General features: G+C 35.9%; 6 protein-coding genes, 4 long non-coding RNA genes and 4 other non-coding genes across 15 annotated transcripts; 2 read left to right on the top strand and 12 right to left on the bottom strand.

Annotated features, from left to right (window-relative positions):
* Positions 1 to 9009: 9009 nt before the first annotated feature.
* LOC133515828 (uncharacterized) lies at positions 9010 to 11218 on the bottom strand. The gene is made up of 2 exons (XR_009799078.1): positions 10247 to 11218; positions 9010 to 9697 (listed from the first exon to the last, which is right to left on the bottom strand). It is a non-coding gene; the product is annotated as an uncharacterized LOC133515828 (long non-coding RNA).
* A 6290-nt stretch (positions 11219 to 17508) lies between these two features.
* On the bottom strand, positions 17509 to 19618 carry LOC133516591 (uncharacterized; the record flags this gene model as incomplete). Its single annotated transcript, XM_061849599.1, has 2 exons — positions 17509 to 18775; positions 19480 to 19618. Coding segments are annotated over 2 exons (606 nt in total), but the record flags the coding sequence as incomplete, so codon positions are not given.
* On the bottom strand, positions 18881 to 20532 carry LOC133515827 (uncharacterized). The gene is made up of 2 exons (XM_061848422.1): positions 19924 to 20532; positions 18881 to 19732 (listed from the first exon to the last, which is right to left on the bottom strand). Exons 1-2 carry the CDS (start codon positions 20176 to 20178, stop codon positions 19649 to 19651), a joined length of 339 nt encoding a protein of 112 aa, XP_061704406.1. The 5' UTR covers positions 20179 to 20532; the 3' UTR covers positions 18881 to 19648.
* Positions 20533 to 24957: 4425 nt separating this feature from the next.
* LOC133516564 (uncharacterized) lies at positions 24958 to 26183 on the bottom strand (the record flags this gene model as incomplete). The annotated part of the gene is made up of 2 exons (XM_061849556.1): positions 24958 to 25191; positions 26000 to 26183. Coding segments are annotated over 2 exons (414 nt in total), but the record flags the coding sequence as incomplete, so codon positions are not given.
* A 14260-nt stretch (positions 26184 to 40443) lies between these two features.
* On the bottom strand, positions 40444 to 43719 carry LOC133515826 (uncharacterized). Its single transcript, XR_009799077.1, has 5 exons — positions 43580 to 43719; positions 43266 to 43375; positions 42858 to 42938; positions 41318 to 42492; positions 40444 to 40876 (listed from the first exon to the last, which is right to left on the bottom strand). It is a non-coding gene; the product is annotated as an uncharacterized LOC133515826 (long non-coding RNA).
* Positions 43720 to 50585: 6866 nt separating this feature from the next.
* Positions 50586 to 51700, bottom strand: LOC133516690 (uncharacterized). The gene has a single exon (XM_061849711.1). It carries the CDS (start codon positions 51609 to 51611, stop codon positions 50859 to 50861), a length of 753 nt encoding a protein of 250 aa, XP_061705695.1. The 5' UTR covers positions 51612 to 51700; the 3' UTR covers positions 50586 to 50858.
* Positions 51701 to 61974: 10274 nt separating this feature from the next.
* Trnag-gcc (transfer RNA glycine (anticodon GCC)) lies at positions 61975 to 62045 on the bottom strand. The gene has a single exon. It is a non-coding gene; the product is annotated as a tRNA-Gly (tRNA).
* Positions 62046 to 66085: 4040 nt separating this feature from the next.
* LOC133515824 (facilitated trehalose transporter Tret1-2 homolog) lies at positions 66086 to 68039 on the bottom strand. The gene has a single exon (XM_061848419.1). It carries the CDS (start codon positions 67215 to 67217, stop codon positions 66180 to 66182), a length of 1038 nt encoding a protein of 345 aa, XP_061704403.1. The 5' UTR covers positions 67218 to 68039; the 3' UTR covers positions 66086 to 66179.
* Positions 67283 to 69702, bottom strand: LOC133515825 (uncharacterized). Its single transcript, XM_061848420.1, has 3 exons — positions 68574 to 69702; positions 67665 to 67807; positions 67283 to 67423 (listed from the first exon to the last, which is right to left on the bottom strand). The coding sequence occupies exons 1-3, from the start codon at positions 68658 to 68660 to the stop codon at positions 67324 to 67326; spliced, it is 330 nt and encodes a 109-aa protein (XP_061704404.1). The 5' UTR covers positions 68661 to 69702; the 3' UTR covers positions 67283 to 67323.
* Positions 69703 to 79331: 9629 nt separating this feature from the next.
* Trnag-gcc (transfer RNA glycine (anticodon GCC)) lies at positions 79332 to 79402 on the bottom strand. The gene has a single exon. It is a non-coding gene; the product is annotated as a tRNA-Gly (tRNA).
* Positions 79403 to 82291: 2889 nt separating this feature from the next.
* On the top strand, positions 82292 to 82362 carry Trnag-gcc (transfer RNA glycine (anticodon GCC)). Its single transcript has one exon. It is a non-coding gene; the product is annotated as a tRNA-Gly (tRNA).
* Positions 82363 to 100446: 18084 nt separating this feature from the next.
* Positions 100447 to 100517, bottom strand: Trnag-gcc (transfer RNA glycine (anticodon GCC)). The gene has a single exon. It is a non-coding gene; the product is annotated as a tRNA-Gly (tRNA).
* Positions 100518 to 110376: 9859 nt separating this feature from the next.
* LOC133515823 (uncharacterized) lies at positions 110377 to 113538 on the top strand. Its single transcript, XR_009799076.1, has 3 exons — positions 110377 to 111568; positions 112697 to 112772; positions 113401 to 113538. It is a non-coding gene; the product is annotated as an uncharacterized LOC133515823 (long non-coding RNA).
* A 240-nt stretch (positions 113539 to 113778) lies between these two features.
* On the bottom strand, positions 113779 to 120993 carry LOC133515822 (uncharacterized). Of its 2 annotated transcripts, XR_009799074.1 has the most exons (4): positions 120104 to 120993; positions 119830 to 120008; positions 115712 to 117596; positions 113779 to 115193 (listed from the first exon to the last, which is right to left on the bottom strand). It is a non-coding gene; the product is annotated as an uncharacterized LOC133515822 (long non-coding RNA). The 2 variants fall into 2 exon arrangements; XR_009799075.1 differs by having other exon boundaries at positions 113779 to 114567; positions 119830 to 120993.
* Positions 120994 to 144179: the final 23186 nt, after the last annotated feature.

The raw sequence follows: 144179 nt of genomic DNA, 5'->3' as shown, positions 1-144179 counted from the left end.
AAGACCACGATCGTGGTCCATAACAATTGAAAATCAATTGTGTCTGGAATCTCCGTACTCGAAGCATTAAGTTGTTACGTAATAATTAACAGCATCTTATAGTGACGCATATCAATATTAAAATTCTTTAATGTTTTATATAAATATATTGAGACTTGGCCATCGCACTAAATAATTGAATTTACATGTGTTTTCAGGCGATTGAATTTACACGTGTTTTCAGGCGATGACCAAGTCTCAATATATTTATATAAAACATTAAAGAATTTTAATATTGATATGCGTCACTATAAGATGCTGTTAATTATTACGTAACAACTTAATGCTTCGAGTACGGAGATTCCAGACACAATTGATTTTCAATTGTTATGGACCACGATCGTAGTCTTAGAGACTGGACGTATTAAGACAGAAAGTCGCTTAAGTAGAGACTGAATAAATTAATAACCGACTTGGTATTACATGGATCTCACAACTTTTTACCGCAGAACAACTGAGTTGCGAGACTTGGTTTTTTTGACAAGTATATTTCTTTCGCATACATTTTGGCATACTCGAGCGCGCCGCGACGCGGCGTGCGTACGTGAGCGCGTGTGACAACCAACTGGCTGCTTGCTCGCGCGGAGAGTTCCATAGGCCTGGTATAGGTAGACTCACGAGAGCCGGCGAACGATTTGTGCACAATTCAGTCAACTTTATTTTATAAGAAATCCTCGCCAATTATCGTGAATCGACCCGTCCCACACGTACATAGGTATTGATAAATAAAGTTTAAGTGTAGAAATTTAGTATGAGTAGTTGTATACCGGATTACGGCGGTCAAAGGTTTAACTTCTATGCCATTAGGTGTTATGCGGCCCAGTGTTGGCAGAACGTTAATTGCATAACCATTATAAATTGAACCGTGAACGGTAACGGGCGGTTACAGTTACGGTTCGAATTATAATGGTTAATGGCCAATAATGGTTAATTGCATCAACGTTTCGGCCAACACCCATGCGGCCAATACCCACATTTTGCAAAGCGAACTTGGCATTATCAGTAAGAGTACTATTCATAATATTGTCCTTCATGCGTTTCATTTTAATTTTCATAGTGTCTCATTTGATTTCAATCACTTAGACTGTTCATAGCTTTGTCATTACATAAAGTTTCTGATTTCTGATCTGTACGAGTTCCGTTTTCGTAGCCGCCATCTCTTCCTGCGTCTTCGTCGTCGTTTAGTTTGCATTCTCTTAGACAACCACTCCGGCTAAATGCCTTTAGCCTATTTTCATTGAGTCAGTAATTTCATTTATTTGCCTACCTCAGCAATACGTGTTTTCGCAGTCGATGGATTTTTCCCTTCTTTCACTTTACACCGGATACAACTACCTATTACCGTGGGCCAATTAAACCCGACAGATTTTAACCACGCATTCCTGAGGTCATAAGGAGCAAAAAATGTTATGAGTTTTGGCCAAATTCGCCAAAAAAAAATTTTTTTTTGCCGAAAAAAAAATCTTTTTGCGTTTTCTGCACACGACACGTTATTTATTTTTACTCCTTGGTGAAAAAAAAATCATTACAACGAATAAGTAAAGTTTTTTTTTATTTACAGACGAAAATTGCGAGTTTACTTTAAAACTTTAATATCTGTCAGTAGGTATGTCTAAACCAAGTCACATAGTGGCAGCGTCACAGCTAAAAATGCGTTTTTGACTAAGTTATAACAGAAACAAATTTTCACAGAAATTGTCATTATCTCTAAAACAAGACCGATTTCAGGAAACATTGTATGACATTTTAGTCTCTAAATGCGGTCAAGAATACACCTTTGAAATCTGTCGGGTTTAATTGGCCCACGGTGTATATCAAGTTAGGTAATAGCTGGTACTAGATAAATTGAAAAATAAATGTCCTGCAGGTGCTCGCTCGATGTTGCGAGGCATGACATCCGCACGGGACAAAGGAGGATGGGGAAGCTCGCGCAAAGTTGGGAAGTTCGCGCAAAGTGGGTAAATTCGCGCAAAGTGGGGAAGAACAAATCGGTAACCGCCCCTGGGCTCCGGGCTCCGAAGCAGTAAACGAGGATGCAACCAGGACAAACACTAAGATGAAAGGCGAGAGATATATGTTAGAACTGACCAACGTTAAAAACCTTTGCCCGTGATTTAATTAAAAAAAAACACTTGAATGACACGATGAATATACATTTATTGAATGTCAAAAAATGGGTATGCAACACAGTATATAATGTACAAGAGTGAATAAAAATCAAAGACACTAGGACGTCAAGGACGTCACTCCACAGGTTTTTCAGCGGGGACCTTACTAACGGTAGCGGCCCGCCTTAAGGAGCGCTTGTGCAGTGCACTCCCATAAATAATCATAATGAAATTATAGTACCTAATCAATGTAATAAATACTACTTACTTATTCATAATTAATGTGTAAACAAGTCAATAATAGTTCAATAAGTACATAATTATACTCGCCTACTGCTATAATTTCATATGTAACGCGCGAAGCGGAGCGCTTTGGATTTCGCTCCTATGAAAAAAGATTTAGTACACTGAATCAATAGGAAATTCCATAAGAGCGAAAGAGAAGTTTCGCCACAGTTCCGCACGTGACACAGAATATGTTCTATGAAGAAAGACGTAAAATTGGAACGGCGCGCCTAGCGCCTAGCCCGCTCGACGAATGCGCGCGCACTCCGCGCGCCATGTTGTCATTTGTTTGCAAATACGCGCGGGAATACAATTTTGACTGTTGTCATTCTGAATAATTAGACAAGAGTTCAAAAAGTGTGTGCACATAATTTGTTTGTGGTAAAGTGTTTAAAAACGAATGAATATAACGTGACATTCATATAGGAATGTGAAAAAACTTTGCAAAATTGACTCGAGTTAGATACAAAAGGACGACCTTCAACTTTCTTAAAAATGTTTTGTTTGAGTGGTGTGTTTAGCACTTATTTCCATAAAATAAAATAAAAAAACATTCATATATTCATTCTCGATATTCGTAAAGCATTATATTCCTTTGCACATAGGTATTTACCCAAAATCTATAAGAGAGTTCAATGACCGGGTGCACGAAAACCGATATCTATATAGGTATTTTGCGACGGTTAATAGATTTCGTAGTTTTAGTTTTCCCTTAATGTAAGTGAACACCCGTAATTTTTAGTCGCGAGCCGCCGCTGCTTACTAACCGGACTTGATAAAGAATAAGTGCCGACACAGATATCAGTGAACTTAATACACTACTAACAATAAACAAAGTAAAATACATTTTAAAAGTAAAATTAAACAAATATAAAAAAGCTTATGTTCCGAACATCAATGGGAAATCTATTTTTTTTTACATGGCAACAGCAACTAGGCGCCAAAGCGGCACAACTTAGTAGACAACGAATATGGTTTCTAGAGATACAATACAGCAGATAGTCACGACACGGCAGATTAGAACTATATTACAAAAGCCGCTCTGTTTATAAACAATAACACCAAATGAGGCTATGTAAAGGTGATAAATGGAGCGAGTTGGAAAGTGTCGGGAGGGTGTCTAACACAGAACTGCGATTTCATAATACGCTGATTCTCTCATATTTACGCGCGACAAGCGGTGATTACTAGAGATGCAACGAATATTCGGCCATTATTCGGTATTCGGCCTATTCGGCCACAATTTCACTATTCGGCCAAATACCGAATAGTAAATCAATCGAGGGGTATAAAAAGTAACAAACTACAAGTCAGACTACCTTTATATTCATAAATAGTAATACAAAAAGATGAGAAAAATAATACAATTTTTTTTTTTACACACGACGAAATCTAACGCACCGCAATGTCGTGCAGAATACGCGCAATTTCTATCAAAGACTGCCTACAGCGAGAAATAAGTTGCAACTTGCACAGCGCATGCACGCGCGCGTTTGAATTTACTTCATTTTAGGTAAAACTTCTTGCCGATTATTCGGCGGCCGAATATTCAGCTATTTGGCCGATGGCGCCGCCGAATATTCGGTATTCGGCCAAGCCACTATTCGTTGCATCTCTAGTGATTACCTCAAACCTGATAGAATAGATGTTCGTGCATAATCGACTTGTCTCCTGAAGTCACATAGTCAAAATACTATTTATTTAATCCAGTAAGCTTTAGCAACAACCACTTTGAAATCGTCTTAAATGTATAAATATCATCTTAGTCTAATTATTAAAGCACAGTTATTTGTCAATTCTGTGAAAAGGTGGCATCATTTTACAGCACGCGGAGCGTAAGCGTAAGAGACACGTAAGCGTATCGTAATACGCGCGTAGAACGAGAGCGCTACGAGCACGAACAACTTCAATCAAGTCCACACACGAAGCGTCGTCGTAGCGTACCGTAGCAGATTTTTGTCCTCATTACGACAGGCGTAACGTAAGGAGTAAAAAACAAAACTTCTGATATAATCAAACAATAAAAAAAATCTTCATCTGACGAGCAAGTAAGATCGTAGATACATCCACCGAAGACATCTGAAGCTAGCGACGCCATGATTTCAACTAATGAGATTTCACTTATAAAACGATTACGCTTACGCGACGCTTGGTGCCCAGAACTTTACGCGTCTAGTACATGTAACGTTTGTACGTGTGCTGAGCGTCTTAGTGTTGAAAGTTATTCTAATGCTGGTACTTACAAGTCTGCCGTATTCTAGCCGCGGTAGTGTTCTCTTATCATTGACTGTAAATGTCATTTGTATTCTGTAATTTGTTAATACATTTACACAAGTTTATATACAATTAACAATTATGATTTAGTTCGCTACAACTATCGTTTTTTTTAATATTTATGATACGGTCTAAAACACGGTAGACATAGTCCTATCATATTAGGACAATTCGGGCAACATGTAAGAGTATTTTTTCTAATTTTGTCTGTATCCCAGCAGTATTTGCATCTTCGCCTCTTGGTAAATCCACGTTCATTTTTCTCTAAATATGCGGGTAGGTGAATAAAACCTGCAAATACGTAAAGATTTTTCTTACTAACCTCGAACGTTGAAATTAAATGTATATTAAGAGACTCGGTCATTCAGCGAATACATTTGGCATCTGTGGAATCACATTAACAATATCGTATTGTGTAAAGGAGCTTTAATCGTAATTTATTGTGTACAATACAGGAAAGCATTACATTGTAATAATTTATATTATAGTCATTCACGCGTTACTTAGATACAGTATCACTAACAAAACAGTTAAATTAATTCAAATAAACAATGTTCCATTCCATTGAACTTAGAAGTTAAAGCAAAATTAATAATAATTAAGTCAACATATATATTCAAAATCATTCAATTCACTTCATTAATTTTTATATTGAAAATTGTTCTCATACAACGCTTGTATTGTAAATATTCTCTCCTTTTCTACCCAATTTCCCTAAATAACGACGCCGTAACGATGTACAGAGCTGACGCATCCGTCACATGCAATAAACGTCATATGCTGCTTGCATGGAAACTGTTGTACTTATTTTCATAAGGGAAAATATGAAGCTAACTAACTGCTAAATAACTGTTAAGCAAAAATTTTCTCCGTGCCTTTTATTGGCATGCATTAGATTATCTCCGTGCATTAGATTACGGTCTGTCATCAAGTCGTCATTCCCAAGGATTTGACTCCGAGCACTTCTTCAATTAGTTCACTGTCAACGTTTACGGAAAGTAATTGTGGATTGCCTTTGGTTGTGTGGAACTGTCGTTACTGATGATGTTAAAGTGACATCACAAAGTTTACGACTCCCCTCTAATGTAATTAATGGATGAAGCATACCTTACTTATATTGCCTTTGCCGCGTATTAGATTGCGTATAGAAGTTACAGTAAGCATCTAGATCAAATTTTGAGTCCTGATCCTGACTTTTTAACTTGCTATGTTACACTTTATTATTTATTATTAGTGTAGGGTCTAAATTTCATGTAGGATTTTCAGTCCCTGATCTTTTGGCTGAGTATGCACCTTAGGATCTTGCAGACATAACACAGACAAACTGTTTTAGTTTTTGATTTAAGTACCTACTTTTTACAGCAAATTGAAATGTCGCCTTGATCGAATCTGAAGTAGCCTATCTAGAAGTGAATTTACTTCCACCTTGCAGTACAGACAGAATACAGTCAGTTCAGCGACAGTTCATTCCACAGTTTAGCAGTGCGAGGCAGAAAGTTCCTGGAGAAACGCACAGTTGAGGACTGCCAACCATCTAAGTGGTGAGGATGGAAATTTTGTCGCGTAGGGCGATGGCAAAAAGATGCGGTAGGGATTAATCCGAAAAATTCCTCGGAGCACTCCGAGTATAACGATACATGCGATAGAAAATGCAGAGCGAGGCCACATACGCATCCGAAATACGCTGGCAGTCGACAATTCAAGTCGCTATTCGTTAGATGCGGTCCAGAGGGAGAAGCTGGTACTGGGGTGCCCCTGCCCATAAATGCGAACAGTATTCCATGTGTGCACCTGCGCCTTATACTTAAATAACAAAGTACCACAATGGTTTTCATACAATTATTTGAGATCATTCAGAGGTATTAGTACTCAAGGGTTAAGTTACACACTTTTAGAATAATAGGTATCAATTTAACATTCTATCATCAAAAACCTGTCTCGTGTAGAAATATTTGTCTATTGAATGTATAAATTAAGTGTATTTAAAACAAATAAAATTCAATATGTGTCACCATCCCTAAAGTAACTAAGTTAGTCGGACGATCTTGCTTAACACACATGTGACACAGAAAGTTTTACATGTGTAGGCTTCTCATTAGGTGTCTCCAGACTTGTGGTTTTTACACGTCATACAATTATAAAAATATTATACCTGTCATATCTGAATCTGACACCATCATTCATTTTTATTTTAGGCGCTTTGATTGCCTTAACTTCTAGATAGCCTGCTCCAAAGTCCTTCCTTCTTTGCCTGGCCAGGGCGTGGTGTAGACCTAGGGTCAGTGTCTTAACCAATTTTGATGTATTTTCCAGAGTTAGTCCTATGGTACCGAGGGGCAGCATGAGTGTGTGTGACTACTGCTTTGATAACATGCATTTCGTTGTCCAGGTGGAGGTAAGACCGGCAACGCTGATTGGTCGTGCAGTACCAGCGGGAACCATTAGCTACTTTACCCTGTTGGTAATACGAAAAGCCTCCGAGAAGGTATATCAGCCTTCCGTTTTCTAATTCTATTATGGTACCTGAAAATTAATTTGATATTTACCGGGGTAATGTTCTAATCTCAGTTTCCATGTATTTTCTTAAAACTCAGGCGAAAATAGATAGGGATTTGTGATGAAAAACACTGTTCTTATATTTTTCCTCTAAGAGATTTTTATTATTGTCCTACAAATTATATTAATGTACAATATCTACTGCGTTAAGTAGTCTTTACTCTATTGCGGTCCCCTGATAATGTACGTTGAAGTCTATCCGTTTCTTAACCTCTTGTCTGTGTGTGTTTCTTCAGGATCCTTTCGTGACCGAATTTTGAGTCATATTTTTGCCTTTTTATTCGAGAACGATTTTTTGCTCTATAGAACACAAGTGCGGTTTCTACTCACGATTTCTGACCACCACATACATTTGAAAGGATAACCTTAGGCCTTTACATACTTTCCATTTTTCAACTGATGATACCTCGATGGGTCATGACTATGATCAAGCTTTGATTTGATGACGTTGCCATAGGCATCCATGTGGATGTACGCTTTGCAAGTGCCGCTTCTGGTGCACGCCCACCTGGCCCCGTTCATCAGGGCATTTTGCCTATAGAACGAATGGCCGCCGTATATAAACACTTTCTTTCCATTCGTTAGTTCCAGTATAGTACCTGAAAAAAAAAATAGGTACGGATTCGTATCGAAAAACACTGTTCTCAGATTTTTCCTACATAGTTTTTTATTACTGTCCTAACAATGTACTATATCTACTAAGTTAAGTAGTCTTACTCAACTGCGGTCAAGTGTACGATGTCAGGCTCTTAGTTTCTTGAGGGCGAAAGACTAGGCTTTTACATATTTTCCATTTTTCAACCGATGATACCTCGTAGGGGCATGCCTATGATCAAGTCTGGATTTTATGACGTGGCCGTAGGCATCCATGTGGATGAAAGCTTTGCAAGTGGCGCATTTGTTACAGACCCATCTGGTCAGGCCATTGGTTAGGGAATTTTGCCTGTAGAACGAGTGACCGCCGTATATGAACACTTTCTTTCCATTCGTTAGCTCTAGTATAGCACCTGAAAAATGGTATTGAAGGATTGTTCTCAGTTTGGACATGTTGCTGGGATAACTGATGAGTTAACTGTAACCACGACCAGTGTTGCTAGTGTAACAAAATAAGTTATTGGTAAAAATTTCATTAGCCGTATCCACACAGAGCGAGCATACGCGCGAAGCAATTTCCTCACGCACAAACCGGCCAGTGTAGACGTGCCTCGGCCGAGGCGGCACATGCTTTTCCTCGGCTGAACGCACCGCCTCGGCCGAGGCACCTCTACACTCGCCGGTTTGTGCGTGAGGAAATTGCCTCGCGCGTATGCTCGCTCTTTATGGACCCGGCTATATACTAACCTCAAATTGTGCGTTTATGTCTTTTGTACTACATTTTTGTCTACTGAGAAACTTACCAATTTTCATTAATTATTTCGGTTTTATAGTAAAAAAGTAGTATTTTAGAAAAAGTATTATATACATAGTTATATAATCAAGCTTTTCAGTCTCGTACCTTACTTAGGCAACTCTGCAAGCTTCGTTGCCTAAACACGGTACGCGACTGAAAAGCTTTCTATTATATCACGATTGTATAGAATACTAATTTAGTGTTTTTTGTTTTGTCAATTTTCAATTGCTGTCTCCTACAATGGAACCATTAGAGGTTTGGTACGATTCGTGATTATTGCGCGAGAAAATAGTCTATCGTTCATCGCCCTCGTGGAACGTAGGACATCACCCAAGTTTAAAATGAAAATCAACAGAGTTAAAATAAAGTGTATAATTTTAAATATTCATCCATTTTTAACAGATGCCTGACATCACATTCATGTCCTTCATACATTCATTATAAATAAGATATACCAGTGGTTCCCAAAGTTGACTGGGGTCTGACCCAACTAACAAAAACTGCCAAATTCGGGACCCACATAACATAATCACTGCGGAAAATCCGGCCTTACATAGATATGATGTACTGAAGGAAAGTAGTACTTTTATAGCTTCATCAAACAGGCAAGGATAGTTGCCAGCGACTGAGAGCCAAAATTTTGTTAACTGCATTTTGTTGTGGTCATGTCGTGTCGTCTTAAGTTTCAGAGCCCACAAACATTTCGCTCGCGACCCATAGTTTGGGAATGGTCGAGATACACAAATGCACTGCGTCTAACATCGAATTTGAGATACTTCACATTTTAAAATATAAGAATAGATATAGAATTATCATATTTTTAGATATTTTCCATTTTTCGTCATATGGTACTGCGACGGCGGGTGGTTGTGGTCACCTTTGACGAACGTGACGTTATAATGCTTATCAAGGTGCAAGTATGAACCGCATTTCTTACTGCAAGTACATGTCCAACGAGTGCCGCCTGTGCTTAAATCGCTTTTTTTGTAGAACCCGTAGTTGCAGTACAAGTATATAACCTTTCCATTTACTAGCTCGATTAATCCTAGAAGATATGAATACAGTTACTGATGATATGCATGAAGAAATAATATTAGGTATTCGAGGTTTTCATTGCTCATTTAAACCTACAGATTGGAGGTCTGATGACCTTACAATAATGTAGCTCTGCTTTGTATTATCTCATGGGATGAGGGAAATTAAACATTAGACGCTAGGCACCGACTAGCCAGTGGAAAACCAGGTAGGTAATTGTGTACAAAAAAGAAACAATATTTTCAGGCGTTAATGTTGTAAACAAGAAATTAAAATCTAAAATATATATGATTACAGCAAATGATAAAAAATAAAACGATAAAAAAGTGGTGCTTTTCATGCTGCAATAAGGTCCTATGATATTGATACTTTTTCAAAAATTTCGACTTAAGTCAATATCCGTGGAACAAATTGAAGGAAACCTTGATTTAGGTGGTTTAAATTTTAACATATTTGCCATTACTGGTAATATGATATACGGGTTGCGAATGTTTATGCACCGCTCTGGAAGCGACGACTTTCTGAAACTCGTCTACATGAATGTATGCGGAGCACGTACTGTTTCTAGTGCAGATCCATTTTGTAACCTTGATTTTAGTCAAAAAGTTCATCTTCTTGAAAGCGTAGCCCTGGTATATGTAGAGTTGTCTTCCAGTTGTCAGTTCAATGATACCTGTAAAACCATACATTTGGAGTAGTTTTTATACTAAAAATATATTTGGGTAGGTGAGATGGTATGGGCATGTCATGAGAAGGAGCGAAGAATACATGATGAGAAGTGTAATGACTATCTAAGAGGGATAGTGTTTCAGGCCGACCTCCCGCGACTTGGTCAGGCCATTAAAAAGGACCTGAGATTGGTGTGGGTAGATACGGATACAACACAAAAACGTACAGTGTGGCGTAAAAGTACAAGGAGGGCTAATCCCATAAGATATGGGACATATACAGCCAGGAAGAAGAAGAAAATATTTGGGTAGGTACAGTCAGCATCAATCGTAGCGTATGAAACAACGCTCTAAAAGTATATGCAACCCTGGAATACTTTTCTAAACACAGTTCGCGTTCAAAATTATCCGTCAGTATGTACAATCTAATTGTTCTACATATACAGACATATCTCTTTTTGTTAAGCTGTTAGAGAATGGTATATACTTATGACGCATACTCTGTTCCAGTACTTTGGATGCTGAGTGCTGACGTACATACCCAAATAAAGGGCGGCAAGGTAGAGGAAAAAAAAGCAGTGCGCTGGAGTAACAAAATTAGGAGGGCTTTTAAATATAGTTCTTCTGTTCAGATCATTTGTGATCAAACCGAGATGTATTAAGGAGCGCAACATAGATTCTCAGGTATGAAGGAGCGATTAGGAAGAGAGATTTCTATTTCAAAGAACTAAGATGAGGGTCGTGGCAAACACGCCGTTTTACCATAGCAAGTCGATCATCCACCGTACCACCGTACACATTTCTTATTGTACTTGATCGTGTTCGTTATAATTTTCCTTACTTACCATGAACAGCAACATAGAACTTACGAGTATTAAAATTATTTATAAAAAATAACCATATTATTTATTTGACGACCGGTTTGGCCTAGTGGGTAGTGACCCTGCCTACGAAGCTGATGGTCCCGGGTTCAAATCCTGGTAAGGGCATTTATTCGTGTGATGAGCATGGATATTTGTTCCTGAGTCATGGCTGTTTTCTATGTATTTAAGTATTTATAAATATTTATATATTATATATATCGTTGTCTAAGTACCCTCAACACAAGCCTTATTGAGCTTACTGTGGGACTTAGTCAATTTGTGTAATAATGTCCTATAATATTTATTTTATTTATTTAATATTTATAAATTTTAAACGGATTACTCTTATTATATAGTCACTCTCGTCATGTTTTAATTAAATAATACGCGACTAACATATTTAAAATAATGGATCTTCGCTAAACCTAGCTTGGGCAAAAATGCTTTCGCATGTCCGGATGTTCTCCTCTAACGTATGCGGAGTGAAATCTGCACAAAATTCAATGTCGTATTAAATAAAAACAACATGGTTATTTTTTATAAATATTCATGTTTTTTGTGACGTATTTAACAATGTTTAATTAATGTAAGATAAAGTTTACTCCAATGCGAGATTTTTAACGGTAGTTATGGTACTTTCAAACCATCTGTGTCGAAAACACAAATGTTGTAATTTTTTTGTTTAGTTACAATTTTATCTTCTTTGAACCATTGGTGTTCTCAAAATAATAGTTACCTTGTCATGAGTTTATATTTTAAGTGACATATGATTAGTCCCCCATAAATCACATAATGCAAAAACAGCTGTTTTTTTTTACATTTTTGACCAAATGACTTTACCGCATTTTCAGAGGCTTTTTTTGTTTTCGGAGACGGTGGGCTTAACTTTTCTTAAATGTTTGTCGATGCCCATATCATTAAGATATTTTTAAACAGTTTTACTGCATCATTTGAATATTCTCGTAACCTCTCTGTAAGATTTTGTGACTCACCGGGTCTTCCTTTTTTTTTATCGATCTCTCCCAGAAAACTAGCTAATGCTGGAATGTTTCCCTGAACCAGACTTTCTAGCGGTAGTTTTTTGTAAAGAAAAAGGACGCACAAATATTAAAAACAGACCATCAGCTCTAACCCGTTTCCACAAAATGTTCCACTATCTTCGCTTTCGGCTGTAGGGAAATAGTACTGGAAAAATTACATAGTTTCGCGACAGTCTTCTTCTAAATTGACCATAATTTCAAGAGAAAGAGTGCAATGCTCATGAAACTTGCCGGATTAATTGACATATATATATATATATATATGTTAGATATAATTTCAGTGTATTTTATTTTTTACTTTTTATATGTTCCAAACTTTGTGCAGATTTCACTCCGCATACGTTACAGCTATTTTCGCAATTTCCAACCGCTCCTAGTGAAATTTTGTGAGCTGGTTCGATGATTATATACTTTTTTGTCGATTGAGTTTTAGTATTTTTTTTTTTCAAAATGACATAGCAATACATTTAGTCAGTTTTATGTTATACTCGCGAGGTCTACAGCTCACAGAACCACTAGTTTTAATATCTTTGAGTCACATGGGAGGTTAAAATAAAACATAGAACTTCTAATAGGTACATAGCAACATTAGCAACTTGTGCCATTTGACTGCAGCTTACATATGGAAAAGGTCCTTTTCCAGTCGGATTGTTAAATCTAAGCGACATCAAAATTTCAATTCCATCAAGCATTTTTACATTTTTTATTTATGATTTTTTGGGAGATGATAATCGATTCTACATTCTAAGTACCTTCAAATGTTTCTAATAAACCTGCTATTCATTGAAATGAGGCAAAGTTGTTGTTTAGCATCGAACACTTGCAACATGCGGGGCCGCATCTGCCTCGGGTATTGTGTATGTTTTTTAAACTTTGTGTTGTGCATACGTTTCTGCCACCACAATTAACGCAAACACTTGTCGTACCCATTTTAAAAAGCAAGACAGGTGATGCATCCGATCTAGGCAATTACAGGCCGATCTCTCTTGCTACGGTTGTGGGTAAGGTACTGGACAGTTTGCTTAACAGACACTTAGAAGAACAAGTTAAACTGCATGACGCTCAATTTGGTTTTCGCAAGGGCTTATCAACTGAGAGTGCTATTCTGTGCCTCAAGCAAACTGTCGGCTACTATACTGACAGAAACACTCCAGTTTATGCGTGCTTCCTCGACCTGTCCAAAGCTTTTGACTTAGTTTCATACAACCTGTTATGGAAAAAGTTAGGGGCAATGGGCGTGTCGAGTCAGTTGGTGCAGTTGCTAAAGTTTTGGTACGGAAGTCAGACGAACTGTGTACGATGGGCCGATCAACTATCGGAGCCGTTTAAACTGGAGTGTGGGGTACGACAAGGAGGTTTAACATCTCCCTTGCTATTTAATGTATATGTTAACGCTCTGATTGGAGAGCTAAGCGGTGCCCATGTCGGTTGCTCTATTGATGGCGTGTTCATAAACAATATAAGCTACGCAGACGATATGGTGCTGCTTGCGCCTTCGATCAGTGCGTTAAGGAAATTAATTGGCATATGTGAGAGTTATGCTAAAGCTCATGGGCTGAAGTATAACCCCTCCAAGAGCGAGCTAATGATTTTTAAAGCGGGTAGAAAAATTCCTGAGGATGTTCCTTCTGTCAAGCTAGATGATAAAGAAATCAAAAGAGTGTACCATTTTAAGTATCTCGGTCATATTGTCACCGATGACCTAAGAGATGACATGGACATGGAGAGAGAACGGAGAGCGTTGGCGGTTCGTGGGAATATGCTTGCACGCAGGTTCGCTCGCTGTACAGACAAGGTTAAAATAACGCTTTTTAAAGCTTACAGTCAGACATTCTACACGAGCAGCCTGTGGATTAGGTACACCCAGCGTTCCGCAAACGCTCTCAGAGTTCAGTATAATAATGCTTTCAGAATGCTGATGGGGCTGTCACGGTTCTGTAGCGCCTCGACGATGTTTGCAGAGGCGCGCACAGACGGGTACCATGCCATCTTGCGTAAGCGCTCAGCATCTTTAATGCAACGAGCGAGAAGCAGTCCCAACAGCTTTCTGAAAGTATTAGCCGATAGATGCGACTGTCGAATATGGAGGCACCTGGTAGTTGTGACTGGGCGACCTGTACGTTGTTTTGTTACTTTTTAGTTTAGTTGTAATTAGTAAATACTAACACTAGTTATTAGGTACGTAGCTTAGATAAACTAACAAAATCTATGGATTGTAAAGATCTGAAATAAATGATTAATTTTAATTTAACCGTTCATGCTAATATTGATACTCGAGCAAGCGAAAGATTCCAAAATTGAACCACGAGCGTAGCGAGAACAAACTTTGCCTCTGAGTCAAGCACAAAATTTTTCACCACACCAACGCGAGGAAAATACTAACTATGAAATACCAAAATAATCAAACCTAATCAAATTCAAATTATATGAATGAATTGAATGATAATAAAAAATCATCAATTATTGCTTTGCCCCACATGTGGATAAAATGCAATTTTCTCAGTAGTTTTTGAACAATCAAGAGGGCCTTTACCAGTTGGTGTGGTGAAAATAAGTTTTTTGTCAATATAACAAGGAACCTGTTAAGTGCATGTGTTTAATAATTTTACTTTTTTTAACATTAATTATCTTCATAAAATTATTACAAAAACTTTCGAATATCACATTTTTGGTGTTTATTGAACAAACTTTATAATATGTTTTTAATGCACCCACCACAAAACCATTTATCTTACCAACTTGGTATACTTTCCATTGCTAATTCTAAAATATACAGCAGATGCATGATTATGTATATTCTTCGCCGCGATGACCTTCTGAGAATTGTCCAGGCGCAGAGACGCGGAACATATGTCGTTCCTGGTGCAAACCCAACGTGAAGCCTGACCCTTAGCTATGACGCTCCTCTTCGTGAAAGCGTAGCCTTGGTACATGTACAGTTGTTTCCCGGATTCCATTTCAATAATTCCTGTAAGACAAATTTCCAATTTATTACATACATACCTATACCGGTGGTGTCGTCATATTTACCACATTAGGCAGGGCGCGGGCGCCGTGAGCACGCTGCCGCCTCGGCGCCGCCGCCGCCTGTTCGCGTGGCTGCGCGCGCGCACCCGCCAGACCGACAACGCGCCCACGACCCGGGCTTTGGCCCTCTTCAATATGATGACTGTGGAGGGTTATGACGTTGATGTGTTCGCGGATAATGGTGGTGAAATTTGTAGAAAATGTATCGAAATTTTAAATGTTATTCTAGATTATAAAAATTATTATTAAGTACTGTTTTACTTATTATTTTGTTGTTATAATTATTTTTATTGAATATGTAGATATGGTTTGTTTGAATTTATTTATGACATGATGACATTCCTTTTTTTGTTTGATTTAATTTCATTTTATTGTTTATTGTATTCATTGTGTATAATATATATGTTTAAACTTATAATTTATTAATTTTTTTATATATAAATATATTATCATTATTAATTGACTTTCATGGATTTTTTGGGCTTATTTTACATTCTTTTGACTATGTTTTCTGTTATTTCTTAATTGTTTTACTGCGATGATGTAATTGTTCTCATATAAGCGATCTGGTGTACACTGTAAGTTTGTATTGAAAATGAAATAAATGAAAAGAAATTACTTGGAGTCGGCGCTAGGGTAATAATTTAAATGGTCTGTATATTAAAATCATTGTACGGTTGAATTCACGTATTTTTAGTTACTGCTCGACATGTTTCGGAAAGACTAGCTCTAAAAGTGCTGAGGAGCGGTCACGCTATGGTCGCGCTCCGGGCCTTTACCAGTTGGTATGGTGGAAATATTTTTTTTGTCATTATAACATGGAATGTGTTAAGTGTTTAATATACATCAGAGTAATAAAAATACGTGTTAATAATTGTACTTTTTTAACCTTTATTATCTTTATAAAATTATTACAAAAACTTGTGAATTTCAAATTTTTGAATTAATTTCGTGTTGTTGAACGTGTTTATTGAACAAACTTTATAAAATGTTTTTAATGCACCCACCACAAAACCATTTATCTTGCCAATTTGATATAATTTCCATTGCTAATCCTAACATATATAGCAGGTGCATGATTATGTATATTCTTCGCCGCGATAATCTTTTGAGAATTGTCCACACGCAGAAACGCGGAACATATGTCGCTCCTGGTGCACACCCAACGTGAAGCCAGACCGTTAGCCATGACTTTCCTCTTCGTGAAAGCGTAGCCTTGGTACATGTACAGTTGTTTCCCCGGATTCCATTTGAATGATTCCTGTGAGATAAATTTCCAATTTATTAAATACATACCTATACCGGCGGTGTCGTCATAACTCCATTGGTCGGGTGGCTAGGATTATAATTTAAAACGTCTGTATATTAAAATCATTTTACGGTTCAACTTACGTATTTTAATCACTCGCGCGACATGTTTCTAGCCTAGGTCTTCTTTTTAAGCTCTTACAGTGCTAAGGAGCGGTCACGCTAGTCGCGCGCCTTGTAGTAGTAGTACGTACATTAAAATCATTTTACAGTTCAACTTACGTATTTTAATCACTCGCGCGACATGTTTCTAGCCTAGGTCTTCTTTTTAAGCTCTTACAGTGCTGAGGAGCGGTCACGCTAGTCGCGCGCCTTGTAGTAGTAGTACGTATATTAAAATCATTTTACGGTTCAACTTACGTATTTTAATCACTCGCGCGACATGTTTCTAGCCTAGGTCTTCTTTTTAAGCTCTAACAGTGCTGAGGAGCGGTCACGCTAGTCGCGCGCCTTGTAGTAGTAGTATGTATATTAAAATCATTTTACGGTTCAACTTACGTATTTTAATCACTCGCGCAACATGTTTTCTAGCCTAGGTCTTCTTTTTAAGCTCTTACAGTGCTGAGGAGCGGTCACGCTAGTCGCGCGCCTTGTAGTAGTGTCGCGCGAGTGATTAAAAATAGGTACCTAGGTGAGTTAAATCATACAATTAATTTAAAGTTTCTGTACGCTAAATCGTCTATTACTGACAGACGATTTACCCTAAATAAGTTTTCGCCGTAGTCTCAAATCCACAGAAAAGATTTCGAAGTGTATACACAAGCTATTAATGTTTAGTTTCCATTTAAATCCCGACTTTACCTTGCCTTTACAGTATCCTAAACGCAAATTCAATTTCAAGTTTAAAATCAATTAAGTACGAATATTTTCAAAGCAAGGATAAGTACTCGTAGAGAAGTCACATAAAACAAACAGTTAAGATTGATAAAAAATGTAATCGAAGACAAAGAGCAAATTAAAAATAATCATTAAAAAAGCAACACCACACTGTTTATATTATAAGTAGTTGAGTAAAACCATTAAACTAAGAAAAAAATATTAACTAATCACAATACTAAGGTCAGTCTCATAGGAAATAAATCAGACAAATTTCAAGAAAAAAATGAGATCTTAAATCCGAGATACTGTGATAATAATCACGAAAGAGACCTTACACGCTAAAACTACACGTAAGATTAGATTAAAACACATAATTTCTAATCACATCATAATACTGGACTCGTCAATAAATGCAAAAAAATATCACACTTTCCTGGTAGACAAAATTAACTTCTAAACACGGTTTATAGCTACGCAGCTTAAAGACACTTAATTTATTTTGACAAAGGCACATTCTATATATGTATAAATTGCTTGAATACACGAGTCTAATAGTGGTATAAAATTAGTTTCATCTACGCTAAAAGGATATCTTCATAGGTTAATGCTATTCTAACTCTAATGGTATACAATGATGAGTGATAAAATATTTGGCTGAAAGCATCGTTAATAATATTTCAATAATATTAAACATTACTGTATTTAATTTGAACAATCACACCGATTCATTAAATCCAATATAAGTGAATTACCAGCAGCTAAAATCTTGTTGGCAGTGATAAAGATGCATTCAACCAACTAGGTAACCGAATTCGCAATATAATCTAATCTACTACTACGAATAAGCATATTGTGATATAAAACATCATAGTAAGATTGTCAGAAAAAATTTTAAACTAGTAATCAGCGAAAACACTGTGAGCTACCAAATAATCTTGCAACGATGAGATCGGTGGCTCCACGCCAAAACCGAGATCATCATATTCAGGGTTATCCATAGGGTTAAGTTGCATTTCAGGGTTATCAAAATTCTTTACGCGAATGCTAGGCAGTTTTTCTTTCTTCTCTTTTTTAGGCTTAGCAATCTTCTGCAGTTCAACTTGTTTCATGAATTCTAGTTTGCGTATTTCGTCGCTTTTTTTAGAAGTAGGTTTCTTCTTGCTCGGGGGGTGGCTGTGTGTGACGTTAGCTTTGAGAACTTCGAGTTTGTCGGTGATAACGAGGTGGGCCTTGCACTTCCACTTGGAGCCGTAGGCGGTGCAGCTCCAGCGGTGGGCGTTGGTTCTGGCTTTCAGGTGCTTGTAAAACGTGAAGTCATTGAGACGCAAGTTGATCCGGCCGTTGGGACGAAGGTAGAATTCCACTGCGAAAGAAATACCAACACTAAATATATGAACCATTACGATGAGATATTACATATTATCTAACTAGTCAGACTTAATACTAAAGGAAGGTGAAACAATAAAGGTAAGCAAAGCATGTTTGTGTTTTAATATGTAAACTAGTCAAGTTGCACTTATATTATAAAATATCTACAATTTCATACCATGATAAAAGTAAAATATAAGTTCTTATTGTATAAGTAAAGGTTAATATGACTTTATTATTATGATCCTTATTATTCGAGACATCGTCAACAAAAGAGTATAAGTACAGAGGGCTAAACAGACCAGAACATCAGCTACATACAATCGTGCTGTCATAATTAATGTATGTACAGTCAGCATCAAAAGTAGCGGATGAAATAACGCGCCAAAAGTATCTGATATTCCGGATAACTTTTCAAAATATAGATAAATTCCTAAAATTCGCGCTCAAAAGTATATCTTTTACAGTCAGTTATATATTAAAGACAGCACTTTTTGTTTAGCTGTTACAGAATGGTAGATACTTATGAAACGTTATTTGTTCCGCTACTTTTGATGCTGACTGTTCGACAACATGCGTGCGGCGTTTGTTCTTTAGCTCGTGTAACTAAGAGTAGACAGAAGAAACGCCAGACGAGTTCAACACGTCAAAGACATCTTTCAATATTATCCAGCGGTCTCGGTCACATCGTCGCGCTACCTTGCCAAGGGGCTTGTCTCACTGCTTCTTCCAATAAACGGTCGCCTGTGTCGCCACTCAAAAACCTTTGCCAGTGAACATGTCCTAACCCACTTAGCAAGGTTGTAGATGCTCTGGCTAGTTCAGTCCTCTTAGAACATGATTATAACAAAGGCTATGGCAACGTGGGCTAAAACCCGACGCGGCCCTGTATGCTTGCGATCTTCAGCGAAGACAGAGAAGTTTCGTCCTCGTCGGATGAGCTTTTCTTGAGCTAAAACACAAAATACACAATATTGTAAGAGCTTTAAAATACTATCGTGTTGTTTTGAATTATGACAATTTGATAGGGTGAAGTAGCTTCTATTAAAATTAAATTAAGTTAGTCAATTTCGACTCATCCTGGCCAACTTATGCTCCATTCCACACACACAACTATTATACAAAAACATTAAGGCAACTTACATCAACTTCTCTAGCATACTGCTGCTTAATCTTCTCCAAAAAGTAAGTTGAAGGCGGATGCGTGTGCTCCGTATGGGCTCTGACGACCAGCATCTCATTGGTCACGTGGAGAAATCCTCGGCAAGATCTGGAGCCCATCTGGGTACAGCTCCAGCGGAAGCCGTCCCTGAGGATCTTGTGCTGGTAGTACGTGTAGCCGTTTAGCATCAGCAGGTCTTTGCCGGTGCGGCCTTTTACGAGGAGAACTGGAAACATTGGAAATGTTAGTACCTATCAGGATATAAGAAAGAATTCCAGCATTCGCTTGCTCGTTTAGTAGACTTCTGAAAAGATTATTTCTCTAGAAGATAAATTTACTCTTGGTTGGCGCCACCCGTCTCCATTTTCAATACCCCAAGACAAAATGTTCCTTCCTTCCTTTCTAGTCTCATTTATCATATCTTTTTCTGTCCGTCCAAACTGTTTCTTACTTTATGTCTTTTCAAACTGTTTCTTACTTTTTAAGGACCAAATAAAAAAGAGGGGCTTCTATAGTTTTAGAGAAAGTGAAGAAAATAACACAAGCAGTTGACTATTTCAGTTCGCGAATAAATCTGGTGCTGAATAGTCAACTGCTTGTGTTATTTTCTCCACTTTCTCTAAAACTATCGAAGCCCCTCTTTTTTATTTGATCCCCATATCAAATTTCCTACTCAAACTATTTTGTACTACGAAAAAAAGAAAACGACAACAGAAATAATGAAAGTTGATTTTATGTAATAATAATATAAGTATCCATTTACAGTGTCTTCAAACGAAGATTACAAATTGCTTAGCCGAAAATAATAAGTAACAATGTTACATGTCATGTAACTATACATTTATATGGCATACAAGTATATCATATATATATAATAATCCATAATTAAACCTATGTGCAAATTTTCAATCCTACTTTCACCTAGCTGCCACCCAATTCTTATCCCACGAAATATCATCACTCTATCCCAAAATAACATTCTACTAACTCCATACTATACCTGACAATTGTATTATAGAAGCAAAGTCAGCAACATCCAATTGTTTCCCTAAAGCTATATCTTTTGCTGTTAGTTGTGCAATAAATAGTAGTAGTTGTTTTAGAAAGATAAATATTTAAATAAAATATATAAAAAGTAGATTTTGCTGACTTTGCTCCTATATGATTCAATTCATTGAAAAGAGGTTTCTTTAACAACATTACAATTTTTTAACGCCTTTGAAGGTTTCGTGATAATTTTAGAATACGTCCCATCACTACACCTATAATACGACACCGGGCCATGAGTATGTATGTCCACGTGTTTGATGACGCGCCCATCATGAGATAAGATAAGATAAGCCTTGCACCGCTTGGAGGTGTGGTTGTTGCACGTCCAGCGCACGCCGCTCTTGAGCAGGCACTGGCGGAAGTACGCGTAGTGCCCGTACATGGCGAGAGTGCGCCCGATGGTGGTCTGGATGAAGTTTACTGAAACGAGGAAGCTGTTGGATTATTTATTCAATTTTTTTACCAAGATGCGAAAAAGCGTAATGTATTTGGCCGCATCATAAGCTTACTCGTAATCGCGGTGTTGATGAGAGTTTGCTGTAGACAAACCCGTTTAAATTACTGGTTGACTGAAAGTTAGCTTAGGTCTCTGTTTCAGCTTGGAGCATGTTATCTACAAGTCGCATTTCTCAACCGATTCGCGTGAATTTATGTGAGCAGGTTCAAGAATCAAATATATACTCGTATTTTTTTGTCGATACAGTTTTCGGGTTTTCTTAATGACGGAGCCATGGGGGTTCGCGTGGTCTACAGCTCACAGCGCCACTACTCACTAGTTCTTATATGTACATATTTTTTTAGGGTTTCGTAGCCAAAGGGTAAAACGGGACCCTATTACTAAGACTCCGCTGTCCGTCCGTCCGTCTTTCCGGTCTGTCACCAGGCTGTATCTCATGATAGTCATGATCACGGTTCATTATATATACATATATATATATACAGCTTTTTTTAAATTAACTGTACCATTTAATTTCCTTAAACGTTTATCCATACCCCGGAGTTAACGGAATTCAATAAAAACACGGTGTAGAGCCTGTATTTTTTATACAAACTCGTAGCTAAAGAACCGCTACTGTACTTAAGTTCATGCCGAGTATCACACACAAGCACTTCAGTATCAGTGCGAAGGATGCTTCAGTCACAAAGATAACCCACACACACGCGACCCTAATATAATACGCGTTTCAAGAATTTGCTACGCCGTGTCAGTCTAATCTTCAAGCGAGTCCCAATGCCGTAAGAATCTTTAGACTTTGATAGTGGTAAAGCTTTTCTACCGTGCCGACTCAAAAAGTCTTACCTCCTTGTAAGTCTCAGTGACATACAAACATTTATATTATGGTAGTGGTAATTTAGCAAATCTGGTGACACGGCAATGCCCCGAGCAAGGTCATTTTGACCAAGTTTGAGTACCTACCGACATTTCATACGCGTTCCATTTGCGAGTTTAAATACACTTATGTGTTCACAGCAAATAAGTTAAATGTTTGAGAGACTATTATCCGACTACGGATTTATTTAAAACGTATATATATATATAAATAAACTCTTCCTTATATTAAATGTCGTTAAAAATCATTGGTAGGCAGCCTAAATCTAAAATATTTTTTATTCTGAGATAATATACTGTTAAGTTTTCAAGTGATTTATTACCAAGTTTAAAGCATCGTTATGAGTAACACATCTGGTAAGTAACCACACTGATAACATGTGACACGTATTTGCTTGCATTGTCATAAAAAAAAATATGTTTTTTGTGTGTAAAAATAAAATAAAACACAGCCAATTTCATAGTAGATTTATAAAACCAATGATCTAAATCAGAGTTCAGACTACAAAAATGCAACAATGAGCATGGATCTAGTCTCTAAACTAAAATAAAACTAGCTACGAGTATATAATTTAGATCTATATAATTACGTAGGTTGGTAAGTATATCACGGCCTAATAAATAGATTTAAGCACAATTTCATCGTGAGAACAGTATGTGACTAGGATATTTTTACTCATTCCTTTCAAAATGGAACCTTAAAACTAGGGCATTAGAAACCATTTCAGTATTGGCAAGAGACTATACAAATTGGCACATAGTTAAGTACCTACTCTTTTCATAAAAAGTACCAGAGCTACAACTTAGGATTTAGGAATTTAAAAATTACAGGCATTTCAAATGTGAACCTTCTTCCTTGAAAATTAATCTCAAATTGCAATGATTGCAAATCTCGATGCGCAAGAGTCCGTATATGTAAGAGCAACTTGTTGGTTTGAATCGGCAACTATGGAGTGGAGATTTAGCCGATCAAAATGAAGTGTTGTGCCTAGCGAGGTACGACATAATTTTGAATGGCAATCTTTTGAAACCATCTAAGACAAGGTGAACGATCCAAGAACAGCTAGCGCCGCCTGTCGACCGTTTTAGAAAATAAAATGCCGCGATATTACGCCATTTAAGATATTCACGATTTTTAGCTTGGGAAAACGAATGATACATAGATATATGCTAGAGAGAGCACAGTGTGATTCTATATTAATTTAGTTCTTAAAATCTATCAAAAGGTGGGAGCAAATGTTGCGTTTACCCATTAAATTTAACTCCAACAAGCAATGCTTGATATATCATGTCACCAAATAATTTAATATATTATATGAATGTGGTTATATTTAATAATATTATACTACCGCAACGCCATCTAGCATAACCACCAGCTTGAATTTGGAGTTTTAGCGCGAGACTATGCTAAGTTCAATACGGATAAAAGTGGCTGAGGCGGTATCATGGTCGCATTTTTATCACTTGTCATGTCATGCGTCACTTTCGCACTTACATACTTGTAAGAACGTGACAGGCATGATGACAGATGATAAAAAACCGGCCATATTAGCCCTAATGGCCTTCATTGGGGCCTGTTTACACATTAGTTTGTAGTTGTGTATTGCGAGTTCATACATTTGCTACTTGCGTTTAGTGGCAAATGAACTCGCACTAAACACTAATCAATGTGTAACCAGGCCCCAATGAGGTCAGTCAGCTAATATTACGGCTATTATGTGCGCTGGAGCAGTATATAATTTAATTAAAGTTTTATCTTATTACAAAAGGAATGCTGAATACTTGTTAGTCCCTTATTATTATTACCTAATTAAATACAGGGAACGTAATATTTCCTTTAATAAATGCAACTAGGAAAAAAATATGTACAATACCAAAGTACTCAAATACTAGTATTTCAACCAGTTTAAATCAATTCTATAGTATGATTAAACAGATTAAATACGATTTCTAATCCTTTCATCATTTCTTTACATCATTTTATAACAAGCTGGCCCTGGAGTACCTAAATGTGTTTAAGTGAACTATTATTAGTTTTATTTAAGGGGTCTCTAAACTACGTCCCGCAGAAGCTTTTCTTATAGTACGTCGGTGGCAAACAAGCATACGGCCCGCCTGATGGCAACGGGTGTTACATGCGCGAGTGGTATTAATAGGCGGGAGAGAGAGACAAGTGTGGCCCTCGGGTCAATAATTTAGACACCCCTGCTTTAATTAATGACTTGGCCATTTGTTACAAAAAAGTATGCACGATGGAGCTTTTATCAAAAAAAGGAACAAATAAGCAAATTCTGAGTATATGAATTGAGATTGCATGACAAATTGTTTTACTTTTTAATTATGTTTAATAACTTACTACATCTTCATACCGATCAATAGTCGTGAGTGACAAATTGACAATCACAAAGTAGGAGATCAGAAGGACCTGTCCCGAACTTCGCACATATGTAAGTGTTGTGCTTCTCTGTCTTTGACTTTTTCAACACAGCGAGAGCGATAGAGATGGCTCATCTTCGGATTTTGATGTTCGAGGTGAAAGTTTCTTTCCGCTAGGTTAGGTTAATACCTATTATACAGACAAGAGGTTAACCTAAACACGAGTGCCAAAGCATCTCGAATCAGTTTAAACTTCCCATTGATCAATCATTAAAATTATATTTAGTATAATTATCCGCATGATTATGAAATCCTTTATGCTTGAGATATCGGCCTTCAACAGTGGTCTGTATGCAGGAGCTACAGCCGAGGCGCTTGCGGTCCCTGCAGGTCCAGTTGATAGTGTTCTGGTAGCGGTTGTTGATCCAGTACTTGTTGTCTTTGAAGATGAGGACCATGCTGCCGGTGCGGTGGGAGGGGAGGTAGTAGATGTCTGAAAGTTTACACGTTTTAGCAACCGATTACCTTATTACCTTGGGTTATCTTATTACGGCTGTACACACTTGTCGAGGGCCTCTCGCCGAGTCTCGATAGAAAGCCGACCTCAATCGGCGAAGGGTGAGACGAGAAGAAAGCCGTGTGTACACACTCGTTCTTGGCCTGTCTCAGGGTCTCTCGACGAGTGTCTACAGTCGGCATTAGGTTTTGGTCTACCATTGACGCTTACTGCGTATATATCACGTTAAAAAATGTTCGGAAAGTTATGTAGAGGAATGCTCTACGTCATGACGATCAATCAGAAGTTCCTAGGTAAACAAAGACCTTATCACGATGTAATAAGGTGGGAATAGTCAGTTTGTGGTGTCAACGGAAGACCAATATTTACATACTAGGAACTAATTCACAAAGTTATAGCACTGTTGCAGATATATAGGCGAGGAAAGAAAAAAAAAAATTAACTAATGAAGATACCAAATCAGTAGTATATTGACATCAAATTTTATAAAAAAGTGAATAAAACAAGACACTTATCAGAATACTGTATTTTAAATAGTTCCACAAAATTTACTCTCTAAAAACTAGCAGGTCCCTACAGCAGAACGCTTAAGAACTTTATAAACAATAAGTACATCACATGATAAAAATACTTAATACAATATCGAAAAACAATTATTTAAATGTTTGTCTAGCAAAGAGGTCTTTCTCTCTAATAAATCTACCATCGTTACATTGCCTCAAACGGGGAGGGTCGTGGATATGTTTGCCTCTAAAGATGGAGATATAATCCCGTCCATCAATGCCTTTGAAGGTGATGACATCTGCTCTGCAGCCATGGACATCTCTTGAAGAACAGTACCACTGCTTCTTCCCATGGGCCTGGTGGTTCTTCATATAAAAGGTGAAGCCGTTGAGTATAAGCAGGCCGGCTCCGGTCCTTCCGGGGATAAACTGTGCAGGCACTGAAGACACTGAAGAAAAACCAGATTATTAATACCACCATATTACCAGGATACCTTTTTAAATATGCCAGTGAAGTTTACATGGTCTTTTGAAACATGGAAACTCCACATTTTTACCTTAATTTTATACCAAGGATAGGGTAAGGGTAGTGTGGTGCTTCTCAAAAAATATCTCTGCAGTCTAATGACCGTTACTCTTTTTAGAAATTGATGTAAAGAGTGGTGGTAATTAGACATATTCACAGAAATAAATTTTGAGAAGATAGTATAAAATGAATACACAAAACGTTTAGAAACATTTATTTGCGTTTTAGGGTAAGGCAGGGTTGTAGGGTAAATAAATCAACAAAATCTTTTTATTGAAATAAAACTATAAAACACTTTTTTCAAAACATATTTTCTTACAGCTATGTTTCAGATAAGTTTATTATTACATATTTTTTCTTGAAAAATTAACAAAAAATAAAACAATAAAAGTATGTAATGGCACATTGGTTAAAAATAAAAACAAATTCTAGTAAAATCTAGAAGAGTATCCATGTTCAAAGGCAGATATTATTTCAGTGAAAGTGTTATTGACATTACAATATTATTTCAAAATAAAATAAGATTTATATCAAACAACCTACACACATTGGTTATCCCACTTCTGAAAATTAGTTATATTTCGAATGCTTCAGAATGTTCATATAAAACATACCTTTTCATTTTATTTGCTTTCTTGGAAATCTTTAACTTATTCTAACTTATATAGTAATCAAACATACAGATATACTTAGTATATCTTGATTTTGAGATAAAATTAGATTCATCAATTATGTATGAACCTAAGCAATATTTGTAACTTATATACTAGTCAAACATACAGACATACTTATCACCTGATTTTGAGATGAAACTGGATTTATGAACCCAAACAATCTCAGAATAAGTGTCTTCATTTTATATCTTTTGGTATCATGGCAATGCAGAGTGCATTCTTTTATTTCTATACATACTTATTGTCTTCATATAATTTATATGAAGATCTATTATGAACGTTTCAAATGGCAGGTAAACAAGATTCAAGTTGTTATTTTTATATTATCAGAGTTGTTTACTACTTTTCTTTCCTTAGTTATTACAAATATCAGGTAAGTATGCAAGAAAAGACAGTTACATACCAACTTTAGACTTACATACATTACTTACAAACAAACATACATACAGACAGACAGACAGACGGAACTTACAATACTTACAAAAGTAAGAGAATTACAACTTTGCAAGAAGATTTTGCATGCAAGAATACGGCGACATGAGGAGTTCAGAATTACTCTTCTCAGACAACAGATACATGCGTGAGTCCGCTCTGGACCAAGCTGAATCAGCAGAAACAACAGATCTATCTCTATATGCTCTTGTGTTGAAGGCCAAGACTCATAGGTCATTGTGCCAGCCAAGTAAATAAGTAAGTAGACTACATTAAACCTAAGTGCACTTATAATGTGCTAGCTTCTACCAGCAACTTTGTTTGCATGGGATGATGATAATGATGATGATTGATAATAACTATCATATGTCCTTTCTCATGTCTCAAACTATCTTCATAGCAAATTTCATCTAAATTGGTTCAGTGGTTTAAGTATGAAGAGGTAACAGACGGACAGACAGAAGTACTTTTACATTTATACTACACAGACAGACAGACAGACTGCACCACACTGATTTTTGTGATAATTATTATATTGTAGACAGACAGATTTTAAGGGCTCCTTATAAACTTACTTATTGTCCTCATTATGTATAGCTGTATTTTATGTTGACATACATTGCTTGCACATAACTTGTGCATCAATACATACTTACAAAACATACATGCACACAAACAGACAGACAAAACCAGATAATCTATTCTGGTTGTAGACAGGACTTTTGGTTTCTACATTACCTAGTTCTACCTTAAAACGATTATTTATTATTAAATGCACACACACATGTTGAACACATGGCTTTGTCTCTGTCTATGGTGTGTGTTGTTTATTATAAAGCTCTTCTGCCCGCAAGTTTTTTCTGTATGAGATAATTATGATGATGATGATTAGTAAGACCTATACTATGTCATTTTTCAGGCCGCATACTATCTCTATATCAAATTTCATTTCAATTAATTCAGCGGTTTAAGCATGAATAGGTAACAGACAGACAGAATAGTTTTCACATTTATAATATGATATTACTAGGGATTATTCTATAATTCCTAGAGCTATTATTTGAAGTACACATGTAACCTTAGTAATTTATAATACTTTAGACTAGTGGTTTCATAAGTTGACTGGGTTCTGACCCTCTAACAATAACTGCTAAATTCAGCACCCACCTCTTCGCAGTCCTTAAAGGAGCATGGTAGTTTCAGGACCCATAGTTTGGGAAATGTTGCTTTAGATATACATATGTAAACAGAATTAAAACACCACATGGTTCTTTCAGCAATGATTGGACAGACAGACAAGAATATAGAGTTCATTAATAACTACTTGTCTGCGGACAGTATGTCAACAGGCAGGGTACATGTAGGCCTATTTATTTGTCAGAATGTGTTAATATGCTGAATGATTATTATTCCAAATGTAAGATTCTTTAGACATACATACAAACTTACTAATATACATACCGACAGACGGACATGAAAGGGCTTTTACCAACTCATTATTTTCTTCTTGTCCACAGGACAAATAGGCACAGCTTCAATAGACTTTGTGCCCATTTATAAACCATATGCTTGATGATGATGATGAATTCTTATTTACGAATATTTAAGAAGGTATACCTGGAGTTTCACCGACAAGAGCGCAGCTCTTAAATTTTTGATGATGTAAGGAAATGGCCTGATACATTGATTTCAATATTTGCCAGGAATTGAACCTGGCACATGAAATTTTTTTGGCCGATACACCCCAATTAAATACCCCCTGTTTAGGATTTTTGAAGTGGCACATAGTATTTCTATATCCAATATAGAATATGCTTATGTTACAACTTAAATTAATTATTGCAGAAAGTTTCAGGATAATTCACAATACACGAGTTTTAAAGTTTCATTTCTTTTATACATCAGAGCTCCTTGAAACAATTGGGAATATCCTATGCCGAGGATGTGTTCAGTCTTGTTCAACATTCCATACCTTTGTCACTGGTACTAGTGATAATCAACTGTAGTCTCTTTTGACAAGAACTTAATAACTTAAAATAAAATTAATCTTTAAGATTTACCAAGAGAGCAAATAATTCACTTTTGTCAACTGCATAGTTGTAGGCTATGAAGAACTGAAATGACATTCATAAAAAACCCAAAAATAAAAAAGCTGGACTGAATTGAGAAATCTTCTAAAAGAGTTTTTTACTCTTCAGTTTACAAAATGCACAATTTGTTTAGAATATACTTGGTCAAATATAAGAAACCGTAAAAAACAAAAGAATAATATATAAAAAATAACACGTTTACTGAAATTTCCTTGCTTTGGCTCTATGAACAACCAAAACCCAGAAGTTACCAAGCTTGTTATGATAAAATATGCTTTTATTGTTGTTTTTGGTTAGACATAGAGTTTGGATGCCCTTCAGGAGAAAACTTACGGTCTAAAACTCACCAAACCGCCGACAGGAACTGAGGATTGGACCCCAAAACAGGGTAAAAGCGGGAACAAAAACTAACCTTACTCACTTCACTTTCTAACGTAATTTTCTCAAATTTAACACCATGCAGCGATTTCACACTTCACATTAACGACACAGCACTTTTTGTAGATTCACAAAAGCTTAATTTACATGAGATTTTGGCAAAAAATTAACACAAAACACTAAAAACAAATTTGACATTCTAAAGCTTTAGAGATTACGCGCATTGCTAGCACTCGCGAGAAGATATTTCGGCACTTAAGGGTCCCATTTTTATATCCCGGATCGCGGAAAGCTTCATCTCAACGCATTTAGCGGAAATAAAGCTAATAACAATGTAAAACAACAATATTTGGCATCGCGAAGTTATTTTGACACTTGACATTTGGCCGTGCCAAAGCCAGACAATCTTTTTAAATTTTAGCTTGGATACATGTTTTTTGGCACATCCCATCACTACAAAAGACGTCGCGGTCGATGAGTAAAAATGAAGAATCAGCATTTATGATGAATAAAATTTGATATTTTTCAATTTTATATTTAATGAATATTCATACGAATAAAATAAAATGTCGTTTCGTTATACGTAAGTCAACAAAAACAGAGACCGTTATATGGATTTAACTGCTACCTCGTGATGAAATTGTGAACTAATTGACCTTTTATATAATACAATTTTATTACATGATGGTGTACGTGTAAGACTTTGCGTTGTACGTCACAATAATGAATTAATTTATACAATTTAGTATCAATATACATTACTTATTGTTATTACGAGTGTATAAAACGCGTCCTTATCATTTGTTTTTGCTTATTATTTGTTTATATAATGTATGTATGTTTGTGTGCCATCTAGCGGATACATTCTGAATTTTTAAGAAAACAGCTCACGCTCATGGCGTTTTTTTACATGATGTTGCTTGTTTCCGTAAAGATCGTGTAGATAGCGTTATAATCAAACTTTTTATTTAGTTCTGAAGTGAGAGCGTAGATGGCATTAATAATAAAAGTTGTGTAAAAATATTATCTTAGATTTAATTCGTCTATCACATCTTAATGGAATGTGTTCGCAACGAATCAGTTCGCCGAGAGATTGAGGACGTTAACTTTTTTAGGATTGGTGGATGTAATTATATATTATCCCAGCCGCTGTCAGAGGCTGCAAACCTAATTTATAAGTTGGTTAATGTAGGCTTAAGTAGACGTTAAGATTTATGTAGTACTTACAGAGCGACATCGTTACTCAGTGACAAAGCTCTTTCAATAAAGAAAAAAAAAAAAAAAAAAAAAGTGCCTTTGATACAGAAATGCTTAATTTCTTTCGATTTATTACACGATATTAACCACAACATAATTGTACCTAAATCCTCGTCGAAATAAGCGTGAGAGATGACCTTCTCTGCAATGTTTGTAACAAATCAAACAATTTATGTGGAACGCTTTATAACACCCATGAGATTAATCTGGTAGGTAGCCCGTAAATAATGTTTTACTTTAGTTTAGTATACAATTGATGCATTCGAATATAAATCGTTTCAGGAAAGACCTCAATATTAGAGATGCAACGAATATTCGGCCACTATTCGGTATCCGGCCTATGCGGCCACAATTTTACTATTCGGCCGAATACAGACCCGGACCCGGAGCCGGGTACGTCCTTAAACTACTACCTTACAGAAAATCGCAGCCAAATAACACTAGACCCTACTCATAGTGTTGTGTTCCTGCCGGTGAGTAAGGTTGCCAGAGCTCAACGAGGGGCGGGAGGGGGTTAGGGTCGGCAACGAGCATGTAACTCCTCTGGAGTTGCAGGCGTACATAGGCTACGGATACTGCTTACCATCAGGCGGGCCTTATGCTTGTTTGCCACCGACGTAGTATAAAAAAAAATACAGAATAGTTGCATATTATTCGGCCCGATACCGAGTAGTACGTTAACACGTAGATAACGGTTAACGAGGGGTAAAAAAGTACAAGGAATCAATTATTAAGATCAGTAAGTATAATCTTTCAGACTACCGTAAAACGCTGCAACTTTGCCTGGATTTTGACGTTTTTTTCTTATATCTGTGAACCTATTTTTCATTATGAGTTTCATGAGTATTAGTCGGAAAGCATACCCTATGCCTTACCAGATAAGACTCAAATCTCATTACCTAATCATACTGTATTTCCGATTTACAAGCAATCAAAGTGGCAGGCAAAGTTGTATGCCTAAGACGTAACTTTGCCTAGACGGATATCTCCATAAATAATGTGTTGCTATTTGCAATAATATTTACTCTTGTGCATGAGACATTATGCTTGTCCCTGACAGTCAAATTATTGCCATAAGCTTAATACTTTTTTTTTCACATGCAATAGGTAAAATTGTAGCAGGTTCCATAAACTTTCTATACAAAAATATCGTTAACTGTAGGGTTGTGCCAAAAAAATATTATTATTAAAAAAATCTATTTATATTGTTAGTTACAAAATAATCAACAAACAAATGTAATATAATGTTGTTTGATTTCTTTTTCTTTTAGTATTTAATAATTTGAACTTATTTTAATTTTTTTATTACAAGTACATTGCAGATACACTATTTTGCTAATTTTCAATGCATTATTATAGTGTAAAGTTCTATTTCATTGTAAAGTTCTAATCACCCATCACCTTTGAACTCCAATTGTAATCGACCTGACACCTGACAATCCAGAATTCGATTAGAAAGATAACTGCAAGACAAATCAAATGAGCCTAAACACAGTGGGTTTATTATGTGTAGTTTAGAAGTTGCTATTTTCGGTCTTCATCATCAGACCATCTCGATGGTACAGTCAGCGTCAAATACTTCGTAGCAGTCAAAGTGGCCAAATAGTTCGGTACACCATACTAAATATATGGTGTACTGAACTATTTGGCTACTTTGACTGCTACGAAGTATTTGACGCTGACTGTACCATAAACATTGCATTGTCACCCAAGTTACATAAGTATGTCAAACACCTCAATTGGTCGCTAATAAGTGGTTGAAAATTAGATTGCAAATTTTGAACAAAAATACAATTACAAGTAAACATACAGCATAATTATAATACAATAAATATACAATTGCAAGTAACTACAATAAAAATATAATAACAGATTGCAATAAGTTTTTTTTTATAATTTTCATTTAATACCCATAAGTTTTTTTTGTTAACGTTAGTTTATAATTTCATTGTCAGCAGATCTACATAGGTACCCACACTGAAAGTCGGTGAAAATCGACTTGCAAGATTTGACTTAAACAAACATTGCAAGTTAATAAAAAGCTTGTAATAAATAAACTCATTTAAGCAGTTTAGGCAAGCTTATTTTTACTCTTTTCTGTACATTTATAAAATTCAGCTAGTGACAGCCCTAGACCCAGGCAAAATTGTGTCATTCATGTTTCCAAAACACTGCCCAATATTGCCTAGTACGTTATTATGCTGAAATCATGTCCTTTTCTTGAAAATATTAAACTTACGGGAAATAGACAGTCTTTACTTACCCTGGGACGTTACCACTTCTCAAAAAACACCTTTTTCGTAGATAAAAATTCAAAAGTTGCGAGACACTAAAAAAATGCTGCCTCTCACGCCGACTTATGATACGTAACTGGCGGAGCAACAATGGAGTTACCATTGTAAAAAAATGAAATATGTGTTGCCAGAATAATGAATATTACTACCAAATGGTAAAAAACAAGAAAAAACTAAGCAAATTCGAGAGATCGTAATTGAAATTAAATAGGCAAAATTGAGCTTAAATGGCAAAGTTGCAGCATTTTACGGTAACTTTAAGTATTTTTTTTTATACACACGACGAGAACTTACGCACCGCAATGTCCGCAATTCAATAAGTGCCTGCAGAATAAGCGCAATTTCTATCAAAGACTGCCTATAGCGAGAAACAAGTTGCAACTTGCACAGCACACGCACGCGCGCGTTCGAATTGACTTCATTTTAGGTAAAACTTTCTAGCCGAATATTCTGCTATTACGAGATAAACTGATAAAATAACGCCACCTAATTGTGTGATATTTGTGGCCTGTTGAAAGAAAATCACAGTCGGCGATAAAGGTCGTATCAAAAATAATATTTTTGCCAAAAAGTAATATTGTATTACGTACCTAGTATTTAGTACCTACGTGGTGCAGTTGAAGCGCTGGTGGCCAACGGTAGGAGCGTGCGACTTGCAATCCGGAGGTCGCGGATTCATGAGGAAACCGGCCTAATCCCAATAAGGCCAAGTTTACCCTCTGGGTTGGAAGGTCAGATGGCATTCGCTTTCGTAAAAACTTAGTGCCTACCCCAATTCTCGGGATTAGTTGCCAAGGGGACCCCAGGCTCTCATGAGCCGTGGCAAAATGCCGGATCAACGCGAGGAAGAAGAAGAGTACCTAGTACCTATTCACTTGAATACCTATACTTACTAAGGCATCAAAAATTACGAACCACAAATCACGGTATTATACAATAGTGATTAGTACCGTGAATTTTGGTTCGTAATTTTAACGTGTGCAAGTCGCAAGTGTGCCATCCTATAAAATTATAACTACAAACAAAGATTAAAATTTATCGCTGGGAAGCGAGGGTATGAAATTATGATTAGTGGGGTCACTATGATTACATATCGAGCCTTTATTAATGATCGCTGCTTAATTTATAACTGAAACTGTTTCCATTGTTTCATCGTAGGTATGTATTTTCATCAGCCATAGAACATGATGATTGATGAATTAGACCGTAATGGCTCCTACAATAAACTCGTCCTGCCCATCACACTCAGTTTAAGCCAATGAAATTCAAACCAAATTGTTGGGAAAATAGAGTTCATTTTGCATTTTTCACAATTTAAGTAAAAAACCGGACAAGTGCGAGTCGCACTCGCCCACCGAGGGTTCCTTACTTTTTAGTATTTATTGTTGCTATCACAGTTCATGAGATCCAGCCGGGTAACAGACGGACAGACAGACAGACGGACGGACGGACAGTGGAGTCTTAGTAATAGGGTCCCGTTTTACCCCTTGGGTACGGAACCCTAAAAATAACTAGGGAACAAATCGAATTATTTTGTTAGGACGTTAGGCGCGTAAACTAAAGACGTGGGTTCGATTCCCGCCTCGTCCACCGGTGGACTTGGTCACATTTTCTTTAGTGTATGATATCTATTTCGGTTTATGAAAAAAAGAAGTTTCAATGTAACAATAAAAACCTATCCAGGCTGTTCATTCATGACTTGCTTAAAATGGAATATGTCCTTTAGGAATCACATTGGGCAGGACGAGGATAGTTCTTTGTTTTATAAGGGGGAAAAGTTGTTGTTTATGGCGGTGACAATCGCTTGCGCTACGACAACGAAACGTTTTGTGTCTCTATCACTCTTCCATATTCGAGAGACAGTGACAGTTGCTGGTCGTTCCCTACGGGGCGTAGATGATTGGCATGTTGGCTACGCACCCTGAGCAAGTGAACAGGCGAAAGATTGCAAAATTGAACCAAGAGCGTTGCGAGTGGTTCGAAAAGTGGAAATTCGAGCGTCGTGAATGCGAGTTTTTATCATTCAAAAGTCAATTCAACCGGCCAAGATAGAAAAACAACTCAAAATTTTAAATTACTTATTTCGTAGACAGTCTCTCGTGGATAAAATGTAACACATGGTCATCAGTTTTTAAAGAATAAAGAGAGCCTTTACGTTTACCTACGGGCTAGTGTGGTGAAACGTTATAATCAGTTCCATAGAGCTGTGTTTTTGCGCAGCAATATGCATCGTGTAACGAGACAGATGTCCTCAGCCATCGTTAATTAGAGACATAGGGACATATAATTGTATATAGGAATACTTTTGTTAATACTGAGCTGGATAGGAAATCAAATATCACAAAGGGTTCATTGACATTATTAATTAAAGAACTTAATGTTTGAATGTATGCGGGATAGTATTAAATATGCTGGGATTGCAGAGAATTTCATAGGAAGACTAGTCTCTTCACATAAGGTTGAATCATGATCATGTAAAACGAAGTTATGTATGTAACTTTTGCATAGATGGTTTCTGAACAATTGGAAACTTAATTATATGTTAATTACTATAAAACTAGAGAATCATAATATTATGTATTTACCCTGAAAATTGTGTTAAGTATGAAACTGAAACTCCAAATAAATAATATTATAAGCTAAATTGTACATAGGAAAATATTTGACAGAATGTAAACATTTAAACCCTAAAATTGTCTAACCCTGAATTTCACTGAGAAATCAAGGTGGTTTAAAGAGATAAAATAAGAATATTCCAGTTGATTTATATAGAATATTATATGTAAAGTCAGACAGTTATTTAAGAAAATGATCTCCTACTCTTACTAATAAGAGATAAACAAGAAAAGTTTCAAATGATAAAAATTATAGGAAATTGAGAGATTCTAAGCTAAGTGATGCTGTATAAAATTAGGACACATGTTTTAAGAGATAATTCTAGCTATAATTAATAAAGGAAATAGTAGGACATACAGGAAAACATGTAAATAATAAATTAGGTTATTATTTGTTCATGTAAAATTCAAATGTTAAAAATTATGGAAAATTGGGGTTTTTGAAGTTAAATGAAGCTGTAGAAAATTAGGATATATGGTTAAAAGATAATTTCAGTCATAATTAATAGTGGAAATAACAGGAAATTCGAGAAAACATGATAAATATTATTCTAGGTTATTTTCTTCATAACTTCAAAAACACGCAATTTCAAAGAAGGAAGTTTATTAAAAATTGTTAGTAAATAATAAATATATCTGATTTAGTATTAAATTTCATTAAAAATCAAGTATTTTACTTAAAAATTAGAAAAAACAAATCCCATAGGAAAAATTCCGAATAAATGAGTTATTTAAAAATGAATCTTAAGTTCATACACAGTAAGTTCAAATTCGCTTGCACTCTGGAGCCAAAATGTCGTCGATGAAAAGTTAGAAGAGTACAGAAGATACTTTGGGCGACAAACGCAACGAAGAGAGCGATCTAGACGATCAGGACGAAATGAACGTTGTAATACTAAAATTTAGAGGGTATAAATAGGAAGAGCCAAGCTAGTGGAATTCATTCAGTCTCCAGCAGCGGGAAAGAGAAGACCTCCAATAGAAGAAGGAAAACCAGCGGAGCCGAAGACGGAAGGTCTACACAGGACTGGAGCAGCCAGCGGAGCCCTACGGAGGACCGGAGCCCTACGGAGGACTGGAGCAGCCAGCGGAGCCCTACGGAGGAGCGGAGCCCGAAAGGCAGTCTCCGAAGACAGAAGCCCTACGGAGGTCTGAAGCAGCCAGTAGAGCCTGAGGGGCAGTCTCCGAAGCAGCCAGCGGAGCGGAGCAGAGCACCCGGCTGAACTTCACAGGTTGTAGTCCTCGAGAGTCCGGTGAGTGATTATGTATTCACTTAGACTGAGTATATTAATATTTCAACCTTCGAGTGTAACTTACAGTTATAGAGGCAAATCTAAATAATTTACAGTTATTTAAGTTTCATTCAAAGTTTAGAATGAATTGTTTGAGAGTGGTCATAAATAATGTAGAAAATTATATAGAGAAGGATATTATGTTGGCTAGGCAAATTATTTATCTCTATTCTTAGGAAGACATTTATTAAAATTAATGTGTGTGCTTATATTCTGATAATCTGAATATTTGTTGATGAATTTACAAATAATGAAGTATCTCTAAGCTTTACCATAGCAAAATTATATGTTATATTGAACATAATTGAAAAATATATCTAGATCTAATATATGATCTCACTTTGGATAAAATATATCTAAGAGAATGAACATGGTTGGAAAAGGGCCTTGCCAAATTGAATAAGGTATCTGGAATGAAAAACTATTCTAAGATTCAATTCAGAATTCAAACTTATAGTGTACATCAGGTAAGCAAAGCATTCCTGAAAGTTTATGGATGTAATAAAACCTCATCTATACTCTTGAGTACTATGCTATAACAAGTGAATCTGGAGTTTGAATTGAATCAGGGTTTATCTATTATGTATTTATATTTTGGCTTTTTCCTAATTTGTTTGTTTAGAGAGGTCTATGTAATGAGGATAGTAGTTTTGAAATGGCAAGTGAATTTAAATGGATATTAATAAGATTAATAAGGTTATAACATAGAATTGTTTGAGGAAACTACCAGATCCAATGTGTTTTCAGGGCGTAGATTCAAAGCTTTTCTCCTATCATCTACAGAAGCACTCTACTAAGAAACTGTAGAATTATATAAATTATTTTTAGATAGTAAGCATGAGTGTTAGATAACTTGCTTCAACTAGAGTCATAGTATTAGAAATCTCTCTCGTTGTGTCGCGTTGTTAGGCATCTGATAGGTTTCTTGTGGTTTTCTTCCTATCAGTATGTAAGTTTCGAAGCCACAGTAGACTCCTTCACTTAGTTAGTCGACAGGCAGGTAATGTTAGGGACTAAAACCAATCAAACTTAATAAAATAATACTCTTCAACTCTTAAATATAACTAAAATAAGTATAAAATCATCTTCCGATAAATAAATGCTTTAAAACCCTATTCTGTTGTTTGCTTTAGCGACTATCCCTACTTTCCTAAAGAACTTGGTGTTATTAATGGACACAACTTAGGGATCCTAACGGTACCACTACGATCTACTCCTGGCCATAGTTATAAGTAAGACTGCAAAGCAAGGAACTAACGACTCATTGGGAGTAGGTATAAGATGGTAAGTTTTTAGGTTATCTTTACTTTAATACATTTTATTGGTGTTTTGTACTCTTATATTAGGTTTACTATCAGAAATTAGCTAAAGGGGTAAGTGAAGGGGTGGGTTTTCTACAGTTTGGTTTGCGTGACCAGGATTTAACTTTTATTCAAGTTAAAGTTAGATTTTATATCGAGTCAGAAGTTCCAAGCTTTGTGGTCAGTTTGTTGTTTTGTGGAAGTTGGAGGAAAGTGGGAACGGTTGCTGAAGCGAATGGGAAAGGGGGATAATTGATATCTACTACATATTTCCTTACTGATATTTTGAAACATAAGTTACACAATCTTGGTTTTTCACTTTACACTACACAACATCATATCCACATTTCAAATCACTGCATTCCTTTGTTTTGTTATTTTATACGCGCGATTTGAACTTAATAACATGGTTGAATAGTTTATTTATTACGAAAAGTTCATGTAAACTTAGTTATCGCAAGCCGGGCATTTTGACAACCACCTCAAGGTTACTCTCGTTTGAATGTTCGGTTGACATGGACATGTATATTATTTTGTAAAGACGGGCCTTACGATCATTACCAATTGGGCCAATACATTGGGTGTCAAGATCGCCTTTAGTAACACCCCTGTGTTCAGTTGTATGGCGAATTACATAGTGGAATGACATCATGTGACGCCTTTTCCAATTTCTTTTAAATACTTAATTGTCTTGAAATTATGTAGGAATTATTACGGGAAAATCGAATACACTTGCGAGTTCTCATATCATCGGATTCATCGGTAAATCATTTCAGTTTTCATTAATTTCTTGTTTAAGATCGGGTTTAAGCGATCATTTTGTTTCATTATGACGGTTGATTGACTTCGCTCGGTGCTCTTTAGGCTAGTTTATTGCCTCACTTTATAATAGTCCTCTTCTAAATGCTGATATTTAGTTAAAATCATGCTTCTTTGGTTACGAAGAGTTTTGTTTGTAATTTAAAAGAGAGATGTATTTATCTAGCACATCTTAATATGTTTTATCTTCCACTTATTCCTACTTAATATTCTTAAGTGAAATTAATGAACTAGCACGACAAAATCTGTAATAGCGACATTTATATCAATAGAAATAGTAGCATGGCTTGTTTAGCTGCAGCAATAATGGTAACATTTATTTGTCACTTCGATGTCGCTTTAAAGAAAGAGAGGACCTAAGGTCTCCCTTAAGCTATTTACCAAGACTTATATACTGGGGCAAGAGTGCGGTCTACTTTAGCGTGTCTTTGACCATATGACACTTAGTTTACAACAGATGACGCTGTGTTGCGTGCAGTAATTAGATAGGTTGGAATTATATGCATGGGCTTATCTTCATTTTTAAATCATTGACTATAAAGTTTCAAATATTTCTTGCAACATTTGGAAATATTAACTTTCTGTTAATCTTAAATAATTAATTACTACTAAAAAGAAATAATTACTCTGTCTTTAAAGCGTTATTCATTTATTTAAGTACAAACATTGTATACGTCTTATTAAAGGGACCCACTGATTACCAGTTCGACTAATGATTGCATTTTCTTTAGAAGCGGGAATTTTGAAAAGATGTCATTACTTTCGCAATTCGTTTTGTAATTTTAACTAGTATTTTTCGGGATTATTTTGCGAGATTTGACGTTTTTAGATTATGAATTGTAAGGATATCACATCAGTCAGCGTGCCCTTCCTGTTTGAAGGATACTATATTATATTGCTCTAAATTATATTATACCTAAACTTTGTTTTAGAATCATTCTATTGATAGGGCCATCGCGTGGAAACCTGTTTAGTAATTTTTGGGTTTATCATCAACTTACACTTGGGCAGATGGGGAAGTCTTTGGAGACTTTGTTTCATAATGGGTGCCTAATGGTAAATCTGTAAGCTAGGCTCGAGTCTTATATTTTAAGGGCAGTTAGTAATAAATTGTTAGTAATAAGTTGTAGATATGTAATTTGCTATATTGCTATTTATGGATCAGTTATTTAGAAAGCTAGTTATCTAGTCTAAATATTGAAAAAAATAGCATTTAGTTTGATTGCGGTTAGTCTATTTGTAAGAGTAAAAGGTCAAGGCTAGCACACAGATGGGGTTGAAATAAAGCGGAATATTTCCTTTATTAATGACCAAGTAACACATTTCTGTCACATATTACATGTATATTACACATGGAGTCAAATGCATAGCATAATTAGTGAAATCTTCTTAAACAGTTTGTAGTTTGACGATTAGTTATGGTATCGGACAGCAGACCTCAGGTTGATTAGACTAGAGAACAGGAGAGATTGCAGACTTTCTGAAATCAGAAAAATAAATAAAATCAATATCTATTGCTTGGGTTAAATGGTTTCAACATATCAATTTTGTTGTTTTTCTTGTATGTTTTAACATTTGTAAGTTTAAAATTTAGTTTAAAGTTAAAGTAAGGATTAGGGAATTTAAATTTGTAGATATATTACTAGAATACATTTATAGGAAGATGTAGTTAGCGATATTCAGATGTTACTTGGCTGATAACACATAATTTAAGAGTAATTATGTAGGTACCGTGTAGACCAAATTAGGTTAATCACTACATAAAATGTAAGGATGTCTGTATGCATGTATTAACAACTAGATTTAATATTAGAATCGAAATAACAATAACACTGATAGGGTATTCAAACATACATACATACTTAATTCACTATCTATTAAATTTAAATTCATTTTTGTTTAAGAAAAATATGAAAGATACCTTTTTGTTTGACAACATAATACATGATGTTGGTCCCGGGACACTTCTAGGATGCAGGGTGTCTGCACGAACTCGCACCATGCCATGCTATCTTCTGTGTTCTTTATAGGCTCATTTCATTTCAGTTTTACCTTTCCTAGTTTACTCAAGTCATCTTGACAAGTGTGTAGGACGCTCAGAGTTACGGCTTTCATTTGATATATTGGGATCATAAATAGTATTTGTGTTGCTAATTTCTCTTCTAGAAATAATGTATTCTAATTATCTTCATTTCCGTCGCGGCGACTACTCCGTCTCTTCACAGATTCTAGGTCAAAAGGTGTTTGCCTGCATCAATAGGACTTTGTTGCAAAAGGATTTTGTTCAGGAAACGTGTAGAAACAACCGCAGGGGCTTGTTGTCAGGAATCTGTAGTCATTTACTAAGTTTTTCAGTCAAATGAAGTGCAGACATTACAAGCAGCTAGTAGAAGGAAAGCCTGATGAAACATGCAAGTAAATTTGTTTTTCAAACAGGGTTTGAAGGGGCAAGCGTGGCCATCATCTTCTGCGTCTTACTGACAGTGTCACAATTTGCTTCATAATTGCAGGTTGATACATACTCTTATGTATTTAAAGCTTAAAAACAGAGTCTAGAATCCCATAGCAATGTGTAAGCGAAAAGTTGAAGTACTAGGATCTTCAATCTCTACTGTTTTTTTAGTCACAAGATAGTGCAGGTTTTACAATAGAGTCGAAATAGTAAAGCATAATAAGTCATGTGACTACATTTACAACTTTCAAGTAGGTTTGATGGAACAAGGGCAGCCTATATCTTCTTAGTCTTCTGTAGGTGTTTTTATTCACAATGGATTGGTGCATTTTTTCCAGCCCGTAATCTTGTTACTCTGCATCAGCGATTTTGTAGTATTTTACCTCATTTGAAACTCGATTGGATACTAATGATGATTCATAAACTAAAGGTTGGCAGGCTCATTTTATTTGTTTTCTATATAGATCAGCACATTTGGGGGAGAGGCGTTGCTGTCTCAAAGTTGTTAATGTGTTGGGAGAGGATGTTGTCAGCTCATTGTTGTTAACACAAATCAGAATCTCAATGTTTTTGCCCAGATTAAATATTTCAGGATGGAGAGTTGAGGTGCGACAAGGTATTTGAAGCTAGTAACTTTTGCTGTTCTGAAATTATACAGTGAAACAAAATATTAACATATAGTAGTTAATTCATAGTCAAAGAGTAAAGTATAAATTAAGCTTAATGTAAGAATTGTCTAATATAGTTAAACTAGCTACCCAGGAACAGAGATTACATAGTAGATAGGCATTAGAGTTAATTTTTGTCATACTATAAATGCAATTGGACTTGTGTGTTTGGTTTGATACATTTTAGAACTAAAATCTGACATGAAATTGTTGTTTATTATTGTTACATGTTATTTAATTTCAAACAGAAACATCAGAGTTTCACAACTGACCCTTCATTATATAATATTTAACATTTTGGAATTTATTTGGTAAAAACAAGTCAAATAGTAAACATTTACCTGAATTAGTGGAGAAGTCATGAAAAGTAGTTAGACCAGGTGTAGAGTTTCTTTGAGTCAGGCTAAGTACACTCCGATAGGCTGAAAATTTGTAAGACATTTTTTTTTGTTAAGGAATGGGTTCAATGACAAAGTAGTATAGTTGGAATTCACTTATGGAAGAGTATATTACAGGTTGTAGTATGGCATTTTGGCAAATAAATGCAAATTTAGAGTTGCTTAAGTTGATTTACTTTTACTTCGACTTGTGTTGTATGGTTATTTGATTCTTTGATAATGGTTTAGGTTAATTAAAAAACCAGATATGACAAAGAGGTTAAAATGTAAAGGGCAGTCAGTGCGTCTTTCTTTAAAAAGTAATTAAGGGATCACTTTTTAGCAAGAGGTTATTTCAAATTTTGTACTTACATGATAGTTTTCATTGATTTGACTTTGTCAATTCAAAAGGCGCGGCTTAGGCACAAATCATTCAAGTTCTCGCACTTATTGTTTCACTTTGGATGTATTGCTTTTATAACCTGAAAATCAAAACAAATTTATTAAATATTGGTTATGAAAAAAAATTAGTAGATGTTATTCAGAACTAAATTGTCAGAAAGACTGAATAGAAATAAAATATTATACATAGCTTGTTCATTAAGGGGAATTCTTTTATGAAATTGAATTGCAAAAATGCATTAATATGGTTTAAACAATGGTTTAAAACTGAAGAAAATACATACCATTTTCTGTTCCGTAATCATCTTAAACTTTTAGTCCACTTTTACCATAATTTTCATGTAAGTATTTTAAGTTCACGTCAAGGTTCTTTTTTTAGATTCTTGCGAACTTTATTATAAATCCAGAACCAAGATCAAACACTCAGGACACTGTACATAGATTCATATTTACAATTAATCACAAGGCTTTATAAAAGCAAAACGTTTTTAAAGTCCGAAATATTATACTTACAAACTAAGTTAACACATCAAACAATTATAGCCATTTCGAACTTTGTTCTGCATGTGTGCTGGTGGACGTAATTCTCTAGCGGTAAAATCACCATGATGCATAATCAAAACGGGATTCAATAAACACGTCTCTTTTATTAATTCTTAAAATGAAAGGGATACACTGAATTCAATACAATGTCAAATTGACGCTTTAATATGTACGCAATAGTGTAAGGAGCGGATTATAGATAACAACAAAATGGCGTTGAAGCGTTCGTGTTTTATTTCCTTATGTTGGTAGTGTCTTTTTGTATGAATATTCCTTAGATACGAGAAAATGACGGAGACGCATTTACACTTGTCATTAAGGGCTCTACAAATCTTGCGATACATTGTGTGCGGTTTTAGTTAGTTGTGCTTCGAGTTTATACGTGTGTTGTGATACATGAAGAATAAAAAGAAGAAAGATTCTGTAATGAACACAAAGGTATTTTCTTTTCTAGTAAAAATAATAATGATATAATGTATTGTGAAATGAAATTCGTAATAGACCGAGTTATTGCATTTAGAACTGAATTTTGACCACTGTCATGTTTAAGTATGGAAAGAGAGAGATATAGAGGGGGAAAAGAGGAACGTATTTAAGAAATTCATTGGAAACCATAATTTAATTTGACACAAAGATTGTAGAAGAATAAACATGGAACGAAGAAACCTTATAATGATGATTAGCGAGTGTTCAAGATTTCATGGTGTGAAGTAAGTATGAAAAGCAAAGTAGACGAGAAAAGCCCTGGAAGCGGACGCAGTCAAATACATTGTTCTGACCAATTACGCACCACTGCCGCCAGAGACAGAAACAGATAGAGAAAGATCATAAGAGAGAAAGTGATGCAAAAGGCAGGCCATGACTTTCAATATTGGGAAATACGACACAGGGAGGAGAGGAGTGTAATATAAGTGCGATTTTGTATTTGTTTTTATCTCTTTCACGCGAATACCATTTTATGATTAATAGATAAGGATGATTTTTTGAAGTGTTTACCGCATCATTTTAAAAAGGTATAACACAAAAGTGTAGTGATAATGAATCGTTCGCGTATGCGTGTGTGTTAATGTTCATGTTGTGTAAAATATTTAGTTATGTTTGCCGTGTCTGGATATCGTACAGTCTGTGGAGGCCTGATTTCAACCACAGAGAAGAATTATTGTTAAGTTGGGTAGCCTTAAGCCTACCAATGAACAGAACGTACCGAGTAGCCAACATGTAAGTCGCTTACGCTTAGTAGCGATCAAAGCGTAACTGTCACTGTCGCACTAATATGGAAGAGTGAAAGAGAGACACAAAGTGTTTGGTTTTCGAAGCGTTTTAGCAATTGTCACCTTGGCTGTTTTATACTCTATGTTTATCTTGAAGGTCAAAATTGACAAAATGTAAAGAAAAAATAAATTATAACCTACAAAATTGTTGGATAAGAAATGTGACGATAATTTGTTTTTATTTATTATACGCAAAGTTAAAGAAAGCAAAATTAAGAAACGTTCCATCATCAAGAGAAGAGGAAAGACTGAATAAATATCTCTCTGAGTTTTGTAAAGAATCTAAATTCCCATGATCCATGACAAAACAACGTTATCGAAATAAAATTGATTGTGTAGTCAATTCATCACTTCTATTCAAGAGTAGTTACATGGAATCATCATACACGACAAGATGCCTCAAAGCATTTCACCAGCTTAGAAACAGGAGATAAGACAATTATATGATACAAGTGACCCAGCATGTGATTGAGAATTTTTTGAAGAAAAGAATCATCATGTTGTCATATGATATAATATAAATGATTTCTACACCTACTGCCATGCGAAAGCCTACATCAGGGATCGTTACACTGTGTGCTCGTGCGTTGTTTCTCACATCAATTCTTGCGACTATGGCCGGATCGTCGAACCAGTTTGTGGAGGAATTTATCTTCGAGATTTACCGGTTCATGGTGATATAAGTGACTTATTAGCGGAAATTAGCCTAGAATCAAGGAGCAGTTTAAACTAGAGAAAGGGAAGGAAATTCTGCAGTAAAGAGTAGAGTACATCATCTTTTGGAGGAATTTCATCAATATCATACATAACATAACATTTCCGTTCTATCTGTAATGAATATAAAATGATATGAAAGGAGAATCTAGCAATTTCAGCAGGTAGAGAATGGAGAAATAAGAAAAAAAAGGGGAGTGTTACTTGAAATTAAGAAAACCATTAATTGGAAGGATAATTACATTTTGATGAGTATGATAGTAGAATGACAAACATTGATCAGGATTATTCCTGAATCACCTCTCCTAAGAAATACCACAGTGATTGAACTAGCGTTCATTGGATCAACGGCTCGAAAGGAAGCAGAGTTAACTTGGAGAGAAGAGAAGAAGCTTCTGAATTGACAAATCTGAAGAGAGTAATACTATTTCAGCAAGTTAATAAAGGGAACAGTTATGTTTTAAGTTTAAGTGCAGAAGTGTCAATATAATGTTTATTTAATTTTTTTTAATACATTTATAAGTTAGTTTGTAAGAATAGATTTTAAATTATTTTCCCTCTTAAATTGATAGATAGTGTTGATAGTGTTTTAATAGTAAGGTCATTAGTGTTAGATTAAATAAATACAAAATAATTTATTAATGAAAGTTTTATTCTGACCTATCATTAGTTTTCCTCCATAAAAAACAAAAATGAATAAATATGGTTGCCTTTGGTATAGGTCACTTTTATATTCCATCATGCATCTCTGTCTAGAGTCTGTCTGGTCTGGTGGGTAGTGACTCTGCCTATTTTGAAGTAATTGAATCTGGATTCGAATCCTGGTAAGTGTATTTAATTGTGTGAAGAACAAGAAATCTGTCTTAGAACCATGGGTGTTTTCTATGCAACAAAGTGCATATGTATTTATCTATGTAAGTATATATTCACTCAGTATCCATGGTACGAGAATAGTTCGGTACGGGACTAGGCCAGGTTGAGAAAGATTATGCCCATAATATTTATTTATTTAATTTTTAAAGAAATTAATCGACGTTAAGTCTTGAGGTGCCTTTGATAATAAGGGCAGCGCTAATATTAAAACGGATCATTTATTTCGCAGATACTAACATAACATATTTGGTTAAGTGGATCAAAGAATTGATTTTGAAGCAGAAGAAAGTGGGTTCGAAACCTACCTGTGTCATTTGAGATGTTACTTAGTTCTCCCGTTACTTATTTAGTTTTTGTTTTTTCTCTATATTTTAATTATTATGTTTTTTGTAAAGATTAATGTAAATAAATAATTTTTATTTTAGGAATTTAAGCCTACTTTAGCTCGCTTCTACATACCTTGAACCTATATTTATCATATCCTAAGTACAACACTTCTATGTATGGAATATAGTATATAGTTCAATTTAAAAATACGAATAGGTTAATTTATACCAATTGTTTCATTCAATAATTGTTCTACGAGATGAACCCTCTAAATAACGTCACAAATAAGATAACAAGTCCGTAGTTCGTAAATTTGTATTTTTAGTGAAAGAATTAATAAAGTTTAACTGTCTGCAGTTGATAAACAAATTTCTACATATGGTATTGTATGCCGGCAATAAAATTTCAACTGCAAAATTAAGTTTGTTTCTCCTAAAACATTCATAAAATTTAATAGAATAAGTATCAAGAATCGGATTTTTCATGCTAATATTCTACGGAACCCTTAGTGCACTAGACTGATATATACACTAATGATAATTTGGTAAAGTTTCTTGAGAATAGTTTAAATTGTAAAAGAAAATATTAAATCAAATGTGATTAATAAAGGCCGTCGAACGAAAAAGTAAGCCACAGATGTATTGTTCAGATTTAGGGGATTAATGTTGTATTTATTATGAGTTACCAGGGAATGTTTAAAATCGTCTGATTACGAGAACCGAGGATCTCCTAGCTGAAGATAGCCACATCATTAGCAAGCAGAATAAACTTCGTGGATCAACACAAGTTGGCGGGGGGCTGCTGAACGAGCGCAACGGATATTCCTGTCACCAGAACAAGGAACGTGAGCCATTTTCATTCATAATCATTTTAAATACATATCTATTTAGAAGACCAGTTAGAGTATTTATAATGAATATAATGTCTTAATAACTTACAAATTTTTAAGTAACAATTTAACGCTAGATGTCACTGTATTTATCACAAACTAATTAGCGATATGATGAGTAGAATTATCCTTAAGGTAAAAAAAAAAAAAAAAAAAAAAAAATTTAGTTCCAGTATTTTTTCTATTCAACAATAGATGGTGCTGCAGACTGAGACACGAAACAATTTTAAGTTATTATGTATTTTGTATAGTATTAAGATTATTATTGTGTTACTTCGTCTAGTTGACACTGGATGGTACTGTATGAGGTTTAAACTAGATAATGGAATGTAGATAGAAGTTTTATATATTGTTAAGAGAATTTTTAATAGTTTTATGATTATTCGACAATAGATGTCACTAGTTTACTGTAAGTTAGGAAACTTAATTGAAACAAATTTTAATTTGTCTAGTTGGTAATAGACGTCGTAACTTGTAAAAAGTTTGCACAAAAAAAAATGATTTTAGTATTTTAAGCAATCGTATGCAAGATTTATTATACTTGTGATATGTGTTTTTCGGAGAAGTAAAATTCCTTTAGATTTCTGCCACAATGACAGTGGGTGCGGTGAACAGGCCAGGGAACTCGTGTAATCATTTACTTTTAAAATTCCTTATTTGAGCGAGTTTTCGGGCATGGCAGCTGCATTCATGATAGGCAAGATAGTATTTTGATATATGGTTTTGTTATATTAAAATTAATGTATAGCTGGAATTTGCGCAACATTTATATTTATGGGGCACTTGGGTATAAACAGAAAAAAATTGTTCACAGTTTTTTTTTATTATTTCCGGAAGTTAAAAGTTAAATAAATATTCATGCGTTTAGGAAATTTAATTTATTTTGACCATGTTTATAACGATTTTGTGTTTTTAAACGAAATAGTGAGATAAGCAATGACAGTGTAGGCAAATGTTAGGGAAATATACTAACTTGACAGTGTAGGTAGGCAGACTGATGACTTATGCTTCTTTACGATACATATGGTGCTACTTTACCGCACTAGTGCGAAAATTAGCATATTACATTACTGTGTCAAATATTTAAGGGGCCATATGTATTGTAAAACGTAGTACGATACACGTGCGAGTGGGTGATCCGTGACTCGTGTTGATTAGAGCACTTTCTTCGGTCGTGTTTTGATTTATCGCCGTTCGTTTCGAGTTTCCTATTTTTTGCGCTTGTATCGTAATATACTATTATAGTAATGACTGAATGATTTCTGTGTAGGAGAGTTTTTTTTGTTTAATGATACAAAATCTGGAATATGGTCATCAAAGTTATGGATATTTCGAATGATTGAGCTTAGGGACGGGAAGGAAGGGGTCGTAAAGGGACATCAACGATCATTGTCAAGGAAAAGTTGGTGCTAGGATAGAAGATACCAGTTTTAGGAGTATTTCTTTGACAATGAGACACTCAACACGCCGTGATGATTAAAAATCCACACATCCTGTATTCAGATGTGGGAGAATCAATGAAGAATATTTTGATCTTTCAAGTATTTAGTAATTGATTTGCCTACATTTGAGTGGGGACATTACGCCATAAAAGGTGATTCTAGTTGATTTGATGAGAATTGCGGACTGGTTGTTGGTTCATGGGAATATTATTGTGGGAGGTTATATATCATAAAAGGAATGATCATTTTTGGAGAAGACTACCTTGTCTCATCGTTAGTCCGGACAATGTGGATGCGATGTTTGTATGTCAAAAAAAATTGGCTTAAGGATATCAAACGAGTGGGCAGAGTAAGTTTCTATTAGAGATTACGAGAATTCACACTCTTGTACTTCATCTGAGAGTGGACATTCTGGCTTCCTTATAATCTTGCCTCATGAAACTAATTAAACCTTAAAGACTGGGATTCCTCTTCATAATTAGCTGGTTATTACTGAGTAATGGTCATTTTACATATCACACTTATAATTTTACTCTTTTTGATGCTGCTGTCAACTTTTTGATTGATGGTTATTCAGATAGGGTGAAATCACACTTGGTGGGTGAAATATCGATAACTTTCTCATTTTGGGGTGCGAGATGTTTTCTGTTTGAAGAAATAATATCCTTCGCGCGTCAAACATCACGAAGGGCAGACTGTAACGAGACAGATGTCCTCAGCCATCGTTAATTAGAGACATAGGGACATATAATTGTATATAGGAATACTTTTGTTAATACTGAGCTGGATAGGAAATCAAATATCACAAAGGGTTCATTGACATTATTAATTAAAGAACTTAATGTTTGAATGTATGCGGGATAGTATTAAATATGCTGGGATTGCAGAGAATTTCATAGGAAGACTAGTCTCTTCACATAAGGTTGAATCATGATCATGTAAAACGAAGTTATGTATGTAACTTTTGCATAGATGGTTTCTGAACAATTGGAAACTTAATTATATGTTAATTACTATAAAACTAGAGAATCATAATATTATGTATTTACCCTGAAAATTGTGTTAAGTATGAAACTGAAACTCCAAATAAATAATATTATAAGCTAAATTGTACATAGGAAAATATTTGACAGAATGTAAACATTTAAACCCTAAAATTGTCTAACCCTGAATTTCACTGAGAAATCAAGGTGGTTTAAAGAGATAAAATAAGAATATTCCAGTTGATTTATATTAGGGTGTCCCTTATATGAGCAAAAAAAAAAATTTTTTTTTTTTGGAACGCATACCCCTCAATATTATTAGAAATGCTTTAAAAAACGTACCTGCGAAATTTCCAACCTTTGTTACAACGGGAACCCGTGCCGACTTGGCTTTAAAGTTGTGTCAATTTTTTTAGTACGCACCTTAAACTCGTACTTCCCATTTTATTCCAAAATTCAAAAACAAATAGGAAAATAAGTTCAAATCAACATAATAATCATGAAATACAGTTATATTATACTTATTTGGGATACATTTTTCGCAAAGTAGCTTTTTTACAGTCAGGATAAAGCTTTCTGTGTTCCTGAACACAACGCAATAGAAATTGTTTTTGCTCTTCGTCCGCCGTTATTAATCCGTGAAAGTCTTGCATCAGCTTAACCGCCCTTTCTGCTGTATCATTTACAGCTCGAAGATTTGAGATTTTAGATAAAGCATTTAAATAAGCATCATCTTGGTTCCACATGAAAACAGGGACCCTCAAAAAGCTGGTGTCAATTTTCAAGCGAGTAAACAAGTCTTTACTCTTTGTTGACACGAAATCATCCATGCTTTTACTAAATAAAGTTTTAGCCATTTCTTGTTTAGATGGAATATATCTTTTTTCCTGTTGATGCGGCTTCTCGTTATCACACTCTAGTTTAGAAACCATCCTCATTTTCACTTCAACACCTACTTCTTCGTCGAAAATTGCCATAATCGCAACCTCATCCGTCAAATACCACAAGTGTTTGCAGAATTTATCTAAAGCCGCTTTTGAAATTGCCTTATCAATTGCTTCATACCTCTTCAAGGTTTTCAGAAAGCACAAATCCTGGTGAGGAGCTTTAACTGCCATATTGCACTGAAGCCATGGTTTTACATAAGAAGTCGCGATGAATAAAGAAACATCTTGCAATGCTCGCTTGACTTTGACACTGATTTTTAATTGATCTTGCAGCAACAACATCTTTATAGCGTAAATAGCTCTTGCCATCCACCGCGCTTGGTGCATGGCACCAGGAGGCTTAATTTTGATTTTTTTTTCTTTATCGCCGCCCAAATATATTACTGACAATTCAATTAGTTCGCGATAGTCATCTCGCACAATACTTTTCTTTAGCTCGCTGTAATAAAATTCCAGAAGTTCATTACGGACAGTATTGTTGACGTGTTCTTCCACAAAATTTAAACAGGTATTAAAGGCACAAGGATCAACATTTTTCCAGTTATCTTTGAACTTCTTAAAGAGTGGGATGTCAGGGCTGCGAGTAATTTGTGGTATTTTGGCTTCAAACACACTTTTCAGAACGAGTTCATAGACGTGGTGGCGACAGGCAAACAGTAATAACTCTCTTTCCATTTTTTGTTCTAATATTGAACACGCACCATTAAAACGACCTGTATTCGAAGCAGTTGTATCGCAGCACATTATCTGTATTTTGTCACCGAGATCCCAATCTTGAAGTGCTTGTAAAACGGCTTGAGCTTGATCTTTACCTGATGAACTATCTATCTTAGGCACAGCAAGAAGTTGTTCTTTGTTCTTCACAATCGGGAGACGTTCTTCTTTTGAATGACGTACGTCTATGGCAGGTAGTAATTTGCCATCCCAGTGAATAGTTGCGATATCGGGAACGTTGTTTTGGAAATCAGTTTTTATCCCTTCGGCTCTAATTCTTCGTGTCTGTGTCCGAATACGTTGTATAGAAGATTTATTAACGGGATAATCATCGATATTTAGATCCAATGCTTCAATTGTAGCCTGAAGGACGTAAACGGAATCTCTAGTGCTCAATTGACACCTATCTAAGGCTGCTACTAACTTAGGTGAAATAAAATCCTTTCGGCCCCTTTTAACAACGGTAACTTGGGGAGCAACAGGTAATGTCAATGCGGGTTCATCTAGAGAACGATCTGATAAAACAGAAGACGTAGGGCTCTGATCCAGCGGTACATAATCATATGATGATGAAGATTCAGGAATGGATGTGGCCTTTAATCTTCTTTTCTCTTCATCTATTTTCCGTTGGCGAGCTCGATCTTCCTTTCCTGACAACTTTTGGTCGACTCCTGCTAGACAACCCTGACGCCCCGGTTCTCTCTGTTGCTGTAAAAATACTTTATCTTCCTCAATCTTTATCATCTGAAGAGCATCAGCATGTGCAATATCAAACAAATTATCCAAATTCATTTGAAAATCATGCTCTCGGCGCTTATGAATTTCTGTGCTTTTTTTACAATTTTTTTGTAAATCACGCCATACTTGGTAAAGGTCTACAAGCTTCTTAACACAGTTAGGGAGTGCCCGTGTAGGTATTCTAGCCTTTTCCCAAAAGATAATACACTGACGAATCGTAAGATTAGCACTTTCGTTTACTTTTAAATTCACTTCGCGAATGTTATAAAACAAAACTGCCAGCACCTGCCTATTTAAAGGCAATTTCGCACCTGTTATCTGATATTTTATATCACCCACTAAGAAAATATCCTTTTTAGAACTTCGCAGTTCAATATCCATTTTGAAAAACTAAACTTATGCCTTACAGATACCAACAATTGTCGATAGACTAAGAAATTACGCCGTAATGTGCCGCTCGTTTTAAGCAACTTGTATGGACAAGATTCAGCTTCAGGTCGGCACGGGTTCCCGTTCATAGATCAAGCTAATTTTTGTTTTAGGAGTACTTTAGTACATATCGAACAAATATAGGGGGTATGCGTTAAAAAAAAAATAGGTCGAAAAATAAGGGACACCCTAATTTATATAGAATATTATATGTAAAGTCAGACAGTTATTTAAGAAAATGATCTCCTACTCTTACTAATAAGAGATAAACAAGAAAAGTTTCAAATGATAAAAATTATAGGAAATTGAGAGATTCTAAGCTAAGTGATGCTGTATAAAATTAGGACACATGTTTTAAGAGATAATTCTAGCTATAATTAATAAAGGAAATAGTAGGACATACAGGAAAACATGTAAATAATAAATTAGGTTATTATTTGTTCATGTAAAATTCAAATGTTAAAAATTATGGAAAATTGGGGTTTTTGAAGTTAAATGAAGCTGTAGAAAATTAGGATATATGGTTAAAAGATAATTTCAGTCATAATTAATAGTGGAAATAACAGGAAATTCGAGAAAACATGATAAATATTATTCTAGGTTATTTTCTTCATAACTTCAAAAACACGCAATTTCAAAGAAGGAAGTTTATTAAAAATTGTTAGTAAATAATAAATATATCTGATTTAGTATTAAATTTCATTAAAAATCAAGTATTTTACTTAAAAATTAGAAAAAACAAATCCCATAGGAAAAATTCCGAATAAATGAGTTATTTAAAAATGAATCTTAAGTTCATACACAGTAAGTTCAAATTCGCTTGCACTCTGGAGCCAAAATGTCGTCGATGAAAAGTTAGAAGAGTACAGAAGATACTTTGGGCGACAAACGCAACGAAGAGAGCGATCTAGACGATCAGGACGAAATGAACGTTGTAATACTAAAATTTAGAGGGTATAAATAGGAAGAGCCAAGCTAGTGGAATTCATTCAGTCTCCAGCAGCGGGAAAGAGAAGACCTCCAATAGAAGAAGGAAAACCAGCGGAGCCGAAGACGGAAGGTCTACACAGGACTGGAGCAGCCAGCGGAGCCCTACGGAGGACCGGAGCCCTACGGAGGACTGGAGCAGCCAGCGGAGCCCTACGGAGGAGCGGAGCCCGAAAGGCAGTCTCCGAAGACAGAAGCCCTACGGAGGTCTGAAGCAGCCAGTAGAGCCTGAGGGGCAGTCTCCGAAGCAGCCAGCGGAGCGGAGCAGAGCACCCGGCTGAACTTCACAGGTTGTAGTCCTCGAGAGTCCGGTGAGTGATTATGTATTCACTTAGACTGAGTATATTAATATTTCAACCTTCGAGTGTAACTTACAGTTATAGAGGCAAATCTAAATAATTTACAGTTATTTAAGTTTCATTCAAAGTTTAGAATGAATTGTTTGAGAGTGGTCATAAATAATGTAGAAAATTATATAGAGAAGGATATTATGTTGGCTAGGCAAATTATTTATCTCTATTCTTAGGAAGACATTTATTAAAATTAATGTGTGTGCTTATATTCTGATAATCTGAATATTTGTTGATGAATTTACAAATAATGAAGTATCTCTAAGCTTTACCATAGCAAAATTATATGTTATATTGAACATAATTGAAAAATATATCTAGATCTAATATATGATCTCACTTTGGATAAAATATATCTAAGAGAATGAACATGGTTGGAAAAGGGCCTTGCCAAATTGAATAAGGTATCTGGAATGAAAAACTATTCTAAGATTCAATTCAGAATTCAAACTTATAGTGTACATCAGGTAAGCAAAGCATTCCTGAAAGTTTATGGATGTAATAAAACCTCATCTATACTCTTGAGTACTATGCTATAACAAGTGAATCTGGAGTTTGAATTGAATCAGGGTTTATCTATTATGTATTTATATTTTGGCTTTTTCCTAATTTGTTTGTTTAGAGAGGTCTATGTAATGAGGATAGTAGTTTTGAAATGGCAAGTGAATTTAAATGGATATTAATAAGATTAATAAGGTTATAACATAGAATTGTTTGAGGAAACTACCAGATCCAATGTGTTTTCAGGGCGTAGATTCAAAGCTTTTCTCCTATCATCTACAGAAGCACTCTACTAAGAAACTGTAGAATTATATAAATTATTTTTAGATAGTAAGCATGAGTGTTAGATAACTTGCTTCAACTAGAGTCATAGTATTAGAAATCTCTCTCGTTGTGTCGCGTTGTTAGGCATCTGATAGGTTTCTTGTGGTTTTCTTCCTATCAGTATGTAAGTTTCGAAGCCACAGTAGACTCCTTCACTTAGTTAGTCGACAGGCAGGTAATGTTAGGGACTAAAACCAATCAAACTTAATAAAATAATACTCTTCAACTCTTAAATATAACTAAAATAAGTATAAAATCATCTTCCGATAAATAAATGCTTTAAAACCCTATTCTGTTGTTTGCTTTAGCGACTATCCCTACTTTCCTAAAGAACTTGGTGTTATTAATGGACACAACTTAGGGATCCTAACGGTACCACTACGATCTACTCCTGGCCATAGTTATAAGTAAGACTGCAAAGCAAGGAACTAACGACTCATTGGGAGTAGGTATAAGATGGTAAGTTTTTAGGTTATCTTTACTTTAATACATTTTATTGGTGTTTTGTACTCTTATATTAGGTTTACTATCAGAAATTAGCTAAAGGGGTAAGTGAAGGGGTGGGTTTTCTTCAATCGCCGCGTCTACAAAATACCACACATTCAGCCCATCTACCTAATCTAACCTAAAAGATAAAGACGATGCAATTTCTGAGCTAGATTTTTCAGCCACTGCATGCAACCTAGCTTGAAGCTGAAGCGAGCATGAGCAAGAAAGCATGAGCTAGGTAGACGAAAACAAAAGAAAAGTGAGGAGGTTACGGTGACTTTTCTGAATCCATACATTTTATTTATTTATTTAATCTTTATTGCACAATACATGAAGGTACAAATGGCGGACTTAATGCCTTAAGGCATTCTCTACCAGTCAGCCAATGGGTTAAACCAGAAAGATTAAGAAGTTGCAGTGTCTTTTAAAGTAAATGAATTTGTAACCGAGACTATAATATATATGAATATAAACTATATATTGAAAAACTTACACATATACTTAATACAAATAAATACATAATTATACCAAGTGTGAATCATTAAGTTGATGAAGATGAAAGTTTGTCAAGGAAATACTTGCGCAACATGCGCTTGAATGTGAATTTGGTCTGCGCTTGTCTATATTACTTTATGTATATTTTTTATTTTTCACAAATAGATATCTGCGAGTCACATGTTCTCGTCGAAGTCAGAGCAATTCCTGAGGTTTTCTTTTTTGTACAAAAATAATGTTTTAGACCACTGAACCGATGTAGATGAAAATTGTTATGGAGATAGTTGAAGCCCGGGCAAGGATATGGGGTAGTTTTTATCAATTATCATTTCCTATTCCATGCAGACAACGTCGCGGGCAGAAGCTAGATTGAAATATATGATACATTTCATTTACTTAGCTACGTATAATTTACATATATATGTACGGCGATTTCATGACATGACGTAAATCTTGCTCAGCTATAAGGGGTCTATCGCAAACTGCGAACTTCGAAGTTCCGTATCTCCAATTCTCCGTCACTGTCATTTCAATAATGCATAACTGATAGAGACGGAGATACAGAAACTTCGGATTTCGAAGTTCGCGATAAGCGTTTAGTTTATCGAAGTGAACAAGGTCGGAGTTACTTTAAAATGGTTCACTGTTTTATTTATTTAAATTTTGATTCAGACAAACGGGCCGTGTTGTCTAAATTAATAATTTAAATAAATAAAACATATATTTTAACACTTTTACATATTCGATCTATGAAGAAGCAGATAACTGAATTTCGATTTTCATTTCAAATATTTACATTTGACATGGTATAATGGTTCTTATATATAGAAGCATGCAAATTTACACCTTAAAGTCTAGGACATACAAAACAAAATAGACAGGTATACAACATAATTCAAATGTCAATACTAAAATTAAGAACAATTCATTAGAAGGAAGCATCAATTAAAAATGTCATTAATGTTATACAAATTTGTGTTTTCAATTAGCCATTTATAGTCTTGGTTTTAGTGCTTTGACATTCGATTCTTTAATGTGATCAGGCAATTTGTTAAAAGCTTAACACACATTTTGAGACAGCTTTTACTATAGAGTGCTAGTTTTGGAGTAACTTTCTAATCCGAGCCTGTTAGGGTCTCTACGAGAACGCTGGTTCAGGTTAGCTGCCTTTTTAAAGAGATGCTTATTTTTGCTGACAAACATACATATTTCGTACATATATAGTGCGGGTAAGCTAAGTATATTAAAAAAAACCTTGCAAGTGCGAATCGGACTCGCGCACAAAGGGTTCCGTACCATTATTTATAAAAACGGCAAAAAAAATATGTTTGTTGTATGGGAGCCCCCCAAATATAAATATTTATTTTATTCTGTTTTTAGTATTTGTTGTTATAGCGGCAACAGAATCATCTCACGGTTCATGAGATACAGCTGACAGACGGACGGACGGACAGCGAAGTCTCAGTAAAAGGGTCCCGCCTGACCCTTTAGGTACGCGGAACCCTAAAAAAGGTTTACAACTTTCCCAAGGTGGAAGCCGCAAGTTTTTTCGCTTTTCCCGGAGGGCCTTTGTAAACAAACCGCTTTGATGCATCAATGTCATATTTTATTATCTGTGAAAACTTATCAAAAACAGTTTAAGGCACAGTATGTATAAGTTGCTCTATCTATGGTTTACGAAAGGTGCTAGTGCTGCACTCTAGTGGCAGAACATTGCAGTAATACTCCATATTGGATTCGGCAGTATGAATGCCCCGGAACTCCGATACACGACACTCCTCAGCTAAAATTTGCAGCAAAGGATTTTATTCTGCTACTGTAAGATATAATTTTTAAATTATTATTACAGAAAAATAATCTACCTTAAAGTGAAAAATCACTGCTGACTTCCAGTTAGTTATCTTATAATAAATAAATAATAAATAAATATTATAGGACATTATTGCACAAATTGACTAACTCCCACAGTAAGCTCAATAAGGCTTGTGTTGAGGGTACTTAGACAACGATATATATAATATATAAATATTGATAAATACTTAAATACATAGAAAACACCCATGACTCAGGAACAAATATCCATGCTCATCACACGAATAAATGCCCTTACCAGGATTTGAACCCGGAACCATCGGCTTCATAGGCAGGGTCACTACCCATGAGGCCAGACCGGTCGTCAAACTATTATGTTCAGATATTTTTAAGCACCCTATTTAGCAAGTACTTAAATAGCCCAATCAAGTCAAATTAAAAGTCAGCAGCTTTCAATTTTGGGAATAATCGAATAAATGCTACGCTCCGACCTATGCTCTTTGCTAACATTTGTCCTTGTTGTGTTATTAATAACTATGCAACAAGCGAAAAAAAATTTTTTTTTGTTTTTTTTTTGTTTTTGCATGTAAAGACATAATTCCACTTATCCCCGCGAGACCATGGAAACAGTTCAAGGGCGCCATCTTTGAATAACGATACGAGCAAATGTTTGCATTTCATTCAGTATTAAAGTTAATGCCGCCGGGATTGCCGGGTTCGAGAAAGTTAACATTAACGTTAACATTATGGGTCAGTGACAAACAGAATTGGATGTTAAACATGCTTGTTATTGTATATTATGAAGGGCTTTGACCTTTCAAATGGACCACTAGTATGAGACCTTTAACTTTTAATAAACAAATGAAAGTTCCTTTCTAAAATGTTAACGAATTGTGCGATTAGATACCTTTGGCGTGTAGTTTGACCTGCTACTTTTGATGCTTAACTGTATTAAAATTACATTTATAACTTTCGCGTTTTGCATACTCATTAAAACATACATATTTATAACCGACTGCGTCGAAACGTCGGAAATAAAGGTAACAAAACAAATACGTAACGGTTAGTTGTTTTAGTGTCCCACTGCTGGGCAAAGGTCCCTCCTCTTTATCTTCACGACTACTGATCTAGCGCTCCTTCCGGCCAGTTCTTGAGGAAGGTGACTAGGTCACACCATCTCCGTCTGGGCCTATCTACCGCGCCCATCTTCTGGCATCCACTTGGCAGCTACACTAGCCCACCTGTCTCGATGCATGCGGCAAATGTGACCGGCCCATTCCCAAGATCCAACAGCCCCATTATTTCCGCGTTACAGAGCATTTTCACTAAACGTAATCTTTTTATGGAAATAATTTACTAACTTAGCTAGAAAAGAAGCCTCATAATACCTACAAAAGAATAAAAAGGAGAATGATAATTTAATAATATAACATTATCATCACTGGCTTTGCTAAAACTAATTCAATCTTACGTGGATGGTAATTGGTATGTTCACCTCCACTTTGCGAAATATCCGTCGTTATGATGCACTCTATTATATTACTTAATATCAAGATTATGTTAAGAGCTATTACTGAAGAAATACGTTCATATTTAATTAAAAAAAATCCTTGAACTTACCACTACACTACAGACATCCTAAACTGACACCAATGCATGTATTCATAAGGTAGAATTTTTATCACTGCCGATGCAAACTTCTAGGTGTTTGTTATTGTTTCATGATAGTTAATATGAAAACGGTAACTTTATTAATAGCCTATTTAACATGTATTCTATTCCTCTTTGCATTAAATAAGAGTGCAAATCATTTAGACTTGTTAAAATTGTCTTAAGTAACTTTTGCTTCTAATTAATAAATATATAATTCTATAGTATCTTCTATAACATAAGTCTTTAGTAGAGAAAACTGTCAAAAAAAAGCCGAAAATTGAATGGGTTTTTTTTGTAGGTATTTGACAAGAACCCCGTGGGATTAGGTTACAAACTGGAATTTAACAAGAGCTAGTCACTATTAACATATAAAATAAGTGCTCCGTTAACAAAGTTGTGTACGGAACAAAAAACACAAGCCGATACTTATGGCCCGAATCGAACTTTAATATAGGTATGTCAAAAATTTCTCGGGCCGTTATGTAATGCAAGGCTAACTCCTTATTTGAACCGAGTTCAGTGGGTTATATTATAATGCTAACGTATCATCTGAGTAGGCAAAACAACAAGAGAACCTAATAAACCTATTGAATTCGATCCGTTCACATGAAGTCCATTTGGCACATTTTCAGCAAAATTGCGAATAGAGCGTTTTTGCACGTCGTATCTCAAGTGACATGAATATAATAAACTTGCACCTATTGCAGTGTCACATAACGACAGAGGCCCGATGCTAGCCAAAAGTTTTAGCATATTATTAGATCTTTATGAATTAAAAACTTTTAAAGCAAGACAGTATTTAAATAGAAAATATAGCGGATTTTGGATCTCAAGGAGTGAATACATTTTAAGGGTAGCTTAACCACAAGCACAATCCCTGAGTACCTACAACTTTGGCGACGGCTTTATATTTAACTAGTGCACGACCTACGATTAAAAGATGTTGGCAGAATAATCAATCAGTTAGAAGGAACCTCTCATGTTAGACTGAATAAAGAATGCGCCAAAATAGCAATGCACGTGAATCTTCCCAAAACATGAGCGATCTCGGCATTGAATGTTGTTAATGAATGTCGTCAAACAGTCCAGCGCTCCGGCGGGCAAATAGCAGCCGGACTAATAACTGCGAACACGGATATAGAACAGAACTAAAATCCCAGGTCATTTAGTCTTCAATCCGCGGCAAATTCGCGAAAAAACTCTTTAACTAGAAGTACCAATATACTGAACAGAAAAAAATCACAAATTCTGCCAAGTCCATCCTTCAGCTTCTTTATCTTTGACCAAGGACAGAAATGCCTACATTTCTGTTTGAACTCTTTAACTAGAAGTACCTATATACTGAACAGAAAAAATCACAAATTCTGCCGATTCCACCCTTCGGCTTCTTTACCTTTTACCAAGGAGGAGTTTTGGCCGAAGGGTGTCAAGCAACAGCGCCAACAGCGGTTCTGCGGTCGGCTCTCTGACGCTGCGGGGTTGAGTAATAAATCGCAGCCTTTGCGTTTCGTAGTTAACTTTTAAGATATATATTGTATAACATGTATGCTATTTTTTTATGCTACGTCGGTAGCAAACAAGCATACGGCAAAGCAAGAGTTCTGGCAACCTTACTCACCGTTAGGAACACAACACTATGAGTAGGGTCTAGCGTTATTTGGCTGCGGTTTTCTGTAAGGTGGAGGTTCTTCCCCAGTTGGGCTCTGCTCTAGATCTGGAATGACATCGCTGCGCTGTGCCCTACCACACAAAGCAAGATGACGTTCACAATGTCCATACCTCTCTTTTGGACGTAGTTTAAGGATGCTAGTTTTAAGGTATTTATCCATGGGCCACTAGTGGTCTGAATGAAAGATTTTTTATTTTATTTCATTTATCGCTCAAATACCTACGCAGAAATAGATTTTATCTTATGCCAAAAAAGTAAAATGTCATAGAAAACCGTAGCTTCGTAGCAGTTGCAAAAAGTAGCGTTTTTAAGAACGTTTCATAGTAGGTACATTATTACATGTTTGACGTTTAAAATAACACTTGCACTGCGTGTGCTATCAAAATCGTTGCAGACTATCTTGGCCTAACTCTAATTAATAATTCGCTAATTATTGCGATATCTAACATTTTATCAGTTCAAAGTTAAAATAATATATGAACAATAATATTTTCATAATTTTTAATACAGTATTGTTAAACAAAAAGCTTGCATCGGCCGGGAATCGAACCCGGGCCGCCCGCGTGGCAGGCGAGCATTCTACCACTGAACCACCGATGCTTGTGCTACGCTGTTGAATACATCAATTATTACCGTTATAGAAAGGCAGATGCGCGACTGCGCGAGAGTCGTTACACAAGCGAAATTAGATTGAAACGTGACCTTTCGCCTGTAATTGCTTGTTGCTATGTCATGTTGTCACAGCTGCAGATTAGGTAGTGAACTGTTTGATGGCAGTAAAATACAATTAATTTTATCTTTAAACGTGTTTTCGGTTTTTGCAACTCTGCTATTTACGAATCAGGGTCTAATTTTTGAATATCGAGCACTCGATGTCGAGCAATAGAAATTGGGAATCTAGTGGTATTGACCACTCGTTTTTAATTTTATTAGTATAATTTAAATGCCTAGTGGAAATTTATTGAAGGGAGCCATACAAAATCGAGCGCTTGAAATTCGAAAATCGGCCTCCAGAAATGATTGCAGTTATTTGTGATAATTGTAATATAATTATAGTATAAAATATTTAGCTAGTGATATAATCGAGGGATCTTACAAAAAAATAAACAACATTTTAAATACAAGTATATTTTCAGAGTAATTGAAGTAAAACGTAGAAACTATCAGCATGGTGTATCTATCTTTTGTCCTTCTTCCTTCTAATTTCTTGGCTTTAAGCCCCCTATTAAGTGGGAAGAATAGCTTTTCGAATCTAGCGAAATCCCATTTCAGGAGAAAACGTTTTCCACTAACTAAATCTTAACAAATCACTTTGTTTGTGATGTCGATCGCTTCAGCATAATATATTCTAGGTTTCACTTTTTTTGAATATTTTTTTTTTGTCTTGCAAATTTAAAAAAAGGAAATCTTATAAACCTAGTTTTTCATTGTGTCAATAACATACAAAAAAATCTTGGAGAATGGAAAATATTTAGAACTCCAGAAACGTTTTCTCTCACAATCTTGACACAATGCGAATTTCAATCCTTTTGTGGTGAGCGTTCCGATTGAACGTCTAGCGAGTCTTCACAAAGGAGAAGTTTTGGCCGAAGGGTGTCAAGTTTCGGTGGTTCAGCGGCCGGCTCCCTGACACAGCCGGGTTGCGAAATGTATCGCAGCCATAGTGAGTGCATTAGTTTTTAAGATATATTTTATGATATGTATGCCCATAGTTCCCTGAAAATAAAAAAAATCATTTCATTTAATTTCATTTTTGTATGGGCGATCACGGGTTTTACTTCCCTCTTAATAACAATGATAATACTTCCAGGAACCATGAATATCAAGTTAAAAATCAATAGCAGCAATAATTGGACTAGATACCTCACTGTTGACGAGGCTCAAATATTAATGGAACGCTGAATGGCCATTTATACCGATATTTTAATAGCGCTCGATTGGTTGTCATACGATACAGTTAAATTAAACAATGTGTGTTTATTATGATAGCCGTCGATTGATTGTTGGAGGATACAATTAAATTAAAACAATGAGTGTTCTAGTATTGATCTTGTCAGATCTTTTATATTTCTATACATTTTTCACTATACGACAACTGCACAATTGCATGGATTAATTGGGTGAATCAACTTTTTTTGTCAGCAAAATTTGACCTACTCTGACTAAAAGTGATAAAAAAAAAAAACGGATTTTATATAATTATTTTTTTCTAATTGTAAAAAAAAAACAGATAAACAAGCTACGTAATGCAATATTTTATATCTTGATTTGATATTTTACAACTTATTTAAGAGCAGTGACTCAGGGGACAGTGCTGTCTCACACTTTTGTATGAATATAAGGGTCCACTGGGTCACCCAATTTTATAATAAATTGGTTAAGTATTTTTAATACTGCCGGATTTGGCATATTTATTTCGTCCAAAAATATAAAAGTCATTACATAAAGTCATAATTAAATGGGTTGCGATTCCAAAACCGAGCCATGCAGTTGATTGGACGTACTCCAATCAAACAGCGCGTAGTCCAGTCAAGCCGTAACGAAGCTGTTTATGTTTACACCGGTCCGTTAATCGGATTAAAGACAAATTTGCCTCGGCACGGCATGCTGCAATCAGCTGGGATGTTTGCTGTCGTACTTGTAGGGTTCTGGAAGAGCTGTTTACATACATTTTGGTGTAGTAGGAGACTGAAAAACAATGTCATATCATATTAAAGATAAATGGCCTCGGTCGGCGCGGATGTTTGCTATCATAGTTATAGGATTCTAAACTTTACAGGGCATAACACAGACACACAAAACAAACACCTACATAATTATGGGTAAAACAGACAGCCCCATGTGCAGAGCGTGCATGGAAGAAGAGGAACCAGCAAAACATATTTTCCTAGACTATAAACAGGTATATGATAATAATAAATATAATAAATATTATAGGACATTATTACACAAATTCACTAAGTCCCACAGTAAGCTCAATAAGGCTTGTGTTGAGGGTACTTAGACAACGATATATATAATATATAAATATTTATAAATACTTAAATACATAGAAAACACCCATGACTCAGGAACAAATATCCATGCTCATCACACAAATACATGCCCTTACCAGGATTTGAACCCGGGACCATCAGCTTCGTAGGCAGGGTCACTACCCACTAGGCCAAACCGGTCGTCAGGTAGAAGTATACAGGAACAAATACCTAGGGTCTCTGTGCACACTAAAGGAGGCAGTTAGCAAACTGAAGATACTGGGGAGTGTAGTGCTACCACGTTTACACGCAAAATAGGCACAAATGCCCTCAAAACTAACTAACTATAGGATTCTGGAAGAGCAATTTATATATAAATTTTCGTGTAGTAGGGAAGATAGGAAAACAATATCATATCTCGGTCGCACAGCACGCATCAATCAGCTGGGATGTTTGTTGTCGTGGATCCATAGTGTAGTAAAATAAAAAATGAAGCGCTGGTGGCCTAGCGGTAAGAGCGTGCGACTTGCAATCCAGAGGTCGCGGGTTCAAACCCCGGCTCGTACCAATGAGTTTTTCGGAACTTATGTACGAAATATCATTTGATATTTACCAGTCGCTTTTCGGTGAAGGAAAACATCGTGAGGAAACCGGACTAATCCCCACAAGGTCTAGTTTTACCCTCTGGGTTGGAAGGTCAGATGCCAGTCGCTTTCGTAAAAACTAGTGCCTACGCCAAATCTTGGGATTAGTTGTTAAGCGGACCCCAGGCTCCCATGAGCCGTTGTAATATGCCGGGACAACGCGAGGAAGCAGTAGTGAAGTAAAATAAAACCAAATGATATGATTACTGTATAATTTAAGGTAATTCCAGACGGGAACAATTTTTCGCCAGTCTGATTAAATCGTCTGATCAAATCAGGAGGTGTGGACATAAACGCCACTTTGGCTCGGTGATTTCGAATTTTCGACCGCCGATTATAACCGATATTACCGATAAAATGGAGGTGAGGACGGAAGAAAGCCAATTTGTGACGCTAGTATTTGCGTTTCGGGGCATTTTTTAAATTGAGAACGCTCAAATATCACCATAAATCTTAAATTAGGGATGAAATTGGAGATTGACGCCAATGTATTTTCTAATCAAATCTGTCGATTTGATCATCCCGCCTGGACTGGAATTTACGTAACAGTAAAAATAAGTATTATCTATCGCTGTCCACTGTCCAGTACCCAATAATCCCAAGATGCTACATTATTTAAGTAGGCCGTCCATTAATCCATTTCACTTTCCGTAGACTTATAACTATTACTAAAACTAACTTAAATCCCAAAAACAATTTTTTTCTTCATTAGAAGAAAAAAAATATTTTTATCTTATCTGTATTAACAGATAAGATAAAAATATCAAAACTTTTTGTTACCCCGAATTCCGTTCGCGAATTACGGCTACCAAGGCTCAAGCAAAATAGTCTGAGATCTGGATGAGATTTTTAATACCTCAGAATTTGTCTGTTCGTATATGTAAATATATATCAAAGGAGTTTTTTATAAAAATATGTCCAACCGTAAATACAAGAATTGATCTATGTAAAAATAATGAAAAATCTTTTCCATTTATGAACACTATTTATTTATTTCAAGTTCAATTACAAATGGCGGACTTACTCGTAATGTTACATATATTATGCGCATGTCATGTGTAGCCTTATTCACGTTTGTTTACCAATATACGTAAATTTTATTTATCAGTATTTATTCATTCGCTTTCGTTTGACCATTTATTTTTAAAAGAGTTGGCAATTTCTTGAAGTGTTTTGTCTTTAGTTTCTGGAAGATATTTATATAATATTACAACGAAAATATTTGATGACACACCATAGAATAAAAAACTGCCGTGTATTCCCAGTGCTCTAAAAAGTGATGGAGACAATTTTAAAACAATACTAAATATTATTTTATCAATCAATCCTACCATACAACATGCCACTTGGTTATAATTTTGTGGTACTATTTCTGCACAAATAGTAGACAATAATAACATTGGTCCAATAGTAATAAAAATTGAAAATCCAGTTAACAGTGAAATTATAATTATATTGTTTTTCTCTAGAATTTCGTATTTTATTAAGTAAAGGTATAGCGACACAGTATACAAAAATAAGATACCATTTGACGCACATGTAAATAATAGAGTCCTTCTCTTTACGACTCTAGAGAGTAAGCATCCAAAATACATTCCAAATACAGTCACTCCGTCGAGCACCAACATCGTTAAGTAAGCGGCCGACTCACTTGCGGTCAATTCTGTAACTATTTCTAAAACATACATATTGCAAACCAGTTTTCCGGAACAATAATACAGTAAATATAACGTCAACGTTAATAGAAGTGGTTTATAAAATTCATCGATAAATATCATTGATTGCAATTTACTAAATCCGTTATTGACTTTAAGCGTATTTTTTCTCAATGTGTTCTCATTGTAGCTCTTCTGATGACTAATAAGCATTTCAAGCTCCTTTCTGGATTCTGTACCGTAACCTTTCAACCAGTAATGGGCTTCTGTACATTCTTGATATCTTCGTTTCGATGCCAACCAGTAGGGCGATTCCGGCCAAAATAAAGATGTACCGCAATAAACAGAACACACAAGTCCAATCAAACCAACATACTTCCAGTGATAAAAGGTTCCTATTATATTCCCGACCCATATTCCCCAATACATGCTGGCTCCTTTCAATGTCAAGAACACTCCTCTATAGCGAGGTGATGTGTACTCTGCAATTACTTGCATCAGCAGAGTTGTGTGTGAGGCAAAAGTAATGCTTGTTACTATTTCACTTATGAAAAATTCCGTCAACGTAGTGCTGCAGTACAGAAGGCTGTGGCTAGCGATTGAGCTAAGAGTTACCAAGTAAAAGGAAATCTTTCTTCCGAACCTCTGTGTTATTAATGGTAAGACGAGTACCCAGGGTATTGCCGCATAGCCAAATACGGATGCTGAAACAAATGATTCTCTATATAATTAATATAGTAATTAGGTACCTACTTCCGGCTCAAAACAACGCAGGAGCAAGGCTCACTTTGATAATTGACTTACTACAAATATTAAATAATATTTTACAACATTTCAGTCTTCTAATACAGCTACTAAGTCAGTAACGGCAAAGGTTCGTAAAAAATGTCTAAATTAAACATTTAAGAGTTACATATACCTATAAGTATAGATTTAGTAACTTACTCACATATCCAAGACGCCATTTCGGCGCTGACAGCTTCTGTTGAGTTTGAAATCTTCCTTGACTGTGCTATATATACCGGAGGTACGCCCAAAAATAACCCTGGTGTAAAATACATAGCCCACAAGCCACTGCAGATGAAAATCTGTGGAAAAAATATAGGTCAATTTAGCCGCCAAATGTAGTATGCTAACGAAAAATATATGGTCAATAGTTGTGTTTTATGACGTTTTTAGTTTGTTGGGGCCAAGCCAGTCATTCGAACACAGAAATGTATGCTAAATAAACAAAATAAGAGAAAGTAACCAACTGTAAATCGAAAAATAAATCATTATAAATGTATAGTTATAACTAATAAAATTCCTGATTATATAAAGCTAGAACCCCAGTTGACAGTATTTAAAAAGAAATTAATTAAATTCCTTATGACAAATGTTACTAGGTACTCTGATAAAGATTTTTTAAATGATAATAATTTATAGCCTATAAAAAAAGATATTATATGACATACATGTAATAATTGACCTATAGTATAAGTTTCTCATTCTTGTAATTATTTTGTTAGTTAATTATGTAGGTACTGTAATTAGTTTTAAGTAATATTGTATGCCCCTACGGGGTGTCATGGTCTGACTTGTTCGTATATATAACATCTTAATTGAAATGTACATGACTTCACAATGAATAAAAGATATGATATGATATGAAAATAAACAAGAGTGAAAAATGCGGTTACCTACTACAACATAAATTTTATAAAAACAATAAGTATCGTAATGTCGTGTAAAAATCAAGGATACTCTAGACGCAACAAACGCGAAGAGCTGTATTTAGAATATGTTGAATATAAGATTTTAATGAAGTCGTTCATAAACGAACGTGATTTATAAAAGATATATGCTATTATTTACCTGCCGAGCCAGTGATTTCAACTTTTTTGATTCGTTTTGTTCACCATCACAATTAACATTAACAGAATCATAACCACATCCGTTCATTGCGAGACACTTTTAAATAATACATAATAAGTAAACACAGTTGGAAATTTTAACCAACATTTATTGTACCTACATGTGTTTTTATTTTAGTAAGTTAATATTCGTAAAGAATGACCGCTAAATTCACATTGTGTTATCAGTGACCGATTCGATAACGTCATTGTTCAAAGTATACACATGTATAAAACTAAAATAGTCTCTCATTTATCAACTTCTAAAATACGGTTCTCGGTTGAAACATGTTTTTTTTTTATTATTTAGTTTTTTAAATATTGGATTTAGTTAGTGTTTAAAGTGTTTTATGACATAGGGATTTGGATTATAATTATAATTAATGTATGTACATCAACTTGCAAAATGACATGGCCAGTTTATGAATGAATTCTTTCATAACGTGTCCACGTAATTTTGCAGCTCGCTGTACGTGCGTATTTGTGGAATTTTGGGGATAAAGAGATGAATTAATTGGAATGCACCTATAAATAATTATATAATCAAATGATTAGTCTGTTTACATTAATAAAGATAATGAATGTAGTCTAAACTGTCGTATCATCCTAAAAAATTTTTTCCATTCTGGTGCCTGAAGGAAAATTGATTTTTTATTTAATGAATAGGCAACGCACTGTACCCACATTCAGCTACATACTAATAACATAATTGGGTCAAACTCAAAACTGTGTTCACGTCTTTCCTGTAGACATATGTAAGTTAAGGGCTATAAAGATTAATTTTCTTATTTATTTTGATAAGTACGATAAAATCATTTCGTACACGCCCACAATCTGTTAACTGTTGACCACATGAGAGAAAACTTGTGTGATCATCAGAACTGTACGATAAGAAAATTTACCTTTATAGTCCTTAACTTTTGGGTATGTCTACAGGAAAAACGTGAACACAGTTTTGAGTTTGACCCAATTATCACACAACGTTTATCACCGTGCAGTCGTGATATTACTGACTTTAATAGCCGCTTCACGTTTGAAGTTAATATATTGCATGTTATAGCTATCTGAACCCATTAAACAAGTACTGTTTAATTACCATTCACGGAACCTATTGTTCGGATACACAAGGTAGAAGTCGGAACATATATACATATTATGTATTTATGCGGTATTTCCGGACCGATATAAACTTCAAACCTTCAAGAAAGGAGCGTACTCCCATCTTGTTGTGTTGTGTTCCTGCCGGTGGGTAAGGTTGCCAGAGCTCAACGAGGGGGGGGGGGGGGGGGGTTAGGGTTGGCAACGCGCATGTAACTCCTCTGGAGTTGCAGGCGTACATAGGCTACGGAGACTGCTTACGATCACGCGGGCCGTATGCTTGTTTGCCACCGACGCAGTATTAAAGAAAAAATAAATAAAGGTCGGCATCGCACTTATAACTCCTCTGGTGTTGCAGGTGTCCATGAGTGGTGGTAATCGTTTACCATCAGGTGATCCGACTGCTCGTTTGCCTCCTCTATCATTAAAAAAATTGAATATCAGAAGCGAAGGTATATGCACTAGAAATTTATTTGATCATTATACCAGCTTTGCTTCTGTTTTCACCTTTTGCTAAAAGATTCGACGAGGTCATCAATCCTGACTTCGTATTCTGCACTATAGGTACTTTTTGCACAAAGTTGCGTAGTTTATGGTGGACCTTTGCGTGCTATAAACTAAGCCTTCGGGGCCCTATGGGCTCGATCACAGAGTATGGGCATTTATTTTTTCGGTCCTTCTGGAAAAAGACAAGTTTCAAAGCTCATAAACCTTCCAGTTTACGTGGCCTTTTCTTATGGCACCTGTGTTAGGAGAGAGTCAGAAAAAGTAAAATATGCCTCCTACCGGTTTGGTTCGGTTTTTCATGTTCCATATATTTATTTTTAGAATAATATATCATTAGTTAGTGCTTCTGGTCATTTTCCGCAAATCGACAACCATTGTGCCTATTCTGCGTGAAACGAGGTAGCGCTCCTATAACCACCCCAGCTCCTCCACGAATCCTAGCAACGTTTGAGCTTGCTAACTGCCTCTCTTAGTGTGCACGGAGTCCCTAGGTATTGGCTCCTGTATACTTCTACCTGTTTGCAGTCTAGGAGAATATGTTTTGTGCACATGAGGCTCTCTGTTTTACGCATATTGTGTAGGTGTTTGTTTAGTGTGTTATGTCCTGTTACTAATCCTACTATTTTACGTAGTTGGTGTCTAGGTGTTTTCAGTACCCCTAGTGTAAATTTAGTCGATAGCGAAACGTGACGTACGCGTTTGCGTTATGTCTCATTTTGTATGGGTTTTTGAACAGCGCGCCAAGCGGGACGTTTTGGAAAGTCAAAAATCTGATACAAAATGACACTTAACGCAAACGCGTACGTCACGTTTCGCTGTCGAAAATATTTACACTAGGGGTACAGTAGTATTTTGGTGAGCTTATAGTTCAGTTACGGCAAAATATCCTGGGTCGGCCTACATGTGTCCATTTCATTTCATTATCATTAAATATATAATTATTAATTACTTACTTAAATAATCAAACCTGCAAAATAATACAATTTAAATGTATATCCGCAATGCAGGCTTCGTGGGGTGGCTACAAATAGAAATCAGCAACATGCTTCTTCCCAAACAAACCAGTGATGACATCCACAACAGGCTTCATCATTTTAAACAGAAATTCCAGTTAAATAAAACCATCAGGAATTGTACCTGGCTCAAATGTCGCCATGTTTACTCAATTATTTATTTTTGGAACAAGCACTCGGGCGGCAATGTAACACAGGTCCCGTGCGATAGATGTGTGTACACGAGCGAGACAAATGCATACATTCACCAATCGCGGGCCGCTAGAGATGTTGACAGGTGAGAAGTGAGGGTACTTAATAATTCTTCCCGGTGTTCTTAGGCAGGGGCACGACCTGGAACACACATAATAATATTAAAAAAAACAAGTTTTTTATACATTAGGTACGAAACTATTTTTATCATCAGTAGCAGTACCTACGTAAATCATTTTCTTTAAGCTTAATTTTATAAATATTAGGTTATTTAAATATTAAAATTAAAAATTAAATCGAATCAACAAAACATGTAGCAATCTTCTTTTTCTGAATAAACAGTAAAACGTAAGTAGGCAAAGTTAGTGCTATTTTACGCAGATATAAATCCTAAAACTTGCCGCCTGTATACAATAACCACAATAAATAGTAAACAAGCCAGAAACTTGGCCTATTCTTTGCAGACAAAGTTGTTTTGTATATTTCACAGATATATCTGAAATAGATGCCGCAAGTAATAGGAAATAGATGAAAACATTATTTATCAAATTAATATGGGCCAAGGTAAATTGGTTTAAGATTATCCAATATTTATTTTATATTAAAAAAAACAAGCAAAACCTAGCTTTCGTTATGAGTTGCTATTAATAGTTAATTACTTACATCGGACAAATAAAATAAATCATACAAAATAATCTGCTCTCAGTAAAGCTATGAAACGGATGCCTACTACTTTGACAAGGTTTTTTTTTCAACAAAATAAAACGTACTTACAGTTACAGTGATTCAATAATTTCGCCACCCGTGCCCCTAGTGTAAATTTAGTCGATAGCGAAACGTGACGTACGCGTTTGCGTTAAGTCTCAATTGTATGGGTTTTTGAACAGCGCGCCAAGCGGGACGTTTTGGAAAGTCAAAAATCTCATACAAAATGACACTTAACGCAAACGCGTACGTAACGTTTCGCTGTCGAAAATATTTACACTAGGGGTACTGTTCTAAAAAACGTAACTGACATGATTATACATATTATTATGTGCTATAAAGGCAAATAATAAAATAAAACTCTAGGTACCATATCTCCTAGATGTACTCGCAGATGGAGAGAAAGTGGGGTATTTCTCAGCTACTCTTAGGTTAAGTAAACATAAAGAAACACTACCTATAAGAAAACACCTATAAAGTTAAATCACACTGTTGAAGCTTTACCAGTAAAGTTGTATTTATTTCATAAAATAATGTGGCAATCAACCTTTACGCCACATCTAGAAATAGCAGTGGTCTTTTCCTAGGAAGCCTATTCAGATATGTAGTAATTTGTTGTTATGAAACGGTTCTGGATATGATCTGTCAGTTGTCAACACTTTTGTTATGAAAATTGTATAATTGAAATACTATTTTAGCTTCGTTTGTCAACAATTCACTGTGTGGGGTTGGCAGAAGCATAATGTGATTAGTTGTAAGCATAAGCAAATTCATTGTTTTATGGTTTAGACTATTTGTGACAATACTGACAATCCATATCAAAAGGGACCTTATGGCGGTCGGTGCTTACGTCGCCTAGTACGTAGTATGAGTACGGCTTTAGTATAGATCGCGTCGCTAATAATGGCTTAAGCGCCGACCGCCATAAGGTCCCTTTTGATTTTTATTGTCACATTTTCTTGCGTAGTCTATGTATTTTCATTCGTCCGTTGTTCGGTAGCAAAAACTCTGTTTACGACAGCGCGTGCTTACGACACTTGTGAGAGGCAGCGTCAATCTCGAACATCTTACGACCTGTTCTTAGCAGCCATTTTGTTCTTCGATTGCTGAACACAGGTTTCAAGAGAGAATAAACATTTTTTTCGTGTTTTGTACACAACTACCCAATAGTACCTACGCTAAAGAATTGTTTCTCATAAAGTTTTAAGTCATATTGTATTGTTTGTCCGCATTTTCGTTAGTCATAATTTGGTTTTTCTTAGAAACGCGTAATTTTTCAGGATTGGCATGAAACAATCCTATCTATAGGATAACCTTACGAAAATCTTGAAAAGTTAACGGTTTCAGACTTATAACTAATGTAAATCTGACTATCATTACATTATGATTTTCAATAATTATTTTAAAAATAGGGATCCGTTAAGAAATATTTTCGGTTAATTATTGACCTTGGAAGATTTACCAACTGGAGACGCCTTGTCTGCACAAAACAGTCTGCCGATTTTTGCGGGGGAGGGGCACGCCAAATGCATATAAATGTCAGTCCATACAATAAATATGACCATTGGCCGAGGTTTTCGACAGAGGGGTAATCTCTTAAAGGCGACCCCGGTTGTTAAATCCTCCAGGTTATTGACACTAGTTGTCATTTTGGCCGAATGGCAGTCTCTTTAGTAAAAACTAATGTCTACGCCAATTTTAGGGATTAGCTGCCAAGCGGATTCTAGATTTCGTCAACTATACAAGACTTTATATTTCGCGAATCAACCATTTTTGCGTTAAAAATGTTAAAATATACCTACTTACTTACTATACCTCATACCTTCTATGCTTGTTGTCTATCATAGTTTAATCTATATGCTTAATATGCTTCGTATAGGTAGCTACTCTATGTATAAGACTGACTACACGTATTAACTGAACCCACCCACATCAGGGCATTCCCGGCGGCCAGCCGGCCTGATTACTTTTTAAACCTATTCGTTTTCTATTAACTCTTATCGATAGTTTTAACACATTGAGTACCGGGAACCCGCTCGGCGGGTTTTCTGTTCGTAGTCGCTGTCCTCTATAAAGCGGGAAAACGCTGGGATCGACTACGAGCGTAACGCTACGAAAACGTTGGTTGAAGCTATTTTCATCACGGATAGATACAGTATGTTCTTGCGCTTATTTAGTTACAAGTGCGACCATCATGTTACAATCATAAATATTATTATTTGAACGTATAAATTACGTAAAAAAATCAGTACAGGAAAATTGGGTTATTAAGAGGGAAGAATAGCTTTGCGATCCTAACGAAATAACGGTACTTTTTCTATGAGATTCCATTTCTGGAGAAAACGGTTTCCACTAACTAAATCTTAACAAATTACGTTGATTTTGGTGTCGATCGCTTCAGCATTATTCAAGGCTAAAAAAATTCAAAAAAAAAAAGTTTTTTTTTTTTAATTTTGTAAAAAAGGAATACCTATAAACATAGTTTTTCATTGTTGCAAATAATAAACATGGAGAATGGAAAATATTTAGAAGTGGAAAAACGTTTTGTCTTCTTGTACGGACGAGAACGTAGTATACTTCCCTCTTAACCTGACGTCCTAAGAATAAAGATACCTATATAAAAAAACCGGTCAAGTGCGAGTTCGTTTATCTCGCGCACTGAGGATTCCGTACAAACTTTCAATTTTCTCATGTAACTATAATCACGAAAGACTTTTGACCAGAAGTATACTATTAGCATTATTGTGTACAGCGCCATCTATGGGCAAATTGGCTAACTAATTTGCGCGATCTGTATCATGTACCTATAATAATAATAATAATAAAATTCTTTATTGCACACTACATAAAAAACAGATACAGGGATAATTTTTTATCATGTGAATCGATTTTAACCATTTTTGTTTTATTTGAAAGGAAGTGTCTTTAGTGTAATCTCATATAAATTTTAACTATAATGAAAACCCGCAAATGGGATTTTTTTTTATTATTAAAAAAAGTTATAAGGATAAAGATCTGATTTTATTTTTCCTGTAATATTTATGATGTAAAAATTTCATAATTTTTCATTCGTAAACTTCGGAGATAAGGGGGGAAGGGTATTTTTTTTCACTATGAAAATTGTTTTGTAATGTTCAATTTGAGCTCTTTCAAATGATACCCCACTTAACCTAGACTTAACCTAACTAGACTTTGAAATTTTGCCCCCTCTTTATATTGGACATTTTCCATAATTAATATAAATAAAATAAAAGTATTACACTTCCAATGTGTCTGGGTTAGCGTTGTTCATTACTATTTCAAATTTCAAATCGATAGCTTAAGTACTTCTCGAGATATTTAGCGATGTGACAGATGGACGGACGGACAGACTCGCACCATAAGGGTTCCTTTTGTACCTTTTTGGTACGGAACCCTAAAAAGTGTGGAAGTGTTACTATTAACGTCATATTTTCATATAGGAGTTTTTGGTGGATTTTTATATTATCAATGCAAATTATTGGGCAAAAGAACAAATTACCAACCTTATTACTTAAAAAATTGCCAATGAATAAAGGACGCTTATCACAAGGAATTTCGTACATTGACTACCCTATTCCTATCTCTATCGCTCTCGCTTAATTATATTGCTGTCCCACCCATGATGACGGCGGTCAATGACACCGTGCGACCGGTATAGCAATATAATAATGTGCGGCTAAGACAAGAACGTTTCAAAGTGACAAAATAGTACATTACGATACAAGTGCGAAAAGTAGGAATTGCCTTTTCGCACGTGTATTGTACAACGTTTTACAGTACATATGGTCCTTGACTCCCTTCGGTCGTGCTTTAATTTATCGCCCCTCGTTACGAATTTCCTACTTTCCGCACGTGTATTGTAAACAACTATTACAGTACACGTGGTGCTACTTTCGCGCACTAGTACTGTAATAGTAAATTACGATACAAGTGCGGAAAATAGGAAATTCGAAACGAGTGGCGATAAATTAAAACACTCCCGACACGAGTTGCGATTTACCTATTCGCACATGTATCGTACAACGTTTTACAGTACATATGGCCCTTTAAATGTTCGGCACAGTAACGTAATATGCTAATTTTCGCACTAGTGCGGTAAAGTAGCACCATATGTACTGTAAATAACTATTAACAGCGTTTAAATAGTATAAAACGAATATGACAGAGATATAGGTATGTTACAACATTTCATGCCAAGTTTCATGTTATTGCAAAATGAGAACGTAACATCGATTCTATGGTGTTCTTATGAGTCTTTTTTTATTTTATTTAGGCAACAAACAGTCTTATAAAAAAAATAATGTAATAATAAGCAATGTGTTAATAGACCTTGAGTGCCCTACCTTAATAATAATATGTTTTAATCTAAAGTAGCTAGTGTAGGAGCAGTAAGCGGAAAACAAAGTTATCAGTAAGTAACAATAAAGTTATCAGTAACTTGAGTGAATCTGTATTTATTCATCCATGTATATGTATGCACGGGTTCGTTGATACTCGTACATACATCCACACGGGGTACACAAGAATATTATATACATAAAGTTAAGTTAATACCTACAATGTTGCAATGTTATAGGTACTAATATGCAGAGGTTATTACAAAGGTATAATTATACCTACTTTTATTAACGTTACCTACTTAAATAAACAGTTTGTTAATGTTTATAATTCCGATCTTAAGTGAGTAATAATTTCTTTGTTAATGTTTATAATTTCGATCTTAAGTGAGTAATAATTTGTTTCTTAAAACTTTCACAGGTTTTATACGAAAAAAAGTCAATGTGGGATACATTTATATTGTAATAATTGTAAGTTTTAAACATTCTTGGCGTTGGAAAGGTGAACTAACCCCCACCTACACACGTGTCAGAATAGCAGAAACCCAGTTACAATTGGACACAGCTACGTTAGCACGTGCTGACTCGTGCTTACGTGCCGAGTTCGGGTATTGGGAGGCGTATTCGAACTTTAAGAGGCAACGGGAGTGGTCATTTCTCCATACAGACGTAATCGACTGTTTCCTCCGTGGTTTTTGAAAGTAGAGCAATGATTTTTTTAACGAAGATTATTATTATTAATATCTGTGTTGGACTGTTTTGCTTTTTTTGATATTTTTGTTTTTTAAGGCGTTAGTGCACTTAAAATTTTCGCAAAAACAGCCTAATTTACTAGGCCGCAAAGAGAAGTATGGTATTTAAAACTGACATCAATTAGCCTAAAAATCAAAACAGTTCAACACAGATAATTTTATTTTATTTTATTACCATTTAGATTTCAAAATTTCGTTACATTTGGTTGAGTTTTGGAGTAGGAAACAGTCGAGTACGGAACATCGTTTTTTTTTATTTTTACGCAGGATTTTTCGCCTAACTTGGCGTTGTCCTTATCGCACTAGTTTTAGGAACCGCTTCTGTTAGCGAGACGGATATATTCGCCAAGAATATTTAAATGTCAGCTCCTGTATCCTCTTAAGGAATATGAGTTTGATTTGATATGACTCTCGGTGCATTTTGGCGCCCGATATTGGTGCATGAGGGCGCAAAAATTGAATGGGCCATTTTTTATTTTTTGTCTATTTAAATTTTTTTGACAGATTATGATAAAAATTGGTAGGTTTCTTAGTAGCTTCTCATTGTGGTCGAAACAAACACGAAATCCAAATTTGGGACGAAAAAAATTCCCTTGAGTTACCTCAGTGGAAGGTTTTTAATGTATGCAAATTCCCTTGAGTTACCTCCGTGGAAGGTTTTTTAGGACATACGGCGAAATTGCGGTAATGTTGTACTACGGTAGGGAACTATATCTATCTACCAAATTTTATCAAAAACTGAGAAAACTGAAAAAAAAAAACGATTACAAAATAAAAAAATAGGCCGAATGCGCCTTTGAGGCTCTGTACCGGCCTTATTGCTGATACCTATTCGTATTTTTAATACCTAATTTCGTTTAATTTCGTTTTTTTAATACCTAAGGGTTTTATGGGTAGAAATCCCTCCTTTCTTACTAATATTATAAATGCGAAAGTAATTCTGTCTGTCTGTCTGTTACCTCTTCACGCTTAAACCGCTGAACTTATTTATACAAAATTTGGCATGGAGATTAGATAGTTTGAGGCTCTAGAAGGACATCGGATAGTTTATGGGCGATTTTTTTTTTTGAAGTTTGAATCATCATCATATCATGATTTTGTTCATTTTGGTTGGAATAAATACGAAATCCTAAATTGCTACAAATAATGTACGTAATTTTCCATTGTAACTCAATTGTATTTTCTTGTAACATACGTTTTCGTAACTCAGTGGAAGATTTTTTGCCCTTATTATATACAGACTACTAGGGAACTCTATTTATTATATAAAAAATTAATCATCAATTATTCCACAAAGTTGCGGGCAGAAGATAGTAAAATTCTGTTTCCACTCTTTATTTTTCAGTTCTGAGCAGGGCTCGGAACCGGTATTGAAACACCTATTGCTATCATTCCAATATCGTGTTATTATTTTGTTAATTAAGAGGGAAGCAGAGCACATGATCGTCCATACAAAAGGAGAAAACGTTTTTCCACTTCTAAACATTTTCCATTCTCCATGATTTTTAAGTATGTTATTGACACAATGAAAAACTAGGTTTATAGGTATTCCTTTTTTTCTAAACTTGTAAAACAAAAAAAAAATATATTAAAAAATATATTAGAAAATATTATGCTGAAGCGATCGACATCAAAATCAAAGTGATTTGTTAAGATTTTGTTAGTGGAAAACGTTTTCTCCCCAAATGGAATTTCATAGAAAAATTACCGTTACTTCGTTAGATTCAAAAAGCTGTATTTCCCTCTTAAAAACCGGTTGATTGATGGAACGAGAACTAAAAAATTACGTTCACTCTCCTAGCCGGTAAGAGGGAACGGAATTTTATGGTCCGCGGGGAACGATATCATATCGGTTACTCTTTGCTTTCGGAGACTCTCGGATAAATTCGTTGTCATACGTGAAAGAGACAGCAATAACTTACTCGTTCTATCTTGCTTCGATATTTTCAATTTAACCTATTAATTTATTTCCACAAAAACTAAAGGCGAACGAATTGGTATAAACTGGCAACTCAGTAGAAGTCCTTTAACCGGCAACCGCAAACAGAAACGAAGTCTTGTAAAATCTTGTTCTTGAAGAGATGTGCTAAAAAAATGCATCGGCCGGGAATCGAACCCGGGCCGCCCGCGTGGCAGGCGAGCATTCTACCACTGAACCACCGATGCTTACTATCAGCTAATAAAACTGTAGTAGGTAAGCACAAGATTTTTTGTATTAACATTCCTTTCACTCACAATTGTACAAATTGAAAACGATTATTTGGCAAGAAAACAATGTATTCATTGTGTAAATAGCATATATAATATGTTCATTGTATTAATACTGTTATAAAACATGATAAATCTATAATTGATAAACATCTGTTTAAATAGTGGTCATAATTATCGAAATTATAGGAACCAGAAATAAATAAGCACTTATCAACGAAATAGAACATACTTTCTAAAATAGTTTCTGCTGATCATTGTTCCGCCATATTTATGTGTGAGGTTTTATACAGTTATACAGGGTAAAATGTTAACCACCATTCATACTCTGCGTAGTGATTATTATATAGGTCATACTGAACAACTCTTGTTATGGGGCCAATGTCGATTTCGCGAAAAAAAAATTTGCCTGTCCTATAGAAATTAGCGACATCACATCAGCCGGAATGTATGAAACAGCCCAATTTTTTTTCACGATTTCGGCATTGGTCCATAGTAAAAGTGGTTCAGTATGACCTATAAAATCAATACGTAGAGTATGAACGGTGGTTAAAATTTCATCCTGTATATTTTGGCGCTGTTAAATTCTTACAATTATACTAGTTAAATCCCAATAAGGCCTAGTTTACCCCCTGGGTTGGAAGGTCAGACGGCATTCGCTTTCGTAAAAACTAGTGCCTACGTCAATCTCGGGATTAGTTTCCAAGCGGACCCCAGGCTCCTATGAGCCGTGGCAAAGTGCTGGGACAACGCGAGGAAGAAGATGGAACGTGCGGCAAAGCACTTCACACCTCTTTATTCGTAAAGATAAAGTTTTATGACCAATCAGTGCAAATTTTATTTCGTCAACTGGGTCGAATTTCTTTTCACCAGGCTTCCACGAGCCGTGGCAAAATCCTTCCTTCCTTTATTGATAATATTACAAATTTTACATGCCAAGGAGGGGGGGGGGATACAAAGTAGTTAGCATGTTTACCGTAAACTAAAAACAGGCAAGTAAAGTCGCAGGATACAGCCAGTATAGGCATAATTACCGCGGGATAAACATGAATAAAGCAAAGCCAAAGCCATGGCGAAAGTCATCAATCATAAGTTGACTGGAGCAAACGAATTTTAACTAACCCCGAGCTCGGTAATTAACCTTAGATTACTTCGTAAACCTCGTATTTGACGAATAATATTAGTTGTAAAAGCAATCTTAATCTTTACTTAATAAAGTTCATTTACAATTTCACTTTGAATGATGATACGACTGAGCTCGAAAACCTGGAAGCAGTAGCGAACCTGGCGTTTTGTTTACACTTTCTGAGACTAACAGTAAGTTAAGAGTTATACGAACCACCCGCCAAAAAGCTGTCGCTCCCAAATAATCAGAGTTACGTTCTCATTTTGAAACGACATGCTTAAATTAGGTACAGGAAACTTTGCATAAACATTTATATAACATATTTATATCCACGCCTAGAACTAGTTTTCTTTGCTAAAAAATAAATAAATGAATGAATCTTTATTTACTTGAAACCTAATACAGTATGCCTCAGCTTTACACTGTATTACAAAAAACTTATATTAAGTTTGTAACAGTTTCATTAGGATTGAGCCTCTGTCTCCTGAACTAGGTCAGAGCCTGTGGTTCAACATTCAGTAATTCCTCCGAGGAAAGTGGTACAGGTTGTTTTGTGAACTTAGTACTTAAAGGAAAGATAGAAAGGGAAAATGTAAAGAGTCTAAAAGTTATATAAACAAAAACAAAAACGGCTCACGTCTGTGTGTGTTTGTTACAAGGTGAGTGTTTGTGTGTGCATGTGTATGCTTATATTAACCGTGTGTTTGTTACAGTTATCTGTATTAAACGAGGTTAAGAGTTGAAAGAGGGAAAGGAACCAGGGTTAGTAAAATGACTTATTCAGATTCAGATTTATTTATTACACAACGATGATTACATTACAAATTACATTAATGCCAATTTATATGAATCTATATTGTGATCGCCAAAAATATATTTAGCGTCGGCAACGCGCATGTAACTCCTCTGGAGTTGCAGGCGTACATAGGCTACGGAGACTGCTTACCATCAGGCGGGCCGTATGCTTGTTTGCCACCGACGTAGAATATATATAAAAAAAGGCGCAGTATGTATAAGTTACTCCATGGTTTACGATAGGTGCTAGTGCTGCATTCTGGCCGCAGAACATTGCAGTAATGCCCCCTATTGTATGGGTGGCGGCTAGGTTTATGTGACTCATAGCGTTTTGAGAAAGAAAAAAAAAATATATTAATGGACATTATTACACAAATTGACTAAGTCCCACAGTAAGCTCAATAAGGCTTGTGTTAAGGGTACTTAGACAACGATATATATAATATATAAATATTTATAAATACTTAAATACATAGAAAACACCCATGACTCAGGAACAAATATTAAACACACACACACGAATAAATGCCCTTACCAGGATTTGAACCCGGGACCATCGGCGTCGTAGGCAGGGTCACTACCCACTAGGCCAGACCGAACTGCAACTAATGTTTATTATAGTAATATATTATTCTGTACGATCTAGCAAATTAACAGCTAACTTGAACTATTCAAAAGTTGCTTACTAATTTGTTTAGATGGGCAAGTGAACGGCACGCTTACAACTAGAAGGTGGTAAATCCCACGCCGTTTCCATTCTAATTTAAACCTTAGTAAGTAAAGCTAAGGCTGAAATTCGAAAGAATTAATTTAGTATATGTTCTGAAGATGTTACCACATATTTACCTAGGTGCATTACATGCTATGTAAACTTAGAGTATAGCAGTTTAATAAAGAGATTGGTTAATATGAGTAGTTTAGTACGAGCATCGGTGGTTCAGTGGTAGAATGCTCGCCTGCCACGCGGGCGGCCCGGGTTCGATTCCCGGCCGATGCAAGTTTTTTTTGATATTATAAATGATTATATACTTGTTAAACTACGTTTGGTGCAGGTTAAGCAGACAACGCAGCCTACGGACGCTCGCAATCTAGTGGAATTACATGCGCCTTGCCGACCCTACATGCTTACAAGGATTTCTCCATGGGAGCACTGGAAACTTTACTCACCGTTAGGAACACAACACTACATACTTAGCTGCAACAGTTGTAATATATTGAATATTCATAATAACACTGCTTTTATGATCCTATTTACAAGCGCCGGCTCGCCCCACGCCCCGCGCTTCCGATGACGTTTTTATTAGATATGTGGCGTTCCACGGAAAAGGTACTTTATGGCGGTTGGCGCTTACACTGTTATTAAGCTTACGGAAAAACAAGAAGCCCTCGACTCCTTTTTAAACTATACTAAATACATAATCGATAATTTGAAATCATTCAATAAATAACTATGACTTTATCCATATCACCATCATAAAAAGATCAAATGCTTTTACAAGGAGACTACGATTACTGAGTCGTCCGTAATATTACACACAGTTAAGGGGATCAGAGAGTAAAAAGTTATTAATATAACATCTCAAAGTAATACAGATTACCAAATACTTAAAGGCAATCGGCCGCCCGTACTCCTAGCGAGGATCGATTGACCCTCACCTAATACCAGTATGAAAAAAAAAACACTGTTATTAACGACGCAATACTAATGAGGTACCACGCGACGTAACCGCCAACCGCCATAAGGTACCTTTACCCGTCGAACGTCACATATCGATAATAGAGGTGCTGGAGTAGAAAAACTACGGAACCCTAATAAGTAGCAGTCATTGTCAGTGTCATTATGGTTATGGTATTATCTAAGATGAAAGTATTTTACTGGTCGGGCTGCTCCAGACTTGAAAAAAAAAAAGTTGCGGCGAATACGAATATTCGTATTCGTTTCATCACTATATCAATAAATTAGGAAAATGAGTATCTGGCTTTAAAACTACAAAATAGAAATAAACTGACTTGAGTTATGACTAATTAAATTTAGTTGAATAAATTGTCGAGTCGAAACTTTAATATTTTTCATTTAAAAACTTTTGATTGGAACCTAAACAAAGTTAGTAACATTTCAATTCAATTTGAGAATTTCAATTCAACCTCTAAATGTATAACAATTACAAAACAATTAATTGCAATTAGTTGCAATTATAAAACGTAATATCATAATAATAAGGTTCATGGTCAATGCCGTTAGGAGATGAAGTAGGTACACATGCTAGCTGTACAGTAATAAAAACCGATCTTGTTGAACAATTCATGTATTCACTCAAATTTTGTTAAAACTTAACCTAAGTATACAGTTTGTAGTATGCAGTTTGTTCTGTACCCCTAGTGTAAATAATTTCGATTTCGAAACGTGACGTACGCGTTTGCGTTAAGTCTCATTTTGTATGGGTTTTTGAACAGCGCGCCAAGCGGGACGTTTTGGAAAGTCAAAAATCTCATACAAAATGACACTTAACGCAAACGCGTACGTTACGTTTCGCTGTCGATAATATTTACACTAGGGGTACTGTACCCCTAGTGTAACTAAATTCGATTTTGAAACGTGACGAACGCGTTTGCGTTAAGTCTCATTTTGTATAGGATTTTGAGTTTCCAAAACGTCCCGCTTGGCGCGCTCTTTCTAAATCCAATACAAAATGAGACTAAACGCAAACGCGTACGTCACGTTTCAAAATCGAATTTAGTTACACTAGGGGTACTGTACTCTGTAGGTACCTAATATAAGGCACAGAGTATTACTTATAATAATAATTGAGAGCGCACGATTCGCCAACAAACTGTCTTCAGTTTGGCGAAGCTTTTGTATGTATATACTTAGTCATAAGTATTTTTTTGAAATAAATTAAATTAAATTTTTTTAGGCTGAAAAACATTAGACTGAATTTGAACTTTAATATATTTTTTTGGCCTTTTTTTAAAGACGTAGTTTTACATTCTTGTTTCTTTTACTAGCTAAACTGTAAGTTTTTGAAATAAATTTTCAGGAGGTAAAAAATAATAGTTAGACCAAGATAAGTTGGCAGCGATTTTGTATTAGTTTAAACGTCAAACTTATATGAAATTATGACGTTTGTTTAATACTTTCACCATCTGGCCTATCAAAACCGCTGCCAACTTGGTTTGGTCTGATTCTACGTTTCCTGTTCCCATTAGGCACACCACTGTTTCGAATCGGACTTTGCTTATAAGACAGAGTAAAATGCAAAAAACATACTCCTTATGTTTTTTTGCATTTTTTGTATTAAAACATTCGCTGTTCTTCAATTTTGCAGAAAACTGAAGAAAACTACTATCTAAGTTTAAAACTAGTATTATAGAGCATTTTGTTACTTACTTACTTACTCCGTACCGACCCAAAATGAGACTCTGCCTCCGACACAAGACAGCGGTCCTCGGTCCTGTGCGACCTCTCGCCAATTGTCGACTCGAAGCTCGCGCAGATCCGCCTCCACGATGTCGCTCCAGCGATACCTAGGGCGTCCGATAGGACGTCCTCCTGCTGGGCGACCCAGGTAAGCTCTTTTTACGTTCCGATCTTCGTCCATTCTCTCAAGGTGGCCCAACCAACGGAGTCTGTGGGCTTTACTTTCTCCCATGATGTTAGGTTCTTGAGGACCATGAGATTGAAGACCTAGAGCATTTTGTTAGATATTTTAATTCTCTATTATGCTAAGTATATGGTAATTTTCATATTAATGTCTCTCCTCACTTGTACTAAAACAATACATGTATGTAATACTGACGTGTCTTATCCTTAATAATTGTTTGTAATTTTGATACCATATATTATTTGACTTATTTTATACATACACACAAATGTATTGCATGTTTTGGTTCTTAATGTGCACACATATTTAGGGTTAGAGTCCAGTTCAGAACGCTGTACGCCTCTAATATGCATGAAAAGTATGTAAACGCGATGACTGTAACCTGTTTTGTGAGCCTAAATAAATTAAAATAAAAAAAACTTGTAGTCTTTTTTCTTCTTTGGAAATGCTTTTCCATTGTTAATTTGCGCACCCTACTTTATATGTAAAGTCGTCCTACTTTATATACATTAAAATTAATTAACTTTTACATTCAGGGATCTCCTGACACAATGAGAATTTTGAGAAAAGTTTCGATTTTGATTATATCGAAACAAATTTAAATTATTATCTTTTAAAACATATTATACCTACCATAGACCAGCTAATTTCCCTTACACACATCTAAAGTATAGTTTCATACGAAATGAAGCATTAAGCTTATATAGGTAAGAAAAAAATATAGGGGGATGCAAATTATCAAGCAAATGCTTTCCCGCCCTTTTCCTCAATGTTGTCTCATTTTCTAGTTTTTCATTCTTATTAGCGCTCTCGTTTCGGAGGCCAAGGTTCTTTTTGGATCACTGAGCCAAAATAGTTAGTTTAGTTCCAGTTTTCATTCTTATCACAAAAACGGTTAACGTTATAAACAACAACAAACTTGGCAGTTTATTATAGTATAAACAATATAATTCTTCATTAAATTTTCTACGAGTAGTTGCCTTTGAAGTATGTTGCTAAGGATTATAGGTTTGTAATAAAAAAACACATATGAGATTAAAAATTATAGCGTAGCATAATTTTCTTTCAAATATATACTGCTCAAAAGAAAATAGGGGCTAGTAAGTGTTTTGAACGTAACGTGAAAAGCACAACGTGAAAACAGGGTATTTGGAGCCGCGTTTGCCAAATTGAAATGTCAGATAGGGTAGCTATCTCTGACCCCCCAAAAAAATCTTATGCCCGCATATATTTTTTTTAGACTTTTTAGAACTAAGTTTGTTATGTTCTAAAGATCTCACTCATTTCAAATTGAATTAAAAAAAAGTGGAAGTGGTAAGGGCTAAATTTTTATTGTAATGTGTGAAATTGTAAATTAGTAAATTTTTAGTATTGTACAATATTCATTTTAAAAACCGTGGGCACTAGATTTTTTGGTGGCCGGAACAGATAGCTTTCCAACCTATCTTACGTTTTACACAACCTGTATTTTTTACAAAACAACCTGTTTTTTCACAAAACATCATGTATTTTTTAAATAAATAATAGTAAAACAAGCATTGGTTGTTATTAAGGCTTATAAAAATAAACATAAGATTAGTTTTCCTGTAATGATCAAAATTCTTAGTGGTCCTTATTTTCTTTTGAGTATATCATTAAATATAGATACGTCATCATTTGTCACAAACCCTTGCCAGTATTTATGACCCAACGACCTGTATTTATGATGCGAGGAATTAGCCCGGCCACAAATTGTGCCGTGGGCGGGATTCGGTACATTTATTAGACCGTACGATATATTTCCCCGCCGGCCCTTGGGCTATACGGACAAAGCTGTAGGTCAGATGCTGCGTTACTTATGTTATATATAGGCATAGAACTTTTGGTAGCATACCGCTGTTCTAGAATCTAGACGTAAATGCTAGTAAACAGAATAAACGATTGGGACATGGTGTACCTAGGAGGGTCGTTTTTGGAAGATACAATTTTTGATTTTTTTTTCCTTTACCATCGTAAAGAATGTGTTTAAATAAGTATGTTTTGTTAGATACCTACAGTTTTTTCTCCGATCAATATTTAATAAGATATTGGGGTTCTTCAGTATATTTTCAACATAACACATTCTTTACGATGGTAAAAGATAAAATATTTTTTTCATCAAAAAAATTCTGTCCCCAAACCGACCCCCTACCCTATAACTCAACCGTTCATTTAGTTTAATAGCATTTACTTAATTTTTACATATACATATACATGTAATATTTACTATGATTTTGAAAAAAATGTTTTGCGACTCCATAGATTCTAGAACCACGGTATGCTACCTAAAGTCCTAAGAACGGAAGTTCTACGCCGTGCTAATGTCAGCGGCATTAAAGCCTATTTTATGTGGCGACAAATGCGATGGTGTGGTCATGTCTCCCGTATGTCCAATAACAGAGTGGCTAAGCGCATATTTTGTAAAATGGCAAGCGGGAACAGGACAGTCAACTTTTGCGCTACAAAGATCATCGCACTGGGAAACTTTGGCACAAGATCGGCCGAAGTGGAGGCATACAGTGAGGACAGGGCAAGCCTTCGAAGAGCAGAGGCGAGTGGAACTCGGTGCAAAACGTGACGAGTTAAAGGCCCGACCTGTGGTCATCAATTACAATTTTGTTGGAGGGGTGCTGACCTGTAGTAAATGTGGCCGTACATTTGCTGCTAAAATCGGTTCAGTCAGCCACCTGAGAGCTCACGAACGTCGCTCCCACTAAACAGTCGCCGTGGTCGAAACCGGCCAGGACAGTATGATGATGATGATATAATATTAATGTCATCACGAACAAATAAAACTGGAGGACTGACTGTGTCTACACAAAGTCGCATTCCACAAATATTTAGCGCCATCAATTGGAAGTTGAGTTAATATGACATTCCGATGGAAACTGCAGCTATATTACTGTTGCGATATTACTGCTGCGACCTCCACGAGGGCGCTGCATCTGTCAATTGCCTGGATAAAATTAATTATGGATTAAACGTCATAATTGCCGCATTATTGCAGCGCGACATTACTGCCGGCTTCATTACTGCTACACTATGTTGCTGCCCGGATTTATGACATTTGTGGCACCAATGCAGTCGGAAATAATGTCGCGCTGCAATACTGGAGCATTAATACCGGGTGCAGTATGATGAACCCGAATGGTACCTTAAGACTCTGTACCCACGCGTACCTACTGTAGTTAAGTGTAGTCTTATTAATTAGTAAATAAACCAAAACACAATTGTGACTTTGCCACAAATGGTCCGTGATGCAAAATGTCACCACAACCCCCGTATTATACCTATATCCAATGTATTTATATTTATGCAAATATGTCCTAGATTAAGGAATTAAGCATAAATCAGACTTTCATCTGTATCTGCTCAATAAATCTTAAAAATGAATGCCACCTTTGGGATACGAGTATTATCCCCATAATAATAAATTATTACCTTGTGTAAACTGAATATGTTACCTTCTTTTCTGTTCTTCTGTCCTGGCTCCTGTTTTGTTACTACGACAACTATTACTCAAAACTAAAAGAACTTTATGTGCTTAAAACTTAAAGAACTTCTGTAAGCTTCTGCCCACTTTTCTCAAAGAGCATAATACCACTCTGTCCAAACTATATATATCTATAAAGTGTTAACACAACGTACACGTATAAATAATTGAGAAAACTTTTCAATTCGCAGAAAACCTCATTCCACCGGTGCATTTCGTAGAGCTGAATTAAATTGGAAACGTCGGAACACGGGCGGTTAACGAAGTGTGAATTCATTTCCCGCTCTTGAGACTCTACTGAAAAGAGTAAAGACGACAAATAAAATAATGCAGATCTAGAGCCAGACTCGTTAGTAATTCCTAGGTTGCTTTTGATCTTGGCTGCTCTCCCGATATAACGCTCTTTAGATTTACTGAACCGTTTTGCACTCGTAGAATACTGAACCGATCTGTAGAATACTCTCTCCAGCCGGGTCGTGTCGTGCCTCTTGGAGACCGAAGTCGTCAAAACATTTTAAAGAGATGATTAACACTTAATATTATTACAATTCCGTCCAATGACAGCATAGAGGTACAATAATATAGTTGAGATGAAATGTGGGAGAGGGAAGATAACCGAACGAGATGCTCTTACGGAACGCTATTATTGTTGTCCTTGTCATAGTCTCACTAACAAAAAAAACAAAAAAATCTTCTTATTGTAACTTAATGGAAAACGCCTTGAGAGATGTCAAAAAGTGACAAGTAACCTTTGCAAAAAGGTTTTCTTTCTCAGTTATAGCTCTTCACAAAAAAAGCCTCGTTCCGCTAATAAGAATTAAAATATTTAAAAGGTACTTCTAATAACCGTAAAGATTCGGCCCATTAGGCAAAAAAGGAAAATGGTGTATCTGAAAATTACGTTGGGAAATGTTTGGACGCCACGTCTACGGGAACATTTAATGACCCCATAAAATATTCAAAACAGGTCTTTTTGAAATAAGTGAGGGAATTTTTTACACCGAGTCAATTTGAAAACCTAATCAATGAAGGCACTAAATAGAGGGCCTATCGCTGACATCGAAAATCTAAAATCATTATCTGCTTAGTTGGCGGTAGGTAGGTCCTTCGTTTTCACGCTGCCTACTTATTTGCGCACGAGAAACCAGTACGGATTCAGATCGTATTTGTCTACAATACATGACTGTCATAATGACAGTGTCCGTTTCTTTCAATCGCATGGTGTTTTATTTGACACGTGTTTTATTCCGTGGATAAAATACGTGTGCAGTAGGGCTAAGATGGTCGACTCTTTATCATTTGTCACCATGCCTGTCACGTTCTAACAAGTGTGTAAGTGAGAAAGTGACGGGCATAGTGACAAGTGATAAAAATGGAACTATGCTGCCACCGCAGGTCATAATTAAGTTCTGTCAAAAAGGTTTTGACTGATAAAAAAGCTATAGGTTAAGATCCATATAAGGATCATATATAAGTCTATATATGGGTTGAATAAGTAATAAATAAAGACGCGATCTAAATTTTAAACGAATTATATTACGTTTTGATCAGTATAAAACAATCTTTCAAATCATGCCAAACTCTATTTTATTAAAAGCTTTGTATTACATTTTATCAGCCAAAACCTTTGTGACAGAACGTATGATCTAAGTATTTAATATTGTGTCAGTCTTTATACTGCTTCCAAGCAGATAATATACAAGTTCAATTATATACATATTCTTTTTATATTTAGGTAAGTAAATAATCCTCATTAATTATACTCGCTGTTAATACTTATATTATACAAGAATAACTTGTAGAATAATAATTATATACTTGTAGATTTTATTTTGTTACTGCAACACCAACTCAATTGTCTACCGTTTTAAACTCCTTATTTCTGATTGCAGTATTGACAATCACGTTCAAAGTGTTCAAACCTTCTGCGGGGCGACGAAGCGCATCAAAGGTGCAATCGTTTTTGCTCTCTCACTAACTCCTATTAGAGCTGAGGAGTAAGGGAGACAATACGTTAAAAAGAGATATGTTGAATAGAGTTCGACGGCCACGAACATCACGTACGAGAATGTATGTGGCTCACGTTTAGATTATCTTATCTTTCGAATTCTCGCTCTGTGGAAATTGAACAGTCTGAATTTTTCTAAAAAGATGTTTGGCTACAGTTAAAAGGATGGTAAATGGTTCTTTAAATTGTTTAGACTAGTCACAAATAAAGTAAAATGGATGTGGAACTGTATTTGGCAGAATATCAAAATCATTAGTTATACTTACTGATATTTTATTGAGTTTAGTGAAATTATGTATATTAAACTAACCTATAGATATCAAATAGGGTAAAGGCACCTATTACCGTGGTAGTTAAGGAACTTTTCAAAAGAGATCCTAAAATTAAGGGTATCAATGCTGTCTAACAGCCAGGAATATTTTTTTTTCATCAGAGCATTTAATGAACTTTCCGTTTCACACGTTTTTGGATTCATTTTGGGTTATTATATGTATTAAAATATTTTTTGAAGCCAAAATGACCAAATCTTCTATTACCGTGGCAAGGGACAGGCTGTGATTCTATTATCGCGAATTGAGCTTTCATTACCGAGGGTACAATTGGCATGATTTTTCTGCACTCGTTAATAGAAACCAAACTCAAAATTCGAAACCTAATACCGAGGGTTAAAACAATAATAACGACGTGGGTTCTGTATATTATTTTTGTATCATTAAGTTTAATAATGACACAAAAATAAAAAATAAAACTATAGGAGTATGTTTAAAAATAAGAGATATATTCGAAGAGATTATAATTACACTTTGGTACAATCAAATACTATTAAATAGTTAACTTACCAAGTACCCACGAGTACCTGTATAACAAGTTATAAGTTGAATGTTTTACATGTAAAACAACAAAAATTATTGTTAGTAAAGTTTTACTAAGGACGTATATGACAAATAGGCCTGCCTGTTATTAAATAAAGTAATTTTTAAATGCTATAAAGATTGATAAGAATGTGTCTTACTGACATAATTAGCTGCACAAAAAAAAACAAGTAAGTAACATTTTCTCATAAGGCACAGCGTAAATTATAGTCGAAATTTTATAAGCTAGACGTTTACTACCTGAGTGAAAGTTTACCACAGTGAAATGGTAAACGTCCACCTCATAAAATTTCGACTATATATAAAAACATGAAAAATTTTAATTCTAATATTTTTGATAAGGTAATTAAGTTAAATAAAGCCTCTCACATATTATGTGTTATAATTTACCCGTTTAGAATTAACAAATCACAGTACTTTTCTTATTGCTGATTCTTATAGCTAAAAAAATCATGTCTGAGATTTTGGACTGCTGTATAAATAAAATTATATAAAAAAAAATCTAATCGGAATTGTCCGGCAGTTGGGTATCCTTCCTTGTCAGAGTAATAACTGAATCAGAAAACAGAAGAATTTAAATCTGATAATGATAACTGAAGTCTAAATTTTATCAACGAAATCTGTACTTGCGGTACCCTAAATGCGATATTTCAATACAATACCAAATAGTCAATCGGTAATAGATAACTCTTTAAGAGCCTATTACCGACCCATTCGATATTTCTCTGGGTTGGTAATAGATTTCTATACATTCTATTACCGAGGGTAATCTGATCATACCATCGGTAATAGGCTTAATTTGGAGTTTAATTAAACCTAATTCCGACCCATAAAAAGAATAAACCACAGATGGTTTTTCAAATCAAATCAAACACGTATATTACAAGCTTCTTGTAAAGACAAAATCACATAACTGGCAAGTAAATTTTAGGTTTTAACTCAAAATAAAAAAAAGTTGACAGATTAAGGGTTCCCATAGAAACAAGGAAATCGGTGCTGAAGTTTTTGTCAAAAATTAAGGGTTAGTTGAATACTTTCCATACCACGGAAATAGCTCTTTAATAGCGTGAATAGATCAAGATTGGAATAAATAAAAGAAATTATAAAATTGATAATTTGTACCAAAACTAAAGAGTAAATAACAAAACTACCACTTTTTCTATTACCGTGGCATACCACGGAATTACTTACCACAGAAATAATTGGCGCCTATCACCGCTGTATTTTATTTTCAATTTTAAACGTATTTCCCGGTCAAAAACTAAGTTAAAAGTAATTCAAAATCTTGTAGAAAACAATACACAACCTCTTAAAAGGCATTGCACTAGTTTATTTGCCATAACTATTACGTAAAACACTAAGTAAGATTGGAGTGCACTTACCTGTGGTGTCACGTGTCTGTATGGAACAACCATTTCTTGCGCCACCGTCGCACAAACTGACGAATCGCGAGTTTTTTGTTACACTCACACAAATGCACACTAATGGACACGATAGACCAATGAATGAGCTTGTTTTGTGTATGCTTTATTTCTCAGGGAATAGATCTGTTTGCTTGCAAAATGAGTATTTGTAAACACCGCGGTGTTAGACGTCGATTTTGATACCCGCGTTAATAGCCGCCGTTACCCTATCTTTCCCATCACGGAACAATGGTGTTCCGGACCTAAGAGCGGTCAAAAGGGCCTCCTTTTGATACTTTAATGAAATGTAAGGGGTACACCGAGGGGATGCTGCCCTTGCCCGTGTCATGGAACGCACTCAGAGACAGCACCCACCAGGGTGTAAAGACTATTGGAAGGTGATGGAATCTGAAATAAACTAGGCTATTGGGTGAAAGCGATGGACTAAGTACTGGGCTATAGGATGAAAAAACCGGGTCCCTGCCTTATAAAACGTTATGCAATTTCCCCATAAAAAGCGACATCTAGGATGGTTCAATGGCAACACCTGGGCACACTGGACTTTAAACATATAGCCAACTCGCCACTTACGTTTCCACATCTACTCGTACCCTCGAGAACGCAGCTCTTGCGATTCCACTCTGGCCGCCGGCCAAGGCAAGCCAGAGGCAGTGAATCGTGTCCCACCAACTCTCCTCCGGGTGACAGAAGTCCCCAGAAGCACTCGGAACTTGGGGTCGGGTTAAGCTGTAAAATGAGTTTCTGTCACAGATCCAGAACGTATTTGCCGACAACATGACACTTTTAAAAGCAAAAATTGTTTCCTTTGCAAGCCATCGTAGCCGCACATAAATAATTACAAAGTGAAATTTATGTTAACTTAATTGTAATTTAATGTTATTGAACTGTAAACTTGACATAATTTAGTTTCGTTGTAATCTAATGTTTAGTAATCCATTTATTTATTAAGTTGACATTGTATGGGTAATATCTTGTGAGCGTTTTGGAGTCAACTGTAAGCCCGAAAGAGTTTGTTACAAATAAAACAAAACAGCTCGCCGCAAGCTGCCCTGCGTTGAATAATATTATTATGTATTATTTTTCTTTGAAATTAAATGTATGAAATAATCCTTTTGCGAATTAAATTAAATTCATATAAAGAGAGTAGATATTGCTCTCGACAAACGTTAATAAAATAAACCTTTAGCACTTTTCAGGCGTCCATTATGAAAGACTAAAAACGGATTACTCAAAAGTTACCTATTTTATAGATTTCGAGGAAGCGTCTTTTATTGATGTACAGATAAATATGAAAATGTAAATGAAACTGCCAACAATCGCTGAACGTTTTCACCTCATTGTTGAAGTTCACAAAATGAAACTGTAAAGCAATGAAAACTTTCAAATCCGGTGCCAAATATCACCTCAAAAAGTTTTCAACCATGGCCGGGCGACCAAAACATTTAGAGGAAAGTGGAAGACCGTGCGAGACCGCTTCTCCATACAAATGTAGTCCCCATTATCCTCTCCGGATATTAAAATTATAGAAAATGGTTGGCTGTGGTTATACGGTGGTATTATATGGCTACCACCAGTTTGACACTGACATATTTCCCTAATAGCTTACTTTCTATGCATCTCGTTCGTACTCGCATATTCGTGCGAGCCAGATGTATAGAAAGCAAGTTACGCAGACGTTAGCAAATATGTCAGTTTGACAATGCTAAGGCAGTCATGGTAAGACTACTTGGGTAAACAGAGTAAACGAAAAACATGTTTCAAATTCGACAATGACGTAAAGGTGAACACAGCATAATTTTAGTTTACTTAATTGACCCTGGTGATCTTATCTGGGTGTGCAGACTTAACAAGTATATGGCTGTGGTGTACATCAAATTGTGTAAGTGTGGCATAGCGCCCTCGCGGTGGGAGCAGCATGCAGCCACTTCTGTAATGGCGGGCTGCGATAAATGCTAAAGATCACAGAATTTGAATCCCAGCGGCACTTGGAGCTGGATGCCAAGCATGACGAAATAAGCGCCAGATTACCTGCGGCAATGCAATATAATTATATGAATGGTGTACTCACATGTCCGCAATGTTCACGAACTTTTGCAAATAAGATCGGTTACGTCAGCCACTTGCGAGCACAGGCCACGGTGACATCAACTGAGTTGATAGCAATCGCCGTGGCCGTATTGGTCGTTGAGTTATTATTATAATGTTAACATCTAGAGAGGAAAATGAGGACTACGTTTGTATAGAGAAGTGGTCTTACACTATCTTCTTAAGTTGTGCAGTTACTCTCGGTGGCTTGGCACGGCGCAACGTTATGATTTCATGCCAGCTTGCCCGCCTATGAATATTGATTTACATATATGCATGGTTTGTTGTGAATTAGTGGTCAGGCCCATATACGCAAATATCTTATAGGTTGATTAGGTTTTAAAATATTTTGTTGCCTAAATTTTTGGAGTACGGGCCGTAGCCAAAATAGTGGTTTATCGACAAACGAAAAATAAACAAGTAAAAATATATGTGGAGTAATGCGAAAGAAAAGTCATTTGTTTCCATACATTATTTTCTGTAAGCGATTGCCACGGCTGAGCCTCGATGTTTTTATTATGTTTCCATCGTATCATTGTAACGTAAAATGGTTAAATTGTGTTTACTTTGATATAAAATTCTATTGAGGCAACAGCTGAAACACGCACCAAGTGCGCACAAACAATAGAAACATTAGCTTTAAAAGGAAAAGTCCTGTCTTATACCTTCATCGATATTGAGAGTAATTTTGGCAATTCATGATGATTCCGGAGCAAATTGCCGAATTGGACACAAGAACAGCTACGCCGTTTCGTTGCCTAAATAGTGTTTTAAGTTTTAAAAAAGCATATATATGTTAGTCTGTAAGGTATTTGTAATATGGGCCTTGTTACCTGATTTAAATAATGAATTAATTACAAAATATATATTAATTTGTCAGTTAAAACCCGCTTGCACACTTAATATCATAGAAGCCAGGGCTTATATTATGCGGTCGTGGGATGAAGCCCGGCATCCAAGGCACGCGCTGGCAGTTAACTATTGGCTGGGAGCCATTCTGGTCTGTATTTATCAATCTATTGGTCTCTCGTAAATCTTGTAATATAAGAATGGTCTCATAGTTGCTCCTAGCTAGCCTAGCCGGTAGCGATCTACTATGAAGCTAGAGGTCTTGTCTTAAAATCCCAGATCCCGGCTTTTTGCCACGGCTCATTAGAGGCTGGGGTCCGCTTGACAACTGATCCCAAAAATTGGCGTAGGCACTAGTTTTTACGAAATCGACTGCCATATATCTGATCTTCTAACCCAGAGAGTAACTAGACCTTATTGGGATTATTGCGGTTTCCTCACGATGTTTTCCTTCACCAAAAAGCGACTGGTAAATATCAAATGATATTTAGTACATAAGTTCAGAAAAACTCATTGGTACGTAAACACGTGACCTAGGCCACTAGAGCATGTATTTGAGTATTTATGGCGAATATTTCTTTTCAAATTCTATATCGTCGCTTAACACTCACAATTAGCAACACAAACTATTAAGCTTACTGAACGACTAGGTCGATTTGTGTAACATTGCCTCATAATATTTATTTTTTGTTATATAAGAAGACGAAAATGCAATAAAACCTGCACACTAAGTAACCTTATGTAATTATATTTTAAATGACGCTTATAATTGCTAGTATTCATACATTACAGTGTCTGCTTACCATCAAATATGAATCCCGCCTGTAAAAGGTAGGTAATTTGATAACTAATTAATTTGATATGATAAAAGTCTTAATGGAAACTATGCCTAAGTAGAAATCCTAACTTAGTTATTAACAGCAGAGCAGTATACCTAAATCCCTTAATTAGTATGTGAGGCATATTCTAGTGTTAGTTTCCGCAACTCCAACTCCAAGCTTAAATCCTAGCTCAAAATTAATTCTAGATACATTCCTGGCATGAAACCTGGCAAATGCGGTGGCATTGTTAGATAATTCAAATACCAGCATGGACATTATTTTAGTTAAAATAAATAACTATGTGGTTTTTATTTAAGCCACAAGGGATACATTTGGCAAAGATGGACAGCAATTATTTGTCAGTAAAATAATGTTAATCGTCAATACTATTAAACTCCCGTGAGAGACTCAAATATATTAACATTATTTAAAAACGGGTGTTGCTCTGGCTCTTTATTTTATTTTATTTTTATTTGGTTGGCGATCCTGACAGTAAATCGAAATTTGCCGAACGGTTCTTTAGGTACTTTCATACGTCTGAGCTTCTGTCATAATTTATATGTTTGATAAAAATTCGCGCCCCCGAAATACGTTTGTTATCATAAATAAATCGACATGACACTGGCAATCAACAGTAAGCCATATAAAAAAATATATAAAAAAATTTTTATTTTCAGTTGTCATAATTTATATTTAATTTATATATTCAGCACGTCTTAGTTACTTACAAACCTAATTTTGCAGTGGTAATATGAAAGGCGATTTTTTTAGACGAGCATATGTTAACGGCACCAATCATGGGGCATTTAAGAGAAAATTTGGAGTATTTTTGATAATTTATCGACATCTGTATAATTTCTACCACTTTATGCTTTAAAATTTGAATGTCCTATTCGTCCTTTATGTTTTCTTTGTATTAAATGAAAGCTAAGTACTTACTTTACTATGTATTCAATATTATTAACCAATTAAAACTATGGTTTTTTGCTCCAGTCATGGGATGTATGGCGCCATTAATTTTCAAACTAACAAATTTCAGTGAATAAATTAAACTTAAGCAGCTCTTTGGATCTTGATTTTGGTAGAATATTGCCTGCGTTTAAAAACTGATGGTAAATACTTGGTTTACACGATTTGTCTATACCATCCCATTACTGGTGCCTGTTCCATTATTATAGGAGTGTTTACTACGCGTTTAAATACGCTAAAATCCCGTACATTTAAACTTTAATTAAAAATAACAATCTTATCGAAAACCACCCCGAACTTAACGAAACTTACATAGCTATGTAAAACGCATAAAATCCTCGTGGTTGTAGATCTCCCAAACTACCCTGTTACTGAGGACGTGTATGGGCTATTAGGGTGACGTCACGGGCGGTAGATCCCGGACGTGATGCAAGATCAGGTTATTTGTAAGGGTCGGAAGAACTAACTTAGATCACAGAGGGGCTACAAATAGCAACGCACTAAAAAACGAATTTAAACCATACCTACCCATACTAATTTATTTTGTTAAGGGAGGCCGTTGTCATATCAACTGTAAATATTTTCATAGAGTTTTTTAAAACCCTTAATACACCCTCCACGTGGTGAACATATATGGACGGCTTTAACTATATAACCAACCCTGTTGGTACATTTATTTTCTTTCATATAGGTATATGTACGTATGTTGGCTTTCTTATGTAAAATACATAAAATCCTCGTGGTTGTATATCTCCCAAACTATCCTGTTCCTGCGGACGTGTATATGGGCTATTAGGGTGACGTCACGGGTGGTAGATCCCGGACGTGATGCAAGATAAGGTTATTTGCAAGGGTTGGAGGAACTTACGTAGGTCACAGAGAACTTTTTCAAATTCCATATAAAAATTATATATATAAATGTATTCTGCTAGAAGGCCTCAAGGGCTCTTTCCCAAGTCAATATAACATTTACAGTCAAATTATGTATTGACATGAAAATATAAAACATCATTATAATAATAAATACCAACATACCACAGTAAACAAAAGGTATAAGGCTTGGAAGAATTTAGGTCACAGAAATTATGAACATTTCATGAGGCGAAAGACTACGAATGAAAAAACTTGTTTACTTTTGAGCTTCATATTGGCCTCAACGTAAGGTCCGCTAGGAGTGGAAAATACGAAAAGCTATAAGTATCCAGGAGAGACGGTGGGTGGTTATATATTGAAGTATACTGTTACAACAGAAAAAGTTAACACAAAGATTCAATTGTTCCAATAACACTTGACATCATTCCAATTTTCATCGCACTTTTAATATTTGACATGTCATCTTGTACATTCTAAACCTCTGCGCTGCGCCGCGAGAGGCGTTGCAAATACTACCATCGTGTAAATTTTTGAATTTCGGCCGGTCCATTTAGAGTATTTCGTTTAATAATATCTCAAATTCTACTAATAAAATTGAAAACGAGTAGCCATTATCACTCGTTTCCCAATTTCTATCGCTCGTATTTCAAAAATAGCATTTCGCCGTTTTCCACAGATATTCGAGTGGAAAAGAAATCGAGCGCTCGAAATTCAAAAATCGATCCCCTGGTTGAAATCATCACTCATGATACTGACAGATCATAATATATCCACTACATAAAATGAATCACAAATACTAAATTACCTCAGCCCTCAGAACACTTAAAATGGTTCCGCTGTAAGGTAAGCTGCACAAATAGGTTATATTGAAAGAGGTCTCGTCGCATCGGTCCTATTTATATTTGTTGTTCCTATAATATTTATTTGGGTGAAGGCTATATGTGTATAAGCGCAGTGGCTTGGTCTTTGATATTTAGATTCTGGATCAGAACTATACCGGGTAATTCCACGACACTGTAACGTCAGTTACCAATTCTTTCGTGTGTTCTTACATTAATTAAGCAAATTTAAATATCAAGATATCTACCTGTAGGGCTACGCGAGACATACAGACACTTAAAATTGACAGACACGAAAGAATTGGTAACTGACGTTACAATCTCGTGAAATTACCCTACCCCGTTTTTTAAAATTTGAATTTTTCTAACCTCAAAAGTAGGGGTAATTAACTTTTCCTTCCCAAATACTAGGGTTCCTATGATTAGATATCATTGTGGTACAATAATATGTAAATGACACTATATTCAGATTTAATTTTGGAAGAAAATAGGTACCAGTACTTTTGTGGTTATAAAATTTCTCATCTAAAAAAACGGACTATAGAAGTGACGCTAACTGAATTTGAATGCTATTTCTGTACAGAACCATTTAATTGATGGTTGAAACATTTGTGATATCTAAATTCAGTAGGGCTATGATGGTCGGTTTTTTATCATCTGTCACCATGCCTGTCACATGACAAGTAATAAAAATGCAACTTCTTCAACTGCAACATCAACAAATAGGCCACAAGGGCACTTTTACACGTCAACATGGAATTTACATACAAGCAATAACAAGCATAATATCAACAATTATAAAATACAATTCATTGAAAATATTAATGCAAAATACTTAAAGTATTATTGTTAAAAGAAAAAGTAAGTAAAATATCATTATTACTTAGAGATGTATAAAGTCTCTAAATGTCGAATTACAAAAAAAACTAAAAAAACAATAATAAAGTAATGCGTCTATGACACCGCCTGAAATCTAATACTAGAAAATGTGCCATACAAATTACTCATTTACTTATCTACAATTTATGTATTTTCAGTTGTTATATTTCAATTTACGTATTTTAAAGGTATTATTTGCAGTGATCAGTTTCTAATAGATAGTGATGGCCAAAATGGCAAAAGGTGTATATTTATTTGAACACTTTTGCTGTCATTACGTACATTGGTGCTGACTGTATCTCTGTATTTAAGGACATATTATCATCAAATTATCAGACCCAAAAAACAATGCATCGGCCGGGAATCGAACCCGGGCCGCCCGCGTGGCAGGCGAGCATTCTACCACTGAACCACCGATGCTTGTAATATGGTTTTAAATTTTGTAGTTGTATGCCGAATTAGAAAGGTGTAAGATGCGCTTTGATGACTATTTATTTCACCATCATCTCGCCTATTCACATTCACTTTTATTTAGCAGTATTCCGCCTTAAAAAACATAAGCAAATAAATTGAATTGATTAACTATACATAGTAATACGGATGTAATACGCTACATTTACGGTTCTTACGTCACCATAAATGAATCTAGATAACACAGCTGCAAATACACTACACGACGTTATGCAAATAATTAAGTTATTTATCGGCAGGTGGTAATTTAGTCATACACGTTTCTTAAACTTATAACCACTCATGCAAGGTAGGGGTAGCCATCTTTTAAATCACTCAGCGAGACCAAAAGGGTTCTTATTGTACGAATGTATGCCTTCATGTCTTGATTGAAAGTATTGAAACTCTGGTTCCTAGCTATAGGCTCGTATAATACCTACCTTTTTAGCAACAGTTCGAAACTGTTTCACTCTAGGTAGTAGTACCTTGCTTGATTACCATACTTGATTGACTTATTTAAATAGGGTTTTTTACAATCCCATGTCATAAAACTATTTAATCTCTGAAGGTGAGATGGCTTAGTGACCGAGATGAAAACTCGCTTTATTTATGTTTGTGCAGAAATGCGGGTAGCAGGAAAACCGAGTTACCTGGCGTAGGAAACTCAGGTGTATGCAAATACGTGGCTGCATATAGTGTAGAGAAAAAAGCTGAGTACTTATAAAATACAGTAAAGTATACTTTAAAATGTGGATTTGGATGGACATATTGGTTGGGATGTCGTTGGGATGATTCGCTCGGCCAAAATGACGGTTAAGCCATCAGTACCCTCAACACAAGCCTTATTGAGCTTATTGTGGGACTTAGTCAATTTGTGTAATAATGTCCTATAATGACCAACTATGTGTGAAGTTTGGTTTTCATATAAAATTATTTGTAACAAAGTCTGATAAGATGACTTTGCTTATAGTGACAGATCGGTTAGTATGACCTATTAATCCCACTTTCATGAAATTATGACCGTTTATACTGACACATTCACTGTTTTTCGTGGCCGTCCCCACGTCTTTCTCTGCGTGGACGTATGAGGCGTGTAAGTTGATTCTCAGTGAAACTCATCTCTCACAAAGGAATTTGAGATTAATGTGGAAAAGTTAACATTGATAAGAAGTTGATCAACTTTGTTTTATATCACATCCGCTTAGTTTGACGTATTTGTCACTTCCCTTCGATGTCATATACGGATTCTACTGTACTTAAAAGAATCTATAAGGGTTCCGTTTTTTGCCACTTGGCTACGGAACCCTAAAAAAACTGTTAAGTCTTTTTTTTGTGCCTCACCCTCGAACGTGTGGGTTTATGATGTTATGTCATACACCGATGTAGCAACTAAGTTTTTAGGGATTTAGCTAGTAAGGCGGTCTGGCCGCGTAGCCAACGTGCAAATCGCTTACGCTCCGTAGCGATCGATAAACAACTTAGGGCCCGATTCGAACAATGATTTAGAGATGCGTTAGTTCTTGGAAAGAGATTGAAAAGATCGATAACTAAACGATATGTCAAAATTGACGTTAACTTTGATTCCGGTCTTATTTCAATAAGACATCAATAAGAGATGGTTTAGAGATCTAAGCAAGATCTAAGTGACTTCTCGAAAGCTCATAAACGTGATTGGTCGTGGAGCATACTTGTCAATTTTGACAGATAATTTGATACGTCAAATTATGAAAACATGTCTTAAAAATGGCGAAGTCGGGTCAAGAATGTTTGTTTTTGTTATTTTGCTCGATGATAATATTTAAACTGTTAGCTTATACTGCAGTAAACTAACGTGGAAGTGTGCAGCTAATGAAGAATTAGTCTTGAAACCATTCTTTAGTCAACAGTCAACACCCGGCACTCCATCCATTGTGGCTATTTGTTAATAAAAACCAGCGATCACTTTACTAAAAGCAACTACGGGACAACTTTATCCCCTATGAGAACAGTTCCTGGCGAAATCGTCATTAACTAGGTAAATGGAAAACATAAATCTATATATCGTGCCCTCACGAAACAAAGGTTCTCCGAAGCAGATTCATCCCCTGTTCAAGCTAAAAGATGATTCGTTCGTGCTAAGTATCAATGGACTAGCAGACTTAGAATCCTAGAGGAAGGCAGCCTGGGGTCGCAAGAGTGTCACGACAAACTTTTGGAAGTGTTGACGTCGTGGTTGTTCGCGCCGCCTGGTTCCAGCTAGTTACTCATTTAGGTACACGTGGACTGTCAAGATAATAATTTTATTTGTGGTGATTTAAGATAAAGTGATAGTGCCTCTTTTGTTTGTGTTACCTCAATTACAGGTTTGCTATATGTAAGACTATCTAAAATTATTTTAATTCAGAAAATCCGTACACTGTCTTGTGATGACCCATTTAAATATAGGCACTTACCCATCAGTTAGTAACAAACTAAAAACAATGTTGCCTTGTATGACACAAAATTGCTTCTTTCCACTATCTGATTAGTTGTAGGTACATACATAATATTGTACACTAACTTGTCTGCTTATGAGTTACAAATTGTTTCATAATAACTCAATACCCTTATAGTATATACGAAAGTGATCAATATAGTAAGTTATAATGTTTAAATATTAGGCAAAATAATATTTTACTGAATAAACTCCAAATCAGATGAGCGGCCCAAACGGGTCAATATTCTAAGTTATAGATAGACTAGCTAAAGAATGGGTTTTCTCATCTTTCTTCTAATAATGATCTGTAGTACCATTAACTTACTTTGGTGGGTCCTAGTGGGAATGATTATTCTCAGTTGTTACCAGTAAAATATTTTAATGTTCAATATTCACAAAAATATATAACACATAAATATACAGTGAGTTATTTTTTCCTTTGAAAGCCGTTTCAGTAAACGGCTCCAGAACTGAAAAAACATTTTAAAACAAAAAGGTATGAAATTAATAGTTCTTCAAAAAACATTCTAACAATACAGCTACTTCATAATTAAGTTTCTAGTATGTTAATACTGATAATTAAACATTTCAAATTTGTTTCTGTAGTTACCTCCTTCTCCTACTCCTCTGGAGTTTCAGGCGTACATAGGCTACGGAGACTGCTTATCATCAGGCGGGCCGTATGCTTGTTTGCCACTGACTTAGTATAAAAACCTGTAGTAAAATAAGAACAAATCAGCGGTGCCACTATGGTTCTATTTTTATCACTTGTCACTATGCCCATCACTTTCGCACTTACATACATACTTGTTAGAATGTGACAGGCGTGGTGACAAATGATAAAGAGTTGACCTTAGCCCTACAGAGAAAGTTAAACTACAATCATTAGTCTTATCAGCGGTGGCATCATGGCTCCATTTTTATCACTTGTCACTATGCCTGTCACTTTCGCGCTTACATATTTGTTAGAACGTGACAGACATGGTGACAAATGATAAAGAGTCGACCATCTTAGCCCTACAGGTCTTATCCATTAAATAAGTGCGAGAAAATTTACTTATCTTAGATGAGTTTTCTGTTTATTTTTTTTCTTTGATGACTCATTCTTTGATAATTTATTTTGACATTTATTAGTGATCTCATGTGTAATATAAGAATTGCTTCATTGTTAATAATAATATAATATGTTATGAGTTATGATTATGAATAATAAGATATTATATGCTGTGCCCTTGCAGGGTCCATGTGAGACATTGTATATCATGTATAACATCTATACTGTACCATGGTTGCAATAAAGAATGATTATGATTATGATTTAGTACATTGTGTAGTCCATACTAATATTTACTGTTGAAAACAACACATTTGTTATTATTTATGATTGGATTTTATATTATTTATTTACTGGGTTAGATGTGTTTGACTGCTTTTTATCTGAACCAAAAACCCAATAATTGGTATAAAATAATAGTTTGTTATGTTTATTTAAGCAAGGCCTGTACTTTCAAGGTAGTAAATAAAAAATTAAAAAAGAAATATTTTTTATTTCTATAGTTCTTAAATAATGCTCCTTTTGTGACCGATCAGAAAGACACTTTACCCCCAATTTTAAATTCTACATTGTAGTGCAGAGATTGTTAGCAGAAGTTGCTAAATTGCTACCTAGGTTTATGGTTGAAACATTCAAAATATTTTAGAGGATAGTGGACGACCACTTCCCCCATTTTCCTCCCTCAATATTGACATTATGAATAATATTTTTAAACAATTTCATGTATATTAACCATATATAGCTATGCCCCTTTGTTTTCCTCTTTTCGATTTATTATTATTAGGTATAAGATAGGAGCAAAATGAGAAGGTACTTAGCATCGCACGTTTACCCAGTATCACAGCAGTCTTGAAACAGAGACGCTTACGGTGGTTGGGGCACGTGCACAGGATGGAGCCCTCTCGTTTGCCACGTAAGGGCTCCTCTACACGATGGCCCAGCGTAGGCCAGTCCAAGGGACGCAGCTATGCGGTGAAATGAGATAGCAATATCACTTGCTCCCTCTAACGCATAAATGCGTCCCTAGGACTGGCCTACGCTGGGCCATCATGTAGAGGAGCCATAAGACTATCCTAAGCGAAGTAGCGCACGCGAAACGACCGGTTGGGCGACCAATGCTTCGTTTAAAGGATAGCGCAAAGCGAGATATGTTGTCCTTCCGGATCGATCCCACCAACTGGGAAAGGGAGGCTGAAGACCGCGAGCACTGGAGGAAGACCCTGGGAGATGGAGTAGTTGCACACGATGAAGCATGGCTTAAACTCCTTCACACTAGGCGAGAACTGAGACACCAGCGCGCTGTTTTCCCACCTTCGTCACCGGGCATGACATTCTCCTGCCCGCCATGCGGTCGCGGCTGCCGCTCTCGAATTGGGCTTACTAGTCATTTACGTAAGTGCCTTAATGTTATGGGCGCTGTTCAAACCATCATTTAATTGATGTTAAAGGCCAAATGATGTGGAACAAAATACAAATTCCATACAATTATCAAAAAACACTTATAATATTTGAAAAATCTTAAAAAATCAAACAAAGGGGCATACGTATTATTTATATACATAAAAGGGTGTAGCAGGATAGCCTAGGAAAAATTGCCCCCAGCGATTTTGGGCCGAAACTGTAATCATACGATGCCTTTTGGGGAGGTTATACTCTGCACAAAGTTTCATCCCTCTGTTACCCCCTGGGGGTGAAAAACACCCGATTAACCCCAAAACTGTTTTAATTATTTTTTCCTAAACTATGAAAGTGACGAATTTCAAATTTCGTACAAATATTAATAAGACTAAAAGCTATGTGCTAAAAAAATATTAACCCCCTAACCATTTAAATTCTTGTAAAAAAAACAAAAATGAAAAAAGAATCATTCTGTATCTCAAGTTTGGCTCACGGTACACACACCATTTTTTTTTTTAAATGTACCAATTTATATTCTATATTATATAAAAGTTTCATGGACCTACTCCAGAAGGAACATTGCGAAATTAAAATAAACGTACTATTTCGTAGCCACTAATCATTATACTCGTATCATGCTTAATACGCAACGTCTCGGACCCGAAACCAAGATAATTTTAAAAAACCGGCCAAGAGCATGTCGGGCCACGCTCAGTGTAGGGTTCCGTAGTTACTCTTCCGTCACAATAAGCTAAACTGGAGCTTTAAGTATAGTAAATTGTTAACCAAGGGATGAAACGGTACCTTTCACGCGAGTTAAACAAATAGGCAAATTTGCATAATCAGTACCTAATTAAAGTATGTCTTTTTACTATGAAGGGGAAACTTTTTGCGATAACTCAAAAACAGCTAAACTGATCATGTCCGCTATAGTTTTCATTTAATGTCTTTCTTAAGCTCTACTTCCACGATTTTTTTCATTTTTTTTGGACCTATGGTTCAAAAGTTAGAGGGGGGGACACATTTTTTTTTCTTTCGGAGCGATTATCTCCGAATATATTCACTTTCTCAAAAAATGTTTGTTGAAGACCCCTATTAGTTTTGAAATACCTTTCCAACGATACTCCACACTGTAGGATTGAAGCAAAAAACAAAAATTCACCCCCACTTTACGTGAAGGGGAGGTACCCTCAAAAAAAAAAATTAGATTTTATTGTACGACTTTGTCGGCTTTATTGATTTACATATCCATGCCAAATTTCAGCTTTCTAGCACTAACGACCACGGAGCAAAGCCTCGGACAGACAGACAGACAGGCAGACGGACATGGCGAAACTATAAGGGTTCCTAGTTGACTACGGAACCCTAAAAATGTTTTTATAAATACAAATGAGTTTGATTCATACTTCTTTATCCCCACCTTTTTCAAATCGGGCACGAGCAGCGCCAGCGGTCGGTTGCAAGCCATTGTTTATTAATAATGCAAGGCTCTTAGTGGGAGTTCAATGAATAGTACGCACCAAAGAGCCAATACATATTAATTTCGCAATGTTATTCCTTCTGGAGTAGGTCCATGAAACTTTTGTATCATGTAGAATATAAACTGGTTCATTTTTGAAAAAAAAAATGGTGTGGTACCATGAGCCAAACTTGATATACAGGTTGATTCTTTTTTTATTTTTGTTTTTTTTACAAGAGTTTAAATGGTTAGGGGGTTAATATTTTTTTAGCACATAGATCAATCATAGATCTTATTAATATTTGTACAAAATTTGAAATTCGTCACTTTCATAGTTTAGGAAAAAATAATTAAAACAGTTTTGGGGTTAGTCGGGTGTTTTTCACCCCCAGGGGGTAACAGAGGGATGAAACTTTGTGCAGAGTATAACCTCCCCAAAAGGAATCGTTTGATTACAGTTTCGGCCCAAAATCGCTGGGGCAATTTTTCCTAGGCTATCCTGCTACAATTGGAAAATCAATATATTTAAATTTTTCATTGCAATAATTTTCATATAATGTCAATTGTGCTGCGTCACGCTCTCCCCAAATAATCTTATTACATAAGTACTATATTACTTGTAATATTATTATTTCTAATTAAATTTAAATTACAAACTAATTCTAACGGATGATGGTCCGACCAGTACACGTCATAATGTATTTTTATACTCCGTATTAGTTTCCGTGCCGCTTCAGATACTACACAGTGATCCAGCCAGCTTTTAGTACCATTAATATCACTAACATAGGTGTATGTATCCGAGGCCACTCCTAGAATGTCTATGTCCGCACATTGCCATCTAACATCCGCACAAAAGTCTAACAACTCCTTACCGAATCGTCTGCCCGGGTGAGCGTTGAAATCCCCTAATATGAAGACGCAGTCTACCTGGCACTCCTCCACTATTGCCGCCATTTCCCCTAGGCATTCCGTAAATTCGGTAAGAGTCTCCGCAGAATCGACGGGCATGTACACAGAGAACACCAAGAGCGAACGATCCGATAACACTATCTTTACAGCAGCGAGTCGCGCACTTTTACAATGCACAATCGAAACCGATGTAAATAAACATTTCCGCCACAATAACGCCACACCGTGCACCGCCGTACGGCCTACCGCGTAAAATCCCAGCTCCAGTATCGACCGCCGATGCTACACCCTTTCGTAAAAATATTGTCACCGAAATTTAAATGCGACTTTCCTCAGTGAGACAAGCTTTCGTCATAATGATGATGCCTTTCATTCATGAATGTAAATAAATGTGGTTAACTTTACTTGATGTTTAATTTTATTAACCTTTAATAATGAACTCACTACTGAGGTGAAAAGTTGCGTGTCACACGAGAGCAGTTATTTTACATCTCGTGTTTTTAACTCCCTCGCTACGCTCAAGATTCTAACTTAGAATCACTCGCTTCGTGATGCAATTATAGAATCTTTCGCTTACTCAAAATCAACACTCGCAAGAAAAACCAACTTTCCTGTCTTGTTGCACAAATAACTATGTACAGTACATATGGTGCTACTTTACCGCACTAGTGCGAAAATTAGCGTATTACGTTACTGTGTCGAACATTTAAAGGCCCATATGTACTGTAAAACGTTGTACGATACATGTGCAAATAGGTAATTCGCAACTCGTGCCGATTTAAAACACTCCCTTCGGTCGTGTTTTAATTTATCGCCACTCGTTTCGAATTTCCTATTTTCGCACTAGTATCGTAATGTACTATTACAGTACATACGGTGCTACTATAGTGTTACGCACTAGTGTGTAAATTAGCACATTATGTAACTAAGTATGTCGAAAATTTAAAGGGTCATATGTACTGTAAAACGTTGTACGACACATGTGCGAATAGGTAATTCGCAACTCTTGTCGATTTAAAAGACTCCCTTCGGTCGTGTTTCAATTTATCGCCACTAATGTATCGTAAATAACTATTATACAATCGTGATATAATAAATAAATATTATAGGACATTATTACACAAATTGACTAAGTCCCACAGTAAGCTCAATAAGGCTTGTGTTGAGGGTAATTGGTTAGTCTTATTTGCAGGCAATAACGGACCAGCGTTGGACCAAAAATGTTACGTCATGGAAAGGGCCACTAGGGAAACGGGGTATAGGAAAACCTGTTACTAGATGGGAAGACGAAATAAAAAATATAGCTGGTCAAAACTGGATGCGAATAGCTCAAGATAGAGATGAGTGGAAAACTCTGGAGGAGGCCTTCACCTGTGAAGACGGGGTTCTTGCTACATATTAAAATTCATTTTGAAATAGTTTTAGAGCTGCCATTGGGAAGCTATAAGTAATTAAGTTTGCTTATAGTTTTTTGATGTTGGTTCTAAAATTATTTTAACTTAACTCTAAACAACAATGTTAAAATGTTAAAATTTCGCAAGAAATAAAAGGCTATTTTATTTTATTTATTTATTATTTATTTGCAGGTTCATACATTTGCCATTTAATGCAAGTAGCTAATGTATGAACTCGCAATAAACACTAATCAATGTATAAACAGACCCCAATGTCAGCCTCACATACCTGAATGGGCTGTGTGCCACACTTTCCCATGCTGACCTTACATGAAGTTGAATTGAACATAGGTACAGTTAGCTGCAAAAAGTATGTATCGAAAGAATTGTACTTGGTACTACACTCTTATTACGCTGCGGGCTTAGCATGGTCTTAGTTATCACGCGATATGGTGACAATCTTGTTGTTAAAATGACAGTTTTCTTCGATTTTATCGTTCACACTACGGTTGCAGACGATAATAGGAGTTATCCACATTTGACAGCGATAGATGACAATCGACAATTTGCATAACATGGTCGTCGGATAATTTGACACATTATCCCATTTTGGCAGTTCAATATAGTTAATTTTATCTACGTGCTTCTTAGGTCACGACAAGCGTTGTCGTGGATGCAAAGCTCATGAAAAAACCTATGTTAAGGTATAAATTATCAGTAAGTATCCGTTTTTCTATGATTTTATTGAGTGTTAGTTATTGAGTGTTAGTTAGTTAGTTAGTAGTGTAACTCCTCTGGAGTTGCAGGTGTACATAGGCTACGGAGACTGCTTACCATCAGGCGGGCCGTATGCTTGTTTGCCACCGACGTAGCAAAAAAAAAAAAGTTCCGCTGCATATAATATTGTCAATATTTTCTTTGCAGGGATGTCGAGATTTTTTTTCTTCCAGCTCGCAACTGCTGCAGAGGAAAAAGAAAGAAGAAGGATTCAGCGACGATCTTTGAGGGACGCTGCAAACCCCTTTGATATGCCGGACGAAGAGTTCCGTCATATATACAGAGTACGAAAGGAGTTAGTGTTATATATTTGTGAAGAACTCAACGCCGACCTCCAGCCTCACAAGGGTGATGAATTGCCATCTCACCTTAAGGTAAAGCTATAATATTGCAGTGTTGCTCATATAGTACCAAAAGTTTGTATGTTAAGATACCGCACAATCACACAAAATTAGCTGATACAAATATTTGGGTGAAATTGTTGTTTATAACATAACAGAGGTGCTACATTATACCTTAAAATTTAAATATTTCTTAAGCGAAAAAAATTACTTAAATAATTAAGCTGTGTACAACTACTTAAATAAGATTCTAACAGCATTACATCTGCTGGCTGATGGCAATTATCAACACGGGACTGGTCAGGATCATGGTTTATCTATTGGTCAGACGACTGTAAGCCACAGTATCTCGAACAATTTGTAGATGCTGTGAACAGAAGGTATGTTCATTGGACCACTGAACTACTAGGCATCAAAAACTGTGAGAGTATACTAGGGCTATCTTAGTAGTTTTTACTTTTTTGAATAAGCATCAGTGTTGATGTATTGTGTAATGAGATAGGTATTGTTTGATAGTTATGTTCAGGTAGTTAGTTACATTGGATACATAATCTGGAATTGCAATACTAGCTAGGTTTGACTAAGGTTAAGTTCTAAAACGTGCCATCTAAAATATGCTCCTTTTTACAGACTTAAAGACCAATGGATAATAGTTTTTCCTGGAACTGATCGGTCCCGACGATCAGTTGCCTCAGGATTTGAGGATGCATATGGTCTGCCAAATATCTTGGGTGTAGTAGACTGCACTCAAGTGAAAATATTTCCCACCTGTGCCACACGGAGTGCAATATCTGAATCGGAAAGGCGTTCACGCTCTTAATGTACAGCTAGTAAGTTTCAATTTTAGTTACAAATAATGATTTTTTTATATTAATCATAAAATCCTCATCACTGACCACAATGTATGTATATTATAATTAAATAAAGAAATATAAATACTATGGGACAATCTAACACAAATCGACTAAGATAATGATGTACCTAATCTAGATTGATTATAATAATTCATTAAAATAATAACTTATATGTTACTACTTGGTTGTCACCAATTCTCAAATAAGAATATAAATAACCTTATATCTTCAGATTGCAGATGTCAACTGTAAGATCTTGGCAGTAAACACGAGGTTTCCTGGCCGTGTGCACGACTCTTTCATATTTAACAATTCGTCCATTTAGGATGAATTAAGAAGATTGTACAATGGCCACATTGGGGAGTATTTCCTTCTGGGTAAGCAGAAAATTGTGTATCTGTACCTAGTGTAAATTTATTCGATGGGGAGACGTGACGTACGCGTTTGCGTTAACTGTCATTTTGTATGGAATTTTGAGTTTCCAAAACATCCCGCTTGGCGCGCTGTTTCTAAATCCCTTAGCACCACTTGCACCATTTCACTAACTCGGGGTTAACTGGTTAACCCTGGAGTTACCATGTTACCAGTACAATTTCACATTGGGTTAACGGTTTAACCGGTTAACCCCGGGTTATTGGAATGGGGCAAGTGCATGTTAGTAAATGTACTAAGATCACGACCACAGAATAAATAGTTCATGACTAAGTTAATATACCTATCATAATGTAAATAACCGGCCAAGAGCATGTCGGGCCACGCTCAGTGTAGGGTTCCGTAGTTACTCTTCCGTCACAATAAGCTAAACTGGAGCTTAAAGTGTAGTAAATGGTACCTTTCACCCGAGTTAAACAAATAGGCAAATTTGCATAATCAGTACCTAATTAAAGAAGTCTTTTTACTATGAAGGGAAAACTTTTTGCGATAACTCAAAAACAGCTAAACTGATCATGTCCGCTATAGTTTTCATTTAATGTCTTTCTTAAGCTCTACTTCCACGATTTTTTTCATATTTTTTGGACCTATGGTTCAAAAGTTAGAGGGGGGGGGACACATTTTTTTTTTCTTTCGGAGCGATTATCTCCGCATATATTCACTTTATCAAAAAATGTTTCTTGAAAACCCCTATTAGTTTTGAAAGACCTTTCCAACGATACCCCACACTTTAGGGTTGAAGCGAAAAAAAAAATTCACCCCCACTTTACGTGTAGGGGAGGTACCCTAAAAAAAATTAAAATTTTAGATTTTATTGTACGACTTTTTCGGCTTTATTGATTTATATATCCATGCCAAATTTCAGCTTTCTAACACTAACGACCACGGAGCAAAGCCTCGGACAGACAGACATACAGACAGACAGACAGACAGACAGACGGACATGGCGAAACTATAAGGGTTCCGTTTTATGCCATTTGGCTACGGAACCCTAAAAAGGCATAAGCAAGGGGGAAGTTTCGTTAGTTGTTCAGATGATTAAGTATTATGTAACCAAAAAATAATAATATCAGGTGACTCGGGGTATGCTCTTGAGCCATGGCTCATGACGCCAGTGCTGAATCCTGCCCCGGGAAGCCCAGAAGCAAGGTACACGGTCTGGCACTGTCGCGTGCGCAACACGATCAAGCGTACCAATGGGTACCTCAAAAACGTATTCCGGTGCCTGGGCCACGACCGCGTCTTACACTACAGCCCGACGAAGGCATCGTCAATAATAAATGCATGTTGCGTAGTATACAACATAATGCAACATTATAGGTAAGTGAGCTTAACATTGCAGATTCTCATCAGTGATAGAGAGGTTAGATAAGTAACGAAATTTTCTTGTTTCGCGGTAGACCCTCAGGGCCTCCGCTAGCTGACGCGGACGCCCGCCGCGTGCGCACGCTCGCGGGTCCTGCTCCCAGGCCAATTCCGTCGCACGCGCCCGCGCCACTTAGCGCTATTCATACAATTTGTTATTAGACGGGGCGTCCGTTCGGATAATCCGCGTCAGCTAGCGGAGGCCCTCAGATTGTGATGGATTGTGGTAGTTGTGACCCCTACGCAGAGTTTCGCGTAATATTCCCTATTAAATGAAGATAAGGGCAAATGGAATAAATTTCATTGTTCAGCGATTGATGAAGAAAGTTTCACATTTTTACTCTTTATAGTGATGATTAGATTTCTTCTTTAAATTCTAATATTCTTACCGATGTTCTCCTTTTTCTTGCAGAAATGTTCCCGAGGAAATCGTAGGAGATATTGATGAAGACGCTCCTCAAGAACTTCCTCATCGTCATGCGCAAAACGGACTACTATTAAGAGTGGCGCAGGAAAAGCGTGCGCGTCTAATAAATACATATTTTGCTTATTACTATGTTTTATTCTGATACAAATACCTACCTAATATACAAAACGTAGAAAAATGCGCAATGCTTTAGATTCCCTTAACTTTGTTATGGCTACAGGAAAAATGGGAAAGAGTTAACCATATTATAAAATGTGTATGAACCAAATCCCTTTTTCCCGCTCTATGTAGTAATATACTAAATAAGTATGTATTTTCTTTCAAGAAATGTAATCAGAACATTATTTTACTAATAAAACACAGTTTTCAAAATCAGTAAACTTTAATTCCTTTTGCTCGGAAAACAAATAGGTAAAAACTCAAAAACGCCCCGAAAACCCCCATATAGCAAATTTAATTGAAATCATTTGAGCCATTTTCGAGATCACCGTAATCATTGACATATATCTAAGGACGGGCCTTATGGGCAATAAGAATAACCGGTCAAGTGCGAGTTCGTTTACCTCGCACACCGAGGGTTCCGTACAAACTTCAAATTTTCTCATGAAAGACTTGACCAATGTAAAAAAAACAATTTTTATTCTTAAACTTCGGAGATGAGAGAGGGGGGGGGGATGGTATTATTTTCACATTTTCCTTCATACGTAAATTTTTTTTTCACAATGAAAATAAAAAATTGTTTTGTAATTTTCAATTTGAGCTCTTTCAAATGATACCCCACTTGACCTATTTAACTAGACTTTGCAATTTTACCCCCTCTTCATATTGGGAATTTTCCATTATTAATACTTACAAATAAAATAAAATAAATACACATCCAATATGTTTGGGTCAGCGTTATTCATTACTATTCCAAATTTCACATCGATAGCTTAAGTACTTCTCGAGATATTTAGCAATAGCACCATAAGGGTTCCTTTTGTACCTTTTTGGTACGGAACCCTAATAAACATACGTGTATTTTTGATATGGCCGCAAACGTAAACTAGACGGAGGGTGCGAGGACAGCGCTTAGCTCAGACGTCTTCCTCTTCCATTATAACTGTGTCTTCCAAGTTCTCAATAATCTCGGTGTCCTCCAATGTGTTAATACTGGAACAATACCAAAATATAATTTATAATAATAATTAAGAAGTGGGTCCTTTATTCAAGGTACGAGATATTAACGGTGATTACTTTTGAAGCCACATCCATATATGTGTGTAAGTTGAGTCTCTCGAGCAACTCGCAGATGGCGTTGCAATCGTTTAAAAAACATGTCACTAGGTACAACAAACCCAAAGGAACAAAACCGACATTAGACGATTCGATGGTAATCCCAGCCAGTGTAGACGTGCCTCGGCCGAGGCGGCGCACTAGGGCGAGGAAAACGCGCGCTCCGCCTCGTCCGAGGCACGTCTACACTGGCCGTTTTGTGCGTGAGGAAGTTGCCTGGCGCGTATGCTCGCTCTGTGTGGACCCGGCTATTTGAGTTACTTTTGTTTGGTGACTAACTAATCAAAGATGAAATAAGATTTACCACAATTATGAATGAGGAGTAGAAATTCACGATAAAAAAGCTATGCATTTGACATTTCGAAAGACCTCCGTCTACACTAGCACCCCTAGTGGCGAAATTAAACGCGGTAGCACTCATTCGGGCGTTAATAATATTGTATTCCAAAGGCTCTCATACACGAAAATAAGATCTTGCTCCTTGGAAAGGTCAGAGGATGAACCTATAATTAGTCAGGTAGTTCAACCTCAGGGTAGGAGTGCTTGTTCATTCGTTCGCGTGTTATTACTAGTACATACTACTTAAACAATAAATAATACGTTTATTTGTTAGTTGATATGAGCAAAGAAAATTTGAAATAGAGGTGGATTGTCAATGAAAATTTTGTAGCTACAGCAGATTTACTGCCATCTTTAGGCACACGATTAAAACTTTTAGAACGCCATTTGACTTTGATCCTTATTCTTTTACTGATGTGTCAAATTTGTTAAATATCAGAAAGGGGCGCCATATTACCGGGCATAACCCGGCCCGGGCCTTTGATCTATTAGATGGCGCCACTTTTTGATATTTAACAAATTATACACATATCAGTGTACGGATAAGGATCAAAGTCAAATGACGTTCTAAAAGTTTTAATCATGTGTCGAAAAATTGCAGTAAATTTACTGTGGCTACAAAGGTTTCTTTGAGAATCCACCTGTTTCAAATTTTCTTTGATATCAGTATTAAAAGTCTTACCGATTCGCCAACAAGTCGTGCCCCTCCTTCAAAACACTCCATTTTTGTTTCTGCGCCTCATTAAAAATTTTCAGTTCGTTCAGGATATCCTGTCAACATAAAATATGTTATAGCAAGTTTAAACTAAGTGGTATCACAGAGCACATAATAAATAGCGCCATCTACCACAATGGAGATTATCTGTTCTACATAACTACATTTACTTGTTCCAGCTCATACTAAAGTTGCACAAGAAAGCCTTCATATACCACTGATTTCTTACGGGCTCCCCGTATACCTACTTATTGTGGGAATACAGAATTTGAGTCAAACATATCCATACACAATTTACGGTATTAACAGCTTTATATCTTATTTCTGTTATGATAACTGACTCACACAAAATATAACTATAATAAGTTGTCAAATTTTATGAACATTTAACTATTAACAACAACCAACACCAGATTTGACTATTATGATACTACCAAACGCTGATATATACCGCACACGAATGAGAAGCTAATAGGTTACTTAGGATTGAATAAGTCTAGTGTTATGAAATATATTAGTAATAATAACATTGCCGTGTACCGTCCAGTCAAACATATGACTATGGTCAAGATTTCAAGATAAATAAAATTCCAGCCTTTCAATAAAATGCATGTTAATTATAAGTTTCATAATAACCCTCTTATGGGTAGTTGGTGGTGTTATTTTATTTAAACGGCACTGTACGATACGAGAAATCCCGAAATGTAGATTTTGCGATTGCTCGCGTATATATATATTTATTATTTGTATGTTTTATCAATACAAATAAGGTCAGATGGGGTAAGCGAAATATGGAGGCAAGAGAAACACTTGTAGGGAATGGTACGTCAAGTATGGAGCTTACAGGCTTTATGTATGCATTCTTACTGCCAAGTTACTGTTTTTCTTGTCCCAAGTTAAATAAACAATGTTTCTCGTACTCAACCTGATCTTAAAACAGAATTATTAGTTCATAAATTAATTAATTACTCTTAAAATATTATCATGCTCATGCTGCAGATGATTAAATTGTGCTGTCGAAGGTGCCGGTTCCGTCGTGCGGTTGCGGGGCAAGTACACAGCTCTGTGTACGTGGATACGCGTGCAGGGCGCGGATCCACGTACACAGAGCTGTGTACTTGACGTGCAGGCAGGACAAGACGTGCGGGTTGGGCGGTTATTGCGGAACGAGCGAGAAGGGCGGGACGGGCATAGCGGGCGGAAAGGGCGGCAAGAGAGGGACGTTCGGGTAGTCCAGGACTTGTGGGCAGTACTGAATGCGTGGAGCGTATAGGGCTGGCAGAAGGAGAGGGAGACGAGGACAAATGAGAGGTGGAGAAGTGGGGTTGTTCGCTGAGCAAGGCCGCAGTAACGGTGGCGGTTGTTGGAACAACAACGAGATTTTCAGCAGTGGCAGAAAACGTGCTGCCAGCCACACTGTTCCCAGCACCCGAAAACTCAACGTAGTCGTCAATCTGAGGCAATGAGCACATGCAAGTTTAAAATATTTGTTATAAGAATGAAAACAAGCAAAAGATTGTAAAAACTTTTACCCGACTATGATTTTTTTCTTAACTATAGCACCTCTTCCTTGTCCAAAGTCAGTTAAATATTATTATGTAGTCTATGTCACCCCATAAAAATGAACCTATAAACACCTCATTCACCAAAATTGATTAGTAATTTATACACAACAAAAACATACCGGCATATATACGGCATCCATACGTAGACTGCTAAAATCATAACCCTTCCCATTCTCATAGTCGGGTAAAAATAATTCCGGTTAAACCAAACCAAAAACTTAAAAAGTAAATATATCTGAAAATGCTAGCTTCTGCAAGGGTGTCGCCAGCGGGGAGCAGGTGCCCACCTAGAGAATAAAATCTGTTGTCATTTATACATGATTAGCCGGGTCCACACAGAGCGAGCATACGCGTGAGGCAATATTCTCACGCACAAACTGGCCAGTGTAGACGTGCGCTCGGGCAAGGAAAACGCACGCGCCTCCTCGGTCGCTCTGTGTGGACTCGGCTATATAAATTCAACAATATTTATACCCATAGTCATAACTGCATGCGATTATGGCAAAATTAATACACTAACTATACTTATTAATAGTATTAAAACAGCTTTTACAGTACAGTCAGCGTCAAATACTTTGTAGCAACCAAAGTAGCCAAATAGTTCGGTACACCATATATTTAGTATGGTGTACTACGAAGTATTTGACGCTGACTGTACATATGGTACTACTTTACCGCACTAGTGCGAAAATTACCATATTACGTTACTGTGTCAAACATTTAAAGGGTACCTTATGTACTGTAAAACGTTGTACGATACATGTGCGAATAGGTAATTCGCAACTCGTGTCAATTTAAAACACTCCCTTCAGTCGTGTTTTAATTTATCGCCACTCGTTTCAAATTTTCTGACTTGTTATTATATGCCGATACTAAAATATACACCATTATTAAATCAAGTGATGATTGTATGAAACTTCAAGCTGATCTTGATAGACTGAGTTTATATTGTTCTATGAATGAACTGTACTTGAATGTCGAAAAATGCTGTGCCATTACATTTACAAGAAAACGCAATAAGATAGAGTATAATTATTCATTAAACAACAAAAATTTAAGGGTTTTGTCTGAAGTGAAGGACCTGGGGTTAAATCTTGATAGCGAACTACAATTTATTTCACATATTGACAAAATTTCAGCAAAAGCATACAGAATGTTGGGATTCATTTTCCGACAAAGCAGGGATTTTACAAACCCTAAGACTCTGCAACTTCTCTTTAACGCATTTGTTAGGTCCAACTTAGAATACGCTACTACAGTCTGGAATCCTCATTTCAATGTTCACATTAACACAATTCAAAAAATTCAGAACAAATTTATCAGAACAATGAAATTTAATATAAATTTAAATCTTTTTGCCCTGACAATTTCTCTCTTCAACCCCGTAGAGAAATTCGAGATCAGATATTTTTGTTCAAAATCATACATGGCCTTATTGATTCTCCCAATCTTTTGTCTAAAATTTCAATTCGATGTCCTGATCGGCGAACTCGCTCCACAAACCTATTTGCAATTAACTTTGGTCGTACTACATATGCAAGAAATAAGTTCTTAGCTAGAGCGTGTAGAACTTATAATGAAATTTTTTCTGATATTGATATATTCCATTTATCATTACAACAGTTTGTTTCTGTAATAAAATGTACAGCTAATAATAATATTGATTAGTTACTATATTTCAGCATACTTGCCAATTTGTTAATATTGTTTTCAACAGTTTGAGTTATTTGAGTTTTGCATGTTTTGATATTAATGTTAATTTCTGAGCAACATAATTGTTATTACTCATTAGTGGAAACTGTTTGGCTTGTGGATGTGTAATCTGATTAACTATGTGTGTTGTTTTTGCCTGTTTGTTTCCCAAAGGTTTAATTAAATAAATAAATTAACTATTTTTCGCACTTGTATCGTAATGTACTATTGCAATACATATTGTGCTACTTTACCGCCCTAGTGCAGTAACTAGCACTATACATGCATATATTGAAAAGTGCCATATGTACTGTAAGACGTTGTATGTACAATATACATGCAAAAAGGTAATTTCCTACTTTTTGCACTTGTATCGCAAAGTACTTTTAGAAACTACTTAGCCTGACATTAACTCAACAGATACAATAAACAAGACACAATAAACTCTTCATGGTCTTAGTTTAAGCAAAGAGAAATAAGAAAGCTTAGATTACTCACTTCATAAATATTATTAAGAAATTAAAATCAAATCAAATGTTCGACGACCGGTTTAGCCTAGTGGGTCACTACAGCAAAACTATACATATTAAATACCTTTTTTAGAAAACATTATAATAAGCAACTGACTCTTTGACCTGCATTATCATGACCTCAGTAATCATTAAGATGTTAATTTTATTAGTTATTATACTTCATTTTATTACTATGCACAGATTGCACTGTAATTTCATTCAATATTATATAATTATAAAAAAGTGTCTTGTTTAGGAAGACTTCTATGCGGACTAAGTGATGGAAATCTTAACTATGGGAAGCATATTTACTTACCACTTTCCATGCCTGCACTGACTTATTGGGCCCGTGCTCCCTTAAGGCCTGTGCAAGGGCCTCCCATTGCGCCTCGTACCTCTGGGGTCCTTAGAGGCCCGTCAAATTCCCGGTTGGCGAACCGGGTGTGCTGTGACATGTATTCAACGAGCAATCTAATTTGTGCTGCGTTCGAGCGACTGAAAAAAAACAGTCACATAAGTTAACGATCAAAGGAACTGGCAAATAGCTATATTTTTCTGCAAATAAATTCTTTTTGTTTTGTGTAACTTACATTTTTGGATTTTTGGGTGGCATCCTTTCAAAAGTGGTAGCGGCGGTTTGGCCAAACACTTCACAGTAATAACACGCAAACTGCCGATAAAACTTTTCAAGTTGTCAAAATAGCAAACAACGGAACAACAAACGGAAAAGGCTTTAATATTTCCTGAGGAGTAGTGGGCAACATATTTTCATCACTGTGATCACTGTCACACATTTTTATTTAGTATTATTCACGGTTTCACTCACAAAACAAAACTTTATGAGTTTTCAAACTTCAACAATGACTTCAACGCAGAGGAATACTCGTGGGCGTCCGTTGTAAAAAAAAATGTTTGTGTTTGCCTAACAATCACAGAACAGAGGGCCTACCGTGAACCACGTTCGACGTGTTGCCTCCCTGTCATACTTACGTACGAATTTATAAGTGCGACAGAGAGGCAACACGTCGAACGTGGTTCGCGGTAGGCCCTGACGCGTCGCAGCAGCGTGCAGCGTGTTTAAGTAGACCGAAGTATGACAGACGCCGCGACGGTATTACATTTCGAAACGCCACCGTTGGCAAATTTGCATTGAATTGAGTCTCCTTAAACAAGAAATATTTTATCGAAATATGTGAAGTTCTATTTTCAACATTTTTATAGTAGCGATAAAATTCGGTGGTTTTCCGATTAATATTATTTAGGAACGCACCGTAAATTTTATACTGCGTACTCAACTTGAATTTGCGTACTATTTTTAAGAGGTGCACGTAACGGAACGCAAAACCCATCTGGCAACACTGACTAAGATCTTTCAAAGATATTCTAACGTCAAAGTGACATTGGTCATCCGAATCGTGCAGCTTCTGTCAATTATACCACATACAAACGATATCTAATTGAGAACTTATCTATATCTAAACCAGAACTTAACGATCTCATATCTTTTCCGTATTGCATTTTTCGAATAGGGCCGTATCACTGTCGCACTAAAATGAAAGAGTGATAGAACATAAACACAAAGAGTTTCGTTATCGAAGCGAAAGCGATTGTCACCTTGGCTAGGCCGGCTGGTTATTAACGATTCAGTATTAATCCATTTTTGTACCTCCCTAGGGACTTTATTCTTGAATGTGTATTTTAGGTATCAACATGATATATAAAACGTAATAAGAAAGATTAAATATGCACCAGGGGATCTAGGCAAGATTACAATCGTCTAGATCCCCTGAAACTAGAAAACGTCAACCAAAACTTAAACTAGAGGCTGAGCTGTAGACCTCCGGAATTCGAAATGGCGGAGTTTTGGGGACATAACTCCACCATTTCGAATAAAATCCAAAACTGAATCGACAAAAAAAATGTATAATTAACGAACCTGCTCATTAAATTTCACGAGAATCGAACTAGAATCAACGCTTCTGTTTTGTATGGGTAATAAACGAAAAGTATCTAAATAATTAAATATATCAATATTTAGATACTCGTATAACTGTAGAACAATCTACATACAAAATCACTTTACAGTTTCGAAATTATTAAAATATAAGTAAGTGTGTTATGATTGCATTAACTAAGTATTCGATAGCAGGGAAAATTGTACTAGAATATTGGGAAATACCTACTCAAATGATTCTGTCGTTAGGGAATATTACGCTATCAGACAAGAATGTTTCGTGCCAAGTGAGTAGTGCAATCTTGTGGACGATAGTTAAGATAGTGAACTGCGAGTGATATTTAGTAGCCTAAAAATATAGTGTTAGGAGTTCAACTTCTCCCTGTTTATTTTAATTCTTATAATTACTCCTTAAATGGGCGTCTTCGGTGGAATAATTTAAAATTGCACGGCCGATTAATGGGGTCCTTAAAAACCTTACTTACCAGCTTTGGATATTTTTAGGGGATGTATTTTAACTTAAAACGTAGCAAACCTTTTAAATTATGTCTCTAACAAACATCAATGTCAAAATGACGGACGATAATTTTAGATTTATTTTTACAGACACATTTATTTCCATGCTTTTTGGTGATTCATTCATTATTACTATAATTTTTTTTTTTGGACAAACAATGTATTTACACATTTAAACAATTAATTTAAACACGATGAGCTAATTTATAATATATATACCTACACTAATACATCATATATATATATGGAGTTGCAGGCGTCCATAGGCTACGGTGACTTCTTACCATCAGGCGGGCCGTATGCTTGCTTGCCACCGTCGTGGTATAAAAAAAAATTATAAATTGCGCAACATTTTTAATTGCTCGGTCCAGTAGTGCTGACAAGCAATTTCCATTAGAATGCTGCTGGGACTACGTCATCTCACACGACTTAGTAATGAGATTATATTTTTCCGTAATATAGTCTGAAAACTATCCGTGCGAGCTGCCACAAACATACCCGATGCAGAGCACCTGCTAGGCAGCCGCAGCCCCATCAGCACTCTAAAGGCATTGTTGTACTGTACACGCAAGGCTATAAAGCCTCTAATAAAATAAAAGGCCATTTACATATTGTGAATATAAATTTTGATCCTATTAAATGTCGGCCATTCGTTTAAACGATATTTCACGAGCACAATTCATTCCGTTAACACTGCCGTTAATTTGACGACCAAAACGGACGCTGATAGACGAGCGATAATTTTGTTTACTCATCTATTGTTTTCGAGGCGATCTATTTTGGAGCTTTGGGCAAAGTTTGGGAACTTGCATCGTTTTTCGTTTATCTGTGAAGAAAATTGCACTTTGTTTTTGAGGAGTAAAGGTTTTTTTGGCATTGCCTTTAAAGTTAAATACGGTTTTTAAGATTTGGTCCTTAGATTAGATTTGAAAATTTTATTTAAAAGGGATATTGTTACAAAGTTTTAAGTCTCAAAAGTAACGCTAATGGAAGCTTGCATAAGATTGACCTTAATGAGTGTTTAGAATTTATATTGTCGTCAGGATTTAGGAATAATGGCTATTGTATTTTAATACTGTATATCAGAGCCAAAGGAAAATATTTTTATGATAATTAAGTTTTATTTTACTTAAGCGACATCAACGATTTTAATGACTTTCTGTAAAAAAACGTGTAAGTAAGAAAAATATTCCTAAAAATTCTTTGTCAACGTGTTTTTGGGCCAATCTGTATTTATTTATTTAAACTTTATTGCACACATAAAGAAAAATGTACAAATGGCGAACTTAAAGCCAAAAGGCATTCTCTACCAGTCAACCATTGGGTCAAACAGAGACATTTGTGTATGTTGTTTTTATGTACCTAGTCTGCGAGGAGTGACATTGATAGCAAAGCAATCCGAGTGATCGGGCCGAACGGCTAATGAGCAATACAACTGCGCGGGAGTAAGCGAACGGGAGTAACAAATTTTGAATAGTACTAAGTACTTTACCAAAAGGTCCGATTAAACCTTTCCGTTACATTATTATGATGTTTCGGTATACTGTACTAAATGTACTAAAAGACCGAACTAGTATTACATTTGTGAGATTGTACTAGTTCGGAGCGAACTTTTCAGTGAACGAGCACGCACAACTCTGGTGGGCAACGTAATATAACTATTTTTTTTCGAGTCTAAGAAAAGTTTGAACTTATAACATTTGAAAAGATGAAAATTGGGTATCCCAGCACGTTTCAGAAAAATATTATTTTAGATATTGCTTCTCTATTGTGGAAATATACATGACAGGTGTCTATTGATCGGGGTATAACATAATATAGGTAAGTTTTGTAAAATAAGGGTAGAAAGAACATGTTGCGCCGACGGCCATGAAATATGATCGTCGTCCCACATTCTGACATGCTTACTAAAAATATTAAGGCAGACGGGTTTTAGAGAATAATAGCGCATATTTTACTTCTATCGTTAAAGAAATTGAGTGACTTACTGTTTAAGTATAAGAATAACTTGATATTTACACAGTTTCACACATTAAGCATATCTACGATGATCGTAATAAGAAAAAAAAAACAGTAAAAAAAGCTTTCTTTATCAACATTCAAGATTTGTAATAAATATGATATAACAAAGTTGTACTAAAACAATAATAGGGTAATAGGTACCACGGTGTTTTCCATATAAATCCACGTATGAAAACCTTATGAGTAAAGTTACGCGAGGAACGCGGTTTGCGTGTTAATTGTAGCAATCTACATACGAGAGCGGATCCCGATGTAACAAGGTAATCGATGTAATGGTTCCAGGGCTTTTACGTAGAAGGGGGTGTTCGTGCTACAAAGGGTGTGATATACTTTGATATCAAGTCTTGTATTATATATAGTTTATCATAATTAATTAATGCAAGCAGGTATACCTGCCCATGAAAGTATGAATTACTAAGCTCCGTTCCACTCCAGGGATTCCAAAGAGTCCAAGGATTAAACACTGACAAGTTTACAACAAAAGGCGCTTTGTGAAAAAGGTGCCCTTGATATTATATACTAGGTATATCTATGTCGTTTCATTCACTGCAGCACCATCTAGGTCGAGCGTTGCCTACCTACTGAGATTACACGCCCCAATCTAAGTACAATAAATAAACCTAATGATTCCTAGCGTCCAAAAAACTGTGAACATTATATCCAATTAATATCTAAACTTTCAGAATTTAGGCACCTCCGTCAGGGATCGCAACTGCTATCAAAAAAACGAGTCGCATCGATTACTTACGATTCGCGACAGATTTCTTTGTTCTCTCGCCGTTTCGTTATCGTCACGTCGCCCACTTTTTCCAATTCGAAACTACAAATTGAAGGCTACAAGCCGAGTTGTTGAGTCAGAGCAGACGTTACGTTCAGCGCTAAAACAATTGATTCAGCCAGAAGTTTGACCCAGATACGTCGGACAGGCCGAATTTGGAATTCAAATTGAAGTGCATTCTTAGTAAAATATGATTAAGAAATGTTATTATAGTAAATTTCTTAGGTGAGGGAAATAACCAAAATAAGATTGATTTTTTTTTGCATCTATGCCTATTGTTTTGGATTCCGTCATATTGCCAAAAGGTTGTCTGCAAGAGATCGCGCTTTAGCGATAGAACCGCTTTAATAACAGGTTTCCTTTAAGTACCTGAATGTCTTTGTTTATCTTTCTGTACTGAAAAAGGGACACTTTTTTCATTGTATTTAAAATTATTTTGACCAATCAATTGCAAATCACCACACCGGATGCATAATGCCTAATCCTACATCAAAGTAAGCGTGATTAAATTAAAGCTCTGCTTTTAATTTTTAACTCGGAAACGATAAATTAGAAATAACAAAATCGGTCGAAATTCGATACAGGTTAAAGGCTTGAATGCGAACTAATTTAACTGAGGACGTGCCTCCGACAGATTCTGTTCAGGGGTGTCATTCCGAATACGTACCGAGCACAGCCAAATCAAAGAGTCAGGGGGACCAGTATTTTGTGCTCTTCGGCGTCTATAACAAGACAAGATATACCTACCCATGAGAAGCTAGTGCTTCATAAAGTGAAGTCTGGCTGTAAGGCCGCAGACTGGACGCACGCGGCGCGCTTAACCGTCCAAAACAGATTCATTCAAGTTAATACATTTTGATCGTGCCGCTCTGAACCGGGCGAGCTGTAGTTCGCGCCTTTAGAACGGATCTGGAGTTTACGTAAACGTAAGACCATCGGGAATAAAGTCCAGGAGCTCAGGAGCACCATTATTTACCAACTTTTCCCATTTAAGACGGCTTGAGTCATGGTGACGGGCTGACGGGATACCTTAAAGTATTGGTAAAGGAGATTTGCGTTCTTCACGTGATTTGGAGCAGAGTTTGTAATTTAAAAACCTAATCGTGATTGGATATTCATTTGACGTCAGCTACTTGCAGTGCAGCTCGCTTGGGCCAAAGTACAATGGCGCGCGAATTGTCTTACAGGAAAGAGTGGAGAGCTTAGGGCGGCCTTGGTCGAGCTGTGGTACCTACATCCACATTCACATTTCTCATGCTCGTAAAATTGATATTTAAGTCGCGGAGTTAGCGACATAAAATTGGTTATTATGCTCTAGCGTATAATGTGAAATAATCTATTACGACCCTTATAAACTTCAAAGTTCAAAATCTGCCATAATACCAACTGCCAGATTTGCCGGCGCGCCCTCGACAGGCGCACCTCGCGCCCCCGATCAGCCCGAGTACGATTTTCTTTAGTCTTGAACAAATACGGTATAATAATCTAAAATATTTAATTTATTTGTCCTCGCAATCGAAGTGAAAGGGAGGGTGTATTTCTGTGGCCCTAGTGAAAAAGGGTACAAGTGGGCCTAGTGAAAATTTTAAACTCCGGCATAAATGTCCATTTTTATCCTCGACTAAATTGCCTCGAAAAAAAAGGGTCGCTTTATGCCCTTGTTGTACAATCTACAGTACAACTTGGCTCGAATTATATAAATATTTAATTAGAAATGGTTACTTCTCTTTGGAGTAGGTAGTAAATACTTCCAACAACTGTAGTTGCCAGGATAATAAAATAATGTATCACACTTTCGACAATTTTTATCACGTAATTTTATTACGGATATATATTAACAAGGCTTTCGTTTTCAGCTGTTGCCGTATGGCGATAAAGTCACTCCACATAAATAACGAATAATGGGGTGAATATTATCTTCCAAAAATATGCTCCATTTTGCTGAGCTATGGTTTATAATTACACGCATTAGGCGGAGATTATTTGAGTATAATGATTTTACTGTACGAGAACTGGTTTACACACACATATAATACTGTATTTACACATTCGTTAGTATGTTACTCGATATCTCCGAGAAACGTGAACCGATTTTCAAAATTTTCGATTTAAAAAAAAAGTGGTATTTACGGCCCGATTCGAATACACGTTTAAAATCTCGGAAAGATCGATAACTAAACGACATGTCAAAATTGACGTTTATTTCGATTCCGCTGTGATCCGAATAAGATCTATCTACTATATTTCTAACGTCAAAGTGACATTGGTTGCCCGAATCGAGCTGCTTCTGTCAATTATACGACATACAAACGATATCTAAATGAGAACTTATTTAAACCAGAATTTATCGTTATCGTATCTCATTCTTTGAATCGGGCCGATACAATTTTGGTGTCGTTGTTTTTTTTTATTATTATTATTTTTATTATTATTATTATTTATTTATTTAATATTAGCACTAACAGATAAACCTTACATGCTAACACTCAGATTACATTTAGGTGTATTTACTTCTTAACTTATAATAGCAATATACAATACATTTCTTTTTTTTTTTTTTTAGGTAGTTTGTTACATATTTAATTTTAACAATTTGAAATATAATTTAGTTTATAAAGGCTTAAAGTATAGGTATGTTTATTTTGTGTTGGAAGGTAATAGGTAATTATATTAGAAGGTAATAGAACTTTTTGTGACTAGCATCTCCAGGTAATGGCTTATCCGTAATACTTATTAATTATTAAAAAAACATTGTAATTACAGCGTTTGCCAATACATTATAATCTGAATACTGACTATTAAGTATTAGTTATTAATACGTAAAAAACTAATATTGACACTAGTTTGCAAAAATGGATCCCAAATTGATATTGATCTGGCTAATTTTACTAAATCAACCGCGGCCATCAACCTAGCTATCTATTATCCTCATAACTTGACGTTTATTTATCATAAAGATAGTTTTATCGAACGTTGTCATGATATTCATTCATTTGCCTGACTCGTTCTTAATTTGACATTTATAAGATTAATACAAATGAAGTGGAGTAATAATGTAAAACCGTTCATTTTTCGCAAAATACGTAGACAAAAACAGGTAATGTTTACTTTTTGCAGGTGTTTGAAATAATAATAAATAATAGAACCTTATTTTTTAATTTTTTTCTACTTGGTAACTTATTTGATGTAAGCGTTTAATAATGATAAGATTCTTCGTATTATGTACACTCAGTATCAATAGTAACCGACGAAACAACACGTCAAAAGTATTTACCACCACTTACTGTACCTATACGAAACTATATAAATATATTTTTCATTTCTCATGTTCTGAAAGTGGATCATTGTTATTCTATAAGGTGTGCAAAAAGTATTACGTTTCCGCACTAGAGCATTTTACATTCCAAGTAGGTTTTTTTTACAATAACCACATTTGGTGTTAAATGGATTCGATGGACGGTTTCCGTTCTGACATTTAACTCCCCGTTCCATAAAGTACGATACTTTTACCTAAATTGTTAATTAAAAGTACCCTGAAGATGTACTATGCAAGTTTACACTTAGTCGTGTTATTATTTAATATACTTGTACCTATTTTACTTTCCTCGTATTCGAAATGAAAAGTACTGTTTAACTCGGGTAAAAGGCACCATTTCAGTCTTGGACTAATGGCGCCGCGCAAACTACCTCGACAGAAATGGCTACCTTTCATCCCTCGGTTAACAATCTACTAAATAACCACTTACCTATATTATAAACTATATATAACATTAATTTAAGATCATAAACGACGAGCGAAAGCTCGCTGTTGCCACAAATTGAATACAACTAATGCCCAAAAGTGTGCAATAACGACTGATATAAAACCATTTTCGCCCCGAGCAGGCGAGGTTGCCTTTAATTAAATATTGTTCGCTCGAGAAGATTGTATTGATGCTGTACATGTCTCGTTATGATTTTCGGTTCCTTGGATATTGGGATGTTTCAATATGTATATTAACAGTGTTCGTAGCGAAGTATGGATAGACATTAGTCAGCCAAAGACTAGCTAAAATTTGTCTCAATCGTCTGTGATACAGTTGCTAAGTCTGTTTTTAAACTATAAAGTACTAAGCCAGACTAATTTATGCAATAAACAAATGAGAGTTGCATACTATTTCCTATGGGCTACTTCATAGTTCAAATAAAAAACTGAATATAGACTAACAGTCAGCATAAAAACAAGCGTAACAGACTTCACCAATAGTATCTCTCTAATAACTTAACAAAAATAGATATGTCTCTATATGTACAAAAAATCAAACTCTTGTAATTACTTTTGAATAGAAACGGTCGAGATATATCTCTATTTGGAAAATGTATTTGAGGGTGGCAGATACGTTTGGTGTATTATTTCATAATCTATTGATTCTGATATCAATACTAATATTGATACCCGAGCAAGCGAAAATTTCCAAAATTGAACCACCTAGCGAGTGGTTCGAAAAGTAGAATCTTGAGCGGCGAGGGTTTCAAGGCAAGAGTCTTAAACAAATTTAGCGAGTGAAACACAATATGTTTCACCTCACCAATGCGAGAAAAATACTAATTGTAAAATATCCAACCAAATCAAATTCATAAATAACGTTATTAAATATTTTAAAAGTCATTTCTACCAACTAACATAAGGAAACAACTAAAAGTTGCATTTTATCCACATGTGAAACAAAGTTGTTAGATGCAAATTTGGAGTCGTTTCCTTAAGTTAATTGGCAGAATTAAATTTTAAATGATACGTTTATTTGGATTGGATTTGGTTTAATTTTTTAGGTATTTCATAGTTAGTATTTTCCTCCTGTGGTGTGGTGAAAAAAAAATGTTTTCACTTGGAGGCAAAGTTGGTTTAACCCTCGCAACGCTGAAGATTCCATTTCTCAGACTACGCTCGTGGTACAATTTTAGTTTGCTTCGCTCGCTGAGTATCAATAGCACGAGGAGTTAAACAACAGTTTTGCTCCCTTGTAAAACAATAACTATATTAAAATCATGGTATTTATTACTATTACTGTACCAGATTTTATTCAAATGATTATAACTATTTATTGTTCTAGAATAATTTAATATTTTCCTACACTCTAGCGTAATATAAAGTGTTTTTTTTTTTTTTAATTCTACACAACGGGCCCCATTTTCATTTCTCTTGAGAATGTTACATCTAAACTTTAAATCACGAACCCAACCTTCTAATCGTCTTGTCCAGATTTCTCGGCCGCACTCGCAACTAATCCATCACGACCCTCGGGCTGACTCTTACAAGTATTTAATTAATTTTAAACAAAGACCGGTGTCATTCCAATCGGTTATAGGCGTATGAGTTGATTGCTCCGCCCATCCAGCATAACGCACTCTTCGATTACACAAGAAAAACTTATTAACTGATAAATATGGCTTATACTAAATAAAAAAATATCCAAGCTCTGCAGTGGCAGAGGCCCGATTCGAACCGGTATGTCGGTGTCACGAGCGGTCTGGCGTAGTAGGTAGACTAGGTAGTGACCCTGCCTATGATATGAAGCCGATGGTCCCGGGTTCAAATCCTGGTAAGGGCATTTATTCGTGTGTTGAGCACGGATATTTATTCATGAGTCATGGATGTTTTCTATGTATTTAAGTATTTATATATATATATTTTTATATTATAGGACATAAATATATATTTATAATATAATAAAATATTTATTTATTTATATTCATTACCGCAGCTCACACCCTGGACTCTTCTACGTCACCTTTTTGCGCCAGCAGTCATATATAATTAAGCAATCTTGGTTCTCAAACTAGAAAATCCGTGCATAGCTCCTTCCATCGCAGTTTCATTAAGTGGGAGCGATATTTTCTGCGACTTACTCCCCACGCTTCTGCGCCTGATTAAATACCAAGCCCCTCCCATTTTTTTGCCCTCGACAAAACCTCACCTCCTCTCTCCTGGACCTCATGTGCGAACTGCATACACTGGTCGGCCCAAAAACTCGACTGATTCACACTCGCTCATTGAAAGAGAATCGGCCACCATTTGGACATAATGAATAAACTTTCATTAATTTATTGCGTAAGAAATATTCTGCCGTGACAGTGGTAAAGCCTTAAACGTTTAAACGGTATCTACATAATTTGACAGGTGAATTCATTTTATTCAACCTCAGTTCGTACTTTTACGAACTTTCCTATGAGCAACAAATTTTACATTTTTGGTAGTTTTTTTTTGTTCCGAGAAACTCATTGGTGCTAGCCGGTTTCGAAACCGCGATCTCCGGTTTGAAAGTCATTATAAGGCTTTGATCTAGAACTTAGACTGAGCGATACGAGAACGCCCATTTATTGGCATAGTTAGTTAGTTAGTTTTGGTGGGCTATTTCGCGTGAAACGAGGTAGCGCTACTCTAGCCACCCCAGCTCCTCCACGAACCTCGCAGTGTCTTCAAGTTGTTAACTGCTTCCTTTAGCATAAGACGTGACACTTATATTGGCAAAGACTAACAAAATGCATGAACATTATTTTAAAAGCCCGTCAGCGTGAGGGCGTTGCGTCGGCTAATGTTTAATAATCGGCCAAATCGATATTGACGCATATTTATTATCAAGACTGCTTTGAAAATTGCATCTAAACTGACGATTGTCATGTAACTTGCTGGCTACCGTAAGGATTTTATGTAAAATATGGAAAAAAGGCGTGCGGTTTGGGTAACTTAAAAGGTAGGCAAAGTTAATGGTGAATTATTCGGAATGACGCCATGAGCATATATTCTGATCACTTTAAGTATAATGTACTTTCATCATTTCTTTTAACACCGTAGATGTGAGTAGGTATTACTCAACAGACAAACATACACATTTTACTCCATAAAGTACGTCGCTGACAAGTTTCTCTATCGCGCGACATCGTAATCAGTAACCCATATCTCGCTTTCATCTTACCCTTTGAACTCACACTCGTATATCTCTCGCACATTCTCGCTTTGACAATGTTTGGGATGTCTGCAAAACTATAAACTTGAACTTAATATGATATATGCTATAATATGAATAAATAATGCTATTTTATATAATCTTGTGATAATGAGACTTCCTTCATTGAGGGTAGGCAGCCTATATTCGCATTATTCTGAGTGATAACTTTAAACTCATATAAAGTTTTGCTGACAATTTATCGTCGATCAACATTCGTTGTTTCATCCGTAAACAATCCCGTCAGCGAAATAAGTCTCATTCCAAATTTGAATCCACCGGACAACACAAACAATCTCAGCTCCGCTCTGCTGCCAATTAAAACATAAATTACAATTTATTATACAAACAAACAGTAGTTTCACTGAAAATTGCTGAAATGAAATTACGCTCGGCAAAGCACGAAGCGAAAAAGCTGGTGAACAGCTGTGAGTTCGAATCAAATTGACAAAATTGCTTAAGTTTTTTGTGCTACTGATAGAGTTATGTCCTTTTTGGATGGGATCTTGGATTTTGCTGTTTCAGATCGTGTATTTCACGAAGAGCCGCGCCTTGACTCCTATTGTTATGTTAATAAAGGCTAGATTTGAGAAATTTGAGCGTTATCACGGATGACACGAACTATATCTGTGTACAGATTCCGTAAAAGTTATGGCGGATAGCCAAAATGTTGTGCGAAACTAGCGGTATTAAATTGTCAGCGGATAATAAAATAAATAAATCTTCGATAGAAGGAGCGTGGATAGATGAAATAACTAGGTAGATTTTATTAAATAGTTAAAAGCTATGAATTCTCGTTTTAAAGATATATTTAATTACGAATTATATAACTTAACTCCTATTTTTGAAATTATTATAAATACGGTATATAAACTGAAATAGAAAAGAAAAACCGGCCAAGTGCGAGTTGGACTCGCGCAAGAATAGTTCCGTACCATTATCTATAAAAACAGCAAAAGAAATCACGTTTGTTGTATGAGAGCCCCCTTAAATATTTTATTCTGTTTTTTTTTGTATTTGTTGTTATAGAGGCAATACAACAACAACAGAAATACATTATCTGAGAAATTTTGTCTGTCCATTACGGTTCATGAGATACAGCCTGGTGCCAGACGGACGGACAGCGGAATCTTAGTGATAGAGTCCCGATTTACCCTTTTGTTACCGAACCCTAAAAATTTACCACGCCCCCAGTGGCGGAGGCCGGATTCGAACCAGCGTCTGCAGCTGAAGCGATGAATTTAATATTTAGTATGGATTGGGCATGAGTGGTGGGGGGAACTGACAGAACGGGATAGTCTTATGTAACTTTCAGTAGGGGTAGCAGAGGAAGCGTTATTATTGTTTGTCCTTGTCATAGTCTCACTTGTCGTTTCTGTCTACTTCTAAAAAGTACTAAGTGACGTAGACGTTTTTTGTTGCCCACCGTTTTTATTGTGGATAACAATGAACCCGACCAAATTACATAGCTTGTTTTTGGGTATGTTATCAGGAATGTTAAAACGTGTTTTTGATTTTGTCGCATTGCGTATCTTCTGCCCCTCACGGGCGCACGCGGTATAGCACATCTATACGAACCTGCCATCTATGCCTAGTCCTCTAGACCACCCGGCCTCGGCGCTCGGCGGTACCCGTCCCTATTCGTCGAGTATATATGCAATCTTTGAAAGACTAGGCGTCGTTGACCACAACACAAACATGAATCAAAATATTCAATAAAATAATTTAATTTGTTCCCTAAGTTGTCTTATAAATACGATTCCATAGCAAAAATCACGAATAATCTGTTGAAAATGGTTTCAGTATTCTTGAGAATTTTATTACTATTTCAGCGTGCGATGAACTTTGTATTAATGTTTCATTGAGGTGGTGTATCGTGGTTCTACTTTTAAAAGTAAGCAAAGTAAAATTAAATTCTGTTTATTAAAATGTAGACGAAAAACGGTGTATATTTCATTTGACTACATTATAATAATGAAATTTTCATATAACTTAAAATAATATATTACAGCTGAATAAGTAAACTGGTAGAATGACATTTAATAATGTCAAGGTAAATGTTATAATAAAGGACCCCACCTATTAATAAACACAAAAAAATGCAGTAGGCAGCAATGTCGCTGTAAGTATTGCCATACTTGCCGCAAAATTAACTGGCGACTGAGATCATAATGCTATCTCCTTTACCCACGTTAGACCAACCAAGAGTGAAAGAGTTGGTATTATGACTTGACTCGTCACTTAGTTTTGCGGCAAGTAGTATAGTTCAGTCGGAATCCGAATGGGACGAACAATATCAGATGCATGTTGTTCGTCCAAGTTAAATCTGTTTTGTATATAATGCAGAATTGCAATCAGTGCTTTCATCCCGCATGTAGCGAATATCAAATTATGACCAGATTATATGTAAATCGTGGAATTATTGTACTAACGAATTGTTGTTATGTGTAGAAATAAATCCATTGATGCATTTAAACTATGTTAGAGTTACCAGAAACTCCTGTCTGTTTACCTAACATATATGTGATGAATCAAAGTCCTTGGTACAATCAATTACTTCTATTTTACTCCAAGTTCTTACTTCAACACTTTTAAACAAAATTAACAAACAGTAGCCTTCCAACTAAATGTTACTGGTTCAATTTTAAAAGACGAGACGGTTATTTAAATACCTAAAAATACATTGTATAGATATCCCGGCTCTGACCCTGCCCCGGTCTAGCGTGAGTCATAATTAAAGGTGCCGCGTAAAAAGCTTAAATTTGCGATGTGTACAGGAAAGACGCGAACGAGTTTTGCTATAAAATGTGTATGACCCATATAATGTCATGCTCTATGTACTCGGATACAGTATCTACGTGAACCAAGCCATAAGAAACGACAATGACTAATAGCGATGTAACTTGAACGTCAAATACAAGTCTTGCCTGTTTACCGGGCGCAGGGCGCAGGTGCCTGTAAATGGATACAAATGTTGCCCATTAGGGGTCTTGCATAGAACGCAAGTGTTGGGTACTGTTTACATTTATGGAAATGCTTACTTTTTGTACATTCTTGAAACGTTTATTTGTAGAAGGGTTCGTTTATATAATGGTTGGGGAGCCCAAGACAGGAGTTTTGTAGTTTCTTGAGCGCGTCAGATTATGTTATGAGTCTACGTTAACCACTTTTAGCCGTCTATGTTGATTTTGTTGTTTGATAGGGGGTTTAAAAAATTGTTAAATAGATTGTGGATTTGGTAATTTTATTAAAAATTAATGTTACAATTGTACTGTATTGTACAGAATCTGCATTTCCTCTGACGGTTACAACGTGAAAATTGGGCGTCGAACTTGTGATCAGATTAAGGAAATGCGTATAAATAATTGTCAGATTAGGTTATAGAAAAATTACTCGTTCCATCGTACTCATTTGCCTCCTTTATCATAAAAATACTAAATCAATAAATAAAATACAATGCCAATATAAAATATCTTACTTATCCTAAAAGACTTCCCCGAGCTGTACCGTGTGCCCATCAAATTTGCCGCCTTAATAATTAATCAAGTTATTAATTATATCTCCGATCTTACCTAAAGAGTCCAATTTATATTCGGATTCTGTAACTGTATAATAGTTTAAATTTTTGCTATGTTTTATCTCTGGCGTATACGTCACACCTAACCCAGGTGGGTGTAGACAGGTACTCACTGGGCGTTGGCAGGACCAGGAGTGGTGGACGTGGTGCATGTTGGAGCCAAATCCCATAGTAACCCTAATCCTGAGCTTCTGGGTGTCCTAGGGACACTTCACGTTGCAGTAATGTTGGTGCGGCCTAATGCCTCCTTTAAACGATGGCCCAGCGCTGGACTAGTGGGATGGCCATGCGATGGTTATGGCTCTTCTACATGATGGCCTAGCGCTGGACCAGCGAGATGGCAATGCGATGGTTGACAGCATGCACTATGGAATGGTTCACATGCAGATGCGTACGCACCATCGCTGGCCCACTACCTTTGATGCGCGGACGAAAATTCGACACCGTGGCCATCCTGCCGTGTTATAAGCTTTGCCATCCGATACCACTACGCTCTCTACATCCTATATCTTAGTGGGCCAGCATGATGGCCCATCATGTAGAGGAGCGATAAATCCACACGGTACTTTTAGATTTGATGTTTTTATCATTAATTTAAATATAGCTCTTTTTATAGTAACTATTTGATTCTCGTTTCTATCCACCTCATGAAATTTCATAAGTAATCCCAGGTGGTAGTTTTACTTTGATTTATCACCTCACCGCAACTTCATTACTTTGTTCACTAGATAGCGAGTGGCATTCCAGCTTTATTCAACTGATATTTAGTTGACATTTTATGTCAAATTATTGTGTCACATTTTATAATATAACATATAATATTTCGTATACAAGTAGTACTTACGTCAATTCTTGGGATTAGTTGCCGAACGGACCCCAGGCTCCTTTTAGCTGTGGCTAAAAACGAGGACATTGCGAGGAAGATGATGATGATTGATCCGACATTTTATTGTCGCGTTTCACGATTGCACCGATCTGCCTAATGAACACTAATACAGCTGGATATAAGTAGACTTGTTCATTATTTTTAGAAACCTACCCACACCAACACTTACTGACTTCACTCAAGAGATCGCCACTCTGCCCTTTCCTGCGCCACTTCGCGCCAGTTGGGTATTCTGAGGGAAAACAGGTCTTTTAGGTCTTCGTCACTCCAGCGGTGTCTGGGACGCCCAGACGGACGTTTTCCACCCGGGTGCCCCACATACGCTCTTCTCACAGCACGATCCTCTCCCATCCTTCACCCACACCAATACATATTTATGAAAAGCTATACTACATCTAACATGCATAATAGGGTGTCCCGTATTTGACTAATTCTTGAAACCAACATCGCAATAGGGCTCAATTGCGTATTTATTTATAGATTACGGAAAAAATAATTTTAAAAATCTAGACATAGTTTTAAGGTTCTACCAGCCTTTAAACAATGAAATTAAGGACAATTTTCAAAAGGTACTAGAATATTTATATTTAATAAATAGAAAAGACTAATAAAAGAAAATAATATCATTTTTATTTATATATTTCAATATAAACCACGTAACAGAGCTTCGAAATTTGACACCACCAAAATAATAAGGCGCGAAATAAACAATAGGTATGCTACATTTGTACTTATTTTCAGATTTTTTTTAAACACTAGCTTTATAGCTAGCACTATAGTCTTATAAAAAAAATAGTTTTTATTTACTTAAAATAAAATTAAAATTTAGTAAAATAATATTATATTTAATCCAAAAAACAGCTGGTAGAGCCCTCAAAATATATGTAAAAAAAAATTATAACATTATAATATATTCTGTAATCTACAAAAAATTACGCAACTTTTGAATCCTATTGGGTTCCTGAATTCAAAATTTCGTGTTCCATGGGACAACCTAATGCTAAAAAATACGCAACATTTAAATCCTATTGGGTTCCTGAATTCAAAATTTCGTGTTCCACGGGACACCCTAACTGCTAACTTTTTATGCATTGCATAACAAGTTAACAACCGTAACCGTAACAAGTATTGTCATTTCCGTATGAGTTTTTTTCAGCTAGTCGTGAATGTTCTGCGCAATCCAACATTGGTGCAATGTTTCTCTTTGTCTTTTTTTCAAGTAAATTTTATTTGACTGTTATTTGTTTTTAAGGACTTTTGACACTTGTGGCACTGTGGCATTTTGAATTATGTCGCGATGTCGTCACCAAAATCATATTTTAAAAGTTAGAATGTTGTTCAAGCTCTTAGAGTTAAAACATAAAATAAATTCTCAAGTTAAACTAGAAAGTATTTTGTAGAAAAGTTTATCCAGTCTTCATAACAGAAACGTTTTTAAAATAATATTAAGGTTTACTTGCACGCTATTCTTAAAACAATGCTAACGCTTGAGTTAAGACGTAAAAGGTTTGTTTACACTACAATGGAGGAAAACAAGCGTACCTATATAGTTCGACCTGGATTATAATAGATGCTGGGAACTCCAGGCTGCGAAGCCAACATGTCAATTGTTTACGCTTCGTAGCGAACGAAGTGCCAATCTCTGTCGCACTGATATGAGAGAGAGAAAACTACGCTACGGAACGATAACGATTGGCATGTTGGCTAAGCACCTTAGAGCCTAGCCAAGGTGACAATCGTACATCGACAAACGCCAAATGACAAGAAAAGATGTATCGGAGTGACAATGAGAGATGCTATGAAAAGTCACACGGCTATTTCCGTATATTAAGTTTCGAATGGCGCTTTCTCGCAACGATTGTCATCTTGACTAGGGACCCAGGGGTTACGAGCGTATTGTTAACATTTTATGGGCATAGTAAGTTTTACTATGTTGTCAGATTAAGAGACAAATTCATGTCATTCCTCGAGAGCACTTTGAGTTTTTTTTTAGACATCACACAAATGGGTGTTAAGTACCTATTTACTGCCTATTTTTGACTTTTACGTTTTCACTTGTGTCTTAATTTTGATTAGTTCGATACAGTAAACAAAACAAAAAAAAAAATTGGTAAAAATGTTTTGTACAAAAATTGGAGATCGCCTTTGTAAGGTGCCATTCATTTATCACGTAAGACGATTTTGGCCAGTTCTTGACCACTCTCCCACCCCTAAGTAAGAAATAATAAGAATTAGGCTGTCTATACTATACTTAAAAATCGAAAGGAAAAAGCAAATACAAGTCTCATTTGTGTTAGTATTAGCTTTCAAAAAAACATTTTAGGAACATTTATTCGTTCCTGCAAAGGTACTGGAGCTCGTCTAAGCTAACTCTGTACCGTGTTTGATAGCATAGAGTGTGGAAGTATTATTTTAAACGTCATAATTTCATAGAAATTTGAAAATGTTTACATCTTTGTGATCTTACCTAAGAACTATGAAAAAATAAGATATCTTCGATGCCCCCCCCCCCCCCCCCCCCATAAATCGTCTTACCTAATAAATGAATGGTGCTTAATAAAAGGAATCGCATAGTGAATTCAACTCGTAGCTGATGTAAATATAGGTGTTGTGACAGAGATAATAAAACAAGGTTATATGAAAATAAATGTTAGTCCCGGGGATTCCAGGGGTTTCTGACATTGGGATCATAAATGGGCTGTTGTTTTTGCTATTGCTTTTTATGAGCATCACGCAAGCGCTGCTGAGCGGTATGTAGATTTGTAGTAAGTACAGGAATGCCCAAAAATACTATGACAATTTTTTAAAAATATTTTCCTTATACGTCTTTTACAAAATTTTATTAAACATTTGAACTACGATCGTGTAGCTGAATCAAAATGTATTTTCTCCAAAATATACTCATTTAGCATTGACAAACTCACGTAATCACTTTTTGCTTAAAATGTTAAATCGGCTTCATAGCCCCTGCCCTAGTCAGTAGGCCAGACAGATCACGACCTGTGGATCGCGATAATGTACAGTTGTAGACGACCGGCCGTCTACAGTATCTTAATAATTCATACTTATTTCTTATTTCACTACGACCCCAAATTAAAAACGAGGCGTAAGTTTTTGTAATTTACTAGTGACTAATAAGTGTTACAAAAAAAATTAAATAAATAATTATTTAATTTAATTTAGTGCCATGAAGCAATTTCAAAATATTTTTTAATTTAGTCGTTTAATTATTTTTTTTTCAATTTTCGAGCGGGAACGTGTTGCGTGCCTAGTTCGCGATGTTTTGAATAGTAACAAAGTATTGATACATTGCATGTTAAATTATTTTACAAAGAAAAAATAAAAGTGGTAAGTACATTTTAAATTTACGTAGTTAATTTCATCGACTCTTAGAAAATGTATGTATTACCTTCTCTGCTAAACGAAGGATTTTCAATAACCACCACAACGACCGGCCTTGCACTGTTCTCATCTAACAGTACTATGCGACCTTGACCGGTATACCTTGTTGGGGGTCTTCCCACGGTGCGCTTACTGGTACGTGAGCTCCCAAATATCTATTAAATGTTCATAACTTTATAACTTTTTTTTATTTAGCCTACATTGTGTAGGGCAATGGCCTCCCCTGTCTTTCGCCGCTCGTCACAGCTTTGTGCATGCTCCCGCCAGTCGCCATAAAATGCGTCCAGGTCATCTCACCATCTCGTTTTTGGCCTGCTTCTGCCTCGGGCATATTAAATTTAAAAATTTGAAAATTCTTTACGTCCCCTACGCATGATGCCAAAAAATAAATTTTATGATTACATCATTTTGTAAAAGAACTCGTCAAACTGCTGGATCGATTTCTCAAGCATAGCTAAGAACAGGAAGAATAAGGAAACTCGCTTTTACGTGAAAAAAAAACCGCATTGAATCGGTCCATTCGTTGGAGAGCTACGATGCTACAGACAGACAGACATTGGCGTGAAACATATACTTAACACCTCTCTTTTTGCATCGGGGGTTCAAAACGAACACATTATATTTTAAATGTTCTAAAAATTGTTTCCCACCACTCTTATTCAAAACTTGGAATCCGTCCTTGTATTCCAATAAAAACCAAATTGAACCTTATCGATAAGACATTAAGAGTTATACTGGAATATGTGGTAGCCATTAAAAAGCAATTTCAAGTGTGCCAAAGTCGAAAATGATTGTGACAAGTCTGGTCTGCATACTGCTTCACTCCAAGTTTCAGGGAGCACATTCGACTTGTTTGAGCGGCAGCGACGACATGGACACACTGGTGAAAAATATTAATATTTGTATAGCTTTATATTAAGCAAATTGTATGGTATAAGTGAAGTGATATTGACTATAAGTGATGCTACGAATAGTCTAAGAGCATACAAAATACTTGATTCAAAATAATTACCTATCGCGAAGCGTCTGGTTGACGTAACTGGTGACCAAAGAGCTGGCGGCTTGGTGGCACAACGTATCAGGATTGCGATACGAGGAAATACCGCCAACATCCATGCTGCAATGCCTCAAGGGCCTATTTTAGATTTCAACTAGTTAAAGGAATCCTTTGTGTATATCCTTTATGTACGAGTATACTGTTATTGTAAATAAAATAAATAAATAATAATATAAATAAATAAATATTATAGGACATTATTACACAAATTGACTAAGTCCCACAGTAAGCTCAATAAGGCTTGTGTTGAGGGTACTTAGACAACGATATATATAATATATAAATATTTATAAATACTTAAATACATAGAAAACACCCATGACTCAGGAACAAATATCCATGCTCATCACACGAATAAATGCCCTTACCAGGATTTGAACCCGGGACCATCGGCTTCGTAGGCATGGTCACTACCCACTAGGCCAGACCGGTCGTCACTAATGTTGATTTAGAATTATTAAAAAAATGTTGATTTAGTAAAAAATACTTATTTATTATCAATCGGGATTTATTGGTGAGACATAAAAATATTGGCATGGAGACCCAACGCGAGTTTGTAGATCGACCGAAAACATAAATGGACTTGAAAAAAACATGGTTGTAATTGCAAGAATAATATTATTACCTTTAGGGATGGCATTTAAATTTAAATAACATTTTTAAAAGGGAGTAAATTACATTATAATTTTAACGAGAAAATGATTACATATATTTCGTGAAAATTTAAAACGGTAATTTAAACGGCCGTTTTGGGGTAACGAATCAAGTCGGGAATTTTGATATAATCTCATTACGTAAATGGAACTTCGCTTTCGTATTAATTATGAAAATATATATAAAAATATATATGAAAAACATATACACAGCAGCGTTCTGAGTCCATATTTTATGTATTTAGTAGCAGGATTAAAACCATTTAAGTACATATTTAGTAATGAATATTTGAAATTGTGCAAATTAATATTTGAACATTTTGACAGAGATCTGTAACAAAGCGTGGTGAAAATGAAAATTTTATTTACAGAAGAATTATGAACGCAATAAAACTGTCTGTCTCATTCACTGTTGTATTCAATATCCCAAATAATTCAGTAACAGTAACACTTTACAATATTAAAACATTGATCTATTCATAAATTCGGTACAAATGGCTGGCGGAAATCCGGAAACATTAAATCACTTTATTTACGTAGTAAAACGCGCAAAATTACTTCGGAAAGGATTTTTATAGGTTAATTAAGTATCGCTACCTGTTAGTGCAAAATTTAGAGAAGCTAAATATATTTTATTGCAAAGCTCTTAAAAAGAGGGATTGCGTTTCTCCCGTTTCGCAGAAAGTTACTGGATCACATTTTTGCCCTTAAACGGAAATTTTCATTGTATGTGACCCATTTTTATTTTACTTGAGTTTCGACATAGAAGCCTTTGAAATTAACTGGCATTTTAGTGATTTTTTGTAGATTTTGTATTTCTTCATAGATTTTATATTTTTGTCAACCTTTAGTCCATGGATCACGAATTAGTTTCTTCAGGGGTCCAGTTTTAGGGTTCCGTACCCAAAGGATCAAACGGGACCCTATTACTAAAACTCCGCTGTCCGTCCGTCCGTCCGTCTGTTCGCCTGTCACCAGGCTGTATCTCATGAACCGTGATAGTTTGACACTTGAAATTTTCACAGATGATGTATTTCTGTTGCCGCTATAACAACAACTACTATACTACAACAACTACTACTAAAAACAGAATAGAATAAATATTTAAGGGGCCTCCTATACAACAAACGTGATTTTGTTGCCGTTTTTATATATAATGGTACGGAACCCTTCGTGCGCGAGTCCGACTCATACTTGGCCGGTTTAAAAAATAAAATGACCGTCGCGGTCCATTTCTACTCTAGTTTAATAAATGAGTAAAATAATAATATTAGTCGGCAGTCCAGATCCGGCCCGCGGTCCTCCATTTGGTGACCCCTGCTCTAGTCTATGAATCTACCAAGAACTAGTCACGCCATATTTATTACCATTTACTGATGTTCTGCGTAATTAATTTAAAGGAATTTTTGTTTCCTCCTCTGTGCATTGTTATTAGAAAACGAATTTCCTTTTGAAATGTTACTTTGCATACATTACATGTAGGTACGTATATTTTTCTCTAGTTTCTGACTTCATAAAAGCCTGTATTATACTCGAGCTTTTAGGTAATCGCTTAACACGCGTTAAGCCGAAAGCCGATAAATTAACCCGACACCACGCAGCGGCAATTTTTCGCTTTAAATGAAACGTAAACACGCTTGAAAAATGTGACCCCGCTTATTGTGTTTGCGAATTTCACGCCCTAGTGCGGCAATAAAGTCGCAAGTCGTGGTTTACGCTTGACAGCGCTGTTGTCTGGCGGATGGTGTCCAAAAGATGTAATTAAATTTTGTCACGAAACATTTGTCTTAATATTGGCAATAATAAGAGAAACATCTCGTTTTTAATTGTACCTTTCTAACAAATACAAATGTAAAAATGATATTTAAGGACAAAATATTATCAAGGGCTTGTTAGATAACCGTTTATGAATAACTAAATATTATAGGACATTATTGACTAAGTCCTACATTTAGCCCAATAAGGCTTGTGTTGAGGGTGAGACATAGACAACGATATTATTATATAATATTTATGAAAACTTAAATACCTACATATGATAGAAAGCACCCATGACTGAGGAACAAATATCCGTGCTCATCACAAGAATAAATGCCCTTACCAGTATTTGAACCTGGGACCATCAGGTTCATAGGCAGCCACCCACCCAGTTAGACCAGACAGACAGACAGACTGACAGACAGGTCATCAAAAATGAATAACAATACTCACTTTACTTGGAATATTGACGATCTTGTGCCACACACACACTTAACACACATTATTTATAACTTTTAGACATACCACGCGGCATAAATCAAGTTTGGATTAGCCTGCCTCGCATTACTAAACGGCCTCGCTTGACCCGTCACATTCATCTGACTGTTCCTTATTTTCCGACCCTTGTAGTACCATTTCTTGTGACTCTTAAGGCACTATTTCATTTATTCTGAGGTTGTGCAATAAAGAGAATTTGTATTGTATGAACGACAAACTCACTTTGAAGTCGAGCCTGATATGCGCGTCAATCAATAAGACAAATGTCATGGTCGTATTAAAACCTGCACAAAACCATTCCGTTAACCCTTTGAACGCTTTATGTCATAAACACAAACATCACTCTAACGCCAAGATCCCAGGCGCAAGGGAGCTAAATGTAAACCTTATTCGAAACTGTGAAGTTTACTTTCACAGCGTTCGCCATATTATAACATCTATAGTTGTCCTTGGCGCTGTGGGAACGACTAGTAACGACGACATTAGGTGTTCTTGGCGTTCAAAAGGTTAAATTAGAATCCACCCCTTCTGCCGTAGCATTACTCAAGTTCAGTGTAAGCAACGGCACGAAATGAATGGCGC

This window comes from Cydia pomonella, chromosome 3 (genome assembly GCF_033807575.1).
Source record: "Cydia pomonella isolate Wapato2018A chromosome 3, ilCydPomo1, whole genome shotgun sequence".
Classification (NCBI taxonomy): domain Eukaryota; kingdom Metazoa; phylum Arthropoda; class Insecta; order Lepidoptera; family Tortricidae; genus Cydia; species Cydia pomonella.
This window is presented reverse-complemented; position numbering and strand designations above follow the sequence as displayed.

Excerpts from the sequence above, each read along its gene's own strand:
- LOC133515827 (XM_061848422.1), bottom strand. The coding sequence starts at position 20,178 with ATGTTTCCAGTTCTCCTCGTAAAAGGCCGCACCGGCAAAGACCTGCTG. Across the intron at positions 19,733-19,923 it reads AGTATGCTAGAGAAGTTGAT|CTCAAGAAAAGCTCATCCGA; the intron begins GTAAGTTGCCTT and ends TTTGTGTTTTAG.
- LOC133516690 (XM_061849711.1), bottom strand. The coding sequence starts at position 51,611 with ATGCACCAAGCGCGGTGGATGGCAAGAGCTATTTACGCTATAAAGATG.
- LOC133515824 (XM_061848419.1), bottom strand. The coding sequence starts at position 67,217 with ATGCAAGTAATTGCAGAGTACACATCACCTCGCTATAGAGGAGTGTTC.
- LOC133515825 (XM_061848420.1), bottom strand. The coding sequence starts at position 68,660 with ATGAACGGATGTGGTTATGATTCTGTTAATGTTAATTGTGATGGTGAA. Across the intron at positions 67,808-68,573 it reads TGAAATCACTGGCTCGGCAG|ATTTTCATCTGCAGTGGCTT; the intron begins GTAAATAATAGC and ends TTTTTTCCACAG. Across the intron at positions 67,424-67,664 it reads ATGGCGTCTTGGATATGTGA|CATCCGTATTTGGCTATGCG; the intron begins GTAAGTTACTAA and ends CATTTGTTTCAG.